General features: G+C 40.4%; 1 long non-coding RNA gene across 1 annotated transcript; it reads right to left on the bottom strand.

Moving 5' to 3' along the window:
* Positions 1–23,547: 23,547 nt before the first annotated feature.
* LOC142073016 (uncharacterized) lies at positions 23,548–125,597 on the bottom strand. Its single transcript, XR_012669681.1, has 3 exons — positions 125,527–125,597; positions 125,157–125,299; positions 23,548–23,840 (listed from the first exon to the last, which is right to left on the bottom strand). It is a non-coding gene; the product is annotated as an uncharacterized LOC142073016 (long non-coding RNA).
* Between the last annotated feature and the right edge of the window lie 6,049 nt (positions 125,598–131,646).

Genomic DNA, 131,646 nt, shown 5'->3' with positions numbered 1-131,646 from the left:
GCTTAAATTGCAAACATTTTATGGCAGGGTCCTTGTCTTCATATTAGCCCATCAAGTGGCGAGACCATTGTTGACACTATAGAAATTAAGATAAAATAATTATTGCTGTCATCATAAAGACTTGATAATACCTCTTTTTGAATTAGGTAACTGGAACATAGCTTTTGAAGCTCTCAAATATCAGGGAAACACAATCTTGATTTTACTCGCAGAGCATGTTTGGAAATAGATATTGTCAGGCATAAAGGGCAAAATGCACATAATCCAATTTCAAGACAAAATCAGGGTATGAAGAGATACACTGACTGCGGTGTTTCTTGGCAGTAGTATTTCCTTATGTGCCTTACATGGATTTGTGCTGAACTTACCAGTCCCTTTAAGCATTCAGGCAAAAAGGAGTGAGCTAAAACCTGGGAATATTAATGCTAATACCATCCAAAGATGACTGTCTGGTCTTTAATCCCACTGATACAGATTGGGAACTGCTTGCTCTTTTAAAGCTCTTTTAAAATCCAGTCTCTTATGCTCTTTTAAAATCCAGTCTCTTATGTATTTTGGCTTACTTTGAAGAAAAATAAATAATCCTTTCAGAATATAGCTCAGCGAGCTTGGCTCATGCAAAACAGGTGTCCCCCTTCTACTCACTGAGATTCATTCAGAATAGCACAGAAATTTGTAATGCCCCTCCACCTACAACTCTTGCACAAAATATCAGATTGGGAAATATTTGTGTACAGGGCTGGTCAAGGTTCTGAAATTTTTCATATGTCCAGCTCTAAACTAGGCATGTCTAGATACTTGCTGCTGTTTAGGATACTTAATTATAGCATACAGAGTAACCTATGTAGTATTTGGCACCATGGTCAATTATGTAGCATGAAGGATCTCTTCTGACTCAACAACAGAAGCTCCGCTTTGTCGTAAGATGGAGGAATTCTAACACTGCTTCAGAAATTACCTCCCCTTTTTGTGGTTAATTACAGTTCCATGGCAGCCATTTTAAGTTTTATTTGGCTGAGAGGCCATTTTATATGTATGGTGGAAAGTCACATAGCTCTTCAGCATGCCAGTATTTAAATTGGAAAAAAGTACTGAAACACTAAAAAATAATTGAAGCATGCCAGGTTGTAACTTACTTGGGTGAGTGCTTACTCATGTGAGTAGTCCCTTTGATTTAAATGAGACTGTTTGCTAGAGTAAGAGCTCACTAGGGTGAATAAAGGCTCCACAGTCTATCCTTAAATATTTCTTTTAAATCTTTAAAAATTCTATTTAATGAAGGAGCCAATGGTTTCAGAAAGAAAATTTAGTGGGAGGGGACAGGATAGATGTGCTGAACAGCTGTCTCCTGCCAGTTTAGGAACTACTTGTCAAGTAAGGTTTCAGAGTAGCAGCCGTGTTAGACTGTATCCACAAAAAGAAAAGGAGTACTTGTGAGCTACAGCATCCGATGCATCCGATGAAGTGAGCTGTAGCTCACGAAAGCTTATGCTCAAATAAATTTGTTAGTCTCTAAGGTGCCACAAGTACTCCTGTTCTTTTTGTCAAGTAAGATATCACTTAAAGGTCCTAGTTTCCTAGTTTCCACTGAAATCATCAGAGGTTAGGAGCCTAAGTTTCTTTGAGGATCAGGGCCAAAGTGAAAAAGGGTGATCAGAATTGGTCCCAGTCCCCATTACAGTGGTGGGTGGATGAGGTTCTGTGGCCTACAATGTGCAGGAAGTCAGACAAGATGATCATGATGGTCCCTTCTGGCCTTAAAGTCTGAATCTATGAGTAAGCACTTACTCGTATACCTAAATTTAAGCATATGAATAATTTTAGTTAAATTGATGGGACTACTCATGTACTTTTAGCATGTGTTTAAATGAGTTCAAGAGGTTCATTACCTCCACTACTGTCGATAAAAAATACATCACCATAGTATTGACTGACACATTTTGAGAAACAGCCTAGCATGGGCGCTGGTTGCTGAATTGCTGCAAAATTGTGAAATAACAGTGATATAAAAGGATGACTTTTAATCCCTCCTTCGACATGAAACTAAGTGGCAGAGGTAAATAGCACCGTATATATAACAAGAACTTGCAGCCATACATCAAGGCACTGAGACATAGAATGTGAGTAGATTTTTCAGTTTCTGCTCTGTGAAACATTCTTGATGATATCAAAATATTTTTCAAATTTGATATAATTTTGGCAATTTTTTGAGCAGCCCAATCTAGCTACACATTACACTACACAGCTAATATTACTTATTTTTTCTCTATATATATTTACCCATTGAAGTCAAGTTAAGAATGTGCTTAAGAGCTTTCTCAAACTATGGTCTTGGGCCATTCCCTGAACCAAAGACAGAATCAGTTCACTTCCAAAAGAATTGAAAACTTAGCTATCCTAATTTGGAAAGGGGGAAGAATGACTGACTGTCTTGTTGCTGAAAAAATAAAAGGGCATATTTAGGGTATCTGCAAACAAGAAGGCAGAATACATGACGTTTCTTGTTGGGACCGGGCATGAATTCTAGTTATCTCCTAGTGGAAAGCACAGAGTAGGAAGTATGTATTTTATTGTGGGAGAAAATGTAGGGAGTGTGAAGTGTATGGGTAAGAGGGAGAAGTATTCAAAACAAAAAAAGAACCCTTACAAGTGGAAGAAAGGAAGAGCCAGCACGCATGTCTTGGGGAGATTGTATGGGGAGAAAGAATATGTCATGCAGTTTGAGCAAGGTAAAAAGAACCTGCCAAATGCCGTAATAAAGTAATCACACATCACACATCAAATAAACCCTTTCGCTCTTCAGGAGTGCAGTGCAACAGCCCACAGCATGTTCTTGTGCATGCAAGGGCATCTCTTTTCCAAAAAGAGGTGTTGGAATATTCAGCCAGCTGAGTGATTCAATTGGCTGAGCATTCAAAGATGCTTTATAAATGCATTCAATATTGAGACCAAAATATTCAACAAGCTCAGGACTTTCATGACTCAAAACACTTCAAGAAAAGTGTGTGTGAGTGAGAGAGAGAGAGAGATTTTTTCCTTTACTACATTTGAATTGTTTTCCTTCCTCCTCTAAACCAACACCTACAACTCCCTCTCTCTACCAAAGGCCAAGGCTAGCATCCTGCATAGGTGGCTCTGTTAATAGCTCAAGCCACCAGCTCCACTATTATCGGACAGGTGGTGGGTGTATAATAAAATGCTGGCATGTTGTGGAAGTATGTGAATTTTTAGAACTGCTTCAGCCCATCACTAATCACGTTGTTTATAATTAGGACAAATTACAGGGAACATTTGTTGGTTTACGGTAATTAGAGACTTCTCACAATAAACAAAGAGTCAGAGTTTGTGGTAACATTACTAGGGAGGGGGAGCCAATGCGGAGACACACCATTCCTATTTGTCCCTTGGGATCCTCAAGGTTCGGGGATGAGCCCCAGAGCATTTTCAATAGGAGTGTGGAGGGGGGGGCATGGAAAAAATGGGAAGATATTTGTGAGGAGAAGGTAATAAAGATTTACAACCCCTCTTTGTCCCTCCCATGTGGAGATGATCCAGCTCAATGTGACTTCTTCTGGAATACGGTACAACTCACCTTAGGGTGACCAGATGCCCTGATTTTATGGGGACAGTCCTGATATTTGGAACTTTGTCTTATATAGGCACCTATTACTGCCCCCCACACCCTATCCAAATTTTTCATTCTGTAATTTTCTGTTTAAGGTGACATGCTATCCTGTATATGTACACCTGTTTTTACAGTGCATAGCGCAATTACATCCTGATCCTTGACTGAGATCTGTATGCTCTACAGCAATATTACTGTTATTGCTACCTGTATATCATACAGTAACAACTTCAAGTCCTACTATATATATTTTTCTAGTATCCCTATTCCATAAGGGTATGTTTATAAAGAATGGGGAAACAGGGATGAATCTGGTCCACTGTTGCATATACATTGATTTCCATGGAAATTCTCTGCCTCCTGAATGATTGGACTCTATTTACTAGGGACAGTAGTTTAGTCTCTGTATATAAAGACCCATCTTTAGAAACAGTACTGTTAGCAAAATTGCTCAACCTGAGAAGAATTATGATACAGTGGTTTGAATGAGACAGAGATGACAATTTGCTGTTATTGCTATAAAATCAACACCTCACTATCCAATATACCTTCTGCTTTTTTTAGGTCATTTTAGACTGTAGCTTAAATAGATTCAGTAAAGTAGTTGTGGAATTGGGGTCCTTGCATACAAACAGTTTCTACTCTGTTTTTTTCCCTTATGCAAATTTTTAAGGGGGTTGGGACTGTAGTTCGCCTTCAATTCAAACAGGTCAACATCTGTTGTGACTCTTTCTAAGCGTATGTATATATTTCAGTGGGTGTTTCCATGCATTGGAGTATATTATTATATTTTATTTTCTATCATAATCACCCCTCTCTCTTTCTCCATATGATGAGCACGCCTTTCTCTCAGTTTAACATTTGTTCTTTCATTAAACCCACAAATGACTAACCAAAGGATAGCTGTATATTCACCCTGGCAAACCCAGTGCTCTTTTCAGGAGTGCCATGCTTTTGCCTTAGAATACCGCATCATGAAATCCTATTTTGTTGAGGGACTGATGCCTGGTTAATTGGCACTGTATTAAAAAAGGGGTATATGGCAATCAGCAAGTGCTGGTTGGGAATTTTCTTTTGGAATGCTGTTTTTGCAAAGTTGAAATTTTCCATAAGAAAACTTTTATTTTGCTGAAAAATTTCAATTTTTTTTCCATTAGGAAAACTGAGTCAGTTCAGTCCAAATCAGAATATTTTGTTTTTTATCTGACCTGAAATACATAATTTTGACTCAGTTCCATAAAACATTAAACAGCATATTGCCTTATGGGAGTTGCAATTCAGAGCTCAATTGTCTCCCTGGGCTTGGCTCCTGAAGGACTATAATGCAATGTGGATTTGCTTCTGACTGAGCTGTTGGGTATATCATGTGAGTCACATGATTCTGGGTGCAGTATGGGAGATATAGTCAGTCCAAGGAATCAGCCCATAGGGAAGAATGGGGGCATCAGGAAACATGTTATGGTTCTGAACCAGCTGTCTGTAAATTATTCTGGGGTGGGGTGCAGGGCAAAACTTGTGGGAAAGAATTTGTGAACTATACATAGCAGTTACTGAAGAAAATCAGGAACATGGTTGATTTTATACTTGAGTGAAATATGCCATATAAATCCTACTGTACAAGTTAATAATTGTGTATTCTGAAACAAGAGCTTCCAGTAAGTTTTGTTCCATCTGTGCCATTTTTTCCCAAGCTTCACTTTTAATTTAATTTGATGTAAATCTGAATTAAAAATACATACCAAAATGGTATGATGCACTGAAGATTCACAAAAGAAGAACAATATATCAAAGTCTATTTAAAAAATTGATACTTTCTCATAGGTCTTAGATGTGGATACACCCACTCTATTCCTCTTACCTTTCAGCTTTGCTAGCTACAGAATTAGCTAGCAACAACCTTACATCAGTATTTGGTCTAAATTTTATAAAGCTCAAACTATGTTACTGGGGAGTCTGTTTAAATTGCTTTTCAGGCTCATTTAAACAAAAACAAATTTCACAAAAATATAAAATGTCACCTATACTTTTTAGGAGTCTAACTAGAAATATCTCTTCTCTTTGAAGGCCTGAACCAAAGCTGATGGACTCTGGTGGGAAAACTCCCATTGATTCATTGGGCTTTAAATCAAAAATCTCAAGGGAAATCCCACGAGTGTTCTGTCTTTTTTTTTTCCCTTCTGGTTTATCTGATGATCCTAGTCACTAGGATTGACATTGCTAGAGACCCAGCCCTTGCCTGAGGCTCAACTCTTGCCACATCACAAATGCCTTTCACTGCCTAAGTAAAGCAGCCTGACCTATTTATTTAACAACGAAGAATGGTTATTTTGAAATAAATAAAACCACTAGAGCTCTAATCTGCTGCACTGACACATATCTGGCCCTCTTGCTTGCTTCCATCACACTAGCGCTAGGTTGCACAGATGGGATTTAACTTAGGTAATTACAAGCTACAGCATGATTTTATTTTAAACTGGACACAAGAAAAAACATGTGTGGTTAGGTAGAGGTTTCAAGTTAGAATAAAAATAGTACCATATCTTTAATTGCAGCAACTTGCAATAACTAACCTTTACTGCACAGAAAGGATCACTTCCTTTTATCAGGCTTAATATTTAGCAACCAATAATTTAATGTCTAAATTGCCATGCGAAGCAAAAATCTTTGATCTGAAGATACTCATAATTATACATTTCTATTTTTCAGAAAAATGTTACATGCCAAAAAATACACCTGCAGAAATTATACAAAAATGACAGCACACAGATGTGAGCCACATCTTCAACTAATGCCTATGAAGCATGCAATAAGGTGAAATTAAATTTTCAAATGTACCTGCATGTATTTTCATGCAAGAGAGGCAGCTCTTTCAAATGAACATAAGGGATTTTTGGCATACCCAGTAATGAATTACACATACAAAATATTGTACCAATAGCCAGTGCAGTCAGTGGATCCAGATTTCTGCCATGTGACAGATGTATTATCTTGGGTAACTCTGAGAATAGTCTTGAGATTGGGACAATGGAATAAAGTTAATTCTTTTACCTGCACTCCCGTGTATGATACCTTTTATTATATGGTGTCAGAAGATAGCTACATCTTTGGAGAAAATTGAGCAATTGAAGCCGTCTGGAAAGGAACCTGGCAATGAACTGGAGGAATGGTTGCTGCACTTCCAAATGTCACTTGGGAAAACCACCCAAGACTGTGACTTGAGAAAGACACAATTTATCTACAAGAATCCACATGGGAACATTAACCACTGTTACAGATCTGCGTACCAAGAATAAGTAGTTGTGAATTTGAACTGTTAACGGACAGACTAATTAGAAGGAGCAGGTAGGATTTTTAGTAGCACAACTCCCTTCAGCTGCTTTGTGTCCTTCCCTGCCCAGAAGGCTAGAGCCCCTTTAGACTGCTTCTTACTCTGCCATACCCAGTGGGTCAGAGCCCTGGGACTGCTTCTTGTTCTGCCCTGCCCAGGGGGCTGGAGCCCTGGGACTAATTCCCCATTGATCTTTGCCTTTTCAGATGCACTTTAGCGAGGGGCGTGGCCTCTCTCCAAGACTGATGGGGAGGGAGGGCCACAGACCCCTACACGGTATAACTGATAATGTGGTTATTGTAAATGGACTTCATTTTGTTTTTTTCAGGGCTAAAGCATCCCCTTACGCTTCCTAATTGAAAGTGTTAACAAACAGTGATAGAATAGAAGAGAATCTAGTCAAAAATGTATACCAGTCATAAAAAGAGATTACAAAGATAAACAAATGGTGGAGACCAGATTTGTCTGCAACCAAAATAACACTTTGGGATTGTAATGTCGTGCATGCAAAAAAAAGCAACCATTTTTCAAGCATGTGTTATTACCAGCATGAAATGCAAAGAAACACAAGTAAAATAAATTCATGAACATATATATTATACTTCCTTTTAGCCAAATGGCCTGGGGGACATCCAAAGCTTTTGGATAACTAGGCATTTGGATTAATGGAAGTGCTATAAACTTACACAGAGCTACAAAGGGGACACATGGTAGATTTGGATAACTAGAAAAACGGGAATTTGGATAACTGAAATATACTGTGTTACTGATGATGCAAAGATATCATTCTTTGTTAGAGCTCTTATTACTTTTATAAAGCAGTGTTTCACAGTAGATTGGTTGATGGCACTGGAAAGAAAGGAACAAAAATTTAGTTTCAGAACAGATATTGAGGCTGAGCACAATGTAGACACAGCAAGCATCTAAAGAAATATTAGAAACTCTGCTATGTTAAAATTGAAAACTAAGCTTATTTCACATGGTGGGCACAAAGGCATGTCTGAACAGCCATTCAGTAGAGGTTTAAATAGTGGACCCAGGAAGTCCCATGTATGCTTGGGATGAAAAACAATTTGTAAGTGCAGATGATCAAATAGCTATACAAGCTGTCTACAGAACAGGATGCGAAAGATATTGTAATGAATCTGAAGACATGTTTAAAAGACAGGGATAGTGATGGTTTAATATACCACATTAATGTAGATCTCAGTGTACCACTAAAACTACATACATCTACTAACATTGACAAATATAAGTTATAAAAAAAAGATGAAGTGCACCAGATGGTAATATTAGATGCTATTGAGCAAAGGCTGAATTAAAAATATGGTCCCCGTGGTAAAAACCAAACAAGTTAAAGGTTTGTATAGACCACTAAAACATTTGAACAAGGCCATCAAATGTGAATGCTACACCAGGAGAACAGTTGAGAAGGGTATGCCTTGATTAGTGCAAAACTTTATCTTCAACACCTCTTTTGGTGGATTTACGTGGAAATAATGGTTGATGATCTGTTGATTTGGGTCTAAAAGATCAACAATGAAATGTAAGACTGTGACGTTCTACAGTGTGCTAATGGAAGTAACCTTGAAGTTATCTATCCTAGGGTCCTAGACTGATGCCCATTGCCAGAGATCTGAGTACCTTGCATGCAAAATCAATAACAATTGCAATAGTGGACTTCATAGAGTATCTGTCCCTTCTCCATTTTTAGAGTAACAATTCTATTTGGGGTATTCTTGTTTAATGTTTGTTTGTTCATTCATTGTAAATCGAGGAAAAAATGCCAGATTGCTGAAGGAGAACTTGTAGGAGTCATTAAAGACAAAGGAGTTCAACCAGCTCCAAATAAGGTGGAGGCCATTGCACATATTGATGGACCCCTCCCCGCAAATAAAGAGACATTAACAGTGATTCATCAGCCTGTTAACATATCTAAGCAAATTCATCCCTTATTTGTCTTAATTAAGTGCTCCACTCAGACTGTTCTTTGAGGACAGTACAGAATGACCCTGGGGTTACTGGAAAAAGACAAGTTTTGAGAAATTAAAAAAAGGTGCACAGAAGCACCAGAGCTGAAATATTTTGAAATTAGTAAACAGCCTGAGATCTCAGTGGGTGCATCTACACTGCGGCTGAGACAGTCCTTTCCCGCATGGGTAGATAGACACGTGCTATCTCTGCTCAAACTAGTGTGTTAAAAAAATCAGTGTGGCCATGGCTGCATGAGTGGTGGCTCGGACTAGTTGCCCAAATACAGTCCCACCCAGCCCTCTGGGTACATACTTGGGCAGCTCTCCCAAGCTGCCACCATGGACACACTGCTATTTAGTGCACTAGCTTGAGCAGAACTAGCATATGTCTCTTTGCTGGTGTTAGGAAGCACACTCCCAGCTGTTGTGTAGACAGTGAATGCGTGATCAGATGGTTTGGGGACTGTCCTTCTGCAAGGCTGCCCAGTCATATAGGTTTACAAAGCACTGACTGAAAAGCAACAGAATTGTTCTCAGATTGGGGGGGAAATGTAAGCAAGAATAATCAAAGAGATAAGGCTTAGGTTTTTAGAATATTTTCAGTCACAAAATTAGCTGACATGTTCCTAACATAGCCACAAGCTTCCAAACTGCCCTGTGTAGGGATATACGGTACCAGAACTTTTCTACATCTGCTAAGTCCATCTCAGCCCCCATGCTTCTCACTCTGGGGTCACACTTTTCTGCAGCCTTTTTGTCTTCAGCAGATTCAGCTACTTTGCAGTCAGTTCCTCTCCTTTGACCATTTATGCTGGTCAGAGGCCAAAAGAATTCTAAGCACTGACTCAGTAATACCCCAGCTAATATTTTCACAGTTGGATAAACTGTGCTTCATGAAAACATCCATAGTTCCTAGCATAAATACTCTGATTTTCTGTTTCAACCAGATCCTATTTATTCCTTTGCTCTGTCCTGGATGCCTGTGGCTCATATGTTATGCAGACATTTACTATCCACAGTGTCTTTTTGATAACCCAAAATAAATCAGATTATACAGCAGAGGGTCACTGCTCAATGTCCATGTCAATGGATGTGACGGGAATGATAAATACAGACTAGAATTTACCACTGTCACAGGTGAAAGGGGTTTATTAATACATTTATATATGTATTTTGAGACAAAACCATTTAAAAAGACACTATTCAAAGTCCTAGGTGCCCTAACACACCATTAACAATACTATCAAATCCCAGAAGCATTAATCATTTTAATAGAAACTCAGCCAGCTAGCCACCTACAAAAATTCCATTCCACTCTTTGACTGTTATGGGAAGAAAACCCTCGGCCTTCTCCAAAAACTCTCTCCAATGGGTGTCTTTTGCAGTGTGCCCAAAAGGTTGCCATGTTAAGGGGAACAAGCTCCAGCATCTGGGAGCCTTCACAGAGATATCCTGCCAGTTGCCCCTTCTCATGTACAAGAGGATCCAGCTCAAGCACCTCTACTTCCACAGTATGCATCGGATGAAGTGAGCTGTAGCTCACGAAAGCTTATGCTCAAATAAATTGGTTAATCTCTAAGGTGCCACAAGTACTCCTTTTCTTTTTGCGAATACAGACTAACACGGCTGTTACTCTGAAACCTGTGGTAATATAGCGTAGGGAAAGATCCGATCCCTCAGGTAAGACAACTATTTAAACCAGGCGTGAGCAAACTACGGCCCAACGGCCACATTTGGCCCTTCAGACATTTTAATCCGGCCTTTGAGCTCCCACTGGGCAGCAGGGTATGAGGTGCCAGGGCTTAGCTCCCGGAAGCAACGGCATGTCCCCCTCTGGCTCCTACACACAGGGGAAGCCAGGGGGCTCCACATGTTACCCTGGGAACGCCACATGTTGGCTGGGAACTGCAGTCCCCATTGGCTGGAAACCGCAGCCAATGGGAGCTGCAGGGGCGGCACCTGTGGACAGGGCAGCATGTAGAGCCACCTGGTCACGCCTCCATACAGGAGCCAGAGGGGGGACATACCACTGCTTCTGGGAGCTGCTTGAGGTAAGCGCTGCCTGGAGCCTGCACCCCTGACCCCCTCCCATGCCCCAACCCCCAGCCCTGATCCCCTTCCCACCCTCCGAACCCCTCAGTCCCAGCCCAGAGCAATCTCCTGCACCCTGAACTCCTCATTTCTGGCCCCACCCCAGAGCCTACACCCCCAGCCAGAGCCCTCACCCCCCCCCCCACATCCCAATGCCCAATTTCATGAGCATTCATGGCCTGCCATACAATTTCCATACCCAAATGTGGCCCTCAGGCCAAAAAGTTTGCCCACCCTTAATTTAAACTCTAATGGGCAGCCATTGCAAATCCTGTAGCAATGAGTTCTTATTCTCCCAGCAAGATACAACACTCAGTAAGTGAGCTGCTGTCGCCAGTTTCAGCCTCTGAATGGCTGTAAGGTGTATGCCCATTTGAAGCACATTGTGATGATCTAATCTTGAGGTAACAAGAGCACGGATAATGATGTGAAGAGCCGCATCTGAAAGGAAGGTCACCTCCTAGCCAGACGCAGATGGTAAAAGAGTGACTGCTCTAATACAATTGTAAAATAGGTCCTGGGGGTCATCTAGAATCATCCCTAAATTGCAAATCCTGGTAACTAATGGCAGAAGTACTCTCTCCAACAAAGGGATTAATATTACCTCTGTCATCAGGTTCAGCTGCTTCCCCAAACCACCATTATTATCTCAGTCTTGTCTGAGTTGTGCCTCAGCCACCTCACCCTCATCCGTGTCCCATTTTCAGCTACACCTGTGAACTGAACCTCATCTTCTGAGCCAGACAAGGTAGAGATATACAGTTAGGTGTCACCAGCCTACCCAAAGCACTGCACTCCATGCCTCCTTACTAACTTTTGTAATGGTCCAATGTGAACATTGAACAGGAGAGGTAAAAGAATGGCAACTTGTGGAACCCCGCAGTCTTCGGGAAGAACAGCAAATGCTGGCATGTGGGATGTAGGGTGACATGTCATGGGGTTTTTAGGGCTAGATACATGGGGTATGAAAGATGGACTATGTTTGGATTCTTTTGTGATTATTAGAACTATTTTTGGTGATAAACCATTATGATGGACTAGAGCAGTGGTTCCCAAACTTGTTCCGCCACTTGTGCAGGGAAAGCCCCTGGCAGGTCGGGCCGGTTTGTTTACCTGCCACGTCCACAGGTTTGGCCGATCGCAGCTCCCACTGGCCGTGGTTCACCCCTGCAAGCCAACGGAGGCTGCAGGAAGTGGTGGCCAGTATGTCCCTCAGCCCGCGCCGCTTCCAGCAGCTTCCATTGGCCTGGAGCAGCAAACCGCGGCCACTGGGAGCCGCGATCGGCTGAACCTGCGGACGTGGCAGGTAAATAAACCAGCCCAGCCCACCAGGGACTTTCTCTGCACAAGTGGCGGAACAAGTCTGGGAACCACTAGACTCGAGGATAAGTGTATGGAGTTACTGGGGATTCTGAAGAAGGGAAACTGGGGCAGGTGTATGTGTTTTTGCTTCAGTCTGTCACAGGAAAGCACAGCAGGTGAGGATATCCTGTGACAAATATATTGTAAGCTAATACTTCTAATCAGCTCTGCCAGCTCCCTGTGAACTCCAGGCTTTCTTTCTGTCCCTTTTCCCTGAAATAAATTCCACCAGTACCCCCTCAGTAATTTTATTCATAAAAGGTACATTTTGCAGAAGGCCCAAGGTACAACTTGTTTTTTTGAAGGCCCAGTTTGTACCTACAAAATTTGAGCCCCGTTTTGTAACTTGCAAAAGGAATCTATTTTAGCTCTGACTCATTTCACCTGCAACTAGTTAGCTGGAGATGCAAGTACTCCATTTTGCACCCTTAGTTGAATTACAGAGGTCAACTCCTGGTCCCACTAACTTCAATGAGTCAGAATTTCACATCAGATGTAAAAAATATAGATGAAAAATTTGTTGTTGCAAATTGGACGTGCAAATGGAAGGCAGTCTTTTTCAAAATTCATAATAAAAATCAAAGCACTCTTTAGGTGAAAACTGTTAAGTGAAGGGATTTATTTGATGCTGTATTTCTGTCTTAAACCTTTTTCTCTATGTGTTGCTAAATGTCCAAGTGTTTACAATTAATTGCCTTGCTATAGGAACCCACATATAATATTGCAGTAAATTTCAGGACTGTTGCATTATAAACAGATACTGTTCCCTAAGCAAATAGTCTGCCATACCCAAGAATGAACTGTATCAAGGTTCTTCTAAAGTGGTAAACACAATGGTTAAAATATTATTACAAGAAAATTTGCACACTAAATGTTGTTTGACCCATTTACATTCTGTGAAGAGAGAACTCAGATTGACAAAAGGATAGGTGTTAATATATATGAAATAATGTTGCTTGATATTTGTCCTAGGAGTTGCTCATTAATCTTCATGTTGATTAAAGATCTTGCTTGAGTAAGCAAGCAAGTAAATAAATAAATAAAAGCACCAAAAACCTATTTGAAGCCAAATATACACACACTTCCTCAAAAAAAAGATCATTTTCAAAGTTTGGAAAACGAGATTTTCCCTTCCTTCTGGCTACAAGCCTATCAAATGCATTTTTTTATTTTCTTTACAAAGGCTACATCTTCATCTTATAAAAAAGTAAATCATCACTGAGACAACCAAATCCCTCAGGGTAAAGGTGGGCATGTAGTCACAAATTTCAAGAGAAAAGGAAAAAAGTATGTGTCATAAATTTTAGCAAGGCTAGCATTTACTGGAAATAGAAATGGTGTCTATAGTTAGTGAGCTTTATGAGGTTTTTTTAAAATTTTCTACTGGAATAGTAATTTTTGTTGCCTACTCTCCTTGTCATCTTGAATCCCTAACATAATAAGACCCGCTTGCAGGTTAGTTGGAACAAGCTTCTCATTTTTAAAGTCCTTTTCCATGTAATTTTTTTTTCTCAAAGCATTCAGTGCATAATCCCAGTTACACACCCAAATTCTTTCTTACACTGGTTTCCCAGAATTCATTTTGTAAGGTTGTTTGCTTATGTTTATGGGGTGTCATGACTTTACATCATTTAATTTAAGGGTAAGATTTTGCAAAATCATTAATTTCCTGAAGTTTTATTAAACCAAGGTTTGTTGCAGCAGGTCATATGCATACATATATATTACTCTGATAACCCAAAGAACTGTGCAAAGTGCTCATAGGGTGTAAAGGAAAAACACTAAGCATCAAAATAGAAAAGCAGACAGGTATAAAGAAGATGTATTTGATAGCAGAGAGCTCTTTAACTTAGAAAAGGTATAACAAGACCAATGGTTGGAAGTGGCAGCCATACAAATTCAAACAGAATGTAAGGAACCAGTTTATAATACCGAGGTTAGTTGACCATTGGAACAGCTTATTAAGAGATTGTCCATCACTAGGAGTCTTTAAACCAAGACCAGCTGGTTTTCTAAGGCCTTGTCTACTCTTGCAGCTGTGTGCAAGGTACATGCTGCAGTGAAAGACAGGCTGTGTCCACATTGCAGTGTGTAGCTATGTGACAGTGAAAGGCTCTGGCAAGGGGGAGGCAGCGGGGAAAGGCTTTGGCATTGGGGAGCTGCTGGAGCCTTTTCCCACTGCTCTCCCCTGCCAGAACCTTTCTCTGCTGCTGGAAACTTTCCCTGCAGCAGGGAAAGGCTCTGGCAGCAGGACACCACCCTGCTTAATAGAAAGACATAGGAGGCACTGCTTGAGCATGTAGAGTATATACCTCAGGGTTCTGGTGTGTCTGTACTCTACTCGCCTAAGCATTGCCTCACCCTCTACGCCACTATTTATACCCGGGCTAGCTGGGTGTGCCATGCCTGTCCTCTACACCCAGCTCTAAGTGTAGACCTACCTCAAGAGATAAGGTCTTGTTCAACTTCAGTTTGTTGCAACAGTTACTGGGTGAAATTCTATGGCCTGTTATGCAGGAGGTCAGACTACATGGTTGTAATAGTCCCTTCTGGCCTTAAAAATCTAGGAATTTATTGATATCTAGATTAACATTGGATGTCATGTCAGTTAGATGCCTGCACACATAGAGACCTGACACACAATACATGATTCTGAAGTAGCCAGAGATAAATAAAGAGACATAGGAATAAGACAGATATGTGTTCCCTTTCTTACTCTGATCACTTTGCTTGTATGCCTTTCCAGAAACCTCTGTTTGTTTTAAAAATTGTGTGTAACTGTCAAAATGTGGCTTGGATGATGAAGCCAGGTAAATTATAAAGTGAAATCTGAACTTAGTTTTCAAAGAACTAAAGAAAGGAATATAACATTTTACAGAGGTTATAGCAAACTTTGAGGTTCATACTCTGTCAAGGACTACACTGTTTAGAGTTAGTCGGGAATTTTCTGTCAGAATAGCTTGCCAACAGAAAATGCACTTATCACAAAATGAAAATTATCTGTGGGAAAATCTCAATTTTTGCTGGAAATCTTTGATTTTCTTTGGGGCAAATTGAAATGACAGCTCCCTGGCTGCCAGCCTGGAAGGCTCTCCTCACTTTCACGTTTTGCCTGCAGGGGGAAAGCAAAATGACTAGAGCCTTCCAGAGAGGCAGCCAGAGAGCCACAGCCAGGCTGGTGATAAAGAAGGGAGGCTGAGACCCCCTGTTTTCCAGCAACTAGGCTGGAGGGGGTGGCAGGGAGCCTGGGCACTCAGCCTCTGGCAATCTGCCTAGAATTCTGTTCTGAATTGCACTTTCTGCCTGCATGGAGAAAGTGGAAATTAACAAGCATCTTCCAGGCACCAAACTGACAAGCCAAAAAATTACATTTTGGTGTCTCCTGAAATGGGATTTCCAAAAAAATCCTTTCCCACAAAAATATTTGCCTCTAGGTCTTTTTGTCCTGAATCAGAATGGGGGGAGCGGGAGGGGCTCAATCTAAATGCAAAATTTTTCATATGCAGAGATTTCTATTTCCTTCCAGTTCTAATATTGTTCTCTAACTTTCTAAAATAATATAATCTTCATCGCAAGACTCTTCTGAACTAACTTTAGAAGGTGCTTAATGGATTACCTTGGCCATAAATAGAAAGATCTACATTATGTTTTTAAGCACAGCCTTGAGCAAGGAGTGATGCGTAAGCTGCGCCATCCCAAGACTAGCTCTAGGAAGTAAGGGAACTGAGATTATTTGAAATGGGTGAGCACTACTGTGGTACTCAATGCCTTCCAGTGTTCTGGGTGTGGAGTGCCTCTACCCTGTTACTTGCTATGACCAGGATCCAAAACTCACTGAAGTTAATGCAAAGATTCTCAGTGCTCTCGGTGGTCTTTAGATCAGGGCCTATAATTTCCATACTTAAAACACTTTCCATCCCTTATTTATTTTACTTTTTTGTTAATATTCCCCTTATATAGAAAACAGAACAGCCCCCTCAAAGTTCAAACTGTGCCTATGCAACTGTCCAACACCCTTTAAGTAAGCCTATGCCCTTGAGGCACAACTGAGCCCATTAATCATCAATCTTCTCACTCTTTCTGAAATAGCAACCTGTTTATTTTACATAACACAATAAATAGCAAGGCATTTCATAAAGTTTAACAACATAAAAATAAGATTGTCCAAAGAAACTGTTTGGAAATGTTATACATTTAAGATCATAGAAATAAACTATAATTGCTGGTATTCAGATAATAACTTAGGTACGTTTTGTGGTTGGGATATGAATGAAGTTTTAGTGTGAAAAGGTTGAGCATAGTGTTTTGGGTTTTTAGAAATGATATGCTGCAAAAATGTAGGTTTTTATTATTATATTATAATTATATTATATTTCCAGCCTGTTCTTTTTATATATTTCTTAGCTTTTCCATTCAAGAACAGTAATTCTATAACAAAAAAAGAAAAGTACATGGCAAAAACTGACAAGCTGTACATTCTTCACAAGAGACGGATTTTCTAAAGTCCTTTGTTTTTGCTGTATAGCTACATGTGGCAAATGCTAATTTCTTATTAAGTAAAAAAGGAATAGACTATGGGACTACAATTCATCCCAGCTATAGTAAACAGCAGTGGAAGCCCTCCGTTCATTAACTGTGTCATGTTAAAAATTCAATTTAATTAGAGCTGTATCACTGCTAAAATATTTCTGTGCCTGCTATCTCATTCATATCTCATACAAACATGCAGGCTCAGCTGCTTTGGAGAGAGTGTGTAAAGTCAAGGCACCACTCACTCCCTTCTATGCCAGTCCATTCAAATTCCCTTTCCTCTCTGGCTAGTTCTTGCTTGTCTGCACAGTGGGAGAAGTTCTAGGCATACAGGTCCCACTGCTCCCCCACCCCCTGTATCCACAGAAGAGATGTGGGGAGGCTGCATAGTGACCTGGGGCATGGGGCATCTTTCTATCCCAGCTGTTCTTGCATGACCATGCAAATCAGGCCACAATCTGGCCCTAAAGCCTCTTCATTACATCGGCTTACAGGATATTGCATGAGATTACACAAAACAAACAAGAGTGCAACAAGTTGAGTATGAGCTTGAGCAAAAACATATGATGGTCAAAAAGTCTAGGAATCAGAACTGACTCTAGGCACCAGCAAAGCAAGCATGTGCTTGGGGCGGCACAGTCCCAGGGGCAGCCTTCCAGCCACCCTTTTTCTTTTTCTTTTTTTTTTTTTTTGCTTGGGCAGTTGCGCTCTAGGGGAGGCAAATTTTTTTGCTTGGGGCGGCAAAAAACCTAGAGTCGGCCCTGCTAGGAATGTTACAGTCCATATCTATATGGTACTGGTGACACAGACTCAGATACCTTCATACCAGAGAGAATATTGGAGAGACTTTGGAGAAGAGCAACAAAAGATGTTAGCCATCAATCAGGTTCAGGGTTTTGTACTGGCAGCCATCTCTAAAGCATGTGAGTTTCTTCTGTATTAGAGGGCAAAGCAAGCTCCCTAGTGAATTTTGTGGTATCTTCAGCTCTTCTTTCTTCTCTGGTTAAGGGAATCTCTATTTGAGGTCCTCTGTTCTTTTGGTTTGGACATAATGGGTGGTGATTGTGACGCCATGTGAACATCAATAGACTGACATAAACAACAGACTGGAAAGTGAGACATATAAGAAAGTTAAAATAGTATAGCTTAGCCATATGTCCCTAATGGGGAATATGGTAACTCTGTGAATATTAACTGAAGGGTGTATGCACCTGCACCTTGCTTACAGTAGAAAACTTAGTACAGAAGAAGTGCAGCTGCGCCAATGGTAGGAGCAGCATGAGTGCTAGTGTAGACACAGCTCAAGCATTTTTACCACTGTGTCATAAAAACCTGCTATGATTCATACTAAAAACAGCTGAGCCCTGTACACACTAGTATTACTGGCCATGCAGCTTCACCCTGACTGGGTGTTGCTAGACTACAGGGACTAATTTTTCCAGTGTAGCCGCATCCCAGGATGAGAGGGATGGTTTAGGACTAAAAGGATGAAGTTAAGGGCTTGTTGACTGGGGAATAGTTTCTCAAGGGAAATGGTAGGGTCACCATTGCTTGAGTCCATTGCTTGCTTGAAAATGGACTAGATAAGGTGCTAGAAAATACATTGTAAAGGACAATTGTGAATTGATGGAATGATGGACTAAATAACCTATGAAGTCTTTTCCATCTCTAATTTCAAGGATTCTGTTTCAGAGTAACAGCCGTGTTAGTCTGTATTCGCAAAAAGAAAAGGAGTACTTGTGGCACCTTAGAGACTAACCAATGTATTTGAGCATAAGCTTTTGTAAGCTACAGCTCACTTCATCCGATGCATACTGTGGAAAATACAGAAGATGTTTTTTTTTTATACACACAAATCATGAAAAAATGGGTGTTTATCACTACAAAAGGTTTTCTCTCCCCCCACCCCACTCTCCTGCTGGTAATAGCTTATCTCCCAGTCTTTGCTTTTCCTTTTATTAATTAAAAGCAGACCAGATTCCAAGCAGGAAGAATTGGCGTTACCTAAAATCTTCAACCACTTGACCTATGTAACTAGCATTTTGCTTTTATTTGAAATTTGATAGCACAATGCTATTTATTTCTGCATAACTACCTTCTCTAGCAATCACATGGTAGATATATAATCTGGTTTTCAATGGGTGCTGCCCCAGCTAGGCATGCTAGATAAAACTTGGGGGGTTTTGATAGTGTACTATTAATGGCAGGCAATTTCTCAGACTGGAATATTTCCATCAGTGTAACATCTGTGCTGAGAGCAGCAGCTGGACTGTGTATGTTATCAACATACAGTAGTACAACACAGGCAGAGCTTTGCTCGTGCAAATCTATTTGGAAAGTCTGTTCACTAAATATATCACCGTGAGTGAGGTCTTTTGTGGAAAAATGCTTCCAGCTACTATGAGAGTATTCACCAAAATTCTTTCATGTGTCAGGGACATAGCTGGATCCCATCCATTAGCGGTTGAAAACAGTGAATAATGTATTGCAACTGTCAGATAGCAAGGCTCTGAGTGCAATAAACTTTTGTTATACAGATAGATCCAAACTGTAAATTGGCAGTGAAATCATCAACAGATTGATCCCCAAAATACCCTTCATGAGGTGTTTAATACAGTAGCTGTGGTATGAAAAGTCTTGTAGCTCACACTATAAGGTAAATAGAAATGTAAACAACGTTTCTCAATTAAAAACACTGAGCCAGCTTGTGAGTTTAAGACATCATGAAAGGGGAGGGAAGGAGCCATGCAGCAGTGGGAATCCCCGGAGCCTGAAGGAATTCTGGATGAAGCAGATAGAAGGAGGAGGCTGGCGGATCAGCAGTTTCAGTGTGCATATAGAAACACAGGCTCTGCACCCCGTGAGCAGACCATGTTATGCACTAGCCCGCTGCACAGCTTTCACTCTGGGGCAGAGTTTGTTAATGGCCACAACGATTCCTCTCTCAAGCCTTCTTTTAATGGAGGACAGAAGGAATTTATAAATAGTAGATGTTTTAGTGATTGTTTTACTAAGAGTTTCAAGGCGAGATAAGAGCTCTGTCTGCTTTGGAATAGAGCCAGACACAGTTTATTTGCTTCAGTTCAAAATTGAACTTTAAATATAGTCAGTGCTTCTTGTTACACAGATTATACAACACACAAACCCTTGTGAAGGGTAGGGATGTCCCTTGATGAAATAATTAATATAGCCCTTTCAATTAATACAGGCCACACACTCTTGTTTATGTGTAACATAAGATTGTCCTGTAGTGTTGCATGAAAGTTCTAACATTGTAAGATTGGAATTCAGTATAAATGTAAAAGTGAGATCTTCAGCTGGTATACATCTGAGAAGCACTAGCTTCAACAGAGTTACCTAAATTTACACCAGCCAAAGATCTTGCTCAGTCTTTAAAACCTTGAGGAAAGGATGAAAAAGCAACAGGTCCAACAGCATAAAAATGGAAGAAATTGTAAACTGTTGTAAAAATAAGGCATTTGATACTTATTCATGACAGCCAAAGCTTTATTATCTTTTCACCATATAAATGTATTGTTGAGGCACAAACACAAACTAATCAACTATGAGGGCAAAGAGGTGGGTGATACAAACCAAATGTACTTATTTAGGGTGAGAATGTAATACCCAGCTTCATGCTGAGTAGTACTGTACTCCATGTAAAATGCCACTGAAGTCAATGGAACTGTTCTTGTAATACTAAACATAACTCTTACAATACCCATATAAGTAGTCAATTTAGAATATGATAGTCAATAATCCCCATTTGCTTCCCTGAAATAGTTCAGGAATGGAAGATACTTTTCCCTTAAAAGAAAAGTCTTTGTTTTTTGCTAAACAAATTGTGAGTTGTACTGTTAGAAAGTGGCTCCTCATGAGGAAGAGACGTACTGAACACATTTTCTTTTGGGGTTTTTAAGTTCCTTGTCCAGTTTTATTCCAAGTTGGCAGACTTTGTGTTATAATGGAAAATGCACAAAATGTGTTTTCTCCATTGTTATACAGATTATCTCTGAAACACTGGATGTTCTGGGACAGGATCACATGGAGTAGAAAATGAAGTTGCCTGGAATTTTTTTTTTTAAAGTGATCATATAAATAGTATTTCTTATGGATAAAAAAGTAAAACTTCTGTATACTGTGAACAGGGTCTGGGCCTTCCATTTACAGAGTGAGTAAAATACTCACAATTCCTCCGTGATATCTTCCATTACAATTTCAAGAGTAGCTATCATGCAAAAACTCATTAAAACAAATCACCGAAGAATAAATGTCTTGAATGTGTAAAACAGCTGCATAACAAAGATGTCACTGTTATCTGTTGCTTTGAATTCTGGGCTCAGAGAGATTTGACTATAAGTAACTATAATTTAGTGCTTCTACTTGTACTGCAGGCTAATGGCAAGTTGGCCTTTTCAAAATACTGTCACCATAATGTTATATGTATCTCACCAAGATAAGTTTTGAGGATCAAGGCAGTGTTGCTGTAGCCATGTTGGTCCCAGGGTATTAGAGAGACAAGGTGGGTGAGGTAATATCTTTTCTTGGACCAAATTCTCAAGGTAAGAAAGACAAGCTTTGTAAGGATATAGAAAGGCAGAACTAGCATGCTGGTTGATTTTCCAATGTGCTGATAACCTATGAGCACCGCCCATATATCCTGTGCTGACACAGGCATACTAGTCAGTTTTCAATCGGGCATCTCTCTTCTGTGCATGACTTTAGCAAACTTTGCAAATGCTGGATGTATAGAGCTCTCCCTTTGCGTTGAATTAATGTGATCTTGGGTAGCTATCTTGATTTCACTCGATAGCACCCATTCATAAATCTTTCATCAATTCCATTTTTCAAAACTGAGTCTTGCTCTCTCAGACATGGACATGTCTTGAATTTTGGTTGACAACATATTATTTGTAGACTTAAGTTCGAGATTTTTTGCTTACATTTGAATATGTCTTTACAATGGAACAAACCTACATGACCACTTCATCTGCTGTTAGTAACAGTGAGTGCAAAAGAACATTTGAACACAACTCCTCAATTTTCACTTTGGGTTCCCACTTTTGTTTATAGTGTGTCTGTTAGTTTTCTTGTACTTCCTATATCTTACAATATGATAAGTAGCTTTGTCCTTCTGGAAAACTGATACACTTTAGTTTTGTCTACACTGTACACTTCTTTTGGTGACATGTAGAGTACATATCCATGTAGCCCCCCTAAAACAAGACAGACTTGAAGGGTATGGGTATGTATGCAAGTACATAGCCTACATGCTCTCTACTGACCCAAGCCTGCCTCCCCATCTACACTGCTATTTTAACGGTGTTGTGTCCTGCTGCTGGAGCCTTTCCCATCCACAGGAAAAAAAATCTCTCCTAACAGGAAAAGGCGCTGGCAGCTAGGAAAATCTCTGCCACTGGAACCCGTCCCCATCACAGGGAAAGACTCTCTGCAGGAGGTAAGGCTCCAGTAATGGGAAGGCAAACTTTTCTAGATGCCTCCCCCCTTTCAAACACTTTTCTCACGACAGTTACAGACTCCTGCAGCAGAGAGCTGCTGCAGCTTTTCTCCACTGTCTCCCTCCTGCCAGAACATTTCACTGAAGTGTAGCTAGACATTGTGGTGTAGACGCAGCCTACTTTTCACTGAGGCTGTACGGGGAGACTTTGGCAAACCAGTAAAGTGCCTGAAACCACTATGGCTTATTGCTAAAAGCAGCCAAGTCGGCAGGCTGTAAATTGGCCAAGTCAGCAGGCTTAGCTTAACCAAGGCAGGAGGGGAGGGGGTCTTTGGGTGCCACAGAGAGGGCAGCTTGACCCCGTGTCCTTCCTGATAAGAATTGTGTTGAAGTGGCTGATACATGCATTTTAGAAGAGCAGGATGTGCCCCAGGAATATCTATTGGGGGCCTCAAGGCCGCAAACTCTGGAAAAAACCCCATCTGGTTAATCGATAATCAGAAGGAACCTCTTGCTTGACTACTGAAACTGCTTACATAACAAGTTTTCTTTAAGGGACATGTCATTCTATTACTAATGTATAAATAAGGGGGAAAAGTTTGAGGCAGTTGGACTCTTTTTGGACTCTCCCTCTGGATACATCTTGCAGTCCCCACCGGCAGATGGAAGATTTGGCCACCAGGAGCCTGCCACTGTGTCACTCGAGAGCCACACTCAGCTTTGGTCATTATCAAGGGTTGGGGTGTTTTACTAACCTTTTGCAGAAGTGTGTAAGTGCTTGAGACGAAGTAAAGTTTAGCTTTAAGTGAAAGCACTCTTGTGTTGTCCTGTTTGTGCCAGCCAGCTATTGGTCGGACGGCCATGTCTCCCCTGATTTATTTCCTGACACCACCTCACACAGAGTAAAAGGTACCAAGAGCTTTGGGTTGAAAGACGCCCGGGGAACAAGGCATGTGGCTACATGTACCCTAAGCACTGCCGCCAATGGTGTGTAGCGTAGGCACAGCCTAAGAGAGAATCTCTGGCTTCCCCTGAATGAATATAAGTGTAGTGTACGAGTTCTTAAGGGCACCTTTCCACCGGTCCTCTAATAAATGTCTCCACTGCACTGACAGTTCTACTACCAAAAGGCACAGATTTCCTCAGAGATTGTGTATCAAACTAAAAAGAGTTGTACCTATTTTCTGGTCTGCATCCAATTGCAGCAAGAAATTACTTTATTTTCCAGAAGCATTATTTAAAGGTGGGGGCGGCGGGAAGGGTTGGAAAGGGGAGTTCATAGAATCATGGAAATGTAGGACTGGACGGGACCTTGAGAAGTCATCAAGTCCAGCCCTCTGCAGTGTGGCAGGACCAAGGGAACTGGATGTCACAGCCTGCTTCAGTGTTATCATTTTTGACAGCTGTGTTGGTGATGTATCCTTCTTTCTTCTGGAGGCCAGGTGAGACACATCAGTCTTCGAATTGCTGTTTCTGAAAGGGTAAACGCAATTATTTGCCAAAACAAAGACAGATTACTATGAAACAGAGAAAGGGTGTTTAGGAAGGGATTACATGCATGCTTAACAAAACCTTAAAGACACAGTACTGTGTACCGTAAGAAATTAGGTCACTATAATGTTGAATTCTACTGAAGAGAATATTGACGTGAATATATATATTACTTATATATATATATATATATATATATATATATATGTTACTTTTCTGATTCCATTCTTCAGTGTACATTACAATGGAGTCTGTCCTCTGGCACTACACCACTGGAAGATCCCTTTATACTGGGTTTCAGAGTAGCAGCCATGTTAGTCTGTATCCGCAAAAAGAACAGGAGTACTTGTGGCACCTTAGAGACTAACACATTTATTAGAGCATAAGCTGTCATGGGCCCACTTCATCGGATACTGTAGCCCACGAAAGCTTATGCTCTAATAAATTTGTTAGTCTCTAAGGTGCCACAAGTACTCCTGTTCTTTATACTGGGCTGATTCTCCTCGGCCCAGCTGCATCTGCTTTATGGCTAGAATCCGTGTACTTACATTGGCCCCAATCCTCCTCCTCCCACTGACTTTAGCAGTGCAGGCTTAGGCCCTTGGTAACCATTTACTCATAGAGCTAGGCAGGAAACAGTTTTCCTGTCCTAGGAAAACTTTCCAAGATTTCAACAGCAACAAAAAGCCTGTCCCAAATAGGGACAAAGAGTCAAAATCTCATGTTTTCATAAACCAACAATACAACAAAATTCAGCTGAGGTCAAGCAAAACATTTCATTTTGATTTTGACTTTTTTTTTTACTATAAAGTAGCTTACATTTTGCAATAAGTTTTTTGTTTTTTCAAATGAGAAAATGGGACATTTTGGAAATTTAGGGATTTTTTCCAAATTTTTATCAAAACAAGAAACTTGTCAAAGTCAATTATTTTCCACAAAAAGTTTTGGTTTTGGCAAATTGGCATTTTTAGATGAAAAAACATTTCATCAAAACATTCCTTACGTCTGAGTCAGTAGAGTTGGTTAGGGGTCTGACTGAGGTCAAATTATTAAATCAATTTGTAAGCAGCTAGAGGGTAATAAGATTTTAAGTAATAGCCAACATGGATTTGAGATGAACAAATCATGCCAAACCAACCTAATTCCCTTCTTTGACAGGCTACCAGAATAGAGGCTAAGAGGTAAGCAGTAACTGATATATCTTGATTTTAGTAAGGCTTTTGACACAATCCCACATGACAGTCTCATAAACAAGCTAGGGAAATGTGTTCTAGATGAAGTTACGATAGGGTGGATGCATAATTGGTTAAAATACAGTACTCAGAGAATAGTTAGTTTATCAATAGATTGTTTTCAGACTGGGAGGGTTTATCTATTAAGGTCCTGTAGACATCAGTTCTGGGTCCAGTAATAGTCAATATTTTCACTAATGACTTGGATAATGGAGTGGAGAATATGTTTATTTGCAGATGACACCAAGCTGAGAGGAAAGATTAGAATTCAAAACGACCTGGACAAAATAGAGAATTAGTCTGAAGTGAAAAAGATTAAATTCAATAAGGACGAGTACAAATTTCTACACTTAGGAAGGAAAGATCAAATGTACAACTACAAAATGGGGAATAACTGGCTAGGTGGTTGTACTGCTGAATGGATTTGGGAATTATAGTGGATCACACATTGACTATGAGTCACCAATATGATGAGCGAAAAAGACTAATATAATTCTGGGATGTATTAACAGGAGTGTCATATGGTAAACAAGGGAGGTAATTGTTGCACTCGGCACTAGTGAGGCCTCAGCTGAAATACTGTGTCCAGTTCACACTTTAGGAAAGATTTGGGTGAATTGCAGAGAGTCCAGAGGAGAGCAACAAAAATTATGACAAAAGTTTGGAAAACTTGACCTATGAGGAAAGCTTTTAAAAAATTGGACATGTTTAGTCTTGAAAAATGAAGCCTTAGGAGGACCTGATAAGTCTTCAAATATGTTAAGGGCCCTTACAAAGAAGCTGGTGGTCAATTATTCTCCATGTTCACTGAAGGTGGGACAAGAAGTAATGTGCTTAACCTGCAGCAAGGGAGATTTAGGTTAGATATTAGAAAGTTGGGGGGGGGGGGTTCTTAAGGGTAGTTAAGTTCTGAAATAGGCTTCCAAGGGAGGTTATGAAATCCCCATCACTGGAGATTTTTAACAGGTTGGACAAACACCTGTCAGGCGATGTTTCATAGTGTCAGTGATTTTCAGCCTGTGGTCTGTGGTGTGATGCCTGGTGATCTGCAGAGTATGTCTAAGATGCCCAAAAGGCTCCGTACCTCCATTCAACATTTTTAGGGGTCCACAAATGAAAAAAGGTTAAAAACTACTGGGTTAGGTTTATTCAGTCCTGCCTCAGCACAAGAAGCTGGACTTGATGACCTTTCAAAGTCCCCTGTTCGCCTACATTTCTACAATTCTCTAACTCAACATAACGGGAGACACTCACCCACCTGGGTCATAAGTGACACTTTCATTATTGGCCATTAATTATCTTATCAATTATCATTTTTTATCGTTATACAATTAACAAATAATAATTACCATAGCACATAGATGCCCCAGTCATGGACCAGCACCAGATTGTTTGTACTGTGACTCATTTGAGGGATTTCAGAAGAGGATTAGTCTAAATCAAGAACTTTCATTCTTTGATGCTTTAATTAGAAAGATGTTCAGATTTGGATTGGGAACTTGCCTCTTTGCCATTAATTTCAAAAAGGGATTCACTAGTTTTACCTCATTGGTCTCTGCCAGTCCCAGTAAAGTCCACTGTAGCCATAATGCAAATTATATGCTGAAGTGGTAAATTGAAATACTTTGTGCATTATACTTAATATTTACCACTGCAAGTTTTATTATTTATTTATCTGACTAGATGCTGATGTCTATTTAATGGTAGCTTTATTTTCTTTCATATACTAGAATGTAATACATTGCATTTACTTATTTGATTGCTAGTGATAATTTTTTATTTATTACTTCCTAAAAGTAGTAGATTTTTTGCTTTTTATAATAGTGTGAAATATTTTGATATTCCTTACAGTATTGCTGAGTGTGAAATTGTGCAGCAGTAAAGAGGATCAAAAAATGCTTAATTCATAACATTTGTGCATTTTTTCCTAGAACTTTGCAGATGTTCTTTTCTGCTGTGGCTTTTTACTTGGCTTTTCCCATTCTTTGTTCTCAGATTTAAAGTTTAAATATTGAGAAATGAATGATGGCTGCAGTAAGAATTTACAAATGTATCATGGGTTTCAATTTTTCCCACAATGTTTTGGAAAATGTCAGGATGTCTCAATTATCTTCTTACATGTTTTCTTCAAAATCTATTACCATAAATATATTCTTGTCAAGCATCCTCCAGAAACCTGAAGGGAAAAACCCTTTGATAAAATCCAAAATAAGGGCTATTCAAGAATTCTGGGCCACTGAAAATGGGCAGTGAAATATTTGTATCTTTATATAAGATTCATATCTTTGTATCTTTATATATGTGCTACTTTATGAAAACACTGTTACATTGTGCTTTTAGTTATCTCTGTTTATTACAATGACATATCATATAATTTAACGAGCTACTGAATTGTGACATATGTTCAGATTAGATATTCCTATACTGCCAAATTCTCTGGCCCCCTCTGCAGGCATGCAAGCCTAAAGCAGAATGGAAATGTCATTTTTCTGCAGTGGGAACAGCCAGGAAACAGAGAGCCCCCCACCCACACACCCTGCATGTCATAAAGCTGTGATACATGGTCACACTCTGTACAGGACTATAGAAGGGTGTTTATGGACAGGATGGAGCAATGTCAGGAGTCTGGCCACTGAATATAAGCACAGCACAAATCTGTTGGCCCCAAGCCCTGGTGGGGAAATGTAGGGACATAGGAATTGCCTCACTGCATCAGACCTGCTGCCCAATATCTTGTCTCCAAGACTGGCCAGCACCAGATACTTTAACAGAAAGTGTAAGAAAACCCACAGTAGGCAGATATGAGAGAATCTGCCCCTAAAAAAGTCTCCTCCCAAGAGTTAGAGGTTGGTTGAAACCCCGAAGCATGAGGGTTTATATTCCTTCCAGAGCTTTTTTCTGCATTGTTCTTAGCATTTACTGTTATGACTCTGGGGGAAGAGAAGCAGCTGAATGCCATGGCTACACTTTCCAATAGCCCACAGGACTGGCTGCTGATTAACTTCACTCAGCTATAAAATGGTTCTGTCTCTAACAGGCAAGATGTAACCCTCAGTGACTGCCTCTCATTGGACAACTGTGTTTGGATTATTCCCACCCCCAGATGCATTGGCTTACATTTATCCAGATTTAATGTTTGTTGATAACAATATCAGCGTTGTGTGTGTTAAAACTATTTGGTATTTGTCAGGGCAGTAATTAGGACCAGATGGCCAATGTGGTTACAGCACTGATATTCACCATTAAGATATCTAAATAAAATAATGTGACATCCAACTTCATCCTCTATTTAGTTTACACTCTCAGTTCCCCTCTTGCACCTATAGACTTAGGGTCACACACACACATTTTTCTTCCTCAGGAGAGAGGCTAGCTAATTGAGTAAGATGAGCTCTAGAACTTGGAACAGACAAGAATCACGAACATATCAATATAACATTAGTCACTACTCATTATTTATTAGTATTTATCTTGATTGCTAAGTTCTACAAACATTAAAATTTACATTAGAGAAAAGAGGAATAAAATATAATAAATAGTTAACTGCATTACAAGAAGGCCTAGCAAGGTAGTGATGTTGTTCTCAGAAAGCCATATCCTGTAGAAAGTCATGGTAGAATTACAAAAACGAACAAAGCTCATAGTATATTCAAGAATCTTAATCTGCTATTTTTTCTCTCACAAAAATATCCCCTGTGCTGGATGTATTAGCTCTTTCCAATGTAAGCAGAGTCAGGATGAGCTCCACCCTGACATCCGGTGGTGAGGTGTGGCAAGTTGTGGAAAAGAACTTTAGGGGCCGATCTCATTTGCATAGGCACACCCACCCCGCCTAGAATGAGGCCATAGCTGCCCAAATGGTCACTTTGGCTGCTGTGGGATCCCCAGTGTCTCTGTTATTGGGGCAGGAAGAATAAATTGTTATTACCTTGATTATGGGAACTGTGCTTGGAACTGTACTTGGACTTTTGTTATGCTGGAGGGATTCACCATCAACTAAGTAGCACTCGCTAGGCAAGGGTCATGGGTTCCAAAACTCTGTGAATTGAGAGAGACTGGGGACAAGTATTAATACTTGGTGGTATAGGCCCCTTGGTGAGGGCCTTACATGCTAATTGTACTTCCTCCTCTCTCCATGTGGTATATCAGAGCTAATTTTGATTCTATTAGGAGTTTAGTTACAGGCTGCTGAGCTCACTTTGGGCTAATGGTGCACCAGCACTGAGGCTCCCCTACTACAAGCTGAATTCACCAAATTGCTGAACTGACTAAGAGCTGAAATCACTGAGCATTGTGTTAAGTAGTGGGGGAGCCTGAAGATATATTGTAGAGCAGTTTGCGGGACGGCAGGAGCTGCTTGTGGGACGCGGAGCGGAGCAGTTCATGGACCGGCTGGTGGAGCAGTTTGTGGGATGATGGGAGCTGCTTGTGGGACGCGGACTAGCGGAGCGGAGCCCTATGGAGCTGCGGGGCAGTCAGCTTCAGATTATGTAAGGTGCCCCTTACCTCTCTTTCCGCCCCAATCTCCACCCAGGTTAGAGGTAAAGCTCTGCAGATAAACTTTCAAACTCTGGGGCTGCCCTGACCAGGGACAGAGACTTTTGGGTCATTGGACTTTTGGGACTTTGGGTGATTTCGGGTTGCTGGACTCAAGAACCAAAGGGAAAGGACACGACCCAATTTGCTTGGGGTGGGTTTTTGTTCATGGGTTGTGTTATGAATCCTGTTGGTGGGGCTTCCCCAACATAATGCCACATTGTTTCTCTCTGTTATTAAAAGTCTTTTTGCCACACTCAGACTCTGTGCTTGCGAGAGGGGAAGTATTGCCTCTTGGAGGCACCCAGCGGGGGTGGTATATATTTGTCCCAGGTCACTGGGTGGGGGCTCGAGCTGGTTTTGCGTTGTGTTATTGGAATGGATCCCCTAGATATTGAACCCGGCCCTTGTTGTTGCCAACTCTGACGGGCAGAAGGGTTACACCAAGATGTCATTTTTGTCCAGAAGGTGGTCTATGTTGATGACTATTAACAACTATCCCTTAATTCCTATTTTGAGAGCATAAAAATTCTTATGAGCTCTCTCTAGCAAAGAATTGTTCTTCCCAAAGTTTACAAACACAGTTAAATTCTGCCCTAGCTTATGACCCTATGACTCCCCAGAGCAAATCCAATGGTGTTACATGCAGATAACTGAATCTGTCCTATTGACTTGCGAGGAGGGCGTGACTTTCACTTTTGACTGATTCAGAAATGTATCTTCATTCTTTGAAACTAGTTTTTCAGAACTTGATTAGTGTTTTGAGTGTATCCAGGGAATATCTTAAAACCAAGCTCTAAGTGAGAAGCAGTGGTGGTATATCGGTTTGTGTGTTCTGCAATATTTTCAGCAACCTATGTCCTATAGACTCCCCTCCCTTTGCTGGTGTGTAAATGGGTCTGGAATGCAGTGCAGAAAGGCTTGTAGCATTAGATTTCTTCTTCACCTCCAACCCTGTAGCTGTGGGTGGCCTCTCCAAGTGAACTAAATGTAATTGGATGTTCCATATGAACTTGGGCGCATAGCCAGTGAGAGGTTGGGATAAGCCTCGGTGTAGCTGCTTTCAGCAACATGTTCCCCTACAAAATGTAATTTAATGTACTTGTGCAACATTATGATCCCACCAGTTATAATCTAGTCAAGAAAGTGAGTGAGGTGGGCAAATGCACAGCTAAGACAAAGGGATCATTGGCATATTACCCATCAGTGGCCACTATATCCGTCATGCGCTCCGTGCCATTATTCTGGCATAAAATTGGAAGTAATTGTTCCCCTTCTGAGTACTTTGCATAGAAGGGAGTGATATGGTTCAATGTTCTTAACTCGTAGCCCAAGTTACTGTTGTCTCTCTTGCTACTCTTTTTTCCCACAACACTGGGCTGCTGCGCATTTTTGGCTCTCGTAAGTTTCAGTTCATGATTTATTAAAGCTATTGCCGTTTCCTGAATATTCCTAGATTCCTCTCAGAGGAAAGTTCTGACATGTCCTCACAAAGACAGCTGGGAGCTAATTAATCCTGCTTCACTAAAACCAAACTGCAAGTACAAAATGTAACCCTTGTTTACCACAAGCAGACAAATATCTTTTGCATTGGAAAGATTATAATCAGACACTAATCGTCAACCAGATGTGTGATCATACCAAAGGGACAAGTGCCTTCCCCCCCACACACACAAGAAGTAATAGCCTCTGATATGTCTACCCCATAATACCTTACCATACTTCTCTCAAGCCAATCAAACATTAGGAGAACTATTCCCTATATGCAGGTATAGCTGAATAGTTTAGGTAATTCCAAATTGTAGTGTTAGTATTTTTTTCTGTAGCACCTGAAGTATATTGGGCACTGCACATGCAGAAAGGAAGCAGCAGTCCCAGTGAGCAGGCAAACAAAGGTTGGAAGAAAGGGGCTTAGCAAACAAGTAAAGTCGCCCCCTAGGGACTGACCATGTCTTGTGATACAATGTTTTGCTAATGCATTTCTTTAATTAGAAAAAATATACCCCAATTTCCCCTCTGCCTTCCCATACTCAGTCAATTAATTTGTTGTAGGTGTCACAGCAGGGGTGAGTCACTGAGGAAAGTGCCCTAATGGATCAGCTCAAGAAAGGCATTCCTATGAAAGACAGCACAGAAGAAAGTATGGATTCCGGTGGGAGAAGTGGACACTCACTGTGTTGAGGCTGCCAGAACATAGGGGCTGGGAAAAGGGGCAAGATGAAAGGAGACAAGGTTGGATAGGTGGGGAACAGGGGGAGTAATGCAGGGCTTTGAAGGCAAAAATAAGAAACTTTAGCTGGATGTGGAGAAAGAAGAATCAGCAGGGGGAGAGTAGTACAGAAATTCATGAAATAATGCTACAGGCATCCTGCTTTCCACTGCGTTGTTAATCCTATCATTTGTAGAGGTTCTAGAGTGTATTTTATAACTGATTTCCTCCTAACTCCAATTAATGCAGTGGAAGTTAAGCACACATGTTGACAGTAGAATTAGACGGCTTAAACTGAACGTGTATACCAACTATTAGGGATATAAAACTGATAATTTCAATCTGCATATACTGTATCTGAATTGAGGGAGGCAATAGAGTGTCATGAGGGGCAGAGCAAACAGCATGGTGATAGGCGTGATAAAAGTAGACAGGTAACTAGTTGGGCTGGTTGAAAGTTTTCTGTTGAAACTTTTTTTCTTTTTTTTCCAAATCAAAATTTTCTGTGAAAATTTACATTTGATGCAAAATTTTCTGCTTTTTATGAAAAACTGAAAAAAAATCACTTTTCAGATTTTTACTGACAAAAACCCCAGCAGAATTCTGCATTTTTCTTCATTTACAATTTTCCAGTGAGGTCCCATAGATTGATATAAACACTACTTGCTTTGCTTTCTAGAGTACTAAATATTCCTGTTACATCTGTCAGGATCACAATAGTGAGACATGTAAAATACTTTTCATCTTCAACAATGAACTTTGTAATGTTAGTTTTCTATCTTAACATTAACAATTATAGGGCCTGATGCTTCTCTCACATTTGTACCCTGATGTAAATCTATTGGTTGCTATTAGTTAGTCCTGATTTATATTGATGTAGATAAGGGCAGAATTTCTTTAATGCATCATTGTTTTATCCATATGTAGAACAGATCGAGCCAGGTGTTAAGAATAAAGCAATGTCAGTGGCCGGAGTCATGCAACCGTGTGTGTGTGTGTAAAATAATCAAACTATGACGCATGACTCTGGCCATTGATATTGCTTTACTCTTAACAACGGACTCTCTCTACACTACTGAATCACCTTATTTTGCACCCATACTAATAGATTGGTATTGCAGGCTCTCTAACCACAACAGAAAAAAATCAGAATTCTTCAAACATTTGTTACCTGAAGCTGTGCTAGGCAGCTCTGACTGCTTTCCAGACCTGGTACATACAAGTTCCATAGAAATGACTAGGTCTATTCATATGTGAGAAGGAGAGGGGAAAGAGCTGTGCAAACCTTTAAAAGAGTTCTCAGTCCATTTATAGATCTCCTACAATAGTCACTAGTTGTATTTATAGAGAGTAAGCCTTGCTATCTTAATTGTTACAATTCTTTGGCCATTTGTTAATGATTTCCCCTTTTATGTTCTTTATGTATTTATCTGGTTTTCTTTTCAAATATCTCCAGTACTAAAACTAAATGCACTGCCAGTGTAAGCGGGGGAATAGTCCCGCTCTTGTGGGGAGCTTTCCTGGCTTCTGCACTACCCCGGTGAAGTGGGCTAGTGAAAGGATCTGAGTCCTCGCTCCCACTTCCTTTACCCAGTGGCCTCCCTGCCCTTGAGGACTCCCCTTCCACTCTCCTGTCTGGCAGAGTCCTCGTAACCCCAACAAGGCTGGGCCCAGGATTCCTGTGGGGCTCAACCCCCAACACTGCTGTGGTCACCTAGGACAGGGGCTAGGGTGTCCCCACTCCGGGATACTCTCTCTGCACTGGGCACTTCTCTGACCCAATGACCATTACATACAAGTTAAAGCAAATGCAAGTTATTTAATCAACAATTAATTTTAAAAAGAATAGGGGAAAAATGGGAAAGGTTAAAGGAAACACATTAACCCGCTCTGTGGCAGGGAACATCACAAACAGTGTCTCTGGAACGTCAGGGCAGTTCACAGTCTGTTCCTTGTAAGTCCAAGGCCTTCTTCTCAGGCCCTGGCTGTGCTGCAGGGATGCTGTGGGTTGGACACTTGCTCTGGTGGTGGCCACACGCTCTCAGGCTCTAAGTGGTAGGACCCTTCTTCCCAGTGTCACCCCCGCCCTGTCAGGGTTACGATCCAAGCCTGGCCTGCAGAGCCTCTTGGCTGTGGCGTCTCCCTGTGCTGGGCCCGCTGCCCAGGGTCCCCCTCACTCTCTCCAGCTGCTCACCACACCCAGCTCCAGATTGCTCCAGCCCCAGCTCCACAAGTTGGTCTCTGCACTGCTGCTGCTGCTCTGCCTCCAGCTCCCTGGGCTGCTTCTCTGGCCCCTCTGCCTCTGGTTGCTACAGCTCTGATCCCAGGACAGGTCTGCTCTGCAGGCTGCTTCTGTGACTCTGCTCCCAGCACTGACCTGCTTCCTGGGCTGCTTTTCTGGCCCCTCTGACTCTGGTTGCTGCAGCTCTGCTCCCAGGGCAAGTCTGCTCTCTCTGGGCTGCTTTTCTGGCCCCTCTGAATCTGGCACAGCTCTGCTCCCCAGCTTATCTTGGGCCCCTGCTTTCTTCTTAGCTTTGCCCCACTCTGTCTGTCTGACCCAGGCTATTCCAGCTCACATGGAGGAAGGGACCTCCCTGGCCTCCTGACTCCCTGATTAGCCTGCCCAACCTGTCATTCAGGCTGACCTGGAGCATTGGCCTCTCCCCATTGTTCCTGGGGGCTGTCAGTCTCAGGGTCCTGATTCCCCATCGACCCTTCCCCCTTTTTAGTACTGGGAGCTAGCCAACCAAAACACCCCCACTGAATGTTAGTAAGGGGGCAACAGTCCCCTTACACCAGCATGCCACAAGAGAAGTTAAAAAGTGGACCCTATCCTCCAAACTTCCACAGGTGAGGAATTTTACTTCCAAGTCGTTCTATGGAAGAAAATGGGACAAATTATGTGAGTAAAATTACCCTTATATATGTTTGCAGGCTCACACCCAATGCTTGAAATAGGGTGACATGATTCTCATTCACATCGCAGTTCTTCCACCCATAAGTAGAAAGTGTTGTAGCTTCCATTTAATGCTGCTCTAGACAGATATTTGCAAAGAGGGGGGATGTATTTTGTACCACTAAGACCATAAAGCTAAAAAAGAGCAACAAAAGCTCAGCAATGGCACTGAGAAGAGTGGTTCTAAGATATCAACTTCAAAAAAATTATATTATAATTTGTAAATTTCAACAGAGAAATTTTATCGTCTCTATTTGCAAATTGACATTTTGCATTCTTCTGGTAAATTTGAATGCATTTATCCTACTGGAAATTCATCAGTTTAACAGAAAAAGCATATCTTTCTACCTCTGTTTTTCCATTTTCACAAAAATGTAAGATGTTGCCACATTTTTTTGTAAGTGTGACTGTTAAGCATATATCTGATATGGTGAAACTGTAGGTGCCTATAATAAAAAATGATCACAAAGACTATGCATTCAATATCTTAAAATCACAACTAGAGAAATGACTAGTAAGAATGGTGTGCAATTTTTTTGCAAGGTTTTCTGGCCGTGACCCAAATACATATCCTGTTCTCTGGCTCTATTGGTCACATCCTGCGAGCTTTACATTCATATGCAAAAGGTAACAAGTATTGACCCCATACTGATACGGATAGCGCTGATTGGAATCTTCTCTAGCTATCAGTGGACCTGTGCTAAACAGCACTCCCTCTCTCCAGATAAGCAGTATTGACAGACTCTGAAGGGAGTCCAGTCCAGCTGCCTTGGCCAAAAGAACCAAGTTCTGGAAATTAGGGTTTGGAGAGTGAGGGAAAATGGGAGAATCATTGGATCCTATCCAGGAGGCAGAGAGTAGATTTCACAGGGAGGAAAAAGTAAAAAAAAAAAAAGTTGTTTCCAGTGTTAGTCCTTGATTAAATCTATTCCTCTATTTGATGTAAAAGCATTCACAATTTAAATTAACTCTAAGAAAACAGATGAGTAAATGGCACTGGAGCTTTTTCAGAGGAACAGTACAATTAAGGAATCTCAGATTCGCTATTTACTAGCTGATGCATGGTGTCTAATCATTGCCCCATCTTGGCTAAAATGAAATGTGATAACATTACTGAGGAAATGTTTGTCATCTTGATTTTATTATATCTGAGCATGTGTATTTCATGTGTAACGTAATTAAGATGTACGTTTCCCCATTGGCATTTTTAAGGGCAGTAATTAGGTCAAATCAGAGAAGATCAACGTTGGAAAAGACCTCAGGAGGTCAGCTACCCAACCCCCAACTAAATCATCCCAGCCAGGACTTTGTCAAGCCAGGCCTTAAACACCTCCAAGGGTGAAGATACCACAATCTCCCTAGGTAATTCATTGCAGTGCTTCACCACCCTCCTAGTGAAATAGTTTTTCCTAATATACAACTTAGACCTCCCCCACTGCAACTTGAGACCATTACTCCTCGTTCTGTCATCTATCACCACTGAGAACAGCCTAGGTCCATCCTCTTTGGAACCCCCCTTCAGGTAGTTGAAGGCTGCTATCAAATCTCCCTCACTATTCTCTTCTGCAGAGATGTAAATAAGTCCAGTTCCCCCAGCCTCTCCTCATAAGTCATGTGCCCCAGCCCCCTACTCATTTTAGTAGACTGTCTCCAATTTATCCACATCCTTTCTATAGTGTGTGTGTGTGTGGGGGGGGCAAAACTGGACACAATACTCCAGATGTGGCCTCACCAGTGCCGAATAGAGGGGAATAATCACTTCCCGCTATCTGCTAGCAATGCTCCTACTAATGCAGCCCAATATGATGTTAGCCTTCTTGGCAACAAGGGCACACTGTTGACTCATATTCAGCTTCTCGTCCACTGTAATCCCCAGGTCCTTTTCTGCAGAACTGCTGCTTAGCCAGTTGGTCCCCAGCCTGTAGCAGTACATGGGATTCTTCTGTCCTAAGTGCAGGACCCTGCACTTGTCCTTGTTGAACCTCATCAGATTTCTTTTGGCCCAATCCTCCAATTTGTCTCGGTCACTCTGGACCCTATCCCTACCCTCCAGTATATCTTCCTCTCCCCCCATCTTAGTGTCATCTGCAAACTTGCTGAGGGTGTAATTCATCCCATCATCCAGATCATTAATGAAGATGTTGAACAAAACCAGCCCCAGGACTAATCCCTAGGGCACGCCGCTTGATACTGGCTGTCAACTAGACATCAAGCCATTGATCACTACCCATTGAGCTCGACGATCTAGCCAGCTTTCTATCCACCTTATGGTCCATTCATCCAATCCATACTTCTTTACCTTGTTGGCAATAATACTGTGGGAGACCATATCAGAAGCTTTATTAAAGTCAAGGTATATCACGTCCACCACTTTCCCCATATCCACAGAGCCAGTTATCTCAATATAGAAGGCAATCAAGTTGGTCAGGCATGACTTGCCCATGGTGAATCCATGTTGACTGTTCCTGATCACCTTCCTCTCCTCCAAGTGCTTCAAAATGGATTCCTTGAGGATCTGCTCCATGATTTTTCCAGGGACTGAGGTGAGACTGACTGGTCTGTAATTCCCTGGATTCTCCTTCTTCCCTTTTTTTAAAGATGGGCACTATATTTGTCTTTTTCCAGTCGTCCAGGATGTCCCTGGATCGCCACGAGTTTTCAAAGATAATGGCCAATGGCTGTGCAATCACATCAGCCAACTCCCTCAACACCCTTGGCTGGCCAATATAGTGATAGCACTTAACTACGAAGATGGATAAATGCTAAAGTAAAGAGAGATCTCACTTACACCAGTCTACGCAAGGATCCACGCCAGTATTGAGTCTTCTGATGGGGTATATGAACGCTTTACTAGGCAGGAGCTCCCAGCAGCCCCCCTCCCCATCATAGGGTTAAGGAACTTATGGGCTAAAGGGTCCTCAACCCCCATGCCCTTGCCAAGCATGTTCAGACTGGAAGAGGGGTTCAAAAGTCATCCAGGTAGCTAGGTCTGGGCTGGCAAGCCCGGGAGCAGGACACACCATGGGGGCTCCCAGGAAGGACTGGAGTAGAGCCAGCACAGAGCTAGTAAACAGATGGAGCCACAGCACCCAATGTTGGAGACACGGACCAGAATAGGAAATGGGAGCCAAAAGTGGTACCCAACATTTCCTTTATCTGGCTATAGTGTTAAAGCAGTTTCTGTCAGGGGATACCTAAGTGCCCACAATGCACAGTGAAAGATATTTTTTTCTTTTTGAGGAATCTCTCAATCTACCCTGACACACATAGGATATAATCTGTAACCAAACCACATGACTCAAATATATCCATGCAGGTAGCAGCTTAAAAATTCTGTGGGAGTCCTTTTGTTGTAAACTACTTTCCATAATGTCATGATTTCTTATGTAAATAATTTTCAGCAATAAAAGTGAAAAGACACCATATTTGCATGGAATGTTTGTAATTTTGGGGGGTTAAAGTGAGTGATATCCTTCAATATAAGGGACATTTGAATGGCATGCCTTTGAAAAGGTTTAAGCCTCTTTAGTTAAAGCTACAGCTCTTATTTTCTCAGTCAGATTTCTTATTCTCCTATTGCTGTTCTATATTAATTATTTTCATGTTATGATTTTGAATAGAGTGCTCTACTTCTAGTAACTGTGGAGTCAAGCAGCATGATTAAAATCTCGCATGAGTCTGAAACTGGTGTAACAGTACTGGCATCAGGGGAGTTACTCCTGTTTTACATTGGTGTGGGAACAGGATAATCCCCAGTGCCGTACTGCAGGCCTGATACCCCAAAAATGTGTTCATGCAAGTTGTCCCAATGGACTAAACTAAAAACTACTTTCATTAATAAAGATTTGTAAGATTGAACCTTATGGATGTGCTTGAAAGAAAGAAATGGGGGGAGGGTATGCAATGTTGCTAGTATGTTTTGCATTTTTGTTTTTGTTTGGCCAGTTTGAGTCTCCTCCATGACCAATTTTGCTTTTTGTGAGAGCTGTTTTTGCTGTGAAATGTGAAATCTAAAAAGGTTGCATTGTTTTTATGAACAAAACAGATATCATTGAAATGAACTCTAGTATGTTATACTAGAATCACTTTTTTTTTTTAAGGAAATAAAGCACTCATAATTCCACAGGCTTTTCATTAAAAGGAAATGTGGAACTCTCATGCCATTCAGAATATTTGGCACAGCATTACTCTGAACCTTTAGAGGGTTCACTCATCTCTAGATGAAATGTCACTAATTAAACACTTTCTTAAATGTCATTTGTGGAAGTACTATATTGTGGGCCTGATCCAGAGCTCACTGAAATCAGTGGATATCATTCCATTGACTTGACTAAGTGTTGAACTGGCATCCATAGCCCTGATTTAGCAATGTATCTATATTTAGTAAAGTATTTAAGCACATGTTCAGTTGCTTTGCTGAATTGGCATATATAAGTAGCATTGCTTTTGGCAGTGGCAATATTTTTGCAAATGTTACGGTACTATCAAAACGGATACATAGCAAGTGGCCAAATAATAGAAAGCTTATGCCAAGTGTCATGCTGTATGATTGAAATATGGCCATTTATATCGATACCGCCACTGTTACACAATTGCAACAAATCTTGTACAAGGTATGTCATGTAAGGTGTCATTGGAAAAGTTATGATTTGCTAAATAAGATGATCCTGTTTAAATCCATGTATCATCACTGCATCTGAAGTTATGAATATTGACTATATATCTGTATCTCAAATGTGTGTGTTCCTGGTTTTAACCCACAAGGAGGTTAAAACCAATCTAGCCAGCCAACTGTGAATGGACTATTCAAGATTGATGGCACATTAAGGATACTTCACTCTAACAATGGGCCATGAAAGAAACTCATTCCACCCAGATAGCTCTTACTGTGGAGGGACACTTCAGGCTCCAAGGAGCCAATGGCTATTCCCCTGTGGGTCACTAAGCCATGTAAGGATATGTGACATGCTCAAGTGACCCTGGACTCCATCTTTCCAGGCCCTTGAGACATCTCAATTTTGCCTCTTTTCTGCCCTGTTTGTCTGGACTGTGAATTTACAACTAAAAGGAGCATATTGAACTATGGACTGAGGATCTTCCAATCTTTTGGAAGTTACCAGAGAGACTTTACAATACAGCAGTCTAGACCATTACTGCTACAAACCGATATAAGGACTTATATATATATACAAACTGATATAAGGACTTTGCAGTTTTTATGTATATGATCTATTAACCATTTTTAACTCTCTTCTTCTCTTCTTTTATGAATAAACCTTTAGATTTTAGTTTTTAAAGGATTGGCAGGAGTGTGATTAATAGGTAAGATCAGAGTCATATATTGACCTGGCTAAGTGGCTGATTTCTTGATATTAAAAGGGCCCAATATGGGATGAAATTGGTTTTCTGTAACCACTCATTATAGAGTCCAGTGTCTGGGCCGTGAGACAAAGGCTGGAATGTCTGAGATGGCATTTCTGACTTCTTGTTAACCTATGTGGCAAGATAGAAGTTTACTTTTGTTACTGGGTTGATATAATCTAATGATCGAATAACCATCAGTTTGGAGTGAGTCTGCCCTATTTCTCAGCAATTTGTCCTGTATCTGGTATTCTGAGCTGTGACCCACTAAAGCACAGTGACACCAAGTCAGGGGGTCCTTCCATATTTGGGTAGACTTGAATTTTTATGAGGCTACACCTATGACCAAAGACATGAAATCTTCTGCTAACTTTATTGGATTATATGGGGTGAAATCCTGTCCCCATAGAAGTCAATGTTATTCCCACTAACATCACTGGGGCCAGGATTTCACCAATGGTCACTGTTTATTATATTTCACACAAACTTCCTTTAATTTATAGTCTGCATGCTTTCACTAGAATAGATTTAATTCTTATTACTTTAGGGAGTTAGATTGCTAATATAATGTCATAACATCATATTTAAAAAATCTTTTCAGTTGATTATTGATTTAAGTGTCTCAGCATGTGTGAAACATACAATTTGATGTTATAAAAGCAATTTCTTATTTCTTAGAGTACATATTTTTATTAAGCAGTAATGTGAGGCTAGGGGCTAAATAAATTCCTTTAACAAGCTCTTCCATGTTCTCTCTCTTGAAGCCAACAAAACATAGGTATGAACTGCACACTTATGTCATATTGAAAGACTTTTAGATGAAATCTTTGAAAAAATAAAATCTCAGATTCTCTCTCTGTCCTCTGAATTTCTGTTGGATCTAGGTCTAGCCAGGAGAGACATTTTTACATAATGGAATTCAGTGAAATTAAAGAGTCTCTTATGTAATATATTTCAGGTATCAAGTGTCAGCAATAGACTTTCCATGAATTATGACTAAGTCTAGAAAAGACTTGTTTCATTTGGATTAAAAAAAAGTCATCGGCCTAGCCTTTGATAGGATGAATGATGTAATTCAAACTCATTATCACATGTAATTCTTAGTTCTTTCAATGTGCTTGCAGAATTTTAAAAAGGTGCTACTGAATAAACATAAGTGATGAAGCAATATAGTATTCTATGGACAGGAAAATCCTCAAGATAAAGGAAAATGAGAAAGTTGGGTTCCTGAAAGATGAACATTCATGATGAACAAAGCACTAAAAAAAAATAAACTGTTTAATGTTGAATTGATAATATAGTCCCCAATTCTGACTGGTACTTACCAATGGCACGGCTTGTGTGCTTAAAGTTATCCATGTGCTTAAGTACCTGGCAGAATCAGGGTCATACTGCGAATGGCAAAAGATGATACTCTTATTATTTTTAATATTATTAATATTGTAGGCACCCCAAGCAAATCATACCCTCATTATGCTAGGCGCGAGGTAAACAGAGTAAAATTACAGTCCCAGTCCTAATAAATATATTATTAAAAATCGTGAAGGGATAACACTGTTCAGTGCTTAGGCTAAAATATTTCAGCAATGAAAACTATAAAGCAATGGGACGAAGAAATCCTCCATTATCAGCATCTTGCTTCAAAATGGTACTGATGAGTATATTTGATTCAAGCTATCACTAAATGTAAAGGGGAATGATAAAAAGGGGCAAAAATAATTGTACATGTTGAGTGTATGTTGCTTGAATGTTAATACCTCCAAGAGCTGAAACGATACATGTATCATTTCAGGGTAGAATTGCTTAACATTATGCTTCCTTTACCATAAATGGTACTTTGCTCTGTTGCATTCCAGTCCACCATGGTAACACTTAACTTTTTCCATAAGTAGCTTAAAAACACAGCGACCAAATGTGCACACATTGGTAAAATGTATTTTACATTTGAGCAGAATCCTCTGAGCTGCAAAGAACAGAAAGCTGATTTTAAGTCTGTTTCCACTCAAGGATTCCAACCCTTCATTTAGCAAAGCCTTCTGGGAATACTTTTTCCTGGTCTGCATTCCAGTAGCTTTTTTATTTCCTGTAGCTGTGTCAAAAGCAGTAATAGCAAGTCTAAAGAATGGTACAGGTTACCTTATAATATATGTACCATATGGCTCCGCAGCCGCCTTTCTTCATGTTTGTAAATGATTGTAGAGGATAATAGTGACTATGTTCACTAATTGCTGTCCCATGTGCAAGATCCATATCGATGAACTGGGTTAAGTGGTGAAGAATTTACACTTTAAAAAAAACATCTTTCAGATCTTTGTGCGGTCAAAACAGATTAATTGCAAATATTTAGAAAACTCTGGCTTCAACTGCACTGTCTTTTGGATCAGCATCAACTCCAAACAGTAGGTATCTGCTTTGCATTATGCATTGCTTGTTGTGTTTTTTCAAATCTGCTTTGCTAAAAAAAAATGACACAATTTGCTTTCACCAACACAGTGCATAGAGATATAGCACCGAATTATCCAAGCAGGATGAGAAATAAATTGAGAAGAGAAGCTATTTGTTTATAGAAGCAGAGGCAAATTGTCCTTGTCAAGGCAGCAGTAGCAGAGCTGCAACCCACCATGGAGGAACCATCCTTTATGAAATATTATGGAACACAATGTTAATTAGCTGAATTTGCATTTGTGTTATTGAGAGGAAGAAATAGTTTATATGTTAACCAAAATTGTACATCTTGAAAATATTGTCTCCCATTAGCTTGGAAGCATAGACAAATATTGTTCTGTTCCTGGATCCAATGTGTATTATTTGTAAGCATGATTATAATGTCTTCTTAAATGGGAATTTCTCCTACACCCAACTAGAAGATAATTAAAATATTTAAATTCAGAGGATTCATTGTTACTATGTCAAGGAACCCTGAATAGTCATATATTTGCTTCTTTATGAATATAACTTTACAGAATATCCTGCAAAGTAATAACAAATGGTTTCTAATGCTGAGTACATAATGAGAATAAGTATTCCCTCTTAAAATGGAAGTGATTTTTATTTTTTGTTCCCTTAAAGGAATTTTCTTTTTCCCCTGCTGTCTGATGCAAGTTACACTGGGGTATCACTGTTTGCAGTATACATGATATATTTCTGAGTTTCTTGCTTTTTATAGATAGATCACCTGAGACAGTGGTTGTGAAAGATGGCTTTAACCTGTTTAGAGTCCTATACAGCTAGAAGACATGTTTGCATGCAATTGTTAAAACCAGCACAAAAACAGGACCCATAATAGGGACAAAGTTGAGAAGAGTTTTGCTAATATACTGTGTAAAGCTGAATGGGGGACTAAGAGGTGGGTCAAAATGAAATTGTGTAGCTAAGAAAGGGAATGTGTGGAGTAGTCTTGTATTTATTTTAAAAGTCAGCCTATGATGAAAAGAGGAAAAGTGGGTTTGAGGTAGCAGGTGCGATAGGGCAGAAGGGTTGTCTGAGTCCTGGGTGAAGAACTTTTTTGTTTTTAATTTAAAGCTAGAGCATGGACAATGAGGCTTAGGGATGGAATCATGAAACAAAATGAGCTGTTGCATTTACAACACATCTGTAATCTAGACATGCTGCCAAAGAAACCCACCACCGCTGATGTGCAAAAGAACAAGGCAGCTGTTTAGGGCTAGCACAACGTTCATTAGCTGAAGGATGAGAAATTGTGTATCCGGAAAGTGGTGGGAGGAGGTGTAATGATTCCATGGCTGCACAGACTCCATAGTTAACAGCTGTACACCACACCATAGCACTATATGAAGGCTGACTGTGAAATCCATGCTAACCGCCTTCTGCTTCAAATACACAGGCTCTTACCACTTGAACTAAAGGAGAATCTCAATACACTGTCACTTCTAGCCTCATTAGAGGTTGGCCACTAGGTGGCGACATAATCACAAGGCTGATACTTCACCTAGTAGAGGGCAGGGATACATTTACACAATTTATTATTATTATTATTATTTATTATTTATTCATATAGTGTCACCAAATGGCCTAGACCCTTTACATACAAATAATATGATAGGTGCTGCCCCAACAACTTTATAGGCAGTACTAAATAGGCAACACGGACAAAAGGGAATTAGAGGAAGAGATTTAAAGAAAACAGTATATATGTTTAATTGTAAATTTTTTTCCACTAATTCTGTCTTTTTGGTGAGTATTTTTTATTAATGTTAATAAAGAAACAAATAAAATATACAAAAAGGTAAATGACTTACAGCATGTACATTTTACTAAATACCACACATTTCACAGGATAGCCAATAAAATTATTCAATTATACAACATTACAATTTATCAAAGCTGCAAGCCCAGACAACACAAAATCAGTCACTATTATATAGATCATAACATGTTAGGGTGGGGGTAATAATAATAAAAAGACATAAACAAATAGGCAAAATGGGAAAGGGGGGAAAGCAGAGAGGTTAGGTGGAATGGAATTATGGCATTATTTGAGCTATTTCAGCATTCTTTATCCAAATGTATCAAAAATGGGGTCCAAATTTCTTCAAATTCATATAATTGCTCTCTCTCTCTGTCAATAAGTCAGTCTTTCTTTCTCGGCTAACTCAGATAGGCCCAATTACCACTGCTCTATTCTGGGCACAAGCCTACTCCTCCATTTTTTGTGCTTGTAATCATTGCAGCCCTCAAGATCATAAGTCTTTTTGGTTGTTAAACCCAGCCTATTAGGTACATAACCCAGGATATGATTTTCAGCTGGTTTGTTTGCTATTCTCACTCTTGTGTTCACATCTTTCCACAGCTGCCTGACTGTTGAACAGTCTCGTAGCATTTGCATCAGGGTTTCTCTTTCTTTATTATATCACCAACACACTTCAGAGGACAAGGCAGCCATCTTGTATAACCTCTGCGGCATCCAATATATTTTGAATAAAATCTTTTGCTGTATCAGCCATAGCCTGAGATCCACAAAAGCCTTTTTAACATTCCATAATATGTGCTGCCATTGGGGTTCTTTTAAGGGTTGTGATAACTTGGTTTCTCATGTTTTCATAGAACTCCAAACCAATGGAATTCCTCTTCATTAGTAGAGCATACCTAGTGAGCAAGGGCCTGGGATGTTTCTGAAGCATTTCCAAGTTCCACTGTGGCTCTGGGCATCTGAACCAAACTGATACATTAGCAGGTGTGTTAGTGGTAAGTACTGCCACTCGGGTAAGGGTAGCAGATTATGGCATTGCTTTAATGTTAGAAAAGAGAGAAAGCCCTCATCTTTGACTAATTGGGAAATCCAGATGATGCCAAGACTTCATTCTTGACTAATGGGAAATACATATGATTCCATTGCTCAGCCAGTTTTTCCAAATGATATTTTCTTCCGCAGTTTGCATGGCTGGGTGCTTTTCATGATGGCGAGGATGAAATTGGTACCTCGTGGCTAGGATAGCCCAGACCCTTTGTGCAGCCACCACTGTAGGCATCTTTTTTTTTCTCCATTGGATAAAAAGAGGAACTGAGCAGACCCAATTTCAATGTCCACCTATGTACTATAAGGGTGTAAGAATGCTGGAACCAATCTGATATCTGTGACATGATAAAACCATAACAGTGATATTGTAAGTCTTGGAGCTCAGCCCTACCTTGCCTTTAGGGAGCTGGAGTTTTTAAAGTAATCATGTATCTTGACCAAGGCCCCATGGAAAGGCTCTAATAATGTTATTAAATTTTCTAAAATGAGATGGGGGGATATATACATGTAGGCATAGAATACAGAGGATCCTAAGCAGAATACGCATTTTTATTGTTTAAACCCTCCCATCTCAGGCTCTGGGAGAAAGAATGCCACTTATTTGCATCACTAGTTATTTGTAAGAGTTCAAAGTCTAAATTTATCTTCACTAGTTTGTTAATGTTTCTTGCTACTTTTATACCTGGGTACTTGATTGCATCTGTTTGCCTACAGAAATTTCATTGAGAAAAAGCCCCATAATATAACCAGATTTCCAATAGTTCTGATTTTTCCCAATTTATTGTGTAGGCAAGTATTGCTCCACATATTTTGAATGAGTGATAGGAGGGCTGGATTAGTGGTTTTTAGTTTGGATTTATATTAAAGGGCATCATCTGAATATACCATCAATTTATTCAGCATTGAACCATGTTGTATGCCTTGGATATTTGAATGAAAGCACATAGTTATTGCCAGAGGCTCAAGAGTCAAATCAAAAAGTAATGGAGGCAGCAGACACCCTTATCTGATATCCCAGAAGAAGCTGAAGTTATCTGCAATCAGATTGTTGGTTGTGATGTGAGAGGTTGGGTGAAACTATCACAGTTTTAACTATGGGTGTCAGGGGCCCGAAGAGCTAGGACAAGCAGCTGGCCTGTTCCCTGACTAAATTTGCAGCTAAACAACAAATGAGCCAAGCTGCACTGCTTTGGAACTGACAGAATAACAACACCTGATTGGCTGCTAGTATATAGCAGCCCTGCTCATAAGCCTGGTCCCCACAATAGATCAGTGGCTGTTCAATGCTAACCATGTTTGTAGCTGACCTTACCCTATTCCTGGCTCCAGCCTTGATAACTGGTAAGCTGAAATCTCATTTCAACCACTAGGACTGACTACCCATAGCCTGGTCAGCTAAAGTGGGTCCAAATCCTATTGTTAGTTGTGTGTTGTTGTTTTTTTTTTAAATATTCCTTATTGGGGAAGAATGGCCTCTTTCTTTAAGAACCTCCCTCTCTCACCCTTTATGTTTGGGGTTTTCTTGTGGGGTGGAGGCGCATGTGTGTGTAAGAGAGAAAGTGAATGTGATACGAACAGTAATATATTCTTCCTTTTTTTGTTTATCCACTTCAGTATTCTCTTTTTCTATCCCAGAAAAAGGACAAATAGGCAAACGCGTAGACCTGAGTAAAAGCTACTGCTGCTTATTGCCAGACTACTAATGGCTGGAAAGGCCATTTTAGGCAAGTCTTTCTGGATGCAGAGGTGAAGCAGGTTAGCAAATGAGGGCACATGAGCCATAACAAACAGTATAAAAAACCAAAGATCCCAGGAAAAGGGTGCTGGTCAGAGAAGGTCTAGTTTTGAGATAGCTTGGTCATGTTGTTTTGGGTTAAAATCCTTATATTGTGTGGGGTTTTTTGTGTTTGTTTGGGTTTCTTTGGTTCTACCCCAAGATAGTGGATGGTTAATTACATTCAGTTTCTTTTAACCTCCTTGGACTGGAGCACCTGCTTTCTTTATAAAGCTGACTCAGCTTTTTGGTCTCTATAGGACACTAGCTCTATATGACTGGTAGCTGTCTAGATTGTAGCACACCAGTCATGTGCAGTATAACATGGATATCAATGCTGCGGATACTCTCAGTTTTGAGAAAATGCATTAGTGGCACTTGATGCAATTGAATTTCAGCTTAAGGAAGTATTGAACTAATCATTGGTATGAATTATGGTAGACCCATAACTAACACACTTAATACGCTTCAGCCATCTTGTAGGCTCAATATATTCAGGTGTTCAACCATCAGCGTGCAGAGTGGCACTGTAATCTACAGTAGATGTTATATGGGGTTGAGTGGTAGTGTCTGAAATTGTTTGAGTATTCAGCCCACTGCAATCTAGCCTGGACCTCTGCGCGGACTCAATGTCTGTTAGTCCCCAGGGTTGATATCCTGGGCCTATAGATATCCTCCTGTGGATTCATCCATTCCAATGACCCCATATCATGAGAAATCCCAACACTAACAAGCACACTGTGTTCTATAATATCCATATGGATCCTAAAGGGACAGCAGACTAACCAAGTTAGAAAGCCCTGGGGATTCAGGCCTGGGTTCTAGGCAACGAAGCAAGGGTAAACCAACATGATGACATTAGCCCAGCCGGGAGCACATAGGGGGAAGTGAAAGTAAGGGTGAGGGGATGGGAATGGCTGAATCTCTTGACAGGAGAAGCTCTGCTCTTTGCTGAGGAAATGTTTCTAATTTCAGTGTAAGCCTGTTTTCTTGGGTTTAAAAACTACTTGGTTTTAGATTCTTTTGTTGTAAAAGCTTTACTTTAGCTCTACCCTGAAGATGACTGGAATCCAAAGACTGTTTGCTTTACTTTCCCTCTTCAGAAGAAGAGGGGGTTCAAAGATAATGATTTTTTTTGTCACCTATAAAGGCTTTCTCTTCCTTCTGGTTCAGAAGAGGAAAAGGACTTTGTTTTCAGCCCATTTTTAGCTTTACTGTTGTGCCCAAACAGAGAATGAAGCAGAAACTTCATCCTACTGAAGGGTAAGAAATAGGGCTGTCAATTAATTACAGTTAATTCATGCAATTAACTCAAAAATTAATCGCGATTAATCTCAGTTTTAATCACACTGTTAAACAATAGAATACCAATTGAAATTTATTAAATATTTTGGATGTTTTTCTACATTTTCAAATGTATTCAGTATTGTAACTGAAATCAAAGTGTACATTGCTCACTATATTATTATTTTTATCACAAATATTTACACTGTAAAAATGATAAAGAAAAGAAATAGTATATGTCAATTCATCTCATACAAGTACTGTAGTGCAATCCATTTATCGTGAAAGTGCAATTTACAAATGTAAAACTTTAGAGCCTACAAGTCCACTCAGTCCTACTTCTTGTTCAGCCAATCGCTCAGATAAACAAGTTTGTTTACATTTACTGAAGAAAATGTTGCCCACTTCTTATTTACAATGTCACCATAAGGTGAGAACAGGCGTTCACATGGGACTTTTGTAGCCGACATTGCAAAGTATTTATGTGGCAAATATGCTAAACATTTGTATGTCCCTTCATGCTTCGGCCACCATTCCAGAGGACATGCTTCTATGCTGATGACACTCATTAAAAAAAATAATGTGTTAACCTTAAATTTTGTGAATGAACTCCTGGGGGGAGAATTGTATGTCTCTGGCTCTATTTTACCTGCATTCTGCCATATATTTCATGTTATAGTAGTATCAGATGATGACTCAGCACATGTCGTTCATTTTAAGAACACTTTCACTGTAGATTTGACAAAACACAAAGAAGGTACCAATGTGAGATTTCTAAAGATAGCTACCGCACTCAACCCAAGGTTTAAAAGTCTGAAGTGCCTTCCAAAATCTGAAAGGGACAAGGTATGGAGCATGCTTAAAGTCTTAAAAGAGCAACACTCTGATGTGGAAACTACAGAACCTGAACCACCAAAAAAGAAAATCAACCTTCTGCTGGTGACATCTGACTCAGATGATGAAAATGAACATATGTTGGTGCACACTGCTTTGGATTGTGATCGAGCAGAACCTATCATCAGCAGGGATGCATGTCCTCTGGAATGGTGGTTAAAGCATGAAGGTACATATGAACCTTTAACGCATCTGGCATAAATATCTTGCGATGCCAGCTACAATAATGCCATGCAAACACCTGTTCTCACTTTCAGGTGACATTGTGAACAAGAAGCAGGCGACATTATCTCCTGCAAGTGTAAACAAACTTCTTTGTCTGAAAAATTGGCTGAACAAGAAGTATGACTGAGTGGACTTGTAGGCTCTAAAGATTTACATTGTTTTATTTTTGAGTGAAGTTATCTCTTTGTACATAATTCTACACTTGTAAGTTTTTAACTTTCATAATAGATATTACATTACAGTACTTGTATTCGGTGAATTCAAAAATACTATTTCTTTTGTTTGCAAATATTTGTAATCAAAAATAAATATAAAGTGAGCACTGTACCCTTTGTATTCAGTGTTGTAATTGAAATCAATATATTTGAAAATGTAGCAAACATCTGAAAATATTTAAATAAATGGTATTCTATTATTGTTTAACAGTGAGATTAATCGTGATTAATTTTTTTAATCGCTTGTCAGACCTAGTAGGAAGTAGTCTTGGGAGATGGTAAAGTTTGGGGTGTAAAGCCTTACTGCTGGTTCAAATTCATGGGCTTGAAATGAACTCTAAAATACACAGTGGATTGGAGTTTCCAATTCCCATCCCTTAGCCATAATGGGAGGACTGACACCATCTTAGAAACTTCTAAGATGCCTGTGAGGAAGCACAAGATGGCAACAGTTGTTCACATTGTTCATGCTCGCTAATATATGGGATATGTTTTAATATTCTCTCACAACACTTATGTATACAATCAACACTTGCCCTTTTTGATACCGAGGCAGATGTGTGACTGGAGCCAGAGGTTATCACTGCCTGTGTAAGTATAACATAATGCCATCTTGTACCAAGATCTGCAAGTTGCCTTTCTGCTGCTCCAATGCAAAAGGGGACTTGAGCTTGCCTAAAAGTGTGGCTAGGGATTTCTTTGACATAGGAAAATGTAAAGTTTTCTTAATGATGCCTCTTACCCATTTCCTCCTCACACAGCCTATTTAGGGCATTCAGTGCTAGCAATGGGCCCTGGAAAAGGGGTGTGAGGGTATGGGGGCAGAACACATTGTACTCTGGTGATCCTGGGCTGGTGAAAGAGTCCTTGGGGGACTGTCACAGACAATGTAAGTTTGAGTAGTCCTGAGCCACGGTCACCTCTCCTCCCCACTCCACTACACAAAGTGTGAGCATAGCTGAGGATCAAGCTCAAATTATGGACCATTCATATAATTACATCAGTTTGGGAATAGTTTGCTATAGGGAATCCCATTGTTCAATAAGTTAGCATGGAAGAATTCAATTTTTATAATTTTGATGGGTGTTTTTAATTTTTTATCTATTTAAATTTTCACATTTGGGGGAAATCAACAGCAGGACAGATAATTATTTAATGAAGGTAGACATTAAGATTCACTAAGTTAAAGCTTTATAAGTATTAAAATGCTGATTGTCAACATCACATGTCAATATAAAAAGTAAATATTCTTAGTGTTCTCAAGTAGCATTTTTCTTTCCTTGCCTATCTGTAAATTTCAGTTGTTATAGATGGAAATATTTTTCCTTGGTTTGTGTGTACAGTGAAATCAACATTACTGATAAAACTCTAATCCTTCCAAGCCTATCAATAAAGGACTAGTTTGGCAATTGCTTAAAAGCTTGGTAACCCTTCTTTAATACAACATTTCTATCTCTAATTGCCAAGGTATGTCTGAGATGTATCATTCTGTGGTAGAAGGGAGCACATTCATAACGCAAGTATGTATTCCTTGTGTCAATTCACATGCAAAAACAGTGACTGAAGTTGCATGTGTTAATTGGCAATGACAGTCAGGTCACTTCAGTTGAAGATCCTATGTGTACTTGTGCATAGAAGGCTATACCTCTTCCAGCAGGCCCCTGGTTGAGCATCTCAGCTGTGGGCACATATTGCAAACTTGTGTTTCAACATTATTTGCACACAGCTGAGCACAAGCTAATTTCCCTGGCTTTTCAAACAGCCATTTTTCAAGGGCAGTCTAGTCCACTTTTTGCTTCACTGACACACTAACCCTCAATGTATTTGTATTATAAGAACCTTTAAGGCATGGCTGCTGGTGTTGCTGTTATAACACAGCACGTTTTAATAGTGTTAATTTAATATTGAGATAAGCGATGATAGGTTCAGGTGCTCAGCACCTCTCCCTGCCACTGAAATCATGTGAGACAGCTCGGCTGAAATTAGTCCCGAGTTGTCAATTTTCATCTGGAATTCAGTCCCAAATTCTTCAACTAAATATCTCTGGCTTCTTAAGATTCAAGCAATGTAACCGCATTGCCATCATGTAGAAGTAATGTGTAACTAAATATGACAACTCATGATATTTCTTGAGTGAACTCATTGGTCAGACCTCAGTAGTTGGAAGGTTTTTAGTATACAGTAGCTTTGAAAAGAATTCAAGGGAATTCTCTTCTAACCACTCTTCAAATGCAATTTAATATATAAGTACCAGACTCAGCATGCCATACTTCCTCATGGTTCAGAAGCAAAAGGAATTATAGCCTAGAATTCATTTACAGACATCTGTAAAACACATTGCTATGGAATGACAATGGAGTGATCCATAACTTGAGTTAGGTGCTTGCTCTTTGGGAGGGACCTTGTTATGAAATACAGATATGGTGACACACAACATTGCTTGTTAGCAAGTGTGCTCCAGGCAGTCTAAAAACGCTACAGAACTGTGCCTCAGACATGGGTTTTCTGTTACTGGTCAACAGAGCGTGATTTATGAAGACCTCTTGTGATTAGGCACCACTCAGTAAATAGAATAGCAAGTGACAGGGGAAAACTGAGTCAACTTTCCTCTTTGACGGCAATCAACAAACCACAAATGTGTTTATTTCCAGTAAATATTTAGTTACAATGGTATCAGCTTTCAGCACATTTCTTCATTGGGTCTAGCTTTTTTAACTGGTAGTCATCTAGACCACCAGTTAAAACTACAGTCAGTTATTTTCTGGAGGAATGTCATCTTTATTCAGTGAATTAAAAGACTTACGTAAGTGAAAGTGAAAACATGTGTATTTATTTATTGTATGAATGACAAAATTATTCTCTAAAACAGTTCACAGTCAACATTTTAATCCATTCTTTTTAAACAATGCTGCAGCACAGCATCTACTCATCCAGTGGTGGGCAATCTGCGGCCCGCAGGCAGCTTGCAGCCCACCAGGGTAATCCGCTGGTGGGCCGTGAGACAGTGTTTACATTGACCGTCCACAGGCATGGACACCCGCAGCTCCCAGTGGCCGCGGTTCACTGTTCCTGGCCAATGGGAACTGTGGGAAGCGGCGCGGGCTGCAGGTTGCCCACCACTGTTAACTCATCAGTGATTTTAAAAACAAAACAATATAATTCCTGTGAATTAAAACTGCCAGTGTCCATTTCAGGAATATTTCAATTAACTCTGTATCTCACTTCAGTAGAATCTGCTTAGGACCCTATCCCACAATGTCCCATGTCTATGCTTGTGGGACAGTATTAAGGGCTATTAATCAGCACCCTCAAAATATTGGGACAATCTCCAGTTAGCAGACTCAGCACAGTGTGTTTCTCTGACTACAACAGATATTTGGCACATATAGTTTATTTAAATAACATTTTCGGTGTAGTCTACAAGCATAGTCCTACTTTCAGCATATGTGAATTGGTGTTTGCTAACATGCATTCTGTTTAGTCCTTTGACATTTCAGAGAGAAAAGCACCTGTAGTTAAAACAATTGATGGGGAAATGGGAGATGTGGGTTCAGTTCCCAACTTTACTGAAGACTTATCTGTGATCATGGGCAAGTCACTTAATTCCTCTGCACTTCAGTTCCCCATCTGTCTTTGTCCCATCCGTTTCCTTGTCTATTTAGATTGTGAGCTCTTCAGGACAGGGACAGTTTCTTACTGTGTATATGTTCAGTATCCTGACACAATGGGAGTATGGATTTTCTTTAGGAACCACCATAACTCAAATATTAATAAATAGAAAATATGGGGGGTGTAGATGTATCTGCTAATCCAGTCACCCTTGCTTTGTTGTTAAAACCATAGTTTTTAAACACTGTAATATTCTTGGTGGTTTTAACTCCATTTTTGAAATAGAATTATATAGTATGTATAGATCATTTTATAAGCCTCTGATATCTGAGACATTAATTCAATTGGCTTATTTCTGTCTGGAATATGTCAGTTTAAAGGATTTCATAGATTTATCAATTATAAATCCAGAAGAGTCCCCTAAAATCATCTAGTCTGATCTCAAGTATAGCATAGGTCATAGGACCTCTCTGAAATAATTTCAGTTTGAACTAGAGAATCTTTTATTAAAAAAACACCCAATCTTGATTTATAAATTTTCAGTTATGGAGAATCCACCACAATTTTTGGAAAATTGTACCAACCTTACTGTTTAAAAAATGCCTTATTGCTAGTCTGAATTTGTCTAGCCACTGTATCTTGTTATAATTTTGTCTGCTAGATTGAAAAGCCCTCATGTCAAATTTCTGTTCCCCATCTAGGTACCTTTAGGCTGTGATCAAGTCACCTTTAAACCTTCTTTTCTGGGCTAAACAGATTGAGCTCCTTAAGTCTATCACTATAAGCCATGTTTTCCAGTCCTTTCATCATTCTTGTGACTCTTCTCTGAACCATCTCCAATATATCAACAACCTTCAACTATAGAGACCCGAACTGGACACAGTATTCCAGTGCGGTCACACCAGTGCCAAATACAAAATGAATACAACCTCCCTACTCCTACTCAAGATTCCCCTTTTTATGCATCTAAAGTTCACATTAGCCATTGGGCCACAGCATTGCACTCAGAGCTCACGTTCAGCTGATAATGACTTCAGAGTCACTGCTTCCCAGGAGAATTTCACGCCTCTCCTTTTCCCTCCCACCCACCCCCAAAGATGGCCTACCTTCTTTCATAGAATCATAGAATCATAGAATATAAGGGTTGGAAGGGACCCCAGAAGGTCATCTAGTCCAACCCCCTGCTCAAAGCAGGACCAATTCCCAGTTAAATCATCCCAGCCAGGGCTTTGTCAAGCCTGACCTTAAAAACCTCTAAGGAAGGAGATTCTACCACCTCCCTAGGTAACGCATTCCAGTGTTTCACCACCCTCATAGTGAAAAAGTTTTTCCTAATATCCAATCTAAACCTCCCCCACTGCAGCTTGAGACCATTACTCCTCGTTCTGTCATCTGATACCATTGAGAACAGTCTAGAGCCATCCTCTTTGGAACCCCCTTTCAGGTAGTTGAAAACAGCTATCAAATCCCCCCTCATTCTTCTCTTCTGCAGGCTAAACAATCCCAGCTCCCTCAGCCTCTCCTCATAACTCATGTGTTCCAGACCCCTAATCATTTTTGTTGCCCTTCGCTGGACTCTTTGTTCCTAGATGTATGACATTTACATTTGAGAGTATTAAAAATGCATATTGTTTGCTTATGTTCAGCTTACAAAGCAATCCAGATTGTTTTGAATCAGTGAACTGTTCTTTTCATTTACCACTCCTCCCAATCTTTGTCATCTCCAAATTTCATCAGTAATTATTTTTGTTTTCTTCCAGGTGGTTGATGAAAGTGTCAGTTTGCATAAGGAACCAAGAACTGATCCCTGCAGGACCCCACTAGAAACACACGCGCCGCGCCCCTTGATGATGATTCCCACTTTACAATTGCATTTTGGGATCTATCAGTTAGCTCTTTTTTAATCCATTTAATATGTGCCATGTTGATAAAGGGCTTGTCTACATGGTGGAGTAATGTGCCCTCTGGAGGTGTTGTACATGTATATCACACTTTAATGTTTTGCTGTTTCAAACATTAGAAGAATACAGTATGCTACGGAACCTCTAGTGTGCACCAGCAAGGTCTACATGAATCAATTAATACATAGCATGTATGTGTGTTTTAGACAAACCCTGAGTATCATTCTAGTTCCTTAATCAAAATATTGTACATTACCAAGTCAAATGCCTTATAGAAGTCAAAGTATATTACAGCACCATTATTACCTTTACCAACTAAACCTGTAGTCTCACTAAAAGTCATTAGTTTGACAAGATCTAGTTTCCATAAACCCATGTTGTTTTGCATTAATTATATCACCCTTGTCTATTTTTTTTTAGTGATTGAATCTCTTATCAGCTGCTCTGTTTTGTGTTTCATTTTTCATCCAGTTGGATCTATCCTGTCAAAGAAATATTCTGGTCTGAGCAACACTGCACACTGTAGGGACTTTGGCCCTACATATCTTGCTGAGACTAAATTTCATATTACAGTTTTAATGAAGGCAGAACTGCTTCAAAATGGAAGACTTGCTTGTTTTGATTAATTATGTATGTCAGAGTGGCTAGTAATTCTGATCTTACCTACTCAATGCTGCAACCTTAAACTTTCAAATGTTCTATGTTTTTTTTTCTCCTTCACTAGTGGGTGAATTCCATGTAATAATAAACTTATTGCAAAAGGGAAGTGGTCCTCTTGCAAGACATGTTAAATATTAAGGACCCAGGGCTATACTACTTTTATCATCAGTGTTTTCTCTTCCTCAAAGCAAGATAGAAATACCTTACATCCCTTGCTGAGCATGCTGCTACAGTCCACCTTCTTCCTCAATAATAATCAGTTAAGTACTTGAGGTGGCGAAGGAGGCTCTGTCTGTTACTTGTTAGTCCCAGCCAGCAGCCAATGCCAGAATTTAAACAAACTAAAAACCCAGCACTCTTAATACAAACTGAATTTGCTGTCCCCAAAAGGTGTCCCTTATTCAGGATTATGGTATTGATCTCTCAGAGGCATTTACCTCCCAGAACATGTACTATCCCTCAGAAGGGCGCAGCATGCTCCCTCTGTGTCTGGTCAGTGCTATATTTGATGGAGGGAAGGGTCTCTAGCCTTTCCTTCTCCCCACCCTACTTGGGATAGGGGTTTTTTGCCACTGAGAGCACTGAAGGAAGCAGTCCTTGTGTTCTAGATTCCTGAAGGATTGTAAATACCTGGGTCCCATGTGGAGTGAAGGCTTCTTGCACCTTTCCTTTCTTCCCAGCCTCCTTTGGTAACCCGTGCAATATAGAGTTATAAGTACAGGTCCATAATCAGTTCAGTTCATAGAGAAAACATCCATTATCTTTAAGACTGCAAGACTGTTCCCATTGTCATTTTGCTGGGCAATGCTCCCACATCTGAATAACTGCAATTTCTAGAAGGGCCGGGGGTGGGGGTGAGGAAATGTGATGTAGATGCTTATTAATCATAAAGGTTGATTTTTCCCATGTTGTAGGAAAAAAGTACACACAAGTAAACTTTGTAATTTAGTTATGCACTGTTGCAAACCCTTGGTTTGGGAAATAGTCTCTCTCTCTATTTGATGCTGTCCTTCATACAGAGCTAGTAAACTTCTTCTCAAGCAGGTACTGATATGAGTATATGGTACGTAGGAGGAAAAATTGAGTGAGGGGGTAGGAAATCAATGTACCCTAAAGATACAAAGGGAAGAAACTAAAGGTAAAATTGCTTGTGATAGTATGTTTCTATGTTACTTATCAAGCACCCTACATAGGCATAGACTACCAATGAATACTTAGAAGGGTAAAAGAGAATAAAATACAGAAAAAGCTTATACATGGTGTCCAGAAAATACAGATCTAAAAAAGTATAGTAATGCACTGCAGTGTATCATGGAGTCTTTTTGAATTTATAAACATAATGTAATCCCACATTCGAAGAGCCTTAAGGGCATTAAAGCAGTCATATGTTTGAAATATTTTATTAATATTTTGTAAAATTAGAAACTGCTTAGTTAACATATAGGCTAATTCTCTCCAGATTGTTCTGTAGTTTTCCTAACATTTTGGCTATACGCATCCCTGTATATTCTTTCATGAAACTCAAAAGTTTTTAAAAGTACAAATTAAAAGTGCTCCAAATGTTCTTTCCAGACAAACTTGATACCTAACAAAAAAGCATTACCAGAAACTGACATGATGTTTCCTTTGATTCGTAAGGGCCGATTTAAAGCCCATTTGAAGTCAATAGAGGTTTTTCAGTTGACTTCACTGGGCTTTGTACTAGACTCTAAATGAATAAGCACTGCAGCCAAATGGCAAAGGGAGTGACGTTTTTAGAAAAATCAATTACTATATGACACAATGGAAATGTAGATCCAGGGTTTTCTGGGTTTTATTCAGACCTTGTACACTTAATGATGGAATATTTCCCTCATAATATTGTGTGCTGAAATTCTTCTAACAATTTTCATAGTATCTGGCTACTGAAATAGCATCTAAAGTTAGTGCCTAGAATCTGATGGATACTGTATCGCTAAAACATTTTATACATAAGGTTGATACAGGCCTGTATCCACTTTTTTTTTTAAACAATCTCAAAATAACTATAATCCATAGGCTTTGATATAACCTGTAGAAACTTTAAACCATAAGGAATGTAAACTTATACATCAGATTCAACTGCTGTCGTGTCTTGTGATATTTCCTATTTTAAGGTTCAGGATGAAAAATATTTGACTTTTTTCTAATTTAGAAAAATCAATTTTTCTGTCCTGATAATGCATGCTCCTCTTGTGAGCAAACTGTTAATTCTGATTCTGATTCCAAAGCAGTAATATACAAAAGCAGGCTCAGTTTTGCTTTAGCAGGTGCAATAGCAGTTGAATCTGCTTATGATTTAATGTTTCTATAGGTTACATCAGAGCCTATGAACTTTTTTTAAAAAAAAGATCAGAATAAATTAGCGAATACAGACCTGTATTGAGTGGTATATATTGGTAGAAATAGACTATATTCCTCTTTGCTCACCGGGAGCTCCTATTAATGTTACTAGGAGCATACCATAATGTATCCCAGGGTAATTTGACTAAATGTCTTTTATGAATGAGTATATTTTATATTTAGTACTTTGACTTTCAATGTTACATTGAACATCATCAGCAGATCAGACCTCAATGTATAATGGGTAGAACAGACACATCCAGAGCCCTATATTTCACTTCTCCACTGTGCACAAGAGTGAGCTAAACCTCAAAGAAATAGTTGTAGAAGTAGGGGAAATGGCTATGCAGCATGAAAGAGGCACATAGATCAATATTCCCTCTAATTTTTGACAGGCCGTGTGCACAAAAAATTTCTTTTGTGCAAATTGTTATGCTTCTGTGCAAATTTTTGTGTGTGCGGTGTTTCACTGTGTGAGCGGGGTTTAGGATCTGTGTGAGCGTGCACATGCGCACAGCTTAGAGGGAACAGTGACCTAGATACTTGAGCACATTCCAAATGCCCCATTCTGGAAGATACTCCAAACTATGGGCTTCTGCCTCCCTTGCCTCTTCCACCCCCTCCCTGCTGCACACATTCCAACACATGGATCTAGGTAACTTCAGATCCAGTGACACATTCCATTTGTCCCTCTACACCAACCACTCCCACTGCACTGCCCTGTTCCTTGTCAGACCAGAAGCAACCTTCAGTATACAGGGGAGCAGAGACCACTCTACATACACACGAGCCCACCACTTCTTAGCATTATAGAGGGGCTTCCATTCACTCTTTGCAACTTGGCATGCATTCTCCTGTTAAGCTGTCCAGAACAGCTTGGCTTTTGGTGCCACATGCATCTGTCTCCTAATGTAAGAGTATACAATGCTACCCTTGGACTTTCTCAATAGATAATCTTTGTTTAGAGGAATAGGTTTCCCTTTGTTTTTGAAATAGGATAAGTAAAAAGCCAAGCCAGTATTTGAGAGCATGATCTATGGAATGGATTAAGGGAAATGAGGATTCATTGTTAGCTGATGTCGGAAATGGATAAACCCATTTCCAAATTCAGACAAAGTTCCAGTCACATTCTTCAGTGATTCTTTGAGCACTGTGATAGATCAACAATTGACCCACCTTCCCAACAAAATTCCAGGTGTTAAAAGGACCCAGCACATTGAATTATCTCAATCCAGACCAACAGGCTGCAGTAAAAGCTTTGTGGATTTTGATGATGAAATCTCTTCTCACCAAATGGACAGAAAAATAAAAATGTTGATTCTGGCAACTGAGTGTATCTAATCTATGATCTTTCAGTCAATAGACTAGACAGGATCAAAAGTGGTCATGCTGGCCAATCAAAAACTGCTTTGATGTCCTCTACAGCCCTTTCTTTTTGAAGGTCTTCAGAGAGGAAACTGTTTTTTTGCTTTTTTTAACATAGTTTTTATTGAAAAACAATGCATATTAGAATAAGCAGTGAAATCCTATAAGTGTTTGGTCCACAGCCAAACAAGTCGTAATCCTGAGGACTTTGTCTAACCTAAAAATTTCAGATGCAAATAAACACTGACAGCCCTGAGAATAGAAGAGATGAAAAAAGAAGACAATTTCACAGAATCCACCCTAAGATCAAAGGTGAAATTATCTGTATGAAGAGAATAAAAAAAGATGCACATCCACAATGAATTTGGGGTAGGAAAGTCAGAAGCATAGTAGTGAGAAGCATTATCAATATCCACAGCAAGATGTTAACGGAAGGAAAATTCAAACTTGAGGTAAAATCAACTCTAAGTTGGCTGGCAATCTCCTTTACAAAGATCTTATGGACAAAGGAAAGATGTTATAAAATTTGGATAGGTACTCAACAATGAAGATAATCAAAGGTAATTTCTTGTCAGCTGGATCAAGTAGCCAGCTAACAAAGTAGGAGGCAAGAGTGAGATGAAGTAGTGATCTCTTTGAGGGAGGTTGCTATCATAGGGTCTACTGCTGTCATCTACATAACCCGCTCTGTGTATGTTGATGGTGATTCAGGAGAAGGGCTGGTTCCGTAAGTGGACTTCCCCAGCTGCTTTCAATGAAGTTGCAGTGCTGGTGACCTCTCTCCAAATCCTGATTTCCCAGCAGCCTGCCCTCAAATGTTTGGTATTCTTCAGTTTGGATACTGAATAGTGTGTGTGGGTTTGTTTGTTTGTTTTAATGCTTTTCTTTCTCTCAGCTCTTTTAATAACTATAGCCTTTTGGTAAGTTTTTAACCCTTAAATTACTAATCATAGAATATTAGGGTTAGAAGAGACCTCAGGAGGTCATCTAGTCCAACCCCCTCCTCAAAGCAGGGCCTACACCAACTAAATCATCCCAGCCAAGGCTTTGTCAAGCCAGGCCTTAAAAACTTCTAAGGATGGAGATTCCACCACCTCCCTAGGTAACCCATTCCAGTGCTTCACCACCCTCCTAGTGAAATAGTGTTTCCTATTATCCAACCTAGACCTCCCACACTGCAACTTGAGACCATTGCTCCTTGTTCTCTCATGTGCCACCACTGAGAACAGCCTAGCTCCATCCTCTTTGGAATCCCCCTTCAGGTAATTGAAGGCTATCAAATCCCCCCCACCCCCTCCCCACTCTTCTCTTCTGCAGACTAATAACAAACTAGTTTACAGGAGCAGCAAATGTGGGGAGTTTTGCAAGAGTATATTTCGGGTGGAGGAGTGACTGTGACCCTTGGGGTGAGTTTGTCTGTTAGTATATGTGTTGTGTGCTTGCTTGCCGTGAGTTTGCTTGATTGAAGTTTATAGTGTGGTCTGTTTTCGGGCTGTCTGCTGAGCCAAGTGGCGGGCTACGCTAGACTCAGAGTTTACTAACAAGGCTCTAGCCTTCTAATATTTGATTCCTAATCCATTTAGGATCTCTTGAGAAGGGGCAAGGCTAATTCAGGGAGAACTGGAGTTTTAAAAGCCAGCTCTTAAGTGACCAGCAGAGCTAGCAAATAGGTGTCTTGTGAGGGAGTTCAGAGGAGGAGTGAAAGAGGCAGATACACCAACAAATGTACTCTAAACTTAGGTCAATAACCCCCACAAAACACAAGCAAAAAACTCCTGCAAAAGTAAAAATGCAATCAGAGCTCCAGAAGAAGAGTTGGAGGCTATCCAGTTTATTATACTAAATGCTGCATGTATGATTACCCGCTTTGTGGCATATGTGCATTTGGTGCAAGCAGCTCGTGGCCCTCAGACTGCGTACAGGCTCTTGAGACCAGAGTGGCTGAACTGGATGAGCTCAGGGAGACAGAGATACATGGAGGAGACTCAGGGACACAGTAGACTGCACCCCTACCCCCATCTGACAGTCTCTCCTCTGTTGAGGAGGATGCAAGTCTCAGGGAAGGAGGACATCAAGTTGGAGAAGAGGGAAATGATCCCATAGTTGGGAACCTCCTTCCAAGTGATGTGATATGGAATTCTCTCTCACTGAGGATACCCATCTCTGGGAGGGGACCTAGTTATAAGGAACAGATAACGTTAATGGGTAATTCAATTATTAGAAATATCGTTATTTGGGTTTGTGATGACTGGGAGAACTTCATGATGAATTGCCTGTTGGGTGACGCAGTGGCAGACCTTTCGAGACAAGCACTGCTGGGGAGGGTCCAGTTGTTGTACATGCAGGTACCAATGATACATGGAAAGGAAGGAGAGAGGTCCTGGAGGCCATATTTAGGTTGCTAGGTAAGAGATTAAAGAGATTAGGTAAGAGACTTCCATGATTGCATTTTCTGAAATGCTTTTAGTTCCATGTGCAGGGTCAGTTAGATAGGCAGAACTGCAGGGTCTCGATGCATGGATGAGATGATGGTTTTGGAGGAGGGATTTAGGTTATTGGGAAAGGAGGAGCCTATACAGTAAGGATGGGCTTCACCTAAACTGAAAGCAAAACAGATTGCTGGAATATAAAATTAAAAAGGTCATAGAGGAATTTTTAAGCTAAGGGCTGAGAGAAAGCTGACAGATGCAGAGCAGTTCACTGTTTGGACAGAGACGTCCCTTAGCGAGACCTTATTAAAGGGGAGGATAGAAGCTGATAAAATACAGGTAGGAACTTAAGAGAAAGTCAAATGACTCCCCTTTAATTACATCATATGAAAGCAGGCAACTAAATGTTGACAAATTTGATAAATGCCTGTATACAAATGCAAGAAGTTTTAAATACCAAGATGGGTAAACTTGAGTGGCTGGTATTAAATGAAAATATTGATAAAATAGGCATCACAGAAATTTGGTGGAATTATGATAATCAATGGGACACAGTAATACCAGAGTACAAAATATATAGGAATGACAGAGTAGGTTGTCTGATGGAGGAGTGGCACCATATGTGAAAGAAAGGAATAGCTAAATAAAGGAAAAATCTTAAATGAATCACACTACTGTGTAATCTCTCTCTGACTAGTAATTCCACACTGGAATAATAAGAGTATAAAAGTAGAAATATACTACCAACCACCTGATCAGGATGGTGATGGTGACTGTGAAATGCTCAGGAAGACTGTAAAAACAGAAAACCCAATAATAATGGAGGATTTCAACTATCCCCATGTTGACTGGGTACATGTCACTCAGGATGGGATGCAGCAGTAAGATTTCTAGGCACCATTAATGACTGCTGCTTTGAGCAGCTAGTCCTGGAGCCCACAAGAGAAGAGACAGTTCTTGACTTAGTCCTAAGTGGAGCATAGTATCTAGTCCAAGAGGTGAATATATCTGACCCTCTTGGTAACAGTGACCATAATGTAATTAAAGTTAACATCCTTGTATGGGGGAAAATACCAAAGAAACCAAACACAATATCATTTAACAACAAAAAGGAGAACTGCAGAAAAAATGAAGAAGCCAGTTAAATGAAAAATGAAAGGAACTGTCATAAGAGTGAAATGCCAGCAAGCTGCATGGAAACTATTTAGAAACACCATAATAGAGGCTCAAAATAATGTATACTCCAATTTTTTTAAAAAAGGTAAGGGGGCCAAAAAAACACCCTACCCATACAGCAGAGTGAAAAAGAGGCAGAGACAGCTGCCCTGCTCTAGTCATTCCCTGTGAAGCAACAAGCAGCAGCCACTTCAGAAGGTAAGATACTGGGCTAGAGGGACCATTGATACAGCCCAGTATGGCCATTCTTATGTGCTTTTGATCTGATCTCAGCTTAATGATTTTTTTTCTTTGCATCGTCCCTGCAAGCAGTGAGCAAAAAAATTTGATAGAAAACAGGGTGTTATTGCAAGCACAGGGAGTTAACACAGGGGATCCCTTTGTTCAAACTCAGTAAAATTCCCTCCTGTGCAGAGAGGCAATACTTATGCCTTCAGGATAATATTTAAGAGGGACCCATGTGCATAGGCCCTGAGTTGTCCCTCTGCATAGGAGTGCATTTCACCCATAAAGACCAACTGCATGACCACAAACAGCACAGTAACCCGATAAATTCCTAGGTACTCAAATGAGCGCACCAGGATGAAAAGCAATGACAATTACTGTACCTGAGTCTCCTTGATGGTTAGTCAGCTAGGTCTTAGTGAAGTGGTAATGGAATTTCAAGGATGCAGAAACCTTACTGTTGTTGCTACACTCTCTCTCTGGTTTGGGACTAGGAGGCTGACTTGATAGATCACATGTACAGTGTTTCCCAGAGCTGAACAAATTTCTCAGATTATTAAATTACTGTATAAGTATGTGGGGGGACTCCCTTGGTATTATTCAGTTTTATTTTGGCGCAAAGTAGGTAGTGTAGTATTACTGAAGAGGAAATAGAGTAGCAGACTGGATTAAAATAAACTTTAAGACATTTTCCTTTAGATGTGTGTGGGAAAAAAAATATGACAAGTATTTGACGTTCCACCTTCTGTTCTAAAGCAAATCTAACTGTGATGCAGGGACTTATGGACTGTCTTAGAAAGAGGGCTGCCAGGAGCATGAGTAGAGGTTTTTCTTTGTTTTTTTCTTTTCCAGAAAGAGCTAAACAAACACATACTTGCAAGCAATGGAGTTATTTACTGAAAAATAAATCCGTTGGCGCCTACTACAAGCAATGTTTTCAGAAAAATCTACATTTATTCCATCAATACCATAAAAACAAGCACACACAGAGATTTTGCTGCCTTTAATCAGACTGAGTCATGTCTTAATACATAAGTAGTCCCACTGATTTAAAGGGGGCAGAATCCAGTGCATTAAGTACTGCACAGTGAGCTGTAACATGTCTCTGTTTCTGGGGTTTGCCCACTGTCCAGCCCCACATTCAAAAGGGCACACAAAGTGGTGGCAAAACACCCTATGCACACTGAGCGCTGCTGATTGAGTATCTTGACCAGCACTTATGCCCTAGATCTCGTAATAGGCTTTGATTGGTAGGGTAGACTAAACTAGAGTGAAGTTTTTAAGTCAGTGGTAAAATATACCATATTCTCCCTATGCCTTATGCAAGTGACCTTTGGAAAGAAGGGAGAGCCCCGGGGGTAGAAAAGAATAAATGTCTTAGACAAAGACCCTTTAGGTTTTGGTGTCTTGGGATATCTTGCATTCGGGGGTAGTGTTCTCAAGAAAACTAAGCACATCTTTTACCCATAATGTTTGTATGGTCTAAATAATGTTTTTCTTTGTCTTTCATGCTAAATTAAATATTTAGTGAAAGAAATAGAACAGCGTATTATATTTTTTGTACAGAGGAAAAGTCTAGTTTTGAGGGACAGCTAATGTGTGATATAAAATGGTTCTTTCCTACCTGTATTTCTAAAGGAGTTGTTATGGCTTATGACAGAATAATTTAAGTTGGTATGGTACTTTTAAGATATCAGTCACTGTGGCACATAGCTGTAAATGATTTGAAGTAAGGCAAAAGTCAAAGAGGAGATAAAATACTTGCATTTCTGTTGGGCCAGAATTCATGTCTGTCATTATTTAAACAAATAAATAAAATATTAATTGCAAAGCTTGTGCACTATTATTAGAATGTGAAACAACAAGGCCATGTTTAGTATTTTATTTGAACTATAAACACAATAATCTGGGAATTCTGACCTGAAAGTCGTCAATGAAAAATGGAGTTTATATATAGTTCTATTTGACCTTCTTCTATAAAGCTATTCATATAGACATTCTGTTAAAGTTTTGCACCTATACTGAAAAATATCAGTGACTCACAAACTTTGTGTAAATGGCTCTGTCATAAATATAAAGGGAAGGGTAACCACCTTTCTGTATACAGTGCTATAAAATCCCTCCTGGCCAGAGGCAAAACCCTTTCACCTGTAAAGGGTTAAGAAGCTAAGGTAACCTAGCTGGCACCTGACCCAAAATGACCAATGAGAGGACAAGATACTTTCAAATCTGGAGGGGCCTTACAACTCCTGTAAAGTTAGTAAGTAATCTAGCTAGAAAATGCATTAGATTTTCTTTTGTTTAATGGCTGGTAAGATGTGCTGGAGGGAATGTATATTCCTGTTTTTGTGTCTTTTTGTAACTTAAGGTTTTGCCTAGAGGGATTCTCTATGTTCTGAATCTGATTACCCTGTAAGGTATTTACCATCCTGATTTTACAGAGGTGATTCTTTTACCTTTTCTTTAATTAAAATTCTTCTAAGAACCTGATTGATTTTTCATTGTTCTTAAGATCCAAGGGTTTGGGTCTGTGTTCACCTGTACCAACTGATGAGGATTATTTGTCAAGCCTTCCCCAGGAAAGGAGGTGTAGGGCTTGGGTGGGGGGGGTATTTTGGGAGAAGACGTCTCCAAGTGGGCTCTTTCCCTGTTCTTTGTTTAAAACACTTGGTGGTGGCAGCATACTGTTCAAGGACAAGGCAAAGTTTGTACCTTGGGGAAGTTTTTAACCTAATCTGGTAAGAATAAGCTTAGGGGATCTTTCATGCAGGTCCCCATATCTGTACCCTAGAGTTCAGAGTGGGGAAGGAACCTTGATAGGCCCATAGTAATTTTATTATAATTAATTAGAGGTGCAGGTGATCTACCAATGACAATAGGGAAATCTTGGATCCTATATGCCTGACTATGAATGTTTGACCCATGAGGAGTGCCAGTCCATATAAATTAACTTACTGCACAATTTCCCTATGAAAGGATTTAGATCAGCCAGTATGAATGTTAGGAGTAGTATGTGGTCTTTAGCCCATTATAAAGCTAATACAACTGTATTAATGTGATGAAAGCAGATTCTCTCTGCTGTGTCCAGAATGTTTTGTCCTGGATAGAGGAAATCAATACTTTGAAAGCTTTCTGGATCCACTGCCATAAACCACAACACGATTCTTCAAGCTGTACAGGAAACTAATGTAAAAATATGGTGTTAAAATGTACCAGAAGGTAGCATTTGTAAGTGACCATGCACATTCCATGCTTAAATACAGCATTACATCCTGTAATTAGGAAACATGTAGTCCACATGGCTCGTGGGTTGTGTTGGCTTTAGATGGAATCCCTATTAGTAGTTCAGTTTATTGTGTTTAACCCAATGGAGGCTGGAGTAAAATATTTATTTCAGTTTTTAATTCTGGATATCTACAGCACTATATCAAAGTAGTAATCTCCCCTGACAAAACAATCGTGACTGAGGTAGATTGAATGATCTCACTTTTATAGATGGAGAAGCTGAGGAACAAAGGGAATTTGCACCCATGTGAGTTTGTGTAGGCTTGAGCAAACCAGTAAACTAATGGCAGAGCTGGAATTACAACTCTGGAGTGGAGTTAGACAAAATATTCATAATCTGTTTTCTTCATTATTTGACACCAGTTGAGTTCACAAAACATTTGGGTTTTGAGCTATTTTAACAAATGAGAATTTTAAATAAAATTTAATTTACTAATGTTGTGACAGATTTTCATGATACTATTTATAGATTCTAAGGCCAGGAGGGATCATTGTATCTAGTTTGACCTCTTTGTATAACACAGGCCATAGGACTTCACTGAATTAATTCCAGTTTCACAAAAGTATATTGTAACCTTAGTTGTGGTTGGTCACATTCTGTGGGTTCTGGCTCCCTGACTGGCTGAGCCCTACTTCACGTGGTCAGAAGGAAAGCCATTTTGATGTTGGTTGTATTTTGTGCATTCTCTGAGACAGTTAAAAGAAAACTACTGTGGCAGCAGCTTATAGCAACCTCCTTATTGTCTACAGTAGCATGGGTGAGCAGACTTTATTTAGTAACCACTACCACCCAAATATCATCTACAACGTATAGAGGACATTGGCAAGATAAGCAGAATATCTAAAGGCTGAGCCTATTATAGCTCAGAAATAACCCCATGGGCATATTAGGTTGCCTGCCTGCCAAATGCAGGACCCTATACAGGTATGCTGTACTTATGGATGCGGAACCTACCTGGTCATTAACTTCTGAGAACTAAAAGAGAGAGCGTGAGTCATTGAAGCGTCTTACAGTTTGCTATGTGATTTGTTGATGAATTTGGACATTACATGTCAAGTGGACATTACCATATAGGCTGCTTTAGGGAAAATATAGACCTGTATCATTCCAAACTGAGAAATAAAGAGAAGATGAAACAAATCTGACTGTTCCATAATGCTTTTGATGTGGCTGTATGACAAAATATATAAAGGCACCTACTTCTACTGGCTAATCGGAAAAACTACAAGTTGCTGCATCTTTTCTGCTGCTGTAGACTTAACGAATTTTGGCATTTAGTACTAGCCAGCTGTCCAGAGTGGCCTGATCATATAATGACAGCCCTCTTCCTTATTTCCAGCTGTTCAACTGTATTGAAAGAAACTCAAATTACATTAGGGGTGGGATTAAGTTCTTATTGTTGTCCACTGAAGTCAATAGTAAAACTCGCACTGACTTCAGAGGAAGCAGAGTTGGACCACTGCTGAGTGCTTTTGAAAATCCCACCCTAAGTTCTTTTCCAATATTACTGTAATTGCAGTAGGGATGATATTTGTTTACCAGTGGAAGGACACATATGGATTACATAATTAGAAACAGCAGGAAATATGGGCACCCCTATTAAAATATGGTCCATACTCTGAAAACAATTTTGCAGTCTTTTGTTAGCAGATGGCAAGGTAACTTTTAGCAAGATTATTCTACAGAATGAATGTGAAGTATACAAAAACGAACTGCCCAGAGAGGACCTCATTTATCTGTTTCACAAGTAGATTTCTATGTCTTAGGGCTTGTTTATATGTTGAATTAGTTTAAGGGCTATATGAACATACACTAAGGAACTCTTAGTGTGTGACAGCAGGGTCCACATGGGCAAAGTTAGTGTGCAACATGCTAGTGTGCATTAGAACATATATACCCCTCTAGTGCAAACTGATGCAACCTATAGACAAGCCCTACAATTTTATCTTTATGGTACCTCTGTAAACAAAAGGGATACAAGTGTGAAGATGCCATCCTTCCCCTACTTTAAGGACCAATATAAACAACATAAGTGGACTCTGACGGTGGACATTCTAAACTTGTCTAATGTCTTTCAGCAAGGAGTAAATGTGTAACCCACCCACCTCCTGGGTGTGGTGTTCTGTCCCCTCTAGTGGCACCAAGACCATTTGGAGACTAATGAGTCTGCTACAGCCTCAGCTAAGGGCCACGTGGTTTTTAGCTCATGCAATAGAGGCTCATGAATTTAGCTCCAGAGGTCCCAGGTTTGATCCCTCCCACTAATGAGCAGGGTCTGTTGGTGTTACATAAACACTAGCATTTAGCTGGATAATACTTTAATCAGAAGTCCTGGAGAATCTGGATTAAACTATTTTTTTTCTACAATAGTTTTCTCATAACTTTAATTCACTTAATTAAGTTCATGCATATGTTTTCTTTTGTTTTAGAATTAATGTATCCAAAACAACACCATTTTGTGCAAACCCCATTTCTCTTGGTCAGAACTTAACTTTATTGATAGGTTATTCTAATACGTTAACTCTTACTTGCAGAAATCGGGTTAGCAAAGTATTCAAGTTTCAGAGTAGCAGCCGTGTTAGTCTGTATCCGTAAAAAGAAAAGGAGTACTTGTGGCACCTCAGAGACTAACAAATTTATTGCACCTTAGAGACTAACAAATTTATTAGAGTAAGCTCTAATACAGGTCAGTAGAGTAAGCTCTAATAAATTTGTTAGTCTCTAAGGTGCAATAAATTTGTTAGTCTCTAAAAAGAAAAGGAGTACTTGTGGCATCTTAAAATATTCAAGAGGCAAATATAAAAAAGGATATATGACTCTTTCAGAAATGGTAAATCAGTGTCCCTAATTTGTCCTTAACACATTTTCACTGTATAATTATTAAAGGCCAGGTTTTCTAATACTCAGCACCCACAATTGGTGCCAGATTTTCAAGAGCATTCAGCTCCCATTGTGGCACTTAGGGACAAGGTTTTTTTTTTATAGAAAAGCTCTGCTTCCAAAGTGGCTAGGCCTCTTGAAAACTCTGGCCCTAATATGGGAACTAGAAATAATGTACCAAACATGGATATGTACAAAATGCACTGACCTGTAATCCTATACTAGGCCAACCCATGTCTGAAATCACTTTCTGGTTATTGACTCATACAGTCTGTACATAATCAGCTGGTCAGGATCCCAAAAGGGGAGCGATCTACTGATTGGCTAAGTAGGCAGCATTGGATGTATTGTAAAACCCCAATACTTAGTATGAAGTTTCAAAGACCTACCCCTAAACTATGATAGCCCAGAAAGGACAACATATTTACATTTTTCAGAGTAACAGCCGTGTTAGTCTGTATTCGCAAAAAGAAAAGGAGTACTTGTGGCACCTTAGAGACTAACCAATTTATTTGAGCATAAGCTTTCATGAGCTACAGCTCACTTCATCGGATGCATACTGTGGAAACTGCAGAAGACATTATATACACAGAGACCATGAAACAATACCTCCTCCCACCCCACTCTCCTGCTGGTAATAGCTTATCTAAAGTGATCACTCTCCTTACAATGTGTATGATAATCAAGGTGGGCCATTTCCAGCATAAATCCAGGTTTTCTCACCCTCCCCCCCCCACACACACACAAACTCACTCTCCTGCTGGTAATAGCCTATCCAAAGTGACCACTCTCTTTACAATGTGTATGATAATCAAGGTGGGCCATTTCCAGCACAAATCCAGGTTTTCTCACCCCCCACCCCTTTTTCCAAAAACCACACACACAAACTCACTCTCCTGCTGGTAATAGCTTATCCAAAGTGACCACTCTCCTTACAATGTGTATGATAATCAAGGTGGGCCATTTCCAGCATAAATCCAAGTTTAACCAGAACGTCTGGGGAAGGGGGGTACTTTGGATGGGCTATTACCAGCAGGAGAGTGAGTTTGAGTGTGTGGGGGCGGAGGGTGAGAAAACCTGGATTTGTGCTGGAAATGGCCCAACTTGATTATCATACACATTGTAAGGAGAGTGATCACTTTAGATAAGCTATTACCAGCAGGAGAGTGGGGTGGGAGGAGGTATTGTTTCATGGTCTCTGTGTATATAATGTCTTCTGCAGTTTCCACAGTATGCATCCGATGAAGTGAGCTGTAGCTCACGAAAGCTTATGCTCAAATAAATTGGTTAGTCTCTAGGGTGCCACAAGTACTCCTTTTCTTTTTGCATATTTACATTCTGATCACTTTTGTCCACCACATTCTCATTTCATTTACATTTATTCTCCTGCTCTATGTTGCCAAATGCAAATGAATGCTGGAACAAATTACTGTACTTCAATGAAATTAAATGTTAAAAACAGGATGAATAGGAAGGATATATCTGTGGTATTAATCATGTGGCAAGTCCATATGTTTAATTTTATTGTATGGCATGATACATTTTATGTTGCAGATCATTTGGGATTCATTGGAAGAAACATTAACTAAATATTTTTCCCTATCTGATTTTTGTTTTATAGAAATATGAGAGTAGAAGCAACACAAGGGTTTGTTTAAAAAATCTAAATTACATTAGCTCATCTGTTCCAAATCTTAAGAATCAAGTAACTTGCAGCAAGGCTGAACATAAACTAAATATCTGGGAATGATGCTAAAAACACAGTTGATTTTGTAGTTTGATCAGAAAGATATCCCTGTCATTGGTTCAGTTTCCTATTCAGATATACCAGGTGATGAGATTGAAAGAAGGTACTAACTACTTCACGTATCAGTACATTGACAGAATTTGTAAGATGCCTTGTGGAAAGAGTATTTGCAGTGACGAAAACAAAGCTTTCTTTTTTTCTGATAGCCAGTTAGTTAATTCAGTTTTGTTGCTCTCTATATTTTCACAGTTGGTGTTTTACATTTTGTGAGCTTGATTTTAAGTTGCATTGTTTAATTTCTCTTTCTTCTTCAAGAATTCGTAGTACTTTGAAAATACTGGTCTGATCCAGCATTGTAAAAGAATATGCAGTTGTGCTGTAAGTGGTTATTAATTTAAGGTGCATAGAAAGGCAAACAGTCTAATTATATTCCACATAAATATGGTAGTTCTTTAATCTGAATGGCTTCTGTGCAAAGAAGAGAAGAATAACACACAGAAAAGAAGCTGTAAGCAGATGGTGTTGGGCATGCTTTTAAATAGAGGGAAGGAGTACACACAGACTACTTGCATGTAAAAAGCCTTTAAAACTGTGAAACTTGACATTTACAAAATACTGTCTCTGAAACTAGATTTTCTTGTCTTTTTTTTTTCTGTAAGCATTTTGGGTTCAGAACAACAAAAAACAAACTTAATAGTGTGTCAGATTTTTTTGTTAGCGTTAAAATGACTCCTTGGAGATTCCAGGAAATTTATTCACAATAAATTAGAGCTGACCAAACTGCCAGCCAGACTGTCTGCTGCAAAACTTACAAACGTCTTATTGTCTTGCATCTGCGAAGTCTGCCAATAAAATTGGGCTTGATTCTACAATCAGTAAAATATTGTACTCCCCCTATATAGGGCTGTTTTGTTTTAGGATCCATTCATGCGGTGTGTGTGTGTGTGTGTGTGTGTGTGTTATGAGGTGTATTTTTATAAAGAGGGGAAATTAGAACTGACTACATTGCAACTGCAGTCAGAGTGCAGGAACTTACGTCAGGTCTATTTTCATAGGGAATCCTGTTCAGAGCCATTGGGATATTTATTCTTTTCTGGCCTTTGTTTTACAAAGCTGTCAGTTTAAAGGCCCATTTGATCAAGATATTGTTGGTTGGGTCCATTGTACAATTATAATTTTATGGAAAACTTTTGCAATCTCACAGTATTGATTTTTTGTGTCAATACTCAATAGAGCATGTAAAATAATAGAAGACAGAAGTTGCACAGATGAGAGCATCAATGTGTTGCTAGCTCTATTGGATATTCAGCTGACTTTTAGGTCTTTGGAAGGATGATGAAAATGACATCTGCTATTTCTCCACAGCCTGGGCAGGAACAGCGTAGATGTCCCATGTCACAACACTAATGTGCCTCCATCCTTATCTGGAGGTGTTTGAAGTGAGAGGTTGGTTCTGGAAAGACTGGAAACGAAAAACTAAATGGGCATGGACATAGTCAATAAAGGTGACAATTAGATAAAAGTATGTTGGTGGCCTCCTGTGATATGCACATTCCTCCATTAGGAACTGGATTGAAATCAGTTCATCTCCGCCATCACAGAGAAAACAGCTATTGGGGCCTGATCAAATGCCTTGCAGTTTCCACGGTATACATCTGATGAAGTGAGCTGTAGCTCACGAAAGCTCATGCTCAAATAAATTGGTTAGTCTCTAAGGTGCCACAAGTACTCCTTTTCTTTTTGCGAATACAGACTAACACGGCTGTTCCTCTGAAACTCTACATGGAGTACATTTTAAGGGGTTTTGGATCAGGCCCTTAATCCCTATGGATAAGGGGCACATTCAAACCAGTAGTTTGGAGATGAAAAGTTCCATATTTTACCAGTGTCTTGAATTGTACAATTTCCCTGGCTTATTGTATTTGTTTTGACTGTTTCTAACCATCTGTCATGATTTTTCTCGAACTCTTGACAAGTTTCCTATGGGATCTTTCAGTTATACAAGTGTCTGCTTCATTTTAAATCTTGGATGAACTAAATGAACTAAGATTGAGATACAGATCATCTCATTTAGCGCATTTGCTTTTCCACCTGTTGTTGGACTGAAGACTTATAGATTGTTAGTGATGCCCTTAGTGCATTGTAGGACTCGAGATGTGATGGGTTTTTTTGACAGGTTTCAGAGTAACAGCCGTGTTAGTCTGTATTCGCAAAAAGAAAAGGAGTACTTGTGGCACCTTAGAGACTAACCAATTTATTTGAGCATGAGCTTTCGTGAGCTACAGCTCACTTCATCAGATGTATACCGTGGAAACTGCAGCAGACTTTATATACACACAGAGAATATGAAACAATACCTCCTCCCACCCCACTGTCCTGCTGGTAATAGCTTATCTAAAGTGATCATCAGGTGGGCCATTTCCAGCACAAATCCAGGTTTTCTCACCTTCCACCCCCCCACACAAATTCACTCTCCTGCTGGTGCTAGCCCATCCAAAGTGACAACTCTTTACATAATCAAATCGGGCTATTTCCTGCATAAATCCACGTTTTCTCACATCCCCCCCACCCCCATACACACACAAACTCACTTTCCTGCTGGCAATAGCTCATCTAAACTGACCACTCTCCAAGTTTAAATCCAAGTTAAACCAGAACATCTGGGGGGGGGGGGGGGGTAGGAAAAAACAAGAGGAAACAGGCTACCTTGCATAATGACTTAGCCACTCCCAGTCTCTATTTAAGCCTAAATTAATAGTATCCAATTTGCAAATGAATTCCAATTCAGCAGTTTCTCGCTGGAGTCTGGATTTGAAGTTTTTTTGTTTTAAGATAGCGACCTTCATGTCTGTGATTGCGTGACCAGAGAGATTGAAGTGTTCTCCGACTGGTTTATGAATGTTATAATTCTTGACATCTGATTTGTGTCCATTTATTCTTTTACGTAGAGACTGTCCAGTTTGACCAATGTACATGGCAGAGGGGCATTGCTGGCACATGATGGCATATATCACATTGGTGGATGTGCAGGTGAACGAGCCTCTGATAGTGTGGCTGATGTTATTAGGCCCTGTGATGGTGTCCCCTGAATAGATATGTGGGCACAATTGGCAACGGGCTTTGTTGCAAGGATAAGTTCCTGGGTTAGTGGTTCTGTTGTGTGGTATGTGGTTGTTGGTGAGTATTTGCTTCAGGTTGCGGGGCTGTCTGTAGGCAAGGACTGGCCTGTCTCCCAAGACTTGTGAGAGTGTTGGGTCATCCTTTAGGATAGGTTGTAGATCCTTAATAATGCGTTGGAGGGGTTTTAGTTGGGGGCTGAAGGTGACCGCTAGTGGCGTTCTGTTTGGCTCAATTAAACCATTCAGACCCTGTGTAGAAAACACTGTAGTTTGTTTGATTCAGGTCTATGCCTTCCATACTCCTATAGTCCAAGGGAGCCTATAACTTTTAAATTTCAAAGAAAGAGTTTTCTGATCCCAACTAGCTTGGTTTGTGGTCACCTCTTCCTTGCACCATGACTTGATATTCTAACTCTGTTGCAGTAGTACCACACAATCCTCTAAATAAACCTTTTAATCTACATGGAAGAACAGCAATCCCTCAGCTATAGTGGTATGCTAGGGTCTTCCCCCACTATGGTTGTCTGTGGGACTCTCTCTAAAGTACATTCTGGAGTGAAAGGGATATAGCATGAGTTAAGGCAGTATTCCTTTGCACTGCTTTCTCCTGCAGCTTTAAGAGAGGAGAGAATCTAGAGAAGACCCGTGAGTTCCCAGCCCAACACCTCTCCTCCAACTCTGTAGGGCTGGAACACCATGGACCATCTTAGAAGGGGCTTCTGCAGGGCCTGGGAGGAGACGACAACATTCTGGAGAAGCAGAATTCCCCACCCCTGTGTATGGGTGTAGACTCCTATCTATGGAAGGACAAAGACAGAGAAATGGAAACCACCTTTTATTGGGAGTGGAAAATGAGCTGCATGGGCACTCGTGACAATGCATCACTTCCCGCACTCCTTACACTCATTGCCCAATACGTTGTTCAGCTTCATACTTTAAAAGGTTTGAGCCAACAGCCTTGCTTGTTTCACAGTGCAGCTCAAACAGCCCTTCAGGCACAGGTTCTGTTTGTTTTTTAATTGGACATTATTGCCTTTATGATTTTTCAAAGTGGATGAGATCAAAGTAATGTAGCATATGTGCTTCTGCAGTCATAATGCACTTAGGGTAATTGACGACAGTGCTCATAGCTCTGAAAAGTGATATCCAAACACAAGTAGGAAAATCCTATTAAATTAATAATAAAATGGTGTATTCTCCAAGTTACAGAGGTGAGGTGGACGGTCAATGTTTTTCCCAGTGTAGTACAAAGATTAGCACAAGAGGACTGCCAATTAAGAGACCTGGGTTCTATCCCCAACTCTGCTACTGACTGGCTGTGTTACCTTGAGCAAGTTACGTAGGTTCAAATTTGCATGTGTAAAATTAGATACCTAATCTAAATCTCTCTCACCAACAGAAGTTGCTCCAGTAAAAGATATTCCCTCACCCACCTTGTCAAATGTATATTTAGGCAGCTAGTAAGTTACCTGATCTTCAGATGTGCAGAGCATCCACAGATCCCAGTGAGGCAACTTAGGAGCTTCAGTTGCTCAGCACTTCTGGGGCCTGGTCTGCGCTAGAAAATTAAGTCAGTTTAACTGAAAAATCTACACTCCTGAGTGGGATAGTTAAGCTGACCTAATCCCCCGCCCCCAATTAGACAGCGCTAAATTGATGGAAGAATTCAGTCTACCTAGCTACTGCCTCTTCGGAGGTGGATTAACTACGTCAATGGTAGAACCCCTCCCATCAGTTTATATAGTGTCTACACTGAAGCGCTAGCATTTTAAGTGTAGACATGCCCCAGAAATCAGTTCTTACTAGCTACCTAAATAGAGAGCAAAATACCTTCTAGAGACTTAATTATGTATGTTTGCCTCTGTGTGCTTTGGCTTCTCTCTTGGAAAATATTCTAGAGAATTCTGTTTTTGAAAAATGCTTTGAGATCAACAGGCCCAATGTAAGTGAAAAGTATTGCTATTCAAATTATTTTTATCTTACAGGAACCCTGAAATCTCAATTCCTGGGTTTCTACTGCAAGTTCTTCCTGTGTTCTTCATATAAAACATAGAGCACATCACCATAACATCTAGGTGCTTCACCCACTACACTAAGGTACTACTCTCCATGAGTAAAAGTATCTGAGTCTGACCTGCAAAGCATTTATAGACCCACTGCAAGCTTCTGTATTAAGATGTAAGGATGTTCTTAGAATTGATTAACTTTTTCACAATATTGTATGGCAGAGTACATGTGAAACTAATAGTTTTCATGGCTCCCAATGCAAGATGAATTGGCCTTATAAGAAAACATGTACACAGTGTATATATTATCAAAGCAGAGAAAGCGCCAAAACAATTATGGATTTCATCATGTATTTAAAGCCTGTCCTAATTATGCATAGAAAATTCTTTTTTCATTCTGTGTGCTGTTGCTTAAACAGGTCTTGGCATTAACACTAATTTGTTTCAATAGGCTTTGTTGTAGTTTTAATGCCATTTTTATGGATAATTAAGGAAATGTTTAATGTTTTGCTTTAGTTTGATTATGGTTAAAGATCCACTCTTTGAAATATATTGCTGAAGAGGCTAGCCATTTCTTTTTCAGTTTTCAGTTACTTAATTAAAAAGGAAATGACCATTATTTGAGTCTGAAACATGGGGCCAGATTCCACTCTCAGTGATGCTATGGAGTTACTCCAGTCTTTCACCACTGTCAGAGAGAAGAATCTGGCCACTGGTATTTGAGTGATGATGTGACAAATTTCAAAGTGCATTACATTAAAAACTCAGTATCGGGAAGTTATAGATTCTATAATTCAATACTGGGCTACTCATGCACTTATAATATGGGGTCATGTTATTAGTACACTAGCATATGCTTTTGTCATTCTTTGGAAACTGTATCACTTAAAGTAACATGGTGGCTAGTGACAAATTTAGTATTTTATTATCATTTAGTAAAACCTTAGTGTATTAATATTACAAATATGATTGACTATGTAATAACTCAGAATGTTGTACTGTAGGGACAGTAATAGAAATTTAATTGTAAATTCAACTGAATGAAATTTTGTACTGTCACTTTAAACATTGGCAATGGACATTGAAATTAGGGAGGATTTTGTATTTAACTAATTTTGAGAAGTTTTTGCTGTTGACAAATATTGCAGTCAGTCAAAATGTCCTTGGGCAGTTCTAATAAAGTAAGAATGTTTAACAATAAATTGATTCAAGTTTGTTTATGTATATCATTCCTACAGAGGGACATGAGGGTTTGAAATTGATCTGATGTTTTAAGAGGCTTGAAACTAACATAATTGCACTCTGGATCAACTGCACCCTAATATTTATTTAGGTGTTCTTTGAATTTTTGTAATTGCAGTGCATATCCTCTCCATATGTTTTCTTTTGTTGCTAACAGAGCTCAAAACGACTGAGTGACTTCTTTCTGTTTTGTTTGTGAACCCTCATATTTGATGTTTGCAAACATATGAGGGATTAGGACTAGCTAGTAATTACTGGTGTGGGCCCAGATGAGAAATTGGAGGAAGCACATTAGAAATCACTCTTATTGAAGTTCTGCCTTTAAAAACAAACAACTTAATAGCAAATCATAAGCCCACTACTCCACTGCACTGACATTATATGCAGGGCATGGTAGGAAGGAATCTTCACTCTTGCTGCCCCCTAAGGCCACTCCATCCCTACATCTGCAGTAGTCTATGCAGTCCCCTACATTGCCTCTTTCGCACCAAACTCAGAGGGAGGACAATATGACATATGCTGTGATAGACCCTCCAACCAAAAAGTCAAATTTCGGGATCCAAAACAATTATTCTTGAAAGCCCATATAACTTAGAAAAAATCCAATTCTCCTATATACTTTCCAGATTTTAAGTATGAACAGGCCCTTGTCTGGTAGTTTGGACTAATTTCTTGCCCTTCTTCCAATGGGAAGGAAGGAGGGGAGGGAATGGGAGAAGGAGAGGGAGCAAGATGTGCTAAGTTTAAAAGTCTACCAATGGAAATGGGCAATAGTTGATCCTGGGAGCAAAAAATTTTTTCTCTGGGCCAAATCCTGCACTTTTTTTTTGTAGCAATGCAATGCTGCTTAAGCCAGTGAGAATTAAACACCTGTAATTGAAGACAGAATTTGGTTGATATAGTGTTAAATTAAAGAGGTTTATCCAAGATTGCATGTCATCGTTAATATTCTGCTATTGCCTACAATGTGCCAGGCATCTACAAATGCAAGAAGACACACCATAAGCTCTTTGAAACATATTGTAAGACATCAAGTGTAATATAAAGGGGAGAGGGATAGTCAAAGAGTGTGCTTTTTCGACACTGTATAATGTGTATCTGAAAAAATGCATATGCATAAAGAGCCATGGGGCCAATCCAGTTGCCATTGAACTCAGTGGGAATCTTTCCACTAACTTTGGGCTTCTTGGAAGGAAGAAAAGCAATAAACAGTAAAAGGGATGTGAGCTGGCACATGGGTTGTGAAGCTTTTTCATCACTAGTAAAAGTGGTTAGCATTGTAGGAGGTATAGTGATATATTGAGAGTTATTAATAGCTTTCAGAATTCCTTCTCTGTCTCTTTGGAATGAATAGCCATATTCATTTCTATGGGATTTTAGGGGACAATTTTAAGGTTTAGGCAGCAGACTCTCATCATGAGCTTTTTCAGGTACTAGGTGGGTCAGGTTTCATGTGGCTATTTTGGTCATCTCTGTGGGTAGTGGGTATTACAAATTTAGCCCATCTCAAGTGGTTGGCAGAAGCAAGAATAGCTGCTTCTGGGTTGTGAAGACAAATAGTTGGGCTATGCGCTAACAGACAGCCATTATGCATTTAACAAAGAACACTCATACCCAGCACATTCTGTTTTGTCAAAGTTATTATTGCTAGCATCTAATATATTTATCTTACTCTTACTTGCAATTACTATGAAGTCTAACAGCTGGAACATACCCTTTTCAGGATTAAAAACTAAATGGAGCATACCATTTTCTCCTAACAAGAAACAATTCACATTTATTGGGTGGGGGGAGTGTTACTTTAAAGTAAGTTAAAGGATTTTAAAAGCTGCTTGAAGCAAACTGCATTTTAAAGTACTCCTGCAAGTCATTCCCATAAGTGGTATGTCTTACTGAAACATACAGTATTTAAAGCAGAAGATATTACCAAAAAGATATTACCCACATCATGCTTCTGAGATTTGGGGGCTTGTAAAAAAACAGGGGAAAAGGATAAATAAAATCCTTCAAGAAAAGCTCAGTATAATGTTTCCAGTTAGTCTTGCCTATAAGAAAGAGCCATTTAAGCTTTTACTGCTACTCAGACAGATATATCCAGATTTTTAAGTCCTGTGATGTTTATTTTCCCTGAAGAGTGTAGACTACAGTGGGCCTTCTATTTATGTTTCTTCAATTTCTGGACCCACATTTGTTCTAATAAAAAGGATAATACAGCCAACTAAAACAGTAGTGTGGTGAAGCAGAGTTCCAGCAAATGAGCAAGAACCAGCTTCCCCACGTACAAATAAAGAGGCTGACTGGCACTAATGATATCTTCCTTACAAGGTACACCCATTGAACCAGAAGGCTCAGCTCTTTTTCAGCCTCTGCAGATCTTGAGCAGTCAGCATTTTAAACTTCAAGACAAGGGGTCGGGGAGGATGGGTTGCAGCAGAACAGAAAGGGAACTCCCATCTGTGACAATGAGGTAGAAACAGTGAGGATTTCCTGTGCTCATGAAAGAGCAAGCGTGCCAAAATAGTTATTTGCCTCATTGAAAAACTCATTGTTACACTGTCTGTCATTAAATCCTAGTCTACACTATAGAAAGTTGGCATCCTAGCCCCCACCCTGTGACTCACCTTATACCTCTTCTCAAATATGCCCACTGGCGCATGTGTTCATGCTACTAAACTTGCTTCAGGTAAAGCTAACCACCATGTGGGCCTCACTGTGCCGGATTCCACTGGGTTCACTGCCAGCATGGATGGGGATCGCTGGTATAATAGCTCCAGTGGTTCAAAGAGTCTTCCCAGCACTGCTCCAGTCACTGCTAGGGTGACATGTATGGGCTACATTCTGAAGCCACTTACCTGTACACACAATACACAAATAGTACTGCACACACTTTGGAGTTCAGTTGTATGCTATTTTCCCAGCAACCAATTCTTCAGAAGCTTCTCTTTCTGTTTCATTCTGCTTCTCTTGACAACATGTCTTGCAGGGATCCTCATGAGTATTCTGCCAGCTGGCTTGAGGCTGTTGTGCAGACATTGGTGAATGTTTTGGAAGATGAGGAGAAGCCAGGGTCAGCTGAACTGTCACTTGAATCCCTTTTGTTGTATGACAGGATGTCCGAGTGATTAGGTAGCTGTCCTGAGGTATGCTTCATTTGACGTGGCAAAGAGTGCTGAGAAAAGGTCAAGGAACTTAACATCCAGTATAACAAGGCCTGGAACAGTGAAAGCAGTGTGACCAACACCAATGCCAACATTAGTCCGCTACTCAGTCCTTTGGTCTCTCCCCTTGTTTGCCCATCACAGCCTAATGGCAACACAACTGACTGGGAGAAGACTTCACTGTTCAATCCCCTTGACCAAGACTGAGTGTGGGGGAATGTAAGTTCCAGAAACTCTTTACCTTTCAGTACCTCTCCACGGAGGTTGCAAAGTTCTCTTTTTTTTCCCCCCGGAGGATTCTACTTGAAATTACCCATACAGCAGTAATCTTAACACACTCAAAATTTATAAAAAGCAGAGAAAATGGAATCAAAAGAAATAGTTTGCTCCACATATCTAGATACAAATCTGTGTATTTCTTACCAGCTAAATCAGGTAAGGCATTGTCAGCATAGTTACAGAGACAGGAGATTAATCTTTTTGGCTCTCTCCAGTCTTTGGCCAGCCTTTCAACTTAGCTTGCTACCTAACTATCAAGTTCATGCTGTGTCCAGGGGGTCTTTCTTATTAAGCCCCTCCAGCTGAGTCAGGTTGAATGTCCAGATGCTCTTCCCTTTTTTCACGGCCACAACTCCTGCTTTCCTAACCAATTTTCTCCAGTAACCTATGCACACAATAGGGTTTGACTTCAGTGCTTTCTCTGAGATGGCCCACTGAGGATACAAAGACTCATCATGATAATTGTCCTACAAAGGCTTAGCGGCTTAGCTTAGATACTACATTCCACACAGCAGCATGTTTGTCTCTGTATTAGCAAGTTTCTGTATTGTCCTTTCAAATTGGCAGTGTGGCATTTTCCTCTGTCAGCATCCCCTTTCCACTCACTTTCCATTTTTTTGAGCTATGAATTACAGACAGGTCCATACTGTTTGTAACAAGCAGCTCTGGTTCAGAATAGAAAATGAGTTCTATAAACTGAAATTAATCTTAACCTGAAGTCCCAGGCAGCCTGAGGCAATAGTGGATATCAGAGACACCTTGCAATGTAATGCTGGGGGGAAAGGAAGAAGAGGAGGAGAACCTCAGTTCCATTTACCAGGTGGACCTAGAGAAATGAAGAGCTGGACTAGGACATGCTGGAAATATTGATGGGAATTCAAGATCTCTTTGTAGGGATCCAGATACAGCAGCCTAGATAATCTGGCAAGAGGAGGCATAATTGGAGGATAAAGGGCTCTCTATACAAGGCACTAAGTTTTTTTTTTTTTTTCCACTCTGGTGGTGCATTAATGGCTCCACAGTTAAAAGGAAAATTCTGGCTCAGACTAAAATGGAACCTTAACTATCTTCTGTATTTGTTCTCACTTCATTATTTCAGGAGGAGAAGAATGGAAAACATAAATCTGGGCATGTTTAGCATTTTTCTAAAGTCCTTTTGGGTCTCTCAGTTAAGTAGTTGTAAATGGCCATAACCATCTTGCTTTGTATCCTTAAAGCATACTGTCACCAACCTGCACCTGCTGAGTAGATAGCTGAATCTGTGTCTGTAGGGATCAATTCTTCCAGCAGTAGTTTCCTAAGCATGACAAAAGTGTGTATGCAGGGAGACCCAAGATCACAGTAAACATGCTATTAATGTCAAAGGTGTTCGTTGGGAATAGAGTTCCACTAAGGACAAATCTACAGTTTTGGGGAAATTCTGGCATTATGTCTGGTCATCCTCACACTACACTATACTTCCAGGAACCTGCAAAGAGCAGACTTGCTTTGCCACTGACTACTATGTGCGTGTGTGTATAGACATATAGAATGTACTCCTTGCCTTTTTGGGAGGTACAGAATGGATGCATGAGTTCTATGAACAGCTCCTGCACAGTTAGGGAATTCCATTTTGCTGCCACTTCAGATGCTTGGAGGTCTTTTGATGAGCTAAAAGTTCATCCTGGTCTCCATTTTGAGAAAAGTACTAGGAAATAGTACTAGTGACCAAAGAATTATGGAAATCTGACTTCTCACATAGTTCTCCAGGGCTCTCAGCAGACTGGTCAACATCCTCCAGAAGCCATTACTACAGAGAGCTATGCTGTGAAATGTGCAATAAGAACCCTGCATTTCAATGGTGGTGGTAAAACATAGTGTTTGATGCAGGGCAAAACTGTGACTGTAAGAGCATTGCTAGTGTAAACACACTGCACCATGGGTCATAATGCCAGTGCTATCCCCTGGATTCAATTACCAATGGTTTAGTTCTCTAGTGTAGATGTAGCCTAAAACACAAAGTCCTAGTCACACAGGGGATGAAAGTTTTTAAGGCTTTTAATATAATGCCAGTTGGTGTAATTTTCAAGCAAATTGTTTAATCTAAACACAGTATTAAAAGTAAAGTATTAAGGGACTGGGGATGATTGTTTATATAATCTGGCAATCCTGTAGGATATATTGTACTGTATTTTCCCCAGTGCTGCCATTTGCAGTGATCTTACAGGCATTAATCTGAACATCAGTTCAATTGATCATCTTATTATAAGATTTTTATACTCTTCTGTAAAACTAGTGCATGATCCTTCAATATCTAAGCACTAAATCAGATATTGCGACTTGCTCCTTCTGTGCAATTAAAAAAATCAAAATGATGCAAGAAGTTACTTACAGTACAAACCCTATTATGCAAATGACATGGGGAAAACTAAAAACATTTGATTCACTACCCAAAATCTCACTTAACCAATGAAATATATAAAAATTACAGGACATGAGTCAGTTTAGGAAAACATAGAGCTTCATATTTGGATAATCAAGCTTTTGTTATTCATACAGCAGGTATGGATACTGCATAAAGAAAAAAGAAAAGGAGTGCTTGTGGCACCTTAGAGACTAACAAATTTATTTGAGCATAAGCTTTCGTGAGCTACAGCTCACTTCATCGGATGCATTCCTGTAGAGGATGTTGATCAGGTGGTTCCGCAGTTTCTTTGAGAGCGTGTGGCACAAGCTGCCAGCATAGTCTGTATGGTATCTGTATGAGTTTTTTCATGAAGTTGATAGATTTCCACTCCATACGGCTAAATTCAGTGCTTTGCAAAAAGGAAAGGAGTACTTGAGGCACCTCTACAGGAATGCATCTGATGAAGTGAGCTGTAGCTCATGAAAGCTCATGCTCAAATAAATTGGTTAGTCTCTAAGGTGCCACAAGTACTCTGGTTCTTTTTGCGAATACAGACTAACACGGCTGCTACTCTGAAACCTGTCATTATGCAAGGCACTGCATTTAGCCGTATGGAGTGGAAATCTATCAACTTCATGAAAAAACTCATACAGATACAGACAGACATCATCTTCCTTTCCAAATGCAAACAGATGGACAACATACCAAAAGGACTGAAGGTAAAAAATCCATTACAATCTACATACCACACAGACTATGCTGACAGCTTGTGCCACATGCTCTCAAAGAAACTGCAGAACCACCTGATCAACATCCTCTACAGGAATGCATCCAATGAAATGAGCTGTAGCTCACGAAAGCTCATGCTCAAATAAATCTGTTAGTCTCTAAGGTGCCACAAGTACTCCTTTTCTTTTTGCGAATACAGACTAACACGGCTGCTACTCTGAAACCTGCACAAAGAAAGTTATCTCAGTGCTTTATAATCTGCATGAGTTTGACCAATTTGTTGGTGTAGTTTAAATGGTGTTTTGAGCAAAAGAGTCCGAACTGGTTTGGCACCTAGCCAGTTACTTCTGCCCATTTTAATTGGGAAACTTCAAAACTTAGCACATCTCTCTCTCCCCTCCCCTGCAATCCATTAGCTATTACCAAAGTTGTGATCAGTAGGATAACATGAGCTAACATTTCCCTAACTTAAAAGGAAGAGTTCATGGTGAAAACGTGCTGGTCGGGGACCCCTTCTGAGGGGGATGGAGGCATCCATCTGCTAACCTGCCATGTTGTCCCTGGAGGTGTGCTGTCTGCCTGGATGCTGCATGCAAGACCATTACAGAACGTTGCTGAGGCTCATCCATCCCTCTGGTCACTCCCTCTTCTGCTTATCCACCTGGGCACTCATACTGCTAGGTATGCCCCCGAGCAGATCAGCAGTAACTACAGGGCTCTGGGAGCAAGAGTAAAAGGGTTGGGGTCATGGGGGGGGGGTCTTTCCCAGTTGAGAGCAAAGGCCTAGGCAGAGACTAACGTATCCTGGAGATGAATGCATGGCTGTGTTGACAGGAGGGCTTTGGCTTCTTTAATCATGGGGTGCTGTTCCAAGAAGGTCTGCTAGGAAGAGATGTGGTCTACCTGACCAAGAAGGGGCATATCAAGAAATGGCTCCCTTTAGCTCTTCTGGGAGGCAGGATAAGGCCATGCTGATGGGAAGCAGAGCTGTCAGCAAAGGATACAGGTGCATGGCTTAAGGGCTTTGTGTCTTGACAGTGATGAAAACAGGTTAGCCCTATTTAGAGGGGTTTAAGTGCTGGTGCAAATACCAGTGCAGCTGCTCCTGTTGCTGACACTGAGTACTGTGCGTGTGAGTGTAGCTCCCCAGCCGAAGGAGGCAGAAGAATCAGGAGCAATGTGAGATGAGATGATGCCAGGAATGCGTTTGGGGCTAGAAGTGTTTCATTTTGCCGGAGAGCAGCACGAGGGTTTGGCTCTGGTGGAAGCTAGAGGAAGAGAGCTATGCTCCAAGGTGGGGGAGGCCCGTTTGGACACATTACGTTTATTGTTGGAAGTGATGGAATCCAATTAGTTTTTATTTTAATGTTGTGTTTATATAGGGGAGAAGGGGGGAGAATCCAACTTTACAAGAATTGGGGAAGCTGTAAGAAGCCTGATCTGGAAGATTTATTTCTCCACTGAATCTGCTGAAAGATTTTAAAAAGTAATCAGTTGTCAGGCAATCAGTGAATGACTAAGAGACTAGTACTACAAGCCTCAGGGAGAGTGTTTGTCTGTCTAGGAATAACACTAGCTTTCAGTATGATGCAATAGAGAGCTCAAACAGTGAAGCAAATTTCCCCTTATACTAGCAAATAGCTATTTCAATCTGAATATTAAATAATACCAAAACCTTTCCCAGTGTCTAGAAGAGTTAGGGAAGAAGTGTGTACAATGTCCATGCCTCTTATTTTATGAGTTAATTAGCCCATCTCTAGGCATTTGGGTGGTACTCCTGTTTATCCAACCTAATCTGTTAATTCACTCACAGTCCATCTCCAGTCTACAATAACTCAGACTTGAGCCCATTTCTAATACTGCTTATGCAGCATCAGGTAAGTGAAACCTGCTGCCCTTCAAACAGAACAGCAAGTATTAAATTTCATGTGGCATGGAGTAATCCAAAAACCCAGAAGCTCTCTGAATCTAGACAATGTAATTACTATGTAATGTAACACTTACGCTATTAATTATATTCATGCATTTATTATGGAAAAGAATTGCCTACAACACATAGGATATGTCTATGCTGCAGCTGGGAGCGTGCTTCCTAGCTCCAGTAGACAGACACATGGCTAGCATGCTAATAATTGCAGTGTAGGCAAGGGTAGCATGTCGGGAGTGGCTTGGCCTAGCCTCTCGGTATGTACTTGGGGGTATGTCTACACTGAAATTAGACGCCCATGCAGGACCGGCTCTAGGCAGTTGCACCCTCGGAGCTCCGGGCGGCAAAAAACCTAGAGCCGGCCCCGCACCCATGGCTGGCCTGTGCCAGCTGGCTCAGGCTCAGGGGCTCTTTAACTGCAATGTAGACATTCGGGCTCAGACTGCAGACTGAGCTCTGTTACACATCCATCTTGCAGATTCTGGACTCCAGCCTGAACCTGAATGTCTACACTGCAAGTAAACAGCCCATGAGCCTGAGTCAGCTGGCATGGGCCAGCCGTGGGTTTTTAATTGCAGCGTAGGCATACCCAGGAGGGCGGGGCAGGTTTGTACTCACATAGCTAGCCTGAGCTGCCACACATAGTACCCCCATCTACATTGCTATTTTTAGCATGTTAGTTCGAGTGGAACTAGAGCATCTGTCTACTCAAACTGGAAAGCACGCATCCATTTGCAGTGTAGACGTAACTATAAACTGATGGTACAGTCCCTAATTTATGGCTGCTCATGGGCTGTTGGTTCCAACTACCTAGCCTATTTATCATGCTGTCTGTGTGTGTTTTGGCTTCATGCACATCTTTTCACAGAACTGGCAACCCTATTTCATTTAATTTCATCATAGTTGGAGATTTAAACAAGTTGGGGTAGGAGCAGTGTTACTAAAATCATTTTTCCCCACTGAAAAAGGGCAAAGTGCTGTCAACTTGCAAGGAACTTTTTCAGCACCTTTTCCTTAGATTTAAGCTTTAAAAATGTTGAATGACAGCTTATTATTCAGTTAATTTGATTACATCTGTATAACACAACCAGATGTAGTGTGATATGGTTGACTGTTTGAAATAGGGCCACCACAGAAAAGCTGAAAAGCCTGACTCCATGTTTTGTTCTTACTTTTAAGCATTTTTCCTTGTACAATACTGTACCCTGGCAATGGCTTCCTTTTAATTTGTACTTTTCAATGTGAGTTTCTGATTTAAAGGAAGCATGAAGGCTGCTGTTCCAAAACATGTGATACAACTTAGAGACCTGTCTCAAGAGTTCTGTGGGCTGTTTAGCCCATGCTTGAAAAAACTTGAAAAAGGAGCTGCAACATAAGCTGAAAGACAAAACTTTAAAACTGATTTATATTTCACAGGGATTTGTTGAGCTGTGGGTCTAGATTGCACTCTTCTGTCACTAGCCAATTTTGACTCTGCTTCCATGATAGGCTCTGTCTTCACATTTTAAAATACTAACAGGCTTCTTGTGGATGGATCAAATGACTGCCCTGTTCCCTTCACCTGTGAAATTTCAGAGACTATTTGAAAAGAGCCATTGTTTCCAAGGAATGCCAGACCTAGTCCAGGAAAGAAAGTTTTCATTTCATCAGGAATTTGGAGTCTGCCTGAGAAGGCCAGGCAGTTACTACGTGAAAGCTATGGCACATTCATTCAAGATCTGAACATTTACACTAACTGGGCCTCACCCTTCTTGGGTTCCTTTGCTTACCCCTGCTGAGTGGGTGGAAAGGAGAAGGAAGCCTTCACAACTAAAACCATTGGGCTCAAATGATTATTAGCTCTCCAGACATAGGTTTCTCTGTTCTTGCTTCTGTCCCATGCATCCACAGCACTTGTGTGCATTCATGTGAATAAGCTTATACGTTGAATGAACATTTTGAAATGAGCTTCTAATAAAATATACTTATATAGGACTACACAATAAAGATACCATATGTATATTCAGGGCCTGACAGATGACTCCTGTTTCAAGCACATTACAAATAATTTCTGAAGTGAAAATTGGGAATAGAAGCTGAAAGCATACTTTGATTTTTTTTTTAAAAGCACGTGATATACAAGCACACAGTCAAACCGTTCTTGTAGGACTCTAAGGGGACTGGGTGGCAGTTTTACTATCTAAGGTTTCCTATTGTTTAGGTTTCTCAGACATTTTCTACAGAATGTGTTAGGAATTTAGCCAGGATGGATTGATGAGACTAATAACATGTTTAACTTTTCTGCATCCTTATTAGGAGGATTTGCCCCTGTGCCACAGTAGCTTTAATCTGTGATGCAGGAGACTCAGAACTTGCAAATGTATTAAAATGTGGAATACTATTAATATTATTAATCATTACTTGAACTTGTAACCAGCTTGTTCCTTCTTTGGGGAGAGTGAGGAAGTTTTCAGAGGGATATTCAACCTGTTTTTCAAAGGAAAGAGAAATCTGACCTGAATATGAACTGAGGATAAGTACTGTGCTCAGTGAGCTGAAGCTTTGGAAATTGTACTTTTTGCACAAATGCGTTTCCTCTTTGTTTTGGTTTCAGCCCTCATTTAATCTGAAAATGGTAACACATTAGTGGCATTAAATATTCAAGTTGTAATAAAAAGACTGTGACTGTTTTTGAAAGTATGGACCAGAATGTAATAAAATTAATTAATGTATCAAGAAGAACCTGGGGATGCATGGCATTTGGGGATTTTTTTTTCCTCTCCCATTTTAGATCTTTCCTGTCATCCAGTGAAAAAACTGATGTAACGTTATTTGTCCTTAGACCATGATATAGATGGTACATAAAAGGAAGCTTGTCCTTTTGGGACCTGGCTTTGAATCAATATAGATGATAGAAAAATACTCTTTTGTGGCTGCTAAAGTTCAGGAATGAATTCTGGCAGTCTTAGCCAAATCCCTAATGCAGAGTCCACATTACCAGCATCAAATTGGCAGCTTTAACCTGCAACTCCCACTAGAATGAATGAATTTAGTTAAGGTGTCCTGACTGAGCTGCAGCGTGGCTGCTATACACACCAAGACTCTCCCTTATAACCTCCAAAAAGCTGTCACTCGAAGAAAAATTAAGTTTAGAATGTTTGCTACCTACAGTGGCATAGCGGACTACTATTTTGTAGTAAGCTATATTACCCTTGACAAAGCTGCCATCCATTAGCCTCTTGATCAGTAAAAGCTCAGGAATTGCAACAGGAAAAATATTAAACGCTGGTCAGACTCCTATTGTCCTCTTTTTATTAATATTTGTATAGAAAAATCTTTGCTCTTTTTCCTATCTACTCTTTTTCTCACTATCCCCGCCAAGTCAAAATGTCCTTCTGGCCAAGAAGAGTTTTAAGTGACACTGGACCTGGCCATTACCATTCTTGGGTCACCAAGCAGGGGAAGAGAGGGCAGTGGAGGGTCAGGCAAGAATTTTTTCCCCCAGTTGTCTCAGCCCCTGCCAGGCTGTGTAGTGAAGAATCAAACTTGGTCCCAAACTCTGATACCCTGCATAGCCCAATGAAGTCCTGCATCTAGATAAACTAGTCAGCCTAATCTTCTCCTTTCCACAAGTATCTGTTAATTACTCATTCCTTTTTTGGAAGGACAGTTTTTTAAATTAATTCACTGATACAAAAACAAATCCCATGGCCAGATCCTGAAGTTCTTACTCCATTTCTAATCTGTTTTTCCTTGCTGCTCACTCAGGACCCCTGAAGCTAATAGTAATTTGCCTTGAGTAAATTATGAGGAAAAACTTCATAAAACCAGAATAAGGATGTGGCCTCTGTGTTGTTAACTGATCTACAGCTGTCTGTTCAACCCTGTTTGTTCCTTTCATTGGTCGGTGCTGAATAACAGTGTTTACTGGCAGACTAGAATGGAGTTTTCCCCGAAGATTCCTTGTCCATATTGGTTGCTTCAGCTCAGACTAGTGAGGAGTTTGAAGATGCAGGAAGACAAAGGTTGTCTAATGTGGTTCTTCAGCATTGTCTGTCTGAGCTATTTTTCTCAGCAAGAAATTGAACCATGGTCCCCTGAAAGCAAGTGATAACCAGGACCTAATTCTTGTCCTGCACGGTAGTGTAAATCATGAGAAATTTCACTGAAGACAATGGAGTTATACTAGTGTGAAACCCGAACAGAACTAGGCTGGTGTGTGTCAAATATTTTTCTATATATGTAGAATTCCTAAAGAGCACTTTTCCCATTCAATCCTTTTTGAACAAATACTTGATTTGGTGCCATACATAGAGACACAAGGAATTGTGCTGTGGGATAATTTTAAACATTTTTACACCCTGCTCCAAACAAAATGTGCTAAAAACATTAAACAGCCACCACCCAATTTGCATCCCAGTTATGATAAGCAATATGGAAAAAAGAGAGCGAGAAAGAGGCTCAATAACAAAATTGAAAAGTTAGGCACTTTGAACTTTCCCATCACCTTACCAGTGTTTCCCTACAGGCAGTCTAAAAGACAACTCAGCAATGTCTGAATGGAACAGCACACAAAAGCTCCTTCACAAGTAGGTCTTTAATTGATTACGGCTGTGTTTATAGAAGCAGAAGAGAATTTACACAAAATGACAGATTGCTTTCAGTTTCAAAATGGTTTACTAATGATAATGGTAACGGAGGTCCCCTCCACCTCCCATTCAACTAGATGAAGTCTTAAGGATGCGCTCTTTGTTACCTTATCATAGCAATGTATGTCTGCTTATTTTTCCGTTTAAAGTAGTGATATTCATAACCTTCACAACTGCTTTGACAGTGCAAATTTACACAGGGAATAGCACTAATGATTTTGCATGAACATCAAGGCCTCATAAATTGTAGATCCAAACATTAAATATGAGAACAGAGAAGAATAAATAATATAAACCTACTGGAACTCATTCCCGCTTTACCTCTGATTGTCAATTTGCTTAGTTAATCATAGAAACGCAGTTTGTGAGTACAGTTAGAAAGGCTGATCAGAAGCAAGTAGTGGAAAGAAATTCCTTTTTCTATTCATATTAAAAGACATTTCAGAATAACACATTAATAGTATACTGTATGCGTGTTCCAAAATTGGTTCCTATTACTTCCTAGCTACCCAGAGATACTGGGGCAGATTCCCATCTCTGTTATGATGGTGACAATCTGGAGTAGTTCAATCCAGGAATGAATTACTCCACATTTACAAGAATGTAACTGAAACGAGAAGCTCGCCTCCTGGAGTTAAACCAAACACAAATTAATCGAGACTCTCTTTTTCACTTTTATGCATCACTACAACAGAAGACCTTTTTTCATTCCTCTGCTAATAGTGACCTCTGCTGGTAATGTTCCATAATACAGACTTTCTTTGGTACCCAAGGAAGAGGTAGCACTTTTGCAAGGAAAATTATTACTGTGCTTTTTGTAATATATCGTGTTAATTTTAGAGCAGAATTTTAGTTTCAAATCTATGTAATCTCTTTGAACTTTAGAACATCTTCCAGATCTAATGTTGATTTATAAATCGTTTTCATTATTACTGCCGTCTGATCTTATATTGAAGGATATGATAACCTGATAACCTGTTATTTTCAACCAGTACTAGTTGCGTCCAGCATTCCAGAACTAAGCTGAGGATGGTGCTGATTTTGAGCTGTGGAGTTCTCTCACGTTTTTATCATTTACTAGACTGGAAACTAGGAATTTAAAATGATATCTTCTCTACTTCTGATGCAGGCAAATGTATTGTTTATGAAAGCATGGAGGTAGGCAAATAGGAAAACAGATAATGCTGATGTTGTACATTTATTTTTGTTTTAAAGACATTGTAAATACTTTGTTCCTTCTGACACTTTATTTGTTTAAACATAAAGACTTCTTAAAATTAATTTCTTTCACCTGTATGATTCTTAATGTCAGATGACAGCCTTTAATGAATAAAGAGATGTATCTCTGACAAACACACAAGAAAAGCTAAATGGTTGCCTAAATATCAAAAATGGCCATGACAAAATCCCACAGAGGGAAAATATCCTTCCAAAAATATCTTTAGAGGTATGAAAATGCTTGATGTCTCCAAGTTGGAAAGCACGTTTTAATGATGCTTTTTAGTGACACTTGTCTTCTCAAAGTTTCAAAGCTTGTCTTGTCATTGTATGATTCAACATGCTTCCTGCTTATGCTGTCATGTTGAATTATGCCACTCCCACAATGTAATAATCTTTTAGAGCATGACAAGCCTCAGAATTTCAAGGTACCCTAATAATAAAAAATAAAGTAAAATATCCATTCCTAAATAAAATGTAGTGGGGCCAAATTCGGTTCCTAGTTACTCCAGTGGCAAAAGCAGAGCAATCCCACTAGACTCTATCAAGTTCCTCTGGATTTACACAAAGTAACAAAAGCAGATGTAGATACATGTATGACTTTTTCAGTTACCTTACCCACTTTGAAAATCTAAAAATGTATTTATGATAGTACCTCCAGTTCAAATTCACCAGAGCAGTCAAATATTCCAGCTTTCTACCAGTATTCATTCAAATTAAATCACTTCCCTTGACAAGTTCCCAAACATTTTGTGTTTCTTTCCTGTGAATATGCTAGCAGATGAATTTGTGGGTGTTCGTGGAAGCAGCTAACATTGAGTGAATGCTCAAGAATATTTGCAATAGTCAGAACTCATTCCATAAGTCCATCTGCTGTGCCTGCATGAGGAGCCTGACGCATGCATGACAATCCACTCAGGGTACAATGGCTGAGGCCTCCCTCCTACTGGATGGATTTCAGCCCCCCTGAAGAGAGAGTCACAGGTGAAGGATGAAGAAAGTGTACTGGGAAGCTCACCCAGAGACAGACAGACAGCAGCGGGGGTTTCCTTTGTCCACCCAAAGACTGGATGTGGGTTGGGAAGGAGGGAGCCCCTGGCCTACCTGAAAAATGGTGTTGAGTCTCTACAAAGAGGGTCTTGTGTGAGTGGCCTCTGGTGCTACCACCACCAGCCAGGCCAGGGGCACAAGTAGCTTATTGGAGTTGTCAGGTACATGCCACTCTGGAGGCTTCTGTAGAGGTGTCCCTGAAGCCCCAGATTGTCCTAATCCAGCCGTAACACTATGTATTATTTGCATAAATTATTTGGACTATAAAGACAAATATTCAAGAAAATGACAAGATGTGTGTGGACAAATCCACAAAGAAGAAAAATGAGCATCATTAAAAAAAAAATTGTTCACTCTGTTCTGCTAGCATCACATACTTTCATATTCATAACACTCCTGTCCATCTTCTCAGCTCACTTCTGCCTACTGTTCTGCTTCTTTCCGAATAGCTGGAGCCATCTACTCCTCTGCTGACACACTGTGTAAATGATCAAATGCATGTGCATTCGTATTCAAATATTCACCTTATACAAGTTCAAAAATCAAATTAGAATTAGAGAATAAATACTCCTAATCAGTGATGAGCTGCCAAAATCTTAACAGCTGGTTCCCTCCTCACCCCATGAGGGGGTCGTGGCCCACCCCCGCCCCCGGAGATTCCTGCCCCATCCAACCCCCACCCGTGTTCCTTGACGCCCCCCGCCCCCAGAACCCCTGCCCCATCCACCTCCCTCCCCTGTCCCCTGACTGCCCCCAGAACTGGGCAGGAGGGTCTCGTGGGCCACCCTAGTGGGTGCCCATCCCTAAGAGCCAGAGGAACCTGCTGGGGGGGTGAGGTGGGGAGTCCCGGTGGTGCTTACCTGGGGCAGCTCCCAGGAAGCATCCAGCAGGTCCCTCTGGCTCCTAGGGGTGGGGGAGCATAGCGGCTGCTCCCCCCACTGATCACATCAAAAGTGGCATCTTAGGCACCGATTTCATGGGTGCTCCGGGGCTGGAGCACCCACGGGGAAAATTTGGTGGGTGCAGAGCACCCACCGGTAGCTCCTCACCCCACACCCGGCCCCAGCTCACCTCTGCCTCCGCCTCCTCCCCTGAATGCGCCGCCCCGCTCTGCTTCTCCACCTGCCCCCTTCCCCCCCCCCCCCCCCCCGGCTTCCCGCAAATCAGCTGTTCGCACGGGAAGCTGGGGAGGACTGAGAAGCAGGCGGCAGCTTCACGCTCAGGCCCAGGGAGGTGGAGGTGAGCTGGGGCGAGGAGCGGTTCCCCTGCGTGCCCCCCCCGGGCTACCTGCTGCAGTGCGGGCGGCCCTCCTCACACCCCCCGGCCCCAGCTCTCCTCTGCTCCGCCTCCACCTCCCTGGGCCTGAGCGGGAAGCCGCCACCTGCTTCTCAGTCCTCCCAGACTTCCTGCACGAACAGCTGATTCGTGGGAAACCTGGGGGGAGCGGAGAAGCAGGGCAGGGCGGCGCGTTCAGGGGAGGAGGCGGAGCAGAAGTGAGGTGAGCTGGGGCTGGGCGGGGAGCGGGGTGGGGAGCTGCCGGTGGGTGCTGTGTACCCATCAAATTTTCCCCGTGGGTGCTCCAGCCCCGGAGCACCCAGGGAGTCGGCGCCTAAGGCACCACGTTTGGCCGGTTGTTAAATTTAGAAGCCCTTTTAGAACCTTGTGGGACAACCAGTTCTAAAAGGGCTTCTAAATTTAACTGGTTCTAGCAAACTGGCTCCAGCTCACCACTGCTCCTAGTAAAGTAATATCTTGTAATGTGTCTGATCCCTCTCCTTTATAAATAGATTTTATATCATGGAGGTACAAGTTGGATAGCTTTGTGAATACAGATTAAAAAGTCTATGCACTATACTACGGAAAGTACACACACATTTTAAGTGCTTTCTTTGCATTTTTAAGTTGCATATTTGTTTGACTAATAATGAGTTTTCCATACAACGGTTGTAGGAACAAATTTACTATGCTCTGAAATTTTGTAATCTGCATAGAGATGAGTCCTTTGGACATTCATATCCATGAGGTGCTTGAAAAAAATCATAAGAATATAGCAATTCCAAGAGAGAGTATTACTTCAGAAAATGCCTTCTTGGGTTATCTCCACCTTCTCATCATCTATGTCTGGTTTTCAGGAAGGAAGTATTATATATAACAGACACAGGGTAGTCATGGAAATCCTGAAGACATTCCCCATAACTCCCACAGAGGATTGAAGTTTTGGGCTTTCCTTTCTGTTTTAGTTTAAATTTATTCATAAATTAATAGCTAGTAGATAGATAATACCTACTTCCAAATATTGGCCATTTCTTAATGGGTGTTAGAAGCTGTAACCGTACACATATACAGAATCAATTATGGATTAAAAAAAGATTACATGGCACTGTGTTAAAATGATGTGTTAAGCAGTGGCCCAAATCTTCGTCCATATCACGCTGAGAACCGTTTTATGCTGTTGAGAATAAATTTGATATTGGTGGGACTACTCGTGGAGTAAGGGAAGGGAAGGTGACAAAAGCTAGCAGAGCAGCAGCCAAAAGAAGAACAACTCATGCTATAGTCTATCAAAGGTATGGGTTTGTGAGAGAGCAGAGGCAGTTAGGGAACTGCCTGGAGGAGACTTGAAGCCTGAAGCAGGCTTGCTAAATGAGTCAACCAGAAACACCTGGTGCAGGGAGGGAACCTCAGACAATTGATTCCTTATAAGAGAGAGGAATTAGACCTTGAAGGGGGTTGACTCTGGTAAGCCTGTAAGGAAAACAGCTCTGAGCTGGGTAGTTGTAAGCAAAACCCTAGACTGGGTCACCTTCTAAGAACTGATAAAAGGGCCCTGTGAAGGAACTTTTTCACTTAAGCAGCCTCTGAGGTAAGAGTTATGCTCCAGGACAGACTTTTGGTATTTTTACTTTTGAGTTCATTTTGTCTGAATGACTGTAGCTTCAATAAGGGTGGTGATTGGGTGACCAAAGTGCGTGGAGTCTGTATGAAAGGACAGTGCAGAGGTAGTCAAGCTACAAGAGGTCACATGATGGTAGCCAATCAGTTGACAGGGTTGTATCTTGCAGACATATAGCTCATCTCAGCTTTAGACAATATATAATGTTGGGGTGAGGCTTGCTAAAACATGTTGTTTTAAAAAAAACCTACATTTTTGTATATAGTGACTTGTTTTGTTTTTTGGCTACAGCTTTGACCATAGTTATGTTGTTTTAGGCAATATTTTTAGCTTATGTAAATAGTAACTCACCCCTCCACCCACTGGTTTGCTTGCAGCTACACTAACTGATGTATAGTGAGGCAGAGCTATGGTCCCACCAGCTCCCTTTGCTATGAAGTACCATGCACTCCACGAGAGTAGAGAGGGAACAGTTCCTGTGCTTCTCTGATGAAAGGACTGGATCGCTGCCTGACCTGTACAGGGGCTATACAAGTGTTGCAGGCGACTACCTTTTTCTTCTTCCATCCTGTATTAGGCATCCACCTAATGGCCAGGCAGAATCTGGCACAAGATCATCCCGCAGATCCCACTATAGCATCCATATTTACAAAACTTGTCCTATGTGGTCAGCAAAGAACCACACAGACCAAGCTGCAATCATGGTCTGAGAGAAAACCACTCTTGTAAACATTTGAGCCCTTTCACATTTCTTCAACTTGTCAGACATTTAACGCTTAGGTCATCCTATCAGGGAAAAGAATGAACATGTGATCCTGCTTTGCTCAAATACAATGAGTGATGGAGAAAAATCATGGTGTGAAAGTCCCTCACCCATGAAATTTGAAGAGGTTCTTAACATTGTTCTGTCTAATTGATTCCTTAATGAGGTGCTCATTTGCAAGGGAATCCTAGAAATGTAGGGCTGGACCTTGAGAGGTCATCTAGTTCAGCCCCCTGTGCTGAGATAGGATCAAGTATATCTAGATCATCTGTGATTAGGTATCTGTCTGTTCTTACCAATCTCCAGTGGTGGGGGTTCCACACCCACCCTTGGAAACATATTCCAGTGCTTAACCATCCATATAGTTAAGGACTGTTATACTTTCTTTCTATGTTTATGAAAGTCTTCATGCTGAGAGGTGAATCTTTTGCCATTTCCTTGGGCTGATGGAAAGAACATGGAGACATTTTCCTGTGGCTCTGCATGAGATATAAGAGAGGTAGATTGCATCTGTCCTAAACTGCCAGCATGAATATGCAGGGCTTCTGTAGGATATATCATCCAGGGAGCATGCACTTGTTCTTGATTTTTTTTTATTTTTTATTTTAACCTGTTCCATATGTACTGCTATGCACACAGGTGTCTATCAGTCTCTTTAGAAATCTGCACCATTTATTCATGCACATAGATAAAGTGTTTTGTGTCCAAAAAGAGTTTTGTTTCAACCAAGTTTGAGATGGATTTGATTTGAGATGGAGGGATTTAGAATAGGAGTATGTTAAAACAAAATAAAGACCAAACAACCCCCCCATTTTTTCTCAGGTATTTTGGTGGCAATGCCTCTTTAAAATATGGCATCATCTGGGACATGTCTGTATTCAACCTAAGATAAATCATCTCTGTTGCAGAGTTCAGATGAATACTGCAGTGTAATGGAATCACTTTACAGTTAGAGAATCCCATGATCAACTACAATAATCCCATGATCCCTACAATCCCATGATCAACTACATAGATCAACATCTATGAGATCAACCTCCAGGTAGAATTCAGCGTTTAAAGAATCAGATGAGTACAAACTTCATTTTATTTAACTATTTAAAATAACTGGCTACTACTATTAGCATTTTTGTTACAACTGTGCTCTCTGAGGATTGTAGGGGGATACCAAAGATAAGTTTAATACAGTGAAGAGGCATTTCTTAGGTGTTTCAAAACAAAGGCCCTTTTTCACCAGACATCAAAAAATCATAAAACAGTGTAAGGAAGTCCTATCTCAATTTTCTGAAAGCAAAGAGGTGATTTTTATCCAGGAAACAAGGATAATGTTTCAAACCAACCACAGGACAGTTAGACTTTTTCTCATGTCACCAAATGGTATATCACATGTATTTCAATCTTCCAACCTATAGTGCATGTATTTTATTTAGAACTTTTTAGGGCCAAATCCAATTTAGCTCTTCAACATTCCTTGGCAACAAGTGGGCTTAAGTAAAACCAGAGCTAATATGGTCAACCTTATTAATATAGTCACACATCAATGTACTCAGTGTTTATTCACTGTTTACTCAAATCTCACTTGGGCAAACTTTCACTGATGTTAACTGACTTTACTTTGCTTGAGTAAAAATTAAGTACAGCGATCAGAATTTGACCATATACATTAAGGAATTACCAATGAGCATCAACATATTTAACTTTTTAAAATGTTATGCTAATCAGGGAAAGGTCATAAATTGACAGTTAAAATAAACAAACTGTGCTGGAGTCCAACCTTATCACCTTTATGTATGTTGCAAAAGACAATCCAGCTGTCTTCTCCAATGCAGTTTCATGGCAACCCGTATGATTCTAGGAAGCATTGGAGAGCTACAATGGGTGCTCTTAGGGTTTTTGCCATTTAGGGAGAGATTATTGGATTCCAGCAATTCCTTCACCCCCATTTTAAGTAAAGGGAATTTCTCTGAAACCGGTAAAAACCTTCAAAGCAAAAGAACTTTTAAAGTAAAGTGTGGCAGCCATCACATACTTGTGATGAGAAAGGGTTCAAAAAATAACCATATTAGGAGCTTGCAAAAGAAAAACATAACAAAAGAACATTCCTGCAACATTTGAATAATTACCATGAAAATATCTGTGATGGGTTTTTTAAACAAAATAAAATTGTCTGTTAGCTTCCTGTTCTTAGAATAGATATACCTTTAAAAATTCTGCTAGATCTGGTGGAATTTCCCCATCTTTTTAAAGATGCCCCTTGAAAGTGGAATTCTGAATAAACCAAGTCTTCTAAACCCAATTATTTTGTTTTTGTACCAAACATTTACTGGAACACTCAGAAAGAACCAATACATGGCAGATATGTTGTACATATCAAATGATTTGTTCCTCTGACTAATGAAGTGTAATCCCCTTTTTTTCTTCACAAATTAACTTTGAACATTCACAGCTATTTGGATCTGCTGTGTGAATAACCATTTACAACATTAGCAACTGTTCAAATTTGTTGTGTGAATATCTGTTTTTTGAGAAGGCTGTCAGAGTACTTTGTGTACAAACTCTTGCCAATATTTATGCTAGTATTCATGAAGCTCTTGCTTTCTACAGACATTCTTATAAACAAAACCGTGCTCACCAAAATGTTTCTGTATAAATGAATATTGGATTGTGAATAGCAGCAAACAAATTGGCAGTTTTTATTTGCAATAATATTCTCATATACTTTTTCTGGTCTGTGCTCGACCAAATTAACCTCATGTTCTAATGGCAGCATAGCTAAAAGCTCCACAGATCCTTAAACAGTACTTCCTGATCCAAAATCCACTGAAGTCAGTGAACTTCCTCTGGCTTTGTATTAGGCAGTTATAGAAGTACCAATTAAAGAGTGTGCTTATCTCTAATAGTCTGTTTATTGGTTGTTCAGTATGTGTAAGGCCCTGGTCACATGACATGTACTACATGAATGGACCAATGTCTACCTGCTATAGCTAGAGTCTTGGGGCCCTGATTTGTATCTTTGACCCTTAGTCTGTGATGGGGGGGAAGTTGTTGAAACTTCTTTATGAATTTCTATGTATTGACTTACATCTGGGTTGAAAAGTGAGAAGGCATTTTGGATTATTCTTTCACCCCACCAGCTTTCTAAAGTAACAGGCCACCCAAAATTACTGAGAGCAAGCACAGAACATTTGTATCGATGAGCTGGAACCACAACTACAGAGTGCTGAATGATGTTGATATTTTTCATCCTTGGTTTGACCACAGGAGAGTCCAAGAATAGAAGAGAGAGGGGAGGAAGCTATATTTTTATCAACTGCACCATGTTTTCCAAAATCTGGGTAGGGCAGCACAGTCAGAATGATGTCTGATCAACTAGGACAGGGGAGAATCCTGGCCTTCAATTTATCCTTCTCGCTAAAGTTTTTCTTATTTTAAAAGCAGGAACCTTTAGCATGCACTACAGTTTGAAGTGAAAGCCTGGCCCCACTGAAGTCAATAGCAAGACTCCCAATGGCTTCAGTGAAGCCAAGATTTTACACTTGGTCTCTTGAGGCTAAATTCTGATCCCACTGAAGTAAATGGAAATTTTGGTTCTTGATATTTAAAAGGGTAATAAGAAAATGTTTTACACAACATATAATTAGCTAGTCACATGCAAAGTCACAGAATGCTATTCAGGCTGATGTAAAAGGTTATTAAAAATCTAACTAAACAAGAATAACACATGCAGTTACAGTACTACAGTACTAGGAAAAAATATAAGGATTATCAATCATTAGTCTTCAAAGAATAAATTTCTTCCCTGATGCAGAAAGACTAGTCTTCTTTTGTTATAATATTGCTTAATTAAATACTTTTATACCTTTCCCTGAAATATATCTGGCACTGGTTACAGATGGACACAAAATACTGGATTTGACATACCAATTATTCTATTCTAGTATTGGCATTTTTTGTATAGTTATGACAAAGTATTTTGTCTTTAGAGGAGAATTTATAACTGAGGTTTAGGAACCCTTAGTAAGTCTTAATGAGCCTGGTCCAAAGCCCATTGAAATCAGTGCTCCCATCAACTTCAGTGGAGGCTAAATCAAGCCCAAAAGCGGTATCTGTATTTGGTAAATCCATCCTCATTTTTGCTCACTTGGTTTTGTGCAGTATTCTCTAATGAGTCTGCTGACTGGATCTTTAACTTAATTGTTGGTGGGTTTGTTTGAACCCATATTCTTTGTTATATTGAAACTGTTATGGGGGTAAACCTCAGAACTGACACACGTTGTTAATACAATTTTTTTATTATTTGCCTTGTCCTTTACTGAATTTTAGGACATGCTTACAATTGTCTTCATACATGTGATGCCTGGAGAATGATAGCTCACGTGTTTAGTTTTGTTTCTTGGCTTTAGGGGTTTTTAGTTGCTTATGACATGAAATGTTCAAGATAATTAAGGAACTTCCTATATCTTTGCTTTTTGAACAAGTGACAAGTCCCAAAAGTGTTGGGGATAACAACTCTTTTTTGCCTTAAGAACATTCATTACCTCAAAGTATGTTTAATTCTGGAATGCAGCTTAACCTGTTTTTAACATTCTATACTTTTTTCTTTTATACTGTGTTTTGAAAGATGCATTGGGGTGTTAGCTATTGTGATTTGATTTCTTTTTTGCCTTGCATAGACTATTTAACAGGAGTTTTTAATTGCTACTTGTAAATGTAGTACAAATGACAGATATAAATGTAGTGGGAACCATTTGGTCAAAAGGCAAACAGCTTACAAGTGAGTCTTCTCAAAGGAGAGGACACCTTCCCTTGTACAAGTTATACCAGTTTGGTATAGACATGATCTTTATTTTATTTCAAGAAATTTGCTTTAGAAGGAACCCTAGTTGTGTACAAGAATATAAGACTATTTTCTATGCAAGAAGATTGACGCTTAGGATATATTATCAGAGCTATAATGCTAGACCTATGCTCCATGCAGTTCAGACTGCAGAGATGTGCATAGCAGCGTGCACTGAAGTGCTGCACTGTAACTCCCCCATGTGGATGCTGCAGGTGCAAACTAAACAGTTCCTAGTTCTCATTGATGTAATCCTGCTTGACGAGGAGTATGTTCATACAAACTAGGAACCTTTTAGTTTGCTCCTGGAGCATCCACACAGGGGAGTTACCAGGGCCGGCTCTAGGATCTTTCCCACCCCAAGCAAAACAATTTTTGGCCACCCCTGCTCTTTTTTTGTGCCTCCCACCCCCGGCTCCACCCCAACTCTGCCCCTTCCCAACCTCTTCTCCAAATCCCTGGCCCCACTTCCTCCCCCAGGCTTGCCACATTTCTCCATCCCTCCCGCATTGCTTCCTGTGGCTCCCCCCCTGCAACCTCCCGCCCTAGCTCACCTCTGCTCCACCTACTCCCCTGAACACACCACCGCCGCTCCACTTGTCCCCCCTCCCTCTCAGGTGAGGGAGAGGCAGTGCGTTCAGGGGAGCAGGCAGAGTGGAAGTGGGGGGGGAGAGGAACCATTCCTTGCCTCTACTCCACCACCACCACCCCCTCCCTCGAGCGTGCCGCCGCTCAGCTTCTCCTCCCTCCCTCCACTACACCTGCCCTGGGAGTTACAACACAGAACGTTGGTGTGCACTGCTATTCACACCCCGATAACTGAACTGCGGGGCAGTGTAGGCAAGCCCTAAGTCATAAAAGTGAACTTTTTTTAACTCCTCTTTGCAAAGAGAAAAACATTAGCTTTAAATGCACTTAAAGAATTCTAGAACTAACCTTATTTAAACTTATTTCTTTTAGAAACATTTTAAAGTGTTTATTCTTCAAGTGTTAAGGAGAGTTTATGGTTGGGAATGTTTTACAGAAGACTGGTTATTTCCAACTCACGTTTCCATTTAAACGTGAACTTTTTTCTCCCTCAAATGCTTAAGGTGGCATAAACAATTTTTGGTATGTATATGTGCAAATATTTTGTATTTAAGTTCAAGCCTTCATATACTAACTGCATGATGTCATTAGAAAGATCTTTTGTATACAAAGATAGCAAGATCATTTAATAGTATGACTGTTTTCCAATATAAAGCCATTTGAATATAAGTATATTAATTGAGGAATTAATTAGTTATCTGGCAATGCTCAAGCAACTCCTTGCCAAACTCTGACAAAAAGAAACCTGAAGACATATAAAAAGAAAAGACAGTATCCTCTTTTATGACCATCCAAGTTTAAAGACTCTTCAATGATCATTTAAGTTTTACATACCAGACCTTTATATAGAAAATGTATGGACACATTTGAAACAGAATTTCAACTACTGTTACACCGTTCAGGAACAAAAGGGATAGGTCAGAAAATGAAATGAACAAACAAGTTAAAACTCTGTCTTTAAAGATGCTATGATATCCCACTACAGAGACAAAAGCTACTACTTCCCTGCTGCATATGCATGAGTGGATTACATACTCATGACCTGAAGATGCTATTAAGACCATTCAGATATCAACTCCTGCCACCTTTTCATTGACTCATCCCATAAAGTTGATGAACCAATGAAAAGGTGACAGCAGCTGACATTTGAATCTAGCCAAGCCCTGAAAGAGGTGTTCCTTTCACCTTCAGTGAAACTATGGAAAGAGAAGAGTATAAATCTCTCAATTAAGACCAACAGAGCAGTACTTTCATCTCTGCTCAGTAGGTTCATCTCATCTCTACAATCAGGCACACCAGCAACAAGACAGCTAAGAAGAAGAAGCCACAATACAGCACACAGAAGAAGCAACCTTCTAGCCCAGCATGACTTCTGCAAAATGATGACATCACCAAGACTTTTTGTTAATGAGATGAAGTTTGCAAAAGCACAGTCAAGCAATTAGATTTAAATTTTTCTTGGTTCATGATGTATGGGTGTGCTTAAGAAGGCTTTGCTTCAATCTACATGGCAGTTAATACTAGGTTTAGAATGGTGCCCTATCCCCTTCCAGTTTACTGACTATTGGTCAAACAGAACGTCCGAAGTGAAAAGGACAGACCTCACTGGGGGTGAGAGAGCCCAAAAGGGCTGAACGGGGAAAGTACTTAAATCATGTGTTCCAGAAGACACTCTTGGATGTTACAAGTACACATGGGATCCCATGGAAAATCACTGTCACCTACCCTTATCTGGGGTGACCTCAGGCTCCTCCTGGCTATGCAGGAGTTCAGATGTCTGAAGGGATGAAGACAGTGTCTGCATTTAATAGCTCCACAACCATTGTGGAGCATTCCTCAGACTGCCAGGCCTCCTCGTTAAAAAACAAACAAAAAAACTAATGGTTCAAGCTAGGTGCCTTGCTCCATCTCTTCAATGGCAAGATGGGAGGAACTGGTGAGGAATGGTGCCTCATGCTCAGTGCTGCTGCTGCTCCTGCCCCTCTCTTCTCTAGTGAGATGGGCAAAGCCAATGAGTAGGGCCCACCCAAATTTACGTCCATGAAAAATGTATCATGGACTGTGAAATCTGGTCTTGTGTACTTTTACCCTAAACTATACAGATCTCACAGGGAAGATCAGCATTTCTCAAATGGGGAGTCCCAACCCAAAAGGGGTGTGGAGGGGTCACAAGGCTATTGTAGGGGGCTTGCAATATTGCCACCTTTACTTCTGTGCTGCCTTCAGAGCTTAGTGGCTGGAGAGTAGCAGATGCTGGCCAGCCGCCCAGCTCTGAAGGCAGTGCCACGGCCAGCAGCAGTGCAGAAGTAAAGGTGGCAATACCATACCATGCCACCCTTACTTCTGTGCTGCTGCTGGCAGTGATGCTGCCTTTGGAGCTGGGCTCCCAGCTAGCAGCCATAGAGCTTCCTGCAGCCAGGGAAGGTTCCTGGAGGTGAGTCTGACCTGGCCTTGGGAGCACCCCCTGCAGGGGAAGAGGAAGTCCAGTCCTTCACCAGAACGACCAGGACCAGCAGCTGGAGGCCGGCGTATAGTAGGAGCCCTTGGCCAGGGACCCCCCAGCAACTTACAAATGCAGACTTTGTTATATAACTGCACTCAGACAAAACAATGTAAAACTTCAGAGCCTACAAGTCCACTCAGTCCTACTTGTTCAGCCAATCGCTAAGACAAACAAGTTTGTTTACATTTACAGGAGATAAATGCTACCCTCTTCTTACAATGTCACCAGAAAATGGGCATTTGAATGGCACTTTTGTAGCCATCATTGGAAGGTATTTACATGCCAGATATGCTCAACATTCATATGCCACTTCATGCTCTGCCACCATTCCAGAGGACATGCTTCCATGCTGATGACGCGCATTAAAAAAATTAATGTGTTAATTAAATTTGTGACTAAACTCCTTGGGGAGAATTGTATGTCCCCTGCTCTGTTTTACCCACATTCTGCCATATATTTCATGTTATAGCAATCTCAGATGATGACCCAGCACATGTTCATTTTAAGAACACTTTCAATGCAGATTTGACAAAATGCAAGGAAGGTACCAATGTGAGATTTCTAAAGGTAGCTACAGCACTTGACCCAAATGTTAAGAATCTGAAGTGCCTTCCAAAATCTGACAGTGACAAAGTGTAGAGCGTGCTTTCAGAAATCTTAAGAGCAACACTCCAATGCGGAAATTACAGAACCCGAACCACTAAAAAAGAAAATCAACATTCTCCTGGTGGCATCTGACTCAAATAATGAAAATGAACATGCGTCAGTCCACATTGCTTTGGATTATCATTGAGCAGAACCCATCAGGATGAATGCATGACCCCTGGAATGGTGGTTGAAGCATGAAGGGACATATGAATTTTTAGCACGTCTGGCATGTAAATATCTTGTGATGCTGGCTACAACAGTGCCATGAGAATGCCAGTTCTTTCAGGAATTCCAGGGACGTAAACAAGAAGCAGGCAGCATTATCTCCTGCAAATGTAAACAAACTTGTCTGTCTGAGCGATTGGCTGAACAAGAAGTAGGACCGAGTGGACTTGCAGGCTCTAAAATTTCACATTGCTTTATTTTCGAATGCAGGGTTTTTTGTACATAATTCTACATTTGTAAGTTCAACTCTCATGATAAAAAGATTGTATTCGATGAATTGAAAAATACTATTTCTTTTTTTGACAGTGCAAATATTTGTAATCCAAAATAAATATAAAGTGATCACTGTACATTTTGTATTTTGTTTGTAATTGAAATCAATATATTTGCATCCAAAATATTTAAATAAATGGTATTTGATTATTGTTTAACAATGCGATTAATCATGATTAATTTTTTTTAATTGCTAGACTGCCCTAGAAAAAATGTGCCCTTTCACTTAGGGGATGGAATGCTAGTGAGCCAGGTGAAGACCATTAGTTTTTATTGCGGCTCTTAGGCTGACTGGTATTAACTGTGTGTACTCCAGTGCTTATTATTCAGTAAATCTCTATGCCTCTATTTTAGGAGCCAGGCAAGTATTATTCTCCACATTTTAGGTGGGGTAACTGAGAGATCGCACAAAGTCACTTCAGGCCAAGCTGGGAACAGAGCCCTGTCTCTAATAGGGCATATCTAAGTCACACCCACAATCACATTGACTTTGAGATTGAATGACAAATCTATGTAGTTTGCTTTGCTGTCAAGAGTCTAGTCCCTTCCAGAGGCAGAAATGTAACCCAGGAATCCCAGTTCCCAATATTCCACTGCTATCTGGCAAATAGTTGTGTAAGTCACTGTGTCATATTCCTCTCTAGTGGCTGGTCCACATAGAGGATAATAGTTGCTTGTTGCTGCTATTGTTTGTGCCAGTGTAGAGGGCTGAGGTGAGGAGCAGAAAGTTCTGAGTTCACACTCTGCTGATAACCCATGCAGGGAGTCAGTATGGTTCCGAATTATGGAATTTCTGATTTTTCAGGGTTTTTGAACAGCTAGGAAATTGTTTTTGTAAGTAACGTTAAGTCTGCAAAGTCAAGTAATCTGGTGTTAGGAAATGCCAGAATTAAGATTGCTTGTTCGTGCTGAAATCAGCCAACCCCCTTGTGTATATGCATTATGATACAGTCTTTAATTACAAGATCACCTACTATTTGTTCTACATGGCCTCTCCCTTAGTAGTCTGGGCACATTTTCTATAAAATAAGATGTAGGAGGCATTTTTGGGGAAAACTAGGTAAACAAGTTACCTTTCATAATTTTGAATATCCTGAATCTAAAAAAAGCTTACCAAGCTGGATTTTGAATATTTCACCTTCTAAATGGAGTTCAAAATTTAAGTACAGTTTGAAAAAAAGTGCCTCTGTTTTTTTTTCCACTGTATATCCTCCACACTGTTTAGACAAGCATAATTTAAGAGTTCCTACATGAGCCAACACACCCCTTACATTGGTATGCACTGGAGCCCATAAATGTGGCCTTTTGCAGCTAAAGAATTGAGATATGCTCCCTTTGACACAGGCACAGGTAACAATTTCTGCAGAGCCGTCAGGGATTAACTCCAGTGATAGTATCTTGGGTACCAGTTCTTCAATGTGCTTGGTCCAACCCATATTCTCTGGTGAGGGTAATGTGAGGTTGTTGTAGTTTGCCTGTCTCCAATGACTTGGCTTGAAAGTGAGCACTTTGGATGTGATAGTGTAATGCACCACTTGTTGGGGGCAGTGCCCTTGGTAATCTACACTTGGAAAACAATATCACCTGTGCCTCATTGCAGCACTCCTCATCTGGTAAATTGTACATTTTACAGATGAACTTTTCTGCTGCAATGATTTTTATTCAATATATCATCCTTCTCTAAGTTTCTTAGAAGGCCATGAATTCTCCATGACTAGACTGGCCACCTATGAGGAGTTGCCAGAATGTGTGTATGCTGTTTGGTACACAAGCCAGTGCCTCTTCCTCACTGATGTTTAGCCCATGGTATCCAGGATGATCAAGTATATCTGAGTGTCATTGCAGTACTACATGTACCATTGAGAGAAATTCATCTTCCATGTAATGATGGGCATATGCATAAGAGGGCCAAATTAAGTTTGCACAGACAACGTTAAGTGTTCACAGGCTTCCCTAAAACCACTGCTGGCTTTTTGGAGTCACAGCCGGTAGAGTTTACAACAGTCAGTAGGCAGCGTTAAACTCTGCCAAGACTAGCACAAAAGTAGTCCCAGGATCAGCGAGCCAACAACCAGCTTCCTAAAGTCCCCTTGCTCATTGCACTCACTGGAAACACGGTGAAGCAGAGGCTCAGAATGTTCTACTGATTACACTCTGGCCCCAATCTTGCCATGTGAACCACATGGCCGCAGGGATTTGTGCTCACGTGTCATACTGCAGGGTTGGTACATGTGTTTCTCAACTTTAATGTTAAATAGCAACTTAGGGTTAGTGGAAATAGAGACTGTTTAGTTACTTGGTTTTTAAAACATTTGACCAATGCAGAGCTTAGGAGCTTTGATAGTTCCCTGGTTCTCCCTGCTCTCCCAAGCTTAAATAACCTTTTATGCTTTCTCTTTGTTGCTTTTTTAAAAAGTGTTTTAAGGTGGGCTAATTAACATATTAGCTATCCCACTATAAAATCCCAGTGAGACACAGAACTGTAGTTTACCATGAAATGAATTAGTATGGTCAAGTACAGGTCATAGGGTTGACCTCTCCTAGCTACTTCACAGTAAAAACTACCCATGCCTTGTCTCCATTAGGATTTTACCATGAGAGAAGTGTTACTTACTGTGACGGGGCAAGGCCAGATGGCTATAGAAAAGTAGTGGGAGATAGATATATTAGCTCCAGGCTAAACAAATCCCTGGTACCAGGATAAGTGAAATGGCAGCCATTCCAGGTCAATTAAGACACCTGGGGCCAATTAAGAACTTTCCAGAAGGCAGGGAGAATGCTAGGTTGATTGGGACACCTGAAGCCAATCAGGGGCTGGCAGAAACTAGTTAAAAGCCTCCCAGTCAGCCAGGTGGGTGTGCATGTCAGGAGCTGTGGGAGGAAGTTGTGCTGTTGGAGAGACTGAGTAGTACAAACCATATCAGGCACAAGGAAGGAGGCCCTGAGGTAAGGGTGAAGTGGAGTTTGAGGAAGTGAGGGCTGCTGTGGGGGACAAAGCCCAGGGAATTGTACATGTCATGTTTCTAAAAGGTCATCTACCATAGCTGATACTATTAGGGTCCCTGGGCTGGACCCCAGAGTAGAGGGTGGATATGGGCTCCCCCCACCTTTTGCCCCCTGATTAATCACTGAGACTGGGAAACAGAGACTGTGCAAGGAAGGATAACTTCTCCTCACCTCCCTTGCTGGCTTATGATGAAAATGGCTCAGTAGACTGTGACCATTGTCTCTAGAGAGAGAAGGGTTATGTGGAGGGTCACAGTGAGCCTCTGAGGCTAGCGAAATCCACTAGGAAATGTGGGACCCACGGAGGCAAGGACAGAGCTTTGTCACATTACCTAATTGTGTGTGGTTTTACAAAAAAAAAACCCTCCCATTATCTTCAACAGAGTCAGAATCTCACCGTAGAACTCTGTGGGCTTCCTCCCACATCTCTCTTCAACAAAGTTTTAGGAATTAAGGAGGGTCCCCAGCAACTTCTAGTTCATAGTGTCCTGTAGAGATTTGGAATTTCACAGGGTAACCTGCTGTTCCACTCCCGATGGCTTTAACTGCTCTGTGGGGCTTAGAATCTCAACAGGGTTTGTTTCTTTTCCACCTCTCCTTGTCCTGCATGTACTATATAAAGCATATCTAGGGTCACACATACTTTATCAAGTATGCATCACTTTGAAAGGCACATACTGAATTCTACACAGCCTTAGAAGGACATTTGTGAAGGACAACCTAAACCTTTCTCAATTAACAAAAAAATTTCAACATGTTGACTATAACACAGTAGCTATAGAATCTTACATTGTTTTCATTATCTCATTTAAGCTCATCTGTATCTATTTTGAATAAATTCTTGATTGCCATGTGACACTTCTACCAACTGTTCATGCCTCCAATTGATTCTGGTGTCATTAATATTCATGATTACATGAAAGTCAGGTGGATGCATTTGAGCCGTACAGTTTTAAAAGAAACACAACATCTCAACATACATATAATGGCTTATTTGTGAAGAATTGCAGCATAACCACAATAATCTGCATATTCCCTGTTAATAACATTTTATCCTCATCCATTTTGTGTTGACAAAAAAAATACCCATTGTTTCTTGGTTTTTATAGCTGTATTCATTTTCCCCCCGCTTTGTACTGCTGGTCCTTAAAGACATACAGTAATGTCTATATTCCAAATATGTCATATTTAGGGTCAAATCACATTCATAGATTCCAGGGCTAGAAGCAACTATTGTGATCATCTAGTCTGACCTCTGGTATAACAAGAATTTTTTGATTAAGTTTCTACAGCCTATCTCATATCTTTTAGATATGTATAATAGCATGAGAACTATCAGTGCTGTTGGGGCAAATGTCATAATCCTCACAGTTTGTCATTCAGCTCAGAAAACAGGGAACAAAAGAATCACCTGTTTGTTGAAAAGACAAAAGAGAAATTAATTTTCCTTACCTGGACTACTGGGCTTTCAGAGCTGGCTTTGCTGATCCAAATAATGGAAGCTTAAAGGAGTGAGACAAGGATCTTTGAATTTTCTGACCTTGAGTTACCTCAATATCAGTGATTTTTTTTTTGTAATATCAAACCAGAATGTACAAACTCCTATCCATTATTACAAAACAATGTTGCATATTTGTTACTGTAACTTTTCAGATGCATAGCAAGTTCGGTACAGCCCTTATGTGCCTATAAGTTGGTATATGGTTCTGTATTTGTGTTCTAGTAATTTTCATTTCACATTTGGTGAGTTTACAATAAGTAGGGGGGAGTGTTTTTTGTTCTTTCCCTACTTGCCCATCCTACAAACACAGCCTGGAATCTGTATGCTGAGCTGGGTTCTTTCTGGCTTTGTATTATCACTGGTAATAAGGACTCTGCTGGCCAAATTAGGGTGTCAGCTTTGTCTGTGTATACCTATTACTTTCAATGGTGTAGCAAAGCTGTAAGTAAGGGCATTACTCAAATGTAGGTTATACAGATAGCACTGAAAATGGATCAGGTAGTAAACAATTTAGTTGAGGATGGGTATGCCAAAAAAGATTCCATTTTACTCTGCCTGAGCTATGTTGGTTCTGGTTGGCCAAAAGTAGTAAAAGGTAAAAAATATGCCAACAAAATATGCCATTTTTGCATAATCATGTTTCAGAGTAAAACAACACTTTAAATTTTTAATACATGCCAATTCATATACCCATTAAACACTTGTGGTATCTTAAGAGTACACTGATTATTTAATTTGTTGAACATAATCACATGATATATTGATTTATTAGAAATAAATTGTTAGTTCATCTGATTAATTTAGCCTTGTCATGAAATATCCAGTTCTCTTAAATTATTTGCTGTTCACAATTATTCACTCCAAAGTTACTGATCTGCAGATTATTCCTCAATCTGGCAAGTGTTTCTAAGAAACATGGGAATTGAGGGATGAACTTGGTTTGCAGCAGCACTTCCTTGATTGTTGAGACAACTTTGATCTATGCATATAATGTTCAGTCAGCAAAAGACAGGCATCAGTAAAAAGCCTTTTTAGCTCATGATTCATTTCATAGAATGGTATGTGACATGTCCGGTAACACTCAGGTAACTGTTTCCCGCTGTTTCTCAGATACTAAATGTATTTAGGCAAGCCCATAGACCCAGTTTCCTGTCAGTTTTCGATGCCAGCAGCATAAAGGGAGGAAAACCCAGGGTTTTTTTTTCCTGAATGGATTAAAGCATAGTGTCTGAATGGATTTTTGGTGGAAAAGCAGCAAACTTCAGTGCAGAGTAAATCTTTCTATATTAAAGCACAACAAAGGCTTTTTATAGCTGCTAGATCTGGCTACGCTATAGCTCCAGCATGGCTTCCCTGAAGAGTGGATAGGGACTATGGATAGGGACTACTGTCAGAGAAACACTCAAAACATATGCAAAAAGACTGAATAAGTAAGTAGCTCAGGGCATGGTTTCACTAGCATGGTTCATGCAGCAAAGTTCTGTCCAGACTAGTCAGCACTACTATGCCAGATCTGCAGCAGGGGGCAGGGTTTTATACTGCCAGGTCTAGAGCATGGTCAGAGTCTTACATTGCCAGTTCTGCAGTGTTGTCAGAATCTTACACTTGTCTCCCATGCTGCCAGTATGACACTTGACAGCACAATTGTTAGGAAGATCGTAACCAGGAAGCGGCTCAATAGTAATAGAGAACTTAGAGACATATTGAGTCTGGCCCCATGCATCCTAATAGCTCCAATGGACATTATTTCTACCAAGGGAACAATGCCTCCCAGAACTGCCACCGAGGCAATGCAGATCTACACCACCTGAGCACAGTGCTATCCTGGAACGGGACAATGGAACCCATTATTTCCAAATAAATTTAACTTATTATTTAAGTGCTCCTTGATTTCCAGACCTTAAGACTGTTAAATAAACTTGGGTACAATTTTTTCTTTTAAGCAGCTGGAACAATATGGTAAAGACAAAGAAGGGTTGCCATAAGGAGATGTCCAGAAATTGAGGATCATTCACATGAATCTGCAGCAGAGAGATTTGCCTACCAGTACAATTTGATAGGTTGTAGAATTTTGCAAGTGGCTCCATTCAGGCTGACTTTGACCTGTGCAGGGCTTCAGTGAAGCCTGTAATTTTTATATTTTTAAATGCAAGATCCCTCCACTACACTACAAAAATCTGATATCAAAATACCATATATAAATAAAGAGTCAATACTGCATTCCAGGTGTAACCAAAATACCCACGCTAGGATCAGGCTTTTTTCTTTTTTCTTTTCCCTGCCTCTAACAGTCAGTTATGGTTCCATAAAATGAGAATGATATTATTTTTCTTTCATTGAAGTCCTAACACATTGCAGTGGAGGCATGGCCTATATTCATCCTATATTATGGAATGAATCTGCAGATTCTTTCCTGATATGTGATAAGAGGAGAAAATGCTGCTTTTTCAAACTTAATTGAAAGAGGGTGTCATTTTTAACTGTTGAACTCTCCATTTCCTTATTTGAGTACGACCATACCCATGCACAATTACCAAAGGCAACACATTCCTGTAACTAACTTCCTCTCAGTGTGCAGACACTGCCCTTATTTCTGAACATCTTTGGTAAACCAAGCAAACATGACATACTACATAGCCACATAAAACATGAACAAGTGTAATGTAACATCTATGGATAGCCAATCCATTTTGTGTGTTAGAAATTCAGTGTTAAGTAGTGATGACAGATTTATTTTACAGTATACAACACAAGGGAATTACTCTACTTCAGTGGTATTCAGTGGCAATTACTCTGCTGCAGTGGTGAGTGATTTAAATGGAGAAAGGCATATGCATCACAGTATGCTAACAAATAAGACAAGGCTACTGTTAAATAGTTAATGTCTTAAGAATTGTCATGCCAATACATTCAGCAAAGATACAGTCCCATAGTTCCAGAACATAAAATTTAATAAATGGGTCTGGTGTGTGTGTGGTTTTTAAAGCTGTAATTGTTGAATTATGTCTTATTTTCAACTTTAGAAAATCTGCAATCCAATATATTTATATTTTGTGAAGTCTGTCACTTTTTCACTTCTTCATTTTTCTAATATAGAATAAAACAACAAGGCAAATTGGTGTATTCATAAAATGGAAGTATGGGTTTGTCTGTACAGCAGCCTAGCTTGAAATTGACACAAATCTATCAGAGCTTTTCAGTGCACTTCACATTTCCCCTCCTGCTGTGTCTTTCTGATCCATAAGAAAAGGACTCTGTATTTACTTCCACATGGAGTCACCTTCAGTGAGTCAAGCCCTTCCCTGCACTGCTCTTTCTAAGTCTCTACATGATGCTACAAACAACCCATGTTTCAAAACTAAGAGAAAAATAACATGTAAGAATATAGGCCCAGGCCATTCAAACACACATGCTTAATGTTCTGCACTGTGAGTGGTTCCATTGATGCTTATTTGTAACTGAAGACACAGAGTGTAAAGTTAAGAAAGTGCATGAGTGAAGGGTAAAGTGGCATATTGCTATATAAAAGGTGTGGATTTGAAAGAAGAAAAAGTTTATTCTTTTATTTTCCTCAAATACAGGTTGCTACCTGCATGTACTTCCTCCTCACAACAGTTATAGAACCTGATCAGCATGAAGATCAATTCTTTACAATTATGTATTAAATATTACTTGTATAGCACTATAAGTCTACTCGTCACTTTAAAAAGCATACAGTAAGATATGTGATCTGTCTGGGAGATATGGTTGCCAGGTATTCTTTTTTGACCGGAACGCCAGGTCGAAAAGGGACCCTGGTAGCTCCGGTCAGCACCACTGACCAGGCCGTTAAAAGTCCGGTCGGTGGTGCAGCTCCTTGAAGGCAGGCTCCCTGAAGCTCCCAGAAGCATCTGGCATGTCCCTGCAGCCCCTAGGCACAGGGGCAATCAGGGTAGCCCTGCACACTGCCTGAGTGTGGGTTCTGCAGCTCCCATTGGTCAGGAACTGCAGCTAATGGGAACTGCAGGGGCAGGGCCTGCAGGTGCAGAGGTGCCTGGCTGCCCCTATGCCTAGGAGCCAGACATGCTGGTCACTTCCAGGAGCCATGTGGAGCCAAGGCTGGCAGGGAGCCTGCCTTAGCCCCGCTGCACTGCCCACCAGGAGCCGCCTGAGGTAAGTGCCACCCAAACACCCTCCCACACCCCAACCCTCCATCCCAGCCCTGAGACCCCTCCTGGAGCCTGCACGCCCTCCTACACCCCAGCCCTGAGCATCCTCCCACACCTAAACTCCGCCTCCCAGCCTGCACCTCACAACTCCTCCCACACCCAGTCTCCTCATCCCCTGCCCCACCCTAGAACCCACACCCCCAGATGGAGCCCACACCCCCTCTCGCACCCCAACCCCCTGCCCCAACCCTGAGCGCCTTCCTGGAGCCCGCACCCCCTCCCACACCAGCCCTAAGCTCCATTCTGGAGCCTGCATCCCCTCCCACACCCCCACCCAAGCCCTGAACCTCCTCCCACACCCAAACTCCCCCCATCCCCTGCCCCACACCCCGTCCCGCACCCAACCCTCTACCCCAGCCCTGAGCCCCCTCCTGCACCCCAAACCCCTCATCCCTGGCCCCCAGAGCCTGCACCCCCAGATGGAGCCCTCACCCCCTCCCACACCCGAACCCCCTGCCCCAGCCCAGTGAAAGTGAGTGCAGGTGGGGGAGAGCAAGCGATGGAGGAGGGGGGATGGAGTGAGTGGGGGAGAGGGTCTTCGGGGAAGGAGGGTGGGAAGGGGGCCGGTCAAGAGTGTTTGGTTTTGTGCTATTAGAATGTTGGCAACCCTACTGGGAGAGATGACAGTCTTAACACATTTCTCCTAGGTGGTCATCCAGTACAAAGTCACCCATAGAAGTAATAGCAACTTTGAAAATCAAATCTACTTTACAGGAAATACGATTCAGCTTGTTACTATATGCCCTTTATTAATGCTTAAGGAAAAAAGGATAAAAAGTTGAGCATATTTATAATAGGGAAACATTGTGGTAAAAATCAGGAACACTTCTAGCTCTCTTCCGAAGATCTATCCAAATTAAAATATTTCATACATGTTCACATCAGAACACCTATTTAAAACAGGCCTAGCAGAGCACAGTAAGTTTTAGAATTGATGGCAAGAAAGTGTGCATCGTGCATGTATTTTCTGTTTTTATTGAATAACTCATTAATTTAAATTCTTTAAAGGCCTTTCAACATTCTGAATACCGATCTACAACACTGTTTCTATTCTAGTAGCCAAAAGGGACTTTTCTCCTCAATAGGGAGAATCCAGGGATTCTGTACACCACTGCAGACTGGCTATAGTATGTGATTTATCCACTACAGCTTTGATTGGGGAGAAAATGAAATGACCATGAAGGAACCATTGAATTTAGAATGGAATTGTTTTAATTTATATTTGTGTTACTAACACGTAGGCATGTTTGCAAAGATTGCAAGTTTTATGTCTTACAAATCTAATTAGAACCAGAAGTAGGGGACAGATTGTGCCTGGTCCAAGCACAAGTTCCCAGAAGGGAAGAGGGTGTAAGCCTTCTAGTAAATAGGCCAACTATAAGAACAGTTCCTCACTCAGAGCACAGAAACTGTTCCATCCTGACATACTTCAGAAGTCATCCCACACAGGAAAGAAAGAGGCAGCGACGGGTCAGGCCAGCTAACCAGCTGCATGGGGAAGAGCAGGCTTTACTATACAAAGGGATGGTGCACTGTGCACGTGTTCTTTGTGTAAGAAGGAACTGGGGAGGAATTCTACCTCCTGAGACAATGCACAAAACACAATCTCACCCCAAGGCTACTGAGTGAACATTAAGATATGAGCTCTACTCATCTACTAGAAAGAAAAATGGTTTCCTCTGGGAGTGATATATTTCACTTGTAGATCACTGTGTAAAGCGTATGTTAGATTTTTAGAGGTTCATAATTACCACCATTCTTGTCTTCGAAAGAAAAATTTGTGTAACTGTCAGCTACTTAAAGTTATGGCAGATCACTGCATGCTTTGGCTCCCTTCCCTCTTAGCAGTTCAGCACTGTCATCCATTGCATTTAAACACTAGACTGGACCTCACATTTTGACATTGTAGATCATGCATGGTAAACAATCACTATAGATTCTCTGGCATTTCACTGCCTACTTTTGTTCCCTAGATTTCATGAGAAGTTTATACTTGTCCTTTGGCAGCTGTGTGTCACTGAGTTGTGCAAAAAAAACCAAAACACTAAAAACCTGAATGTTGGGGGGTTGCCCCCCCAGAAAGGGGGAGAAAAACCAGTTACTGTATGGGAAACTTTCATTTGTGAGCAAAATGTGAATGGGATCTCAATTATCTGCGGTCTGCTAATCTGAACTCTGTAACTTGTTTCAAAAAAATGGCAGCCACCCACCACTCCTCAGAAGTCATTGGGCCAAATCCTCAACTGGGTGCTCCCATGGGATTAAGGCAAAAGACTGGTTAAGGCTCCCAAACCCTGGGTGGCTCAAAACTGGTCCCAGCCCACCTTTAAGGATTGTTCTGAATTACAGTCGCTGGCTGCAGTTCCCAAGGGGTTATCCACCATTTGATGAGTTCTGGCTATACCACCTTACTGTCTCTCACTGTTCTCTACACTGAGGGCTGCAAGATTAAAGTGACCCAGGAGCCAGCCTCACTAATTCTTTGCCTATTGAGGACTCCTATGTTACAGCTGCTGTCCACCCTCATTGCACCCCTTGAAATGGTCACCCAAGGAAATACTAGTCCCATGGATCTACTAAGTGCAGATTTGAGCTTTTCTCTGGCAAGCCACAGGAGAAAATGACTCCATGCAACTCTGCCTACATGTCTCTCTCTTTCCTTCTCCCTTCCATGCACCTTGTTGTTGATAGTAGCTGGTACTGAGGATAGTAGAGGGAGAGATTTACAGGCAAAGTTGCTTGCGAAGCAGAACTACGCAGACATCTTCTCCATCTGGACAACCTTTGATGTAAATCTGGTGTAGCTCTATTGATTCAAGAAAGCTGCTGTGGATTTATACCAATGTGAGTGAGAGCAGCACTTCACCTGTACTACAGACCAGAATATACTGTGTGTTAATATTAAATAGATGAACAATACATTCAAAACACATTAAGGAATATATTCGCCCCAAGATGTTTACACTTAGGCTCCAGAATTTGGCCTTTTCTTCGGCAAAATTCTCTTTGAAGTCAGTGGGAGTTCAGTCCTTACTCAAGCAGAAGTATTTGACCTTTAGTGAATATACATGTAATGTAGTCACAGAAAGATACAGAAGGAAATTGAAGTCTAAAACTTGCAACAGCATGCAGCTTCAATAACTAGTAGCTGATGCATTTCTGGGTTATTTTAAAGCATTTTTCTTGCACACTACATTAATTTTAAACTGGCTGGAACATCCCTATTAATGCCTAATGTAAAAAAAAAAATAGATCTACAATGGAATTTCATGTCCGGAGGGTACAAGATACATTTTAAAGGATTTACAAATGTCAAGGTCATTTTAACTTTTTATTTGTCAACGTCAGTTTGGGAAGTGGAACACATTTTCCTAGAGAAATTACAGCTCTTTTTTCAACTGAATTTCTGAATTCAGATTTGCCTTTGATGTTATAAAATTCTCTAAAATATTGTTGAGAGCAGAAGTGTCAGTCAGGAGCTTGTTTGTGTTATGTCAGTTTAAATTATTTTTTTTCTTGATGGGAATAAAGTTTAGGCTGTAAAAGACTTTTTTTAACACAACACAATACAATAAACTCAATGATGATCTGACCTGTCCCATGTCTGATTAAGAATTACTTTATTTTTAAGACTACTATTATAAGAGAGAAAAGGGATATTTTTACAGTATTCCAATATAAACATATTGTCTGACCTGATCAGCACAAGTTCCATTTTCTTTGTCTAAACTGCAGCACTCATGAGTTGGTTCATTTCATGTAAGCTTGAAATGCTATTTAAGGATTGATTACTGTGTTCAAGTAAAAAATACCTTCCCCTGATTTAGAAAAATATCACATATCCAGAGAATACACCCTTTTAAGGCTGCATCCCAATGTTGTGCAGATGTCATCATCCTAAAGCAAAAAAACTGAATTTAATCTAATATCTAATGTCAAATGACCCTAGATTCTACCTGATTTCAGCTCCATTGGGGTATTAAAGGGGCAGAAAAGTACTGCATTAAAGAATGAAGAGAATTCTATATTGTATTAAATGATCCATTTATCTCACACAATAAAAGATTAAAGGGATACATTCCAAGGCCATCAACTAAGTCTCCATGACTGGGTAAAACTTTGCATCTGTAATTCAGTGTAGGCACTAAATGACAGGCATGCTTAATAGCATCCATAATTTGCATTCATTTTGAAGCCTAGCTACCTGATTTGCACTCAAAGTACTGATGACTGCTTTTCAAAATATAAGCCTATATTTTCTTTTTGAATATGAAAGAGCCTGAAGAAGAAAGCAGCCTGTACATACTCATTGGTTAATGCTCTCTGGAAGCATTAACCAGGTGAGGCATCAGTCAAGTAGAGTTTTGGCACAAAATGAGTGGCCACTTATCTGGCCCCTAAATCACAAAATGACAGTCTCTAAATTGCAGGAATCTCATAGAAAAAGAATATTCTGGGAGAAACAGGAAGGGATGAAGACTGCTACTGCTATAAGAAAGATTAAGAATATACAACTCTCAGTGGTCAACACCAGGGCGTAGCAAAAACCACTACAAGGAAAAACAAAACCATTCCAGCCTCTGGAATTTCAAAGAAATTAAGATACCTCACACTTTAAAAGTCATGGGGGAGAGAGGGGAAACTGGTATCTAATGAGAAAGGGAAAAGACTATTACAAGAGTATGGAAACAAATTCAAGGAGAAGGTTCCATCTAAACCAAAAAAACAAGGCCCTAGATTTCCTCCCCCTGCTTCCTGTGACAATATATACAAGAGAGGGAGCATAGGGAAGAAAAACTCTGAGATTCCCCCTCATGGAGTTGCTTTAAAATTGCTCCATCAAAGGGAAAGATATGCATAGAGCTGGTCCTGCAGTTTCTGAAAAGACGTGAAAAATGTTATGTGGGCAGCAATTCCCCACAGGTGTACATACAAACAATCCCCACTAGCCCCTATCAGCACCACTTCCTCCACCACCCTGAGCTGCAACAACACAAAGCCATTAATTGGTCCCTCTGCTACTCCACCTTCATGCTCTGTCTTTGAAGAAAGAAAGAATTTTCCTCAATTCCCCAAGCGTCCTACATCAGGCCACTTCTCTTCCCTCAAACTCTTCCCCCCTGCCAGCCCCAATACCTGCAAAATTCCATTTGTTTCAGTGGAATTACTACTGATTTTTGTACTGGTAGCAGAGGAAAAATGAAGCCTGAGGACCCTGTTGTATTCTGTATATAAATAAAGTCAATAGAGTTTACATCAAAAACATTTTGCATAATAAAATGAGCAAAACAATAAAAACAGTGCTGGGGCTTACAAACTCAGATATAAAATTCAATAACTAGTGAAATCTTAGTCAAAATAAGCTAAATTTAAAACACATGACAGGCCAAATGCCAGGCACTGTAGGAGAAGTTTTAGAGAGACAGACTAAAAGGTCTTGCTTTATAGAATTTACATGTAAACCTTGAGTTGCCTCAGCATATCATAAAAATAAATACATGAAAAATGTAAAGGATTGTCAATGAGATTTTTCTGGGCAAAGGCTGCAATGACTAATATATCAGAAGAATGACCTTTTGCAAAAATAATTTTTGACTAACAAATAATGTATTTCTTTCAAAGCAGATAAGAAGTTCCTTTCACCTTTTTACTAACTGAAACTTACACAAAGTTTAAACAGGAAAGCCAATCAATGAATAGCTTCTCTAGTCCAGTCGGGAGGGAACACTGGAAAAAACAACCCCAACTATACATACAATATGATGGGGGCTAATTTAGCTACAACTAATCAGGAAAAAGATCTTGGAGTCATCGTGGATAGTTCTCTGAAGACATCCACACAGTGTGCAGCGGCAGTCAAAAAAGCAAACAGGATGTTAGGAATCATTTAAAAAGGGATAGAGAAAAAGATGGAGAATATCTTATTGCCCTTCTATAAATCTATGGTACCCCCACATCTTGAATACTGCGTACAGATGTGGTCCCCTCATCTCAAAAAAGATACACTGGCATTAGAAAAGGTTCAGAAAAGGGCACCTAAAATGATTAGGGGTTTGGAAAGGGTCCCATATGAGGAGAGATTAAAGAGGCTAGGACTTTTCAGCTTGGAAAAGAGGAGACTAAGGGGGGGATATGATAGAGGTATATAAAATCATGAGTGGTGTGAAGAAAATGAATAAGGAAAAGTTATTTACTTGTTCCCATAATATAAGAACTAGGGGCCACCAAATGAAATTATTGGGCAGCAGGTTTAAAATAAATAAAAGGAAGTTCTTCTTCACACAGCACACAGTCAATTTGTGGACCTCCTTGCCTGAGGAGGTTGTGAAGGCTAGGACTATAAAAGGGTTTCAAAGAGAACTAGATAAATTCATGGAAGTTAAGTCCATTAATGGCTATTAGCCAGGATGCGTAAGGAATGGTGTCCCTAGCCTCTGTTTGTCAGAGGGTGGAGATGGATGGCAGGAAAGAGACCACATGATCATTACTTGTTAGGTTCACTCCCTCTGGGGCACCTGGCATTGGCCACTGTCGGTAGATAGGATACTGGGCTGGATGGACCTTTGATCTGACCCAGTATGACCATTCTTATGTTCTTATGTTGTTCTTATGAACAAAAGCATGGTAAAAACTCATTCTAGCATTATTCCCCAAATTGGAGGCTGGGTTCTCCATATTGCTTAAATGATTTTCAAACGTGTAGTAAAAAGAGTGATGATAGCTGTAAGCAAAATATTGTAGCCATACTGAGGCTAGGTTAGGCTTGGCTGTGTAGGCGTGCTTGAAAGCACAAAGAGGCTTCCCCAAACAACCCTTGCAAAATAGAAGCCAATATACTCAGTGCAAAGACTGTTCTTGCCTATGTCGGTGATTCTGCAAATCACTGAGGGGGCTTGGAAGGCCTAGGGAGGAGGCAGAGCCATGGCTGGGTATTTTCATGTCACAGGCTATGCCATCCAAAGGAACAGGGCACATGCACTCTCTCTGTGTGCAAGGGAGCTGAGGGAGGGGACTCCCAGAGTTCTCGCATGGGCAGCGTCTCTTATGCCACTACCACCCCCTTCAAAGGCCAGGGCAAAATGTAAATTGGAATCTACTCCTTGGGTTTCAAATCTGAAATACACTGAGCACTCTGGTCTCAGTCTAGTCTGAAGTCAATAGGACTATTCACATGCTTAAGGTTAAGCTTGTGCTTAAAAGGCTTTGCTATAATGGGATCAGAGTACTCAGCACCTTGTACGATCAAGCCCTTGGTGAATAAAGCAACTGGTATGCAAATATTTTCATAACCATTATCAGAATTCAGTGAAACTGAATGGAATGCTCATCGCCTAAGGCTAGTCAGCTTGAAATGTGTCTACCTTACTGGACTAGGAAAAGAAGCATGAGCTGAAGAAAGAAAGCTGAGGATTCTTCATTTTGAAAGCTCTCTAATAGAACATTCTGTAATGTGGTGGTAGGTTGAGTTGAATGTATCAAAGCCTTAGTACAAAGAAGTTGCTCTCAATGGATAGTGTGAGGCAAGAGGCTGGGTTACCCTACAACATACTTCTATTTGTTAGCATGTAAAAAGTTTGACTAGCTTTGCCACAAGCAAAAAATAAATAATCTAATCATTAAACATAAAAATTAGTGATTTTAAAACAGCTTTCTGTACAGTATGGAAAACTGCATACTTGAAAACTTTCTTAGGAGTCACACTCTTATTCAAAAGCATCAGAAGAATCAAAGATTTCTAGATAAAAGTGCCAATTATGGGAGACTTTCACTTCACAAATGTGGACTGGAGAACATTTGCTGCTAATAATGGCATGCTCAGTTACGCCTGGATTTGATAGCTGACCGGTTTCTTCACCAAATATTCACTGAACCAAAAAAAAAAAAAAGTGAAGCTATTGTATGTTTGGTTTTGGTAACTAGTGAGGACATTATAGAAGAGCTGGTTTTAGAAAACAACTTTTTGGATTGTGTGATTGCTAGCTGATTCAGTATAAATTAAATGGAAGGTTGGTAACTAAGGCTTTCGGTTTCAAAAATCACAGATCTTAAGAAATTAAGGGAACTAGTTAGTGAATTTAGCTGGACTTCAGAGCTCAGGGACTTTAACGTGGAGCAGGTCTGAATTTACATCCCAAGCATGGGAGGAAAAAACATGTATGGAAGGGCTCCAGACCTAACTGGACCTAAAAACAAAGAAAGAAAGAAAAAAAAACAACCATACCTCAAAAAGGCTATTAGGAATAATTAGAAAGTTTACAAGGAATGGAAAAAGAAACTGACAGCAACGAAAGCTCTGTCTTAGAGGTCAGAATGAGTAGGGATAAAGTATTGCCAAAAGACAAGCTGAGTTAGACTTTGTAAAAGAAATTAAAAAGTAAAAGTTTATTTATCCACATAAATAAAAAGAGAACAAGAAAAGAAGTGGAAAGAAGGGAATGGGGTAGAGATTAAAGATAATCTAGGCATGGCACAAATGAATATTAAATGAATATGTTAGCCTCAGTTATCAATAAGGATGATAATGTAGAACATGGGGACAAAGGCAGGATGACTAATAGGAATGAGTATAGAAATGGAAATGATCACATCTGAAGTGGAAGCAAAACTCTAAAATCTTAATGTGCTCAAATTGGGAGGAACCAGATAATCTCTATCCCAGAATACTGAAAGAACTGACACATGAGATTGCTAGTCCAGTAGCAAAGATTTTTCATAAATCTGTCAAATCAGGGGTGGTAATGTATGACTGGAGAATAGCAAACAAAGTATCTATATTTAAGAAAGGGAGGGAAAAGTAATCTGGGTAACCACAAACCCATTAGTCTGACCTCAATAATATGCCAGGTTTTTGAACAATTTTGAAGGAAAGATTAAAGACAAGGAGTTATATGGAAAATGGAATAAAATGCAATATTGGTTTACCAAAGGTACATCATGCCAGACTAACCTGATATCTGTCTCTGATAACTATTGTTTTATACAAGGGAAATAAGGTAGATCTCATCTATTTGGACTTCAGTAAAGCATTTGATATGGTACCACATGGGAAATTATTAGTTAAAATGGAGACGATGGGGATTAGAACAAGAATTGTAAGGTGGATAAGAAACTGGTTGAAGGGGCAATGAGAGTAGATCATGCTGAAAGGAGAAGTGTCAAGCTGGAGGGAGGTTACTTGTGGATTAGTCTCCTCAAGGATTAGTCTTGGACTAATCATATTTAATATTTTCATTAATGATCTTGGCACAAATACTAGGATTGTGCTAATGAAATTTCCTGATAACACAAAGCTGGGAGACTGTCAATACAGAGGTGGATCAGAATATTATACTGGAAGAGTTGGATGACCTTGAGGACTCACCTAATAGGATGAAATGTAATAGTAGAAAGTGCAAAATCATGCATTTACGGACTAATAAAATTTTCTGCTATAAGCTGGGGGCTCATCACTTGCCAATGACAGAGGAGAAGAAAGACCTACGTGTATTAGTCAAATGCAGGATGACTATGAACCAGAAATGTGACGTGAAATATGTTGTTTGATATGTGATGTGGTTATGTGAAATATCTTGAAATATGTGCTTATATATTGTATCGGATGAGGTATTTCCAGTAGAGATAGGGAAGTATTAACACTATTGTCCAAGGCACTGGTAAGACTTCATTTGGAACACTGTGTACAGTTCTGGTGACCCAGCTTCAAGAAAGATTCATTCAAATTGGAACAGGTGCAGGGAAGAGATACTAGAATGAACAAGGGAATGTAGACCCTATCTTATGAGATGAGACATAAGAGCTTGGCTTCTGTAGCCTAGCAAAATGAAAACAGAGAGGGATATGATTGCTCCCAATAAATACTTGGGGGTGTGTGTGTGCTAAATATCAGGCAGAGAGAAGAGCTATTTAAGCTAAAAGACAACATTGGCACAAGAACAAATGAATATAAACTGGCATGAATAAATGTAGGCTGGAAATTAAAAGGTTTCTACAGTTGAAGGACTCCAAATAGAAGTAATAGGGGCAAACAGCCTAACTAGTTTTCAAATGGAGCGTGCTAAGATTATGAATGTGGTTATATGACAGGGTTACCTGACCTAGCAGGAGACTGGACTCGATGATCTAGGGGTCCCTTCCAGTCCTATTGTACAGCATTATTCATGTACGTATGTTTTAATATGCATGCTCTGATTTATGTCGATGTGGTATCTTGTATAATTTACCTGGGAAATGGTAATGTTGAAAAAATTTTAAAATCACCATCTTGAACTGTCTAGTAGTTGTTAGGCAGCCATGTTGGCCACCCTTCTTTTTGGAACTTTGAAGCCCTTTTGTTTGAGTTTGATGCTGTTTTGTGGAAAGGCAATGAAAAGGACTGCTCAGGTGGTCACTAATCTGCCTAGAGACTAGAGGATATAAAAGCCCCACACACAGGGTCTAGGGTGCTGTCCTCCCTAGCAGCAGCCCGTGTTTGCATCATCGGATCAAGAACCACCGGAAGATCTCTTAGAGATACCACCACAGCTACTTACCTGAGAAGTGATCCTGATCCTGATCCTAATCCTGGTCCAGCAGTCATCAAAGGTCTGAGTCCCTGCTGCGCTGCCTGTCATCCCCAAGCGCAGTGGTAGATCCAGATCTCAAGGCCGAGGCAGACGATCAGGCAAACTTTGATCTGTAAAGTATAAATACCTTTGTCTGTCATTTGTAGAGGGAGAGGGTTCTGGTCTTCATGCCCATACAAGCCACTGAGATATTTTGTCCATATACTTACCTTATGTTAAATAAAGCACCTTTTTAGCTTACCTTTACTTGTTCCTTAACCTTATTTGCACTAAGATCAATTAGGTGATTGTTAAGGAAAAGTTAGCACATGTGACTCCATTTTGGTTTGGGGCCCACCTTTGTTTAAATGCCAGCACATTATACACCAGGAGGAGTGATCCTTAGATACTGAATCCCTGAGAAAATCCTCCTCCTTGTCTCCAGCCTGCCTTGACTCCCAGTATCTGGTTTTTGTTAGTCTCTAACTCCCTGTCTCTTGGCCTTGATGTGAGGCCTCCCATTCTGATAATAAAAGTTACTGATGCATGGCTTTAGGACCATGCTGTGTAATTAACATACTGGTATAGCACGAGGAATGCACCAAGCAGGGATAGGTGGTAGATAAGACAAGGATTTGTTTATTGGCTAAGGTTTCCAATGCACGAGGGCAACATGCTTTGCTAAAAAGTATATAACCTTTGTATAATGTGTATTCAGGGTCACCCCCTGGCTAGCAGGGGGGCACCACGCTCGAGCATAATAAACTTAGTGTCTTTTGGGAACTCTGCAGTTGTGGACTTTGTTTCTGTGCCTCAGCCTAGATTCGAACTGTGCGTGACCTATCAGGTATAATTCGCAGCATTGGTGTGCGTGTCCTATCAGGTGTAATTCGTAGCATTGGTGTGCGTGTCCTATCAGGTGTAATTCGCAGCATTGGTGTGCGTGTCCTACCAGGTGTAATTCGTAGCATTTGTGTGCCTGTCCTACAAGGTATAATTTGCAGCAGTTGTATGCGTGTCCTACCAGGTGTAATTCGTAACATGATAAATCCTAATTCAGGGACAGCAGTACCTGTGACTTCTTAGCAGGGGTCCATAACATCTTTAATTTCTCCCCTCACGTTGATACAATGTAACACTATGCTCCTATTTAGGCTATCAGAGCTAGGGTGACCTGGGATGAAATTCACCTCAGTGAAATAAAGTTCTTAACTGTAGTATAAGTGATGCAGAAGAACTTGACTAGACCCTCTTCGCTGGGTTTATATGCTCTGGGTTTGTATAGACTGCAGTTTTGTCATAGATATTCTGTTATTGTGTCATGTTCCTCTTCTTAAAATTTAGATTCTTGATGCCAATCACAGACTGAAATTTGATTGTATCACTATATAAAGCAGGAGTTCCCAAACTTTTTGCTGGCAATACCCACTTTTAATTAATTATTTGCTTCTGGGACCTCAAACAGAGAGATGCCATTTGAGCAAAATGGCAAGAGCAAAATGGCATCCTTGCACAGCATGAACTTGTATGTACTTGCTCTACAAAATGGCATCCTCCCCTCAGCATGATCTCACATGCACCATATGCATGAGGTCAAGCTGTGCGGAAGACACCATTTTGTAGAGAAAAATGGCATCCTCTGCACACTAGGGATTGCTGCCCCCATTTGGGGTTGTGACCCACAGGTTGGGAACCACAGATGTAAAGCAACTTTAAACAAATAAATGACTGTTTTCAGACTCCTCCATTTATCAGAGACAAAGGGTGAAATCTGCCATATTCCCCATGACTATTTTATGAAATTTTTCACCCTCCTCTGTGATTTACACAAAGCCCTAGCCATATGTGAGTCACTGTGACTCAAATCAATAAATCTCCAGATGGCATTTTTTTAAAACAGTTGTGGTTAAAAAAAAATCCCATTTGCATTGAGGGAGTTTCTCATGAGCAGTGATGTTCTGAAAGAACAGTAAGAAACATGTGTAATATTTTTGAAAAATGGGGTACAGACTAAAATTGAAAATAGAGACCTGTCAATTTAACATCTCAGATATACTAAGAATACAATTACAGTTAAATGCACAGCTCTAAAAGATTAGGATATCAGTCAGATAGTGGTTGGCTTAGCTTTGAAGCATAAGGAATTATAGCCCTTACATTTGATAGTATTAAAATAATTATAACTCTCTCATTATCCATATAAATATTTAATCTTGTTTTTAACCCTATTCAGTAATATCTTGTGGCAATGGGTTCCATAGATTAATTAGGCATTGCATAAAATATTTTTCTGTATTCCGTTTAAAATTTGCTGTCTTTCAGTTTTGTTGTTCTTGTCTTATGAGATGGTAAATAGGAATATCTGATTTGACTTCACTTTCCCATTCATTATGTTGTATTCCTCTGTAATTTTCATGCTACTCTGTTCAGGACATCCAGAACTGCAAGGAACTGTGTTGCCCCTCTGCCTTAGCAAGAATGAATATTACGGGAGATTAGACTATGTGCCAGCTCCCTGCCACACCAGTTCTGTCAGCCTTACCAGCAAACTCCTCGAGACTCTGCCAGTTTTAACCTTGCCTTGCAGGTAACAATCAGTGAACCCCAGTTTCCCAGAGATGTTTCATTGTAGTCTCTAGTCCCTCTCACTGGACACTCACAGAAATTATTATGTTTGCTGCCTCCAAAGAGACAGTGTACACACCAACCCATTAAGTTAGCTGAGAACTCTCTGTGTGCTTCAGTATAACATCACTGAGACGGTTTATGATAAAACTAAGAATAATTCTAGTAATAAAGAAGAGAGATTTAAGTGATACTAAGCAAGAGAAAAATAGACAGGACTGGTTACAAACAACAAAAAGACCACTCTTTCTAGTGCTTAAAACTTAATTCTAGAAATCTATATCTTTGCCTAAAACAGGTTGCTTTAAATAAGAATCTATCAGTTGCTCCTGCCTTTCATGCAAAGAAGGTGCTGTGCGCTGTGCCACATATATGGCGAATATCTAAATTGTCTTTTTTCATCCCCCTTATATTTTCCAAAGTTCATTGTTTTTGTCTTAAGAGTCAGAAAGACTTCCTGGGGGTGCAGATTCAGACCCACAGTGTGTTCACTAAATTGTTTTCTCTGCTGCTTGTCAGCATGATTGCTTTGTTTACCTTATATGTAAAAGTTCTTCCATTGTCTTCTGCCTGTAATCAAGCTAGTCAGACAGGTAAATCCACATTCCTTTGTCTAGGGCAAACTTGATCTATGCACTGCCTCCCAAACAAATGTTAAGAACATATTTTCAGCACATAAACATAATTCTTGGTACACAACCTGTACATAATCACACCGTGATATTCCTGACCAGTGTGACACCAACATACATAGGATGCCTTACAAGATACCTATCATGACAACAGTGTGTTAGGAGTAGTGAGTATGTCAGGCTGTGATGGGGCATCTGCCCCACACTGACCTGTAAGGGGTTAATGTAGCCCTAGGGAGGCTGAGCAGAAAGCATCCAATAGGAGAAGGGCTGTGAGGAGCAGCCAATCAGGACTTGGCAGGCCCATATCAGAAGACTTGCAAAGCAGACCAGTTTCAATTGCTCCCTGGAGCTTGAGGAGGGAGAACTGGTTGCCTTGCAGGTGGAAGAAAGCTAGCAACTGGAATAAAACAGTGCTGGGCAGGATTGGGGGAGTGAGAGCGAGCTCCTGGCTGGCTGCTAAGACTGGCATGCTGAGATCCTGAGGTAAGGGTGAAGAAGGTGCTAGGGCTGCGAGGAAGTGGCCCAGGGAAATAGACTGAGCAGTTGGATGGGATGCAGCAAGTAGTAGCTATCTACAAAGTCCCTGGGCCGGGAGTAGTGGGGAAGTGGCTAGACAGTAGATTGCAGTCACCACTGAGAGAAGTGGTTGTACAGGGACTACAGAGACGTCCCCCGGAAGGGGGGAGCACAGAGTGCAGCACAGCCAGAGGTCTGTGTCCTGAAGAAGACGTTGTGGTCCTTGGAACGACACGGGTCCAGGAGCAGAAGTGACAGTGGTGAGATATCACCAGAAGAAGGCACACTGGCTAGCAGAGCTAATCCCCAGGACAGCCAGGAGGAGGCGCCTCAGGGGTGAGATCCACCCAGTCACATAGGCCTGTTATGAGTTACAGTATAGTGGGCCCTTTGCCAGTTGGCATTGATGGGCTCTTAGGGTCACAACATCCTCTCCTATTTATTTCTTCTCTAAAGTAAAGGTTGCAATCTTCTCCGTTTCTCTTCAGTTTCAGTTTGGCAATTGTAGTTCCAGGATGACAGACATAACTATGAAACTAACAATGAAACTACTGAAGAGTTCTTACAAGAATTCAGAAAAAATAAAATGTAAACTGGTAGCAAGTTAATTAATACAAAAGCAGAAAGAATAACAGTACTCTTCTGCAAGCAATTTGAAAAATAATCAACAAAGTGGTATGTGAACCTTGAAAATCTGAGTCTTGGACCAACATAGCTAATAGGATATGGATCAAGTCATCAGATACTTAGAAGAAAGCAACATCAAAAGAATGGTTGGTGGCCTGCGGTGAGAGGGCACAGACTTTAATGCCTACGATGGCGGTGAGGCAGATTACTCGTTTCTAGCGGTAGTATAGAAACAGACAAATTGTCACCCCTAACACTAGCAATGATTGGAAAATGTTTCTGTGGATTGGATTAAGGTGGTTAAGCACTGGAATAAATTGCCTAGGGAGGCTGTGGAATCTCCATCACTGGAGATTTTTAAAAACAGGTGAGCCAAAGACCTGTCAGGAATGGTCTAGATAATTGGTCCTACCACGAGTGCAGGGGACTGGACAAGATGACCTCTCGAGGTCCCTTCCAGTTCTATGATTCTGTACCAGCAGACTATACTGGCAAAGCACTCTTCGTGTTGACACAGCTTATACTGGCAAAGCTGTGCTGCCAGAGCTGGCATAGCTTCTCCCCCACACACACACCCCTCACACACACACACCCCCGCCCCCACCGAGTGAAACAACCTATACTGGCAAATGCAGTTTTGCTTGTATAATTGCATCTACACTAGGGGCTTAGCACAGTTATGTCAGTCTGGGATCACACCTCTTCATACCCCAAGCCAGCATAGTTATGCCAGTAGATGTCCGTAGTGTAGATGTGGCCAAGGAGAGAAGCTAGGCAGAGATGATAGTATTTCTGTATGTGTTTCATATTGTATATAACTAATCTATAAAATGTTGCAGGGGATAAAAAGTTCTGTCAAATGAGAGAATAATTGGAAAAAAAAAATCTTAAGACTTCCAGCTTCACACATAGTTGGAGCCAGAGCATCATCTAGTGGTCAGTTATTAAAAATAGAAATCTGGAGCCCAATACATCACTGCATCTTGTGCAGTCATTTACACCATTGTGAACTGACAGCAAAGTTGGTACAAAATGCTACCAGATCAGGATAGCATATTGTACCCACTCTGCGCTGGTGTAAATGACAACAAAGAAATACCACATACTTGTGTTGCGGTTATTATCATCTGCCCTAATATATGTAATGTACACTGCAGTCCCAGTGGAAAAATCTTGAGATCCTTATTCCATGATTAGACTTTATTTAGGTAAACTGTAAATGAGTCAAATCCTCAAAATTTGGTCCATTATATGCCAAGCAAAATGAAATGTAGCAACCACGATACTTACTCAGGCAGGGACTGTCTTTTGTTATGCACTTATGCAGTGCCAAGCAAATGGGGCCTTGGACCATGCCTGCAACTCCTAGGCACTAGTACAATACAAATGGAATAATAGTAGTAATAAGAACCATTATGCTACCTGTGTGATATTTAGTCCTCTGACTTTACCAGTTCTAATGCCACTTTGTCACAGTATACTATTAATTTTAATACTCAGCCATACGGGATTCCTACTATGAAAATCTGATTTCCCAATAGCATTGTCATTTTGACCCTATTCATGGACTGGTATATTTTTAAATTTTCTTTAATCATTAAAACTATTTTCCCTGAGGCTACTAAAACAGCACACTGTTATTGAAATAACCTCTGCCTACCTAATGTTATCTCACAAGCTGATGGGAGATACATTACGCATAGGACGACCTGTCTTAAAAATGTCTGAAAATGAATGACTGGTCATATCCACACCCTTTTTCCACTTCTCTGTTCTGCATAACCGTTACTGGAGAAAGGACGGTCTAGTGACCAAGGACAGGGAGTCAGGGGAGCTGGTCTGTGATTTTTGGGGTTCTCATAGAGGGTTGTTGCAGGTACAGCAACTCTTTGTCAGGCCCAGAGTCTAGAAGTGCAAAGACAATGTAGCACGCTAGTCTCTCTGAAGATAACAGCTCAATACTTCTAGTGTGCTGGTCCAATGTGAAACTCCACTAGTTGAAGAACTTGAACATGCTGATCTGAGCTACAGGCCTCTGTGAAGTTCCTGACTCAGCAGCTCTGAGCTGAAGTCAT

The sequence above is a fragment of the Caretta caretta genome, chromosome 8, assembly GCF_965140235.1.
Source record: "Caretta caretta isolate rCarCar2 chromosome 8, rCarCar1.hap1, whole genome shotgun sequence".
Taxonomy (NCBI): Eukaryota; Metazoa; Chordata; order Testudines; family Cheloniidae; genus Caretta; species Caretta caretta.
The sequence above is the reverse complement of the archived record's forward strand: the minus strand, read 5'-3'. Positions and strand labels throughout refer to the sequence as shown.